Below are 131,018 nucleotides of genomic sequence, written 5' to 3'. Positions count from 1 at the left end.
ACGGTTTGTTCTAGAGTTCCTTTTCATTGAAATAAAAAATGACTATTAGCAAACACCAATTAGCTCTGTGAACAGCAAGGGTTTTAACCTCTCTGTAACCCTTTTCAGCTTCTATGTCACTAATCAAAAAACATTATGAGGAGGGCTTCAAGAGAGTCTTTAAAATTCTAAGGAAATTCTAAGGAAATCTAACAAGTACAAATCATCTAAGGATGATTTGTACTTATTAGATGGAATGAGGGCTTCTCTAGCCAGCAACAATAAAGTTTTTGAAAATCTGTGTCTCTTCTACATCTTTTAATTAATTCTCAAAGTCCAATGTGTAAAGGATATAACATAGAAGAACTTCTCTGTAATGCTATTTTCTAAAGAGTAAACTTTATCACGAAGACGGTGTGTTTCAGACTTTTCCAGAATTAACAGATTGTATCATATGTAATTTTTCCCATAAAATAACCTCATCACACGGATCTTAGAACATTTAGTGGTTTTGGTAGATATAATATTTTATTCTTGTCTGCTCATTTAATCATGGATTGTACTATTTAGAGGCTAATTTTTGCAGATAAGGGATTTTCTAAGTGAAGAAAAGGCATGCAATTTTTTCAAAAGAAGAGAAAGAACTTAAAAAGCATTGATTAGTAGTCAGTCAAGTAAGAGGTTTACAGTTTCTTTCCTAGAATCTACTAATTGCTATAATTTCTCAGATGTACTAGAAAAGGTTTTTTTTTTTTTTGTCTGAGCAGCATATAGGATCTTAGTTCCCCAGCCAGTGATCAAACCCTCGCCCCCAGCAGTAGAAGCCCGGAGTCCTAACCACTGGCCCACCAGGGAAGTCTGGAAACCATTCTTTTAATGGTTTTAATTCTTTCAATTCTCTGAAACCATTCTTTTAATTAATAAATTAATTTATTTATTTTGGCCGCACCGGGTCTTGGTTGCGGCATGCGTACTCTTAGTTGTGGTGTGCGAGATCTAGTTCCCCAACCAGGGATGCAACCTGGCTCCTTGCATTGGGAGCTCGGGGTCTTACCCACCGGATCACCAGGGAAGTCGTCCCTGAAACCATTCTTTTGACATGCATCTTAACTATCCAGGGCCAGTATCCTGTTTTCTCCCTCCTGAATCCCCTCAGGGCACACCTTGGGATGGGAGTTGGGATGCCATCCCTGAGGGCTTTATGACCACAACGTCTTTTATTTACTGATAGGACATTTTTTTGTCCACATGACCCAAGTTAATATTCCGCTTTGACAAAAGAAAAAATGCATTTGGATTAGCTTTAAAAAGTTTTCTCATAAATATTTGATTTAGTACATAAAATCTAATACCTATCTGAATTTTTGAAAATTAGTCTATATCTGTTTCTGTAGATTAGAGTCCTAAAGTTAGAATGAGAGATCATTGCTCATTTCAGCAGCACATGTACTAAAATTGGAACGGTACAGAGACGATTAGCATGGCTCCTGTGCAAGGATGACATGCAAATTTGTGAAGCGTTCCATATTTTTTTTAATTTTCGAAAAAAAGAATGAGATCATAGTATATGCAAATTTTACCTCTAACAGATATTTGTATTCATCTACCAGTTTGTACTCCAACTATTAGTACTTGAGATTAACTCTTTTTCTCATACTTCATCAGCACTGGTTTTTAACAGTTTTTATTGTTATTTAAGAAGCAAAAAATTGTAAGAAGTTAAAAATTGTAAGATTTTTGTTTCAGGATGCCTACTGCAGCGAAATTTGTGATTGTAAAAAAATTGAAAATACCCTAAGCAGTAATTAATATACAAATAATTACAAATTAGGGAATGTACTTATTGCAGAATATCTACTATTAGCCATGAAGAAGGAGGTGGAACTACAGGGTATTTCTCCCAGACTTAGGCAGTTCATATCCCGTGTGCCTCTCCTAAGTTCTTCACATATATCAAAGCTTCCAACTCTCATTACAACCCCATGTAGACAGTACTATCATCATACCTAACTTGTGTTTAAAACAAAATTCACCTAAGTTTGGAGAGCTAATTGGCTTTATTCAAAGATTCATGAAGCAGGCAGCATCCCTTCTAGCAGATGGAAGGGCCCTCCGCAGAGCTGTACAGAATGGAAGGTTTTTATAAGCTGGAGGGTGGGGCAAGTAAGTCATTAGCAAAAGAAAAGAAAGGGTTATTTGGGGCCAGGACATCACTTTTTGGGATAAAGGACTGGGCAAGGGTTTTGTCATGCAGACTGCCTCTGCTTCCTCTTGGTTGGGGGCGGGGGGAGGGGCGGGGGTGAGGATGGTATTATTTCATTGGTGCCAACCAGAAAATTCCAAACTGGTTGGTTAAGATTACATTTCTGGGGAAGGTTGAAACTGTAATTAGATTAGGTGTTAAATCTTGGCTTTAGCACAAGTGATGCCATTTTGGGCCTATGGTTTTTTCCTTTAACAATTACAAATAAGGGAACCAAGGCAGTACCACAGAGCAGTACTGTAGACTACTAAGCAGCAATTAAAAAGAATTAGGTGGGGGCTTCCCTGGTGGCGCCGTGGTTAAGAACTTGCCTGCCAGTGCAGGGGACACGGGTTCGAGCCCTGGTCCGGGAGGATCCCACATGCCGTGGAGCAACTAAGCCCATGAGCCACAACTACTGAGCCCGTGTGCCTAGAGCCCGTGCTCTGCAACAAGAGAAGCCACCACAATGAGAAGCCCGAGCACTGCAACGAAGAGTAGCCCCTGCTGCAACTAGAGAGAAAAGCACGTACAAAGACCCAATGTAGCCAAAAATAAATAGATAAATAAATAAATTTATATATATAAAAAAAGGATTAGGTGGACCTATTTGTACTGATCTGGAACATGTCTGTACCATATCATTAACTGAAAAAGCCAATGTGAGAGTGATAAATGATACGATTCCATTTTATATTTTAAGAGTATAAATGTTTATGTAAACATACCTGTGTAAGCATAGAATCAAATACAGAATATTATTCTATTAATAATTTGGACTTGAAAGATTTGTGAAGAGGGTTCCGACTGATATCTTAATGTCTAATTTACCTAATTTTAAAGGAAAGAAAGAAAAAAGAGGAGGAAGGAAAAGAAAGAAGGAAAAGAAAGAAGTGAAATAGGGTTCATCCTTGGGACCTCCCTGGCGGTCGAGTGGTTAAGACTCCATACTTCCAATGCAGGGGACGCGGGTTCGATTCCTGGTGGATCCCACATGCTTCGTGCTCAAAAAAAAAAAAAAAAAAGAAAGTGTTCATCCTTAATGGTAAGCCAAAATTGGGTGCCACCATGGTTAAGCAGCTTTTTTCTTCCACGTAGTGATGGAGAGAAGAAAATTATTAACCTACTCAGAATTTGGAAGCGATTCAAAGCAAACGTGTCCCCTTAGTTTATTTAAACAAAGTCATTATAACCGTCTGATTATTACACGATCTGATATTTACTACATTACACACTGGTCACTACCGCACCAGCTTCCTCCCCATTCCCCACTTGCAATACTAACTGGCCTCCAGATTTTTTTCTGAAAACAACAAAAGATTTTGTTTCTTAAGCCAATTAGTTCCAAATAACTCTTACATCTTCACTTAGCTTTCCCGATGTTTCTGTAAGAGAGGCCCACTGGACTATATTGCAAATGGCTTGGGGCCATTTACTTTGTTTCAATTCAGTTTCTCTAGGTAGAACCAGACATTTTGTCAGTGCATTTGGGGATTACAATGCATATTTCCCCAGAGACACGCTATAACCTATTCCCACTTTAAACTCTAGGACATGCCCTATATTAGGAACATTTTTATGAACTATATAATAGAAATAAATTAGTAAGTATATGTTCTGCATCTATAGTTACAACACGCATGGGAATACAAAGATAAATAACCTATCATTCCTGCCCCCCAAGAGAACAGGGAGAAGACCTGTAGACAACAAATATTTCCACCTACGTTACAGTATTTTCTTCGCTGTAGCAAAGTTCTGCGGAAGAGGAGGGGAAAAGGGTAAGGGAAATTCGACAGAGGAAGTAATGTTTCAGCTGGACCTTCAAACAACAGCCTTTAAACTTTTGCTCACATACTTTCTAGAAAGATTTTGATGAAATATAAACCCTTTTACACATATAACGTGACATCTAACATAATTTCTGTGTAGTGCAAATATGTCCATTAAAAATACAAATCTTAAATCACTTTTATTAATGTGTTCAATGGCATCTAAATACTGTATTGTCAGGCTTCCCTGGTGGTGCAGTGGTTAAGAATCCACCTGCCAATGCAGGGGACGCGGGTTCGAGCCCTGGTCCAGGAAGATCCCACATGCCGCGGAGCTGCTAAGCCCGTGAGCTACAACTACTGAAGCCCGTGCTCCCTAGAGTCCGTGAGCCACAACTACTGAGTGCGCATGCCACAACTACTGAGGCCTGCGTGTTCTAGAGCCCATGCTCCGCAACAAGAGAAGCCACCGCAATGAGAAGCCCACGCACCACAATGAAGAGGAGCCCCTGCTCGCCGCAACTAGAGCAAGCCCGCGCACAGCAACGGAGACCCAACGCAACCAAAATAAATAAATAAATAAAAATTTAAAAAGTACATGAACAAGAAATTCTTCAGTAGTAGGAAATTTTACATGATTCGTTCTTCTTGCTTGAACTTCATTTCCTTTCTACTTCCCCCATAGAATTTTATCCTAGTGTAATATATATTTGTTCTTAAAAGTCTGCTGGCAATCATCCTATGATATTGCTCTGCAACAAAAATATGTAAATAAGTTTTCATTGAAAAATTTCTAGGCCCATAAAGCTAAGTGTTAGACATTTTTTAATCAATGAAATATGAATTACATTGCTAACTTTGATTAAACTGACACAAGGTACTATGCACTTCAATTAATAATGTATAAAAAGTAGAATTTTATAGAAACTCTTACTTAAGGTATTTTTTAATTCCCTTTTTGATTTCCTCGTTGACCCACTGGGTTTTTTTAGTCGCATGTTGTTTAGTCTCCATGTAATGATTTTTTCCCCATTTCTTTTTCTGTGGTTGACTTCCAGCTTCATGTTGTTGTGGTCAGAGAAGATGCTTGGCCACAGGGAAGATGGCGCCAAGGACCACGCAGCGCACGACCCAGTGGCCAGGGGATGGGGCCCGCGGCTCTGTAGGTGCCTCGAGCTCTCACAGATGGGGTGCTGTTCGGGCCACTAAGACCAGGACGATGCAGAGCAAGAAAGCTGACCCCAGGAGCCTGCTTCTTTCCCTCACGTCCTCTGCTTCCCCGGCCAGCATTAAACTCACAGCATCCAGGGCAGAGGGGATCCACTGTGGCCACCAAGCAGGGAAGAAGGGACAGGTGTCAGCACGGGACAAAGGGTCCTGTGGTCCACCATGGGTGGCGTGGGAGGCCTGCGAGACACCCAGGAGGAGGATCATTCCTCCCAGTGATCCCTGTGAAAAGGGGCGGCGAGACGTATCACTCGGGCCTGCAGTCTGATCCTGAACGAAGTCTTTCGGTATGAGACGAAGTTTCTAGCGCTTCGTTACGTCCCTGGGCTGAACAGCAGAACTCTGCCCACACCTCCGCCCCGGCTCCAGAGGACAGCCAACCCCCGGACCGCCTGGACGGATCCTGGAGCCGCGGAAAGGCCTTCTACTCTCTACCCTCCTGCGGGAAGGCGGACCCAGAAGACCGTCCTGACGGCGCTCCCAGCGCAGCAGGCCCGGGGGCCGCAGCTCCGGGGGCAGGACTGGGTGGGCAATGACCTAGCGCCGGGCAGGGGGCGTGAGGGAGAGGATCGAGGGCTCAACAAGCAGGCCGAGGTCGGGGGATGGCACCGTCCATCGCCCTCACCTGATATCCAGCCGCTCACCGCGGGTCGGCCCCCGGCCCGGGCACCAGGAGGCTCTGCAGCCACCGCCCACCGGCCGGCCCCCCACCGGCCCCCGCGGAGCTCGTTCCCCCCAACCCCGCCCCCGGCCGGCCCCCGCCTCCCTCCCCGGCCGCGGCCCGGACCCCAGGCCTCCCCAGAGGGTCTCCCGTCCCGCGGCGCGCGCCGGCCGGGGGTCTCTAGAGCCCGAGGCCCCTCTCCCGAGCCCGGCCTCCCGCCCTCCACCGGCACGTTTCCGAAACGGGCCGAGGCTGCACAGTCACCTCGGGCCCCGCTGCTGCAGCCGGTCCGCGCCCGGGAATCAGGCTGCGGGACGCGAGCTCCCCGGGGCCGGCCTCGTCCGCGGCTTCGCGCTCCCGCACCTGCACGGCGGCTGCCGCTCTGCCCTCGGGCTGCGCAGCCTGCCTCGCGCTTCTCACATCGCGTCTGCTGGCTGCCCCTCGGCCCCCTCCTCAGCCGGCGGGGGGACGTCCGGCGGGGCCTGCGGCGGGGGCTGCGCCTTGCAGGCGGGGGCCCGTGTGTCCTAGGGTGGGACTGGGAGCCCTGCCCCACTGGCCACCCAAAGACCCGCGCCACGCCCGTCAGGTCCCGCCGGCCCAGGTCTTTTTCCGGGACACCGGCAGCTGGGCGACGATAGATAGACAGATACATGGATAGTTAGATAGATACCTGGGCAGCTGAGTGATCCTGTATATACACCTGGGCAGTTGGCGACGATAGAAAGATAGATAGATAGATAGATAGTTAGATAGATACCTGGGCAGCTCGGTTAACTGAAAAACACATAAAACAAAAACAAAATGAAAGAAAGAACGCTTCAAGGTTATTTCTAATATTATAAAGAACTATTATGGTATTATATGAAAATAATTAAATTGGAAAAACAGAACTTGGACAGCTTTGAAATTAGTTACAAATAACAGTCATTTATTTGTATTCAGAAGCATTAATGTATTCCTAACAGCTGTTTTTCCAAGTCTGTGGAAAAAGATAGTAAAAAGCACTCATAAGTAGATCGCTCAATAACGTTTTACTTACAAAAGTTTGGACTATATTTCTTTCCAAAATCCAGTCAATTCAAATTAGGATTACTTTCTTGTTCTCCTATCAGCTGCTCTTCTTGATAGATAGATTTTTGTGTGTGTGAATCTTCTCATCTTTTCTTGAGCAAAATTTTTTTTTTTGCGGTACGCGGGCCTCTCACTGTTGTGGCCTCTCCCATCGCGGAGCACAGGCTCCGGACGCGCAGGCTCAGCGGCCATGGCTCACGGGCCCAGCCGCTCCGCGGCATGTGGGATCCTCCCGGACCGCGGCACGAACCCGTGTCCCCTGCATCGGCAGGCGGACTCTCAACCACTGCGCCACCAGGGAAGCCCTCTTGAACAAAATTGATCAGATTTGCTAACACTTCAATATCAGAAAGTCTTTGCGTCTAAACTTTAAACTAGCTTCTAAGTTTTTTTTGTTTTGTTTTGTTTTTTAATTTTGTTGGCCACACAGCGCGGCTTGTAGGATCAACAGTGGCAGCCTGGAGTCCTAACCACTGGACCGCCAGGCAAGTCCCTCCTAAGTCTCAGAAGTGACTTTCAGTGTGCATTTGTACCCCGCACCCTTCTATCTCAGTGCAACCTACTGACTGCTCTACCTCCCTGCTGAGGCCAGCAGCATCAATTCTTGCCCAGACCACATATCAGCTTCCCAAATTCTGCTCTTGCTGCCCTCGAGCCATCCTCCACAAAGTGGCCAGGGTTATCCGCTTAACATTCACATCATACTGTATCACTTTTTCACTTAAAAATCCTCTTTATGGCTTCTCCAGGCACGAAAAGAAAATTCAGACTCTTCAGCACGGCCTACAAAACCCTCCTTGAACTGCTCTTGCTGGGCACTGCCTGCTCAGGAGGTGTCACTGCTTCCCTTGGTCCGCTACGCTCCACCCTGTTCATCTCCACTTCTTAGGATGGGTTTAATTCTTGCTTTGCCGGCAGTCTAGAACAATATTCCCCTTGTTATTCTAATGGCTGCTCCTAGGGCAGATCTCAATTTAAATGTTACTTGCTCAGAAAGGTCTCCCACGATCAGTAGCACAGGTCTCCACTGATATTCCCTATTAAGAAGCTCTGTTTAATTCCTTCCTAGCACTCAACGGTAATTATTTTATTCATATTCATTTTCATTCATTTTAGTGTTTGTCAGATGTTTCTAATCGAGTGTAGACTATACTCTCTATGAGGCTAGGGATTATATCTGTCTTATTCACTGTTCTATCCCTTGAACTCTTATCATAGTACCTGGCATAACTCAGTTAACATTTGTGGAATGAACGAACATCAAAGATCTGAGGGACTTCCCTCGTGGCTCAGTGGATAATAAGAGTCCACACTCCCAGTGCAGGGGGACCAGATTCAATCCCTGGTCAGGGAACTAGATCCCACACACATGCTGCAACTAAGAGTTCTCATGCCACAACTAAGGAGCCCGCGTGCCGCAACTAAGACCCGGTGCAACCAAATAATAAATTAATTAATTTTTAAAAATCTTAAAAGTTCCACACAATGCTAATAACATGACTAATTTTTGTTACTACCACTAAGCGTTAGGGTTGTTTTTTTTTTTTCATTTTATTGAATTACAGTTGATTTACAATGTTGTGTTAATTTCTGCTGTACAGCAAAGTGACTCAGTTACACATATATATATTCTTTTTCATATTCTTTTCCATTATGGTTTATCACAAGATATTGAATATAGTTCCTGTGCTATACAGTACCACTAAGCATTAGCTGATAAAACTTTTCTGTCTTATCATGCTTGATGACTCTAACCCTGATTACAATTCTTATTTATTACATTTAAAAAATAACAATTGAATTCAAAATTAGTTTCTTATCGACATAGATATGGTGTCTCAAAAGTATTTCCCACAAACCGTTTTATATCACATCACACATAAAAAATAAGCACGTCTTCTTTTTTAAAAAATTTTGCTACCTGTCATGAGTATGCAGTCATTCCGGGTCCCACTTTTCCATGGATAGATCCTTGGACATGATTTCTGTTTTAGGGGTAGAGGAAAGCCAAAGCGCAAGTCTTCTGTAGCTACATATTAGTCTCCACTGTATGCATCTCATCTTAAAATCTTTTTACTTATCTGACAACAACAAAACAGAGATGACGATTCTATTCTCAATGACGATTTTTTTTAAACAGGTTTTTTTTCTTCATTTATTTTTATTTTTGGCTGCCTTGGGTCTTCATTGCTGCTTGCGGGCTTTCTGTAGTTGTGGTGCAGGGGCTTCTCATTGCGGTGGCTTCTCTTGTTGCGGAGCATGGGCTCTAGGCATGCAGGCTTCAGTAGTTGTGGCACATGGGTTCAGTAGTTTTGGCTCATGGGCTCTAGAGAGCAGGCTCAATAGTTGTGGCGCGCTGGCTTAGTAGTTGTGGCTCGCGGGCTCTAGGGCGCAGGCTCAGTAGCTGTGGTGCACGGGCTTAGTTGCTCCGCAGCATGTGGGATCTTCCCGGACCAGGGCTCGGACCCGTGCCGCCTGCATTGGCAGGCGGATTCTTAACCACTGTGCCACTAGGGAAGTCCTCAATGATGATTTTATTCTTCTAGATATCACCAGTTTTTTACTGGATCTCTTCTTCACTTCTAATAAGATATATTTTTTATCGGTGATATAAGTATTTGAAAACATTCTGTGGGAAAATATTGATACATCAAAATGTTAACAATGTAAAATAGCAAGGAGAGACCACTACACACCTATTAAGTGGTGAGACTGCAAAACACTGACAGCACCAAATGCCGATGAAGATGTAGACACCAGGAACTCTCATCATTACCAGTGGAAATGCAAAAGTTCACTTTGATCCATGGTATTTATCCAAATGAGTTGTAAATATGTCCATACAAAAACCTGAACATGGATGTTTACAGGAGCTTTATTCATAACTGCCAAAAACTTGGAAGCAACCAAGATGCCCTTCTGTGGGTGAATGGATAAATAAACTGTGGTGCATCCAGACAATGGAATATTACTCAGCGCTAAAAAGAAGTGAGCTGTCAAGCCAAAAAAGCCATGGAGGAATGTTAAATGCTTACTGCTTAGTGGAGAAAGTCAATCTGAAAAGGCTGTTTACCCAGCCTTTGGAATCATAGTATGATTCCAAGTATAAGACATTTTGGAAAATATAAAACTATAGACATTTTCACTAAAGGTCAGGGATTGGCACAAGTTACGGGGATGGAGTTCCATAGGTGGAACACAGAGGATTTTTAGGGCAGGAAACCATTCTTATGATGGTATAATGTTGGGTACATGCTATCATGTGTTTGTTAAAACTCACAGAATGTACAACATTGAGAGTGAACCCTAGTGTAACCTATGGACTTGGAGTAAGTATGTTGTGTCAATGTGGGTTCATCCACATTGACACAACAAATGCACCACTTTGGGACTTCCCCGGTGGCACAGTGGATAAGACTCCACGCTCCCAATGCAGGGGGCACGGGTTCGATCCCTGGTCAGGGAACTAGATCCCACATGCATGCTGCAACTAAGGAGCCCACGTGTTGCAACTAAGGAGCCCACCTGCAGCAACTAAAACCCCATGAAACCAAATAAATAAATACTTAAAAAAAAAAACAAAAACAAATGCACCACTTTGGTGGACATTGTTGATAGTGGGGTGGGCTGTGCATGTGTAGGGGCAGTGGGTACATGGGAACTCTGTACTTCCTGCTCAATTTTGCTGTGAACCTAAAACTGCTAAAAAAAAAAAAAAAAGGTCTGTTGAAAAAAAATGTTACCAATAGCCATCCTTGGGTAAAGAATTACAGGTAATTTTCTTTTTCTTTTGCACTTTTTGCACAGGTTTTCCAAGTTTTGTTGTTGTTATTGTTTGTGTTTTGCTTTTGCCACTGACTGTGAATTTATTAACTATGGAAGTAGGAAAAATATTTTAAAAAGTCAGTATGCTAAATTCAAAACTGTTAGACTTGCTTAATTTTAGGTTTTAATCTCTTAGAGAATAATAGCTACCTAGTAGAGAAACTCAAAAAAAAAAAGTTGATAATATAAGGAACACTTAAATGGGCAAAAATTAAGCTTTAAATCATTATTTTCAGCTTATGATTTTATAAAAACCATAGAATTTAATTACTGGAGAGAACCTCCATAATCACTAGATATAATTTTCTTTGTAAAAATTTGCTTCTGGTTGCAGTCAGGACCTCTAAAGCTCAGAAGGCACTTGGGTGGGCAATGCTGCCTGCGAGATAAAATGAGAAACCTGGTGGGTCCTTGTACTCAAGTGTGAAACAGGTAAGGTGGAGCGAAGAATATAGTTAAGAACATAGTGGTATGGGACTTCCTTGGCAGTCCAGTGGTTAAGACTTCGTGCATCCGATGCAGAGGGTGTAGGTTCGATCTCTGGTTGGGAAACAAAGATCCTGCAAGCAGCATGGTGTGGCCAAAAAAAAAAAAAAAAAAAAATATATATATACATACATATATATATATACACACACACACATATATGTATATATATATATATACACACACATATATAGTGGTAAACATTGGATTATTTAATAATAAAAAAGCCACAGGAACTGAGAGGAAGGCAACCTTCATAATAAGTTAGGATAGTGAGGGGGGCTGGAGGAGACACTGGGATCCTGAGGGATGAGAAGGCTGTGAAGATAAAAGTGGACTTTACTTCAAGAGCATATTATGCACAATTCCCTTATTTTATTGAAGGAGAAACTGAGGCTCCAGAAGGTCCAGGGTCACAGAGCTGATGAATGGTGCAGTCACATCAATGTCCGTTCTGCATTCTCTTCCAGCTCATTACAACGCTTGTCCAGAGACTTGCTCATCAGCTGCACTTCAGCCTCATCAAATGTAATGCAGTTTTTTAGGAAGGAATAAGTATTTCATATATTAGGAAGAATGGCAACTTAAATCTCTATGTTTTAAAAAATGAGTTTTTCAACCTATAGTTCATTCCAGACTACTCTCAGTGTTCAGTATCATCTTGTGTTTTCACTTCTGTTTTAGAATCTGAATTTATCCATGATTTGCTTTCTCTAGAATAATGTTTTTCAAACCACAGTTTGTAAGCCATGTAGTCAACTTGGTGGGCTGGAACCACTGTTCATTAAAAAACAAACAAATAAACAAAAAACAAAACAAAAAACAGTATAGACTAGATCTAAATAGATTAGAATAGAAAATATTAAAATCCATCTAAGATAATAAATGAAACAATTCTATGAAACTTTTGATTCAGATATGTAATTATGTATGAAGGTGGGTTTGCACTATGTCTCCATGTATAATATATATCCTAGTGATTGTCATGATCAAAAAATTTCATAACCCCTAGCCACAGCAATCAGGCAAGAAAAAGAGATAAAAGGAATATAAATTGGAAAGGAAGAAGTAAAACTGTCACTGTTTGCAGATGACATGATACTGTACATAGAAAATCCTAAAGATGCCACCAGAAAACTGGGAGAGCTCATCAAATGAATTTGGTAAAGTTGCAGGATACAAAATTAATATATAGAAATCTGTTGCATTTCTATACACTAACAACGAACTATCAGGAAGAGAAGTTAAGAAAACAATCAAAACAATCTTGAGAAAGAAGAACAGAGCTGGAGGAATTATGTGTCCTTACTTCAGACTATACTACAAAGCTACAGTAATCAAAACAGTATAGTGCTGGCACAAAAACAGATGCATAGATCAATGGAACATAATAGAGAGCTCAGAAATAAACCCACACACTTATGAACAATTAATCTATGACAAAGAGACAGGAATAAACAATAGAGAAAAGACAGTCTGTTCAATAACTGTTGCTGGGAAAACTGGACAGTTACATGTAAAAGAATGAAATTGAGGGCTTCCCTGTTGGTGCAGTGGTTGAGAGTCCACCTGCTGATGCAGGGGACACGGGTTCGTGCCCCGGTCCGGGAAGATCCCACATGCCGCGGAATGGCTGGGCCCGTGAGCCATGGTTGCTGAGCCTGTGCGTCCGGAGCCTGTGCTCCGCAATGGGAGGGGCCACAACAGTGAGAGGCCCGCGTATCGCAAAAAAAAAAAAAAAAAAAAGAAATTGAAACATTTTCTCACACTATATAAAAAAATGAACTCAAAATGGATTAAAGACCTAACTGTAAGACTAGAAACCATAAAACTCCTGTAAAAAACATGGTCAGGAAAGTCTTTGACATAAATGGTAGCAATAGTCTTTTGAGTCTGTCTCCTAAGGCAAAGGAAACAAAAGCAAATACAATGGGACCTAATTAAACTCAAAAGCTTTTGCACAGCAAAGGAAACCATCAACAAAATGAAAAACCTACTGAATGGGAGAAAATATTTGCATATGATATGACTGATAAGGGGTTATTATCCAAAATATATAGACAGCTCATACAGCTCAATATTAAAAAAAAAAAACAACCTGATAAAAAAAAAGTGAGCAGAAAAGTGGGGGAGTGATAAGTTGGGAGATTGGGATTGACATATACACACTACTATATAGAAAATAGATAACTAATAGGGACCTACTGGGAACTCTACTCAACACTCTGTAATGACCTAAATGGGAAAAGAATCTAAAAAAGAATGCATATATGAATATGTATAACTGATTCACTTTGCTGTACAGCAGAAACTGATGCAACATTGTGAATGAACTGTACTCCAATAAAAATTAATTTAAAAAAAGTGGGCAGAAGATCTGAATAGACATTTTTCCAAAGAAGACTTACAGTGGGCCAACAGGCACACAAAAAGATGCTTAACATTGCTAATCACTAGAGAAATGCAAATCAACATCACAATGTGATATCACTTCACACCTGCCAGAATGGCTACCAATCACGTGGAGAAAAGGGAACACTTGTACACTGTTGGTGGGAATGTAAACTGGTGCAGTCACTGTGGAAAACAGCATAGAGGTTCTTCAAAAAATTAACATATGCCAGGGCTTCCCTGGTGGCACAGTGGTTAAGAATCCACCTGCCAATGCAGGGGACATGGGTTCGAGCCTTGGTCTGGGAGGATCCCACACGCCATGGAGCAACTAAGACCGTGCGCCACAACTACTGAGCCTGTGCTCTAGAGCCCACAAGCCACAACTACTGAGCCCGTTCACCTAGAGCCCATGCTCCACAATGAGAAGCCACAGCAATGAGAAGCCCGTGCGCCACAACGAAGAGTAGCCTCCACTCGCCGTAACTAGAGAAAGTCCGCGTGCAGCAACAAAGACCCAATGCAGCCAAATAAATAAATAAATTTATTTAAAAAAAATTAACATATGCCTAAAATCACCCAGCTCGTTGTGGGTAAAGCAAGTTCAAGCTAGGGCAGCCTGCCTCCTAAGCTGTTATATTGCATCTCAATTACTGGTGAGCTCCTGGTTTCCAAAAATACAATTGTACCTAACACTTATTTGTATTGAGGTATAATTGACATATAATATTATATTAATTTCAAGTGTAAAACATAATGACTTGATATATGTATACATTGTGATGATCACCAAAGTAACTCTAGCTAACATTATGACCACACAGTTACAATTTTTTTTCTTCTGATGAGGAATTTTTTAATTAAAAAAAAAAATTTATTTATTAATTTGGCTGCTCCGGGTCTTCACTGTGGCATGCGGGACCTTTCGTTATGGCATGCGAGTTCTTAGTTGTGGCACGTGGGACCTAGTTCCCTGACCAGGGATCGAACCTGGGCCCCCTGCCTTGGGATCATGGAGTCTTAGCCACTGGACCACCAGGGAAGTCCTGTGATGAGAACTTTTAAGATCTACTCTCTTAGCAACTTCTAATATTTGTATATTGCTTTCCTAGGAGTTATTTGGTCCTTACAACACTGCATTACTATATATTATAAATGGCTAAACTGAGCCTTAGAAGATAACTTGCTCAAGGGTTTGAGTGGCCAAACAAGTATTTGAAATGCAAGTCCTCTGCTCAAGACTTCATGTTGCCTTCCTGCAAAGCTTAGTATGCTTTTGTGATTAGTACAGAATAACTCCACACACACACATACACACACACAATTTTAGTAACAGACTTATCAAGTTATAATTCCGTACCATACAATTCATCCACTTAAAGTGAACAATTCCATAGTTTTTAATATATTCAGAGTTGTCCAATCATCATTACAATCAATTTGCTCCAAAAAGACACTCCATACACTTTAGCTATAACTCCTCACCTCCCTAGGCCTAGGGAACTAATATTCTACTTCCTATTTCTATAAATTTGCCTCACCTGGATAATTCACACAAATGGAATCATACAATGTATGGTGTTTTGTGTCTGGCTTACTTCCTTTAGCATCATGTCTTCAAGGTTCACCCATGTGGCAGCCTGTGTCAGAACTTCATGCCTTGTTATTGCTGAATAATATTCCATTGTATGGATCTACCAGATTTTGTTTATGCATTCATCAGTTAATGGACATTTGGGTTGTTTCTACCTTTTGGAAATTATGAATAGTTCTGTTGTGAACATTCAAATAATTATTTTTATAAGTACTTTTCTATATAATTAAGTGTAGTTTTTCTTTAAATTATGACACAAAACTTTTTTTTTCCCCAGCTTTCAACTCTCAGCTAAAATTCTCCCTGATATCATGTAGGTAACCCAGTGAACATTTTCATGCACAAATGGATTTGAATGAATACAAAATGTGACTAATATATACTACAGTAATTATTAGTCTTGTTAATTAATTATAAAACATCAATAATTTCATAATTAGTAGCAGTATAGAGCTTCCTTAAATTGAACAGCACGCAGCAATCCAATCTATCACTGAAGTCTATGACAGAGCTTATTTGGAAGTACCTCTACTTAAGCCTTCTAACTAACTATAAATTCAATGAAGAGAAGTTACTGCAACAGTACATGGTGACAGAAAAGGGATGGTACTGTAAGTTTTCACGGAGTGATTACAGTGTTGCCCTGCATTTGGTAACAGGGGACATTTCTGTTGTGAAGATACTGACATCGAGAATGTCAATGTAGAACAGTACTGTGTAATACACAGAGTCTTACAAGGATATCTTGTTTTATCAAAAATTGAAAAAATTTATAATTAAGAAATAAAATGCAGAAAAATAAACGATGCCATTTTGAGAAAGTGGTTTTAAATACATATTGGACATCCTCCAATTTAAATAAAGAGCAGTATATTTATTGCATTTAGCCATAGGTGTGAGGACTACTTGATTGTTTTATTCATAATGAATCTCACTTTCTACTAGACTATGCTAAGTGGCATCTCTATAAAGTCAGTCTTTACTGAGAACTTCATGGATAACTTCATTAAAAAGTTCATGTTGACTTACTTCACTCTGTATGACAGGCTCTAGGTCCATCCACCTTGCTACAAATAGCTCAATTTCGTTTCTTTTTATGGCTGAGTAATAGTCCATTGCATATATGTGCCACATCTTCTTTAACCATTCATCTGTCGACGGACACTTAGGTTGCTTCTATGTCCTGGCAATTGTAAAGAGTGCTGCGATGGAACATTGTGGTGGGAAGCTGCTGCATAGCACAGGGAGATCAGCTCGGTGCTTTGCGACCACCTAGAGGGGTGGGATAAGGAGGGTGGGAGACGCAAGAGGGAGGGGTTATGGGGATAAATGTATGCATATAGCTGATTCACTTTGTTATACAGCAGAAACCAACACACCAGTGTTAAGCATTATACAATAAAGATGTAAAAAAAAAAAGTTCATGCTGTTCACCATCGTGTTGAACTTTAAAGTGTAACAACACCCGTCTATTTACGAGTAGGCAATCCTGAAATCTGGGTCCACTTTATCCATCCATTTACTCCCCAACATCGTCGGCTGCAGTCCCACCGACGGCCGCCAGGGCGGCCTCCCCGCTCGCCTCCTACGTGGAACCTCGGGACCCGCACAGCCCGTGACGTGCGCCCGGGACATAGGTGTAGACGGCGAACAAAAGCCGAGTCCTGCCGCCCAGGTGGCTCCTTGGTCGCAACTCGCCCGGCCCGACCGGGCCCAGCCCGGCCGGCACCTGCGTTCCCTCCCGCCACGGGGACGGCCCGTCCGCCTCGAGGCCAACGAGGGCAGAGGCCCAGGGGCTGGGACGCGGCGGCCCCGCCGGGGGCGGCCCAGCCCTTCCGACAGGCGGGCGCCCGGCTCGGGGACCCGTAGCCGCCTCCATCTTGGCCAGCGGAGGCGGGAGCGGCGTCCGGCCCGGGCCCGTCGCGCCGGCCGGGGCCAGGTGCGGAGCCGGCAACGGGCGCCGTCCCGGCGGCCGGGCGGCGGGGCCCAGCCCGGGCTTCCCGGGACGAGTCGGAGTTGCCCCCAGTTCCCCCCGCGGCCCCGACAAGATGGAGGACGTAGTCTCCTCCCGCAGCCATGACGGGAGCGAGGGACGCCTCCCCACGGGGCTGAGGCGAGGGGAAGCGCTTCCAGCCTTCGGAGCGCGCGGGCCCCCCTGCCGCCGGCCTCCCGGCCCCCGGCTCCCGCCCGCGTCGCCGTAGCCCCTGCCCGCTCGGCCCTCACGGGGCTCCCAGACACTGGACAGGGAGGGCGTGGGGGACATCGAGGCCGTGGCGCTCCTCGGGCGGCGTCGCTCGCGGCCGCTGCAGGGTCAGGCGGCCCGGCTTAGGCCCTCGGGCCGCCCGGCCCCGATAGCTCTCTGCCCCCAGGGGCCGAGCCGAGGCGGGTGCGGCGGGCACAGCACTCAGCGGCCCGACCCTGACGGGCCGGGCCGAAGTGGGGGCGGGGAAGGGGGGGGAAATGGAGGTGCGGGGGTGTGGCCTACGCCTGAAGGACAGGACGTCGGACCACCCCCTCGAGGGGGGTCCTGAAGGAAGGCGGACGCAGCCAATGGGCGTGCTCGAGGCCCCTGGCCCGCCCTCCCCGGCCGCCAGTGAGGGCATCGGGGGCGGGGCTTGCCGGGCCGGGCCGCGCCGCCGCGGCCGCAGCCTCCGCCTACTCACCAGCGCTAAAGCCGGGACTGGACCGAGCGGAGTTGCGCGTGTTGCCGAAGGGGGGGGGGGGTCGGGGGCGGGGAGGTCCGTTCCGCGGAGCCGCAGCCAGAACCGGGTGAGGCTTGTCCCCGCCGAGTCTCCAGCCCAGGGCCGCCGACAGTGGGGGTGGCCGGGAGCGGCGCAGCCTCCGGAGGCGGAGGCGGAGGCGGAGGCGCCGGGAGGCGGAGATGGGTGAGGGCGGCCTCCGGAGCCTCCCACCGACCCGGGACAAGCGCCCCGCGGCGCGGCCGCCGTCGCCGCTAGCGCGTCGGGGCCTCGGGCTGCCGGCGGCTCCGCTGATGTCCCAGGCGCCTTGGCGGGCGGCCCGCGGGCTGCGGGAGTGCGGGCGCGGCCGCGAGGGCCGGGTGAGGCGGCCGCCGGCGGCGGGGGTCGCTCGGGGCCGCCCGGGGCGGGGGCCGGTGGCGGGGGTCGCGGGGGTGGGGTGGGGGTGGGGCGGGGTGGGGGAGGGGCGCCTCCGTGGGTGCTCGGGGCCGTCCTCGCACCCTCTCGGCGGCGGCGTGAGGTCCCCAAGTTTGCCGGCAAGGGCTCGGGCCCCCCGCGCCGGTCCCCTTCTCTGCCGCCCCGGGCCCGGCGCGCGCGCGGCTCGGATCCGCACGTATTGTTTGGCCGGGTCTCTAATGGCGGACGGGGAGGCAGCGCTGCCGGTCGCCGACTGCGGGGGGGCAAGTCTCAGGCCCGGGGCAAGAGCTCGGGGTAAATGCGGGGGGTTTCCGCCCCGCGCTGACGCGAGCCGCCCCCCGCCCCTGAGTGGATGCGGGCGCGATGGGGACGGCGCTGGGTGGGCCGATTCGGGGGATAGGATTCCCCGCTGGCGTCGAGGCTGCGCTCGCCCTTCCCCCTCCCCCTCCCGGAGCAGGCCTGCTGCCCTCCGCCTCCTCCCTCCAGGGTTTGCCTTTCACGTGGGTTTTGGTCCCAAATAAAAATTTTACGTCGTTTGTCTCTACTTTACGTAGGAGGGGGTTGTTGGTCACGGGCTGGGCAGCAATAATCGAAGGTCCGAACCTCCTTGACCTCTTATTCCCTTCTCTGTCTCCTCCTGGTGGAAAGGGCTTGGTTCTCCCACCTGGTTAGGTGTTCTTGACCCATTTTTCATTTTTCCTCTTACCCAGGACCAGGAGTTGCCTTCATCTCTACCTGGTGCATCCCTGGCAGAACGTGAGGAGGAAAACACCCCCATTGTGAGTCTTTTGCCCCTCGTTTGAGGCTCTTAGAGGACGTTGTCAGGTTGTCGGGCCGGAGCGTCTCCGTTGTTTTGAGGGGGAGGAGCTTTTCCCTGGGTGGCAGCTGCCCCCGGGGCGCAGCCTGGGTAATGGCTGGTGAGGCAGCTGGGAGTGGGCGCTGCTGTTTGCACCGCTGCAGACATCTCTCCTGCTGCAATACCAACCTCAGCAACCAGACGACGGGCTCCTGCAGCTGCTCACGTTACCCGGGAGGAGGGGTGGGGGAAGGAGGGCATATTGCTGGCGCCCTCTAGAGTTCCAGGGCGGGAAGTGAAGTTGTTGCGTTTCTGATGCTCGGTGTGCAACCATCTTTAACACTTTCTCTTCCTTTAAATGGAGAATTGATCGAAGGGGTTGGAGGAACAGAAAGACGGATTTAACTCTGTGTGTACGACGTAAAACACAAATTTTGACTCTTGGGGTTCATGAATTGGTAGATGTCTTTGATGTGTTTGCTTAGGAAAGGGCATGAGGTCCACTCCTCCAGTTCTCTTAGTTTACCAGCTAGTGTGCTGGTGAGACCAGTCCGCTGCTCTAGTTACTCTTAGTCCCCCATATTTTGTGATGCTTAGTCTTCACTCGAGTTGTTCTTGAACGTGTTATCTGAGGGTTATCGTTTATTGCTTGCAGTTTGTTGGTTTTAAGGTAGTCTTGGGATGTGCGAGACACTAAGGTAAACATAACGAGTCATTTTCCATCAATTGAAATTAGTTACAAAATATCAGTGAATTTTAGCATTCTAGAAAATTGTATCTCTGGAGCCTCCTGACAGTTGGTATTGTAACTTGCAGATCTCTGTCAGAGGTGGGTCATGAGTATAGTAGCTCATGCTTCAATATTAAGTCCCAAATGGGCCACAAACTAATTGACGATGAACATACTGATTGTGAAGTATGATGTGAGGATGACAACTCGTATGAAACAAACACTAATTGAGGCAGGTGCCGGGCACTTTCATGTATTATTTCCTTTACTCTTGGCAAATAGCCTGCAGGGTAATAAAAATAGCATGTATTGAGCCCTTATTGTATGCCAGCACAATAGTAAGCTAAGCTTTTTAAAAAAAGTTAACTATGAAAACTTTGAATTTATGAGTGATAATAGTATATTGAACCTCTTTGTACCTATCATTTACATTCTATAATTATCAACACATGTCCAGACTAATTTTTAACATGTATTAAGTAATTTAATCCTCGTGAAAACCTAGTGTTTTTATTCCTAATTCGTAGAGGAGGAAACAGAGGCATAGACAGATACCCAGGTAGTAGTAGTATTTGGTAGAGCAAGGATTTGAACTTAACCGGTTTGATTACAGGCCTAAGTTCAGCAACTGTGTTGTCCTGTTTTTTTACATTTTTTATTTATTTTATTTTATTTTGTTTTATTTTTTGGCCACGAGGGGGCGGGGGGTGGAATGTGGGATCTTAGTTCCCCCACCAGGTATTGAACCCATGCCCCCTGCATTGGCAGCTTGGAGTCCTAACCACTGGACTGCCAGGGAAGTCCCATGTGTTGTCCTGTTTTAAAGTATATAATATGCTTGCTTACAAATTTAGAAATTGAAACTGAAAAAAATTGAAGCTTACAATTTTCTCAGCGTATATTGTTTTCATGGAGAGCAGTGGGTAAACAAATACGAAATGTTTGACTCTTACTGAGTACCTTTTAAAAAAATAGTAGTACCACAGTTATCAATTAGATTATTTGACTGCCTTAAAACTAACAGGGTCTGTTTGAAACAGAAATAATATATTCTCTTTTTTTCAGTGTGTCTGTGCAATTTAGTATCTATAATTGTTTCCTAAATACTGTAACTTGAATGACTATAACTTCTGTAATGAGTTTAAAGCTCTTTTCAGGCATTAGATCATTCAGATATAGTGGATCAAGGATTAGATCTTTCAACTAGATGGGCAGTGCTTATTTTATCACCTCATATTTTCACAAAAGATTTACCTTTCTGAAATTTTTTTCTTTGTTCTTATTTGTGATGTTGATGGGGAAAGGTCGATTGGTTAAGTAAACATTTGGAGATGAGGACATAAAAAATGTATAATCAGGACTTTTCTGTAATGTCAACACATGTATACTAATGAAAACCATGGTTCTTTCTAATACAGTTGATCCTTGAACTACATGGGTTTGAATTGTTGGTCCACTTATACCCAGATTTTTTTCAATAGTACTACACCATCTGCAGGCAGTTGGATCTGCGGTCACGGAGGAACTCAGTAATAGGAAGGACCAACTATAAGTTATACATGGATTTTCTTCCAACCTCCCTCCCTCCCTCCCTCCCTCCTTCCTTCCTTCCTTCCTCTTTCCGTGCATGAGGGATCAAACCTGTGCCCCCTGCAGTGGAAGCTTGGAGTCCTAACTACTGGACCGCCAGAGAATTCCCTATACATGGATTTTCAACTGCTACCCCCTGACTCCCCCAGTTTTTGAAGGGATGTAGTTCTTGTTTTCCTTAATGATTTAGCTCAGAATTAAAAATTCTTTTATTTAAGAACACCAACTAATGGTGCTTTAATGTGCCAGACAATAAGATGAAGATAAGCTGACAGTTTTAAATTGACATTGATTAAATCAAAGTTCTTTATTATACATAAATTTATCGCACACTTAATGTGAGTTAGATGCTTTTAGATGTACTTAAAAGTATTTTGATATTTAAAAATACTTCACATATTTATGGTACCTTTCTTTAATGCATCCTTAAGAGTATGTATTCCTCCCACTGTCCTTTTAAACAGTTGAGGGAAAGAGAGAGTGGTCCCTGCTTTTCCATGTTCTGCTTATATAATCTCATGGGCTGGAGTTTTGTACCTCATGTGGTGGGACATCTCTGAATCACTCAGATGTCCCACAGATGCTGACAACGAACGTTTCAGACTTTTGTGTGGATATGGAGCTTGACATACCATCTTTGTACAACTGTTCATATCCTTAAAAGTTTTATTGTATGTTGCCCTTGTTTGAGGTACATAAGTGCCTAAACTTAATGCATTTGAGACAAAATGAATCTTCACCTTTAGTCAGATGCTGTGTTATTACTGTGATGGAAACAATGTGTATGAATGCTGGAACTCTATCTTTGTTGTCAATAGGTGTGGTATAATTAGAAATTTTATATCTTTTTCTAGGCATTCATGTCTATCTGCCCCATTAACTATTATTCACACATATTATTATATTGAATAACACTTACTCTAGGAGGACTTTGGCTTATTCAACTTGCAGGTGTTTTTTTTAGGCAATGCAAGATGAGCCTAAACCCAAGTGCTTTCTCCCGTCGGATTATCTAACAGTATTTTATGTAGGGCATTTTAAGTTAGGAAACAAGTACACAGAGAGATTGTGTTGATTCCATGCATTTTCCATTTTTTCATTTCAGTTGGTTAATTTTTTTCTGTTCCTGTCAGAGCATAGAATTGGGATTTTAGAATTGAACAGGACTTCTGAGCTAATGAAATCTCAGAGTTCTTATGGATGACTCCAGTATGTAAGAACCATGAAGTTGTCACTGAGAAAAGTTGCTTTTAGATAAATCAGTAATTTTGAACTATGGGGCTCTGGGTAACAACTGTAGTTTTTTATTTTTTATTTTGATTGTTTACCAGCAAGAAAATTGTTTTATGTAGTTGGAATTGCAAATTTTTATATCTGTAACCTGTTTTTTAAACAAGTCACTTTTGTAATCTTAGGTTTCTGTTATTAAAATAGTAATGAGAAGAGAATTATGAAGGCCAGCACTAAACACTTAACTTAGTAACAAGATAAGTTGGTCATCTTGAAGTGTGTTAAAAGTTGGATTACAACACATTTGAGCATATCTGTTGTTTTATTGCGTATTTTTAAATGTATTAATCTTTTGGATCAAGTTTTACACAACACTTGAAGCACTTTGTAACTGCAGAATAAATTTTTGTGAACTATTGAAAAGTCTAGAGTTAAAATGTGTAGAGAGGTTTGCTAAATTGCTTGCTCACATGACTAGTTTGGGATTTGTTCTTAGTTCTATTTTATTTTTAACTTCATAGCAGTCCGTTGAAAATTACAAGTAATAAAATTTAAGAAAAATTTGGGGTCTTTAATTTGAAAGAAGGGTATGACTGTTGGGGGTTTTATTTTTACTGATTTGATCAATGTCCCATAAGTGTTAATGTTTACTACTTCAAGAAATGATTTAAGGGTAAACTTTGGATATTAGGATAAATATTTGATAGTCCTGGCTTTAAAAAAAAAACAACAGACTTTCACATATTTGTGTTATTAATGTGATCTTGTTTTTATCTTTCTTAAAGAGTTACCAAATTATTGTTAGAGAATTTCAGCCATTCTCTTTAATATCAATACGGTGCCAGGGGTCAGATTTCTCTTCTCCAGAGGGTTCTAGATATTTTTCTCTCTATGTTCCTAGTGAATTTGAAGGTCAGATTTGTTTTTGTGAATTTAAAGTATTTTATCCTTAAATTATTAAATATTTTAGTGTGATTCTGATATTAAATTGTGATTTAAGATAAATTTACTAGGAATAGGATTAATTGTTGCAACCTCATTAAAATTTTTGGGAAGGATCTGTTATAGTTCTTGCAATAAACATTTTTTTTCTAACTATACATTTTGATTGGATAAGAAAAATACTTAGGACTTCCCTGGCGGTGCAGTGGTTAAGACTCTGTGCTTCAGCTGCAGGGGCTGTGGGTATGATTCCTGATGGGGGTAAGACCCCACATGCTGTGCAGCACGGCCAAAAAAAGAAAAATACTTTTTAAGTAAATATTTTAAGTAAAATTGTGATGCGCAGTTAGAGGTTTCAGACAGAAGAAAGTTTATAAAATGTGACAATACAATGAAACAACTTATTCAGTTGTTTTACTTTATAGCAGTGCCATGTATATGTTACTTTTTCTGTAGTAGCCTAGATTCCTTTATTAATTGTAAGAATTTAATCAAATTATGGTTTTGTAACTTAAAAACATTAAAGAAACTTTGTAATACTGGAACAGTTTCATAATCATTTGTTTCAAAGAGGTATATCTTTTGCCTAGGAAGAGTGGTGTTTCTTGGACTATTGAGCTGGACCAGACTGAGAATAGTTCAGGGTAATCAGGGTACTGTGGAAATCATTTATTCAACAAATTGTGTATCGTATACTATCTATTATATATCAGGTAGTCATAAAAGATGTGTTCTGTTAATGTTGGTTAGCAGTTTCTTTGGAGCTAATGCTCATTTGGGGTGGCCCCAATGATTATCAGATTAGTGAATTTTGTTTCCAGTTCTGTGGAAGTAAAGAAATATTAGAGTGGAAGTGAAAATTTAGGTTAAATGAAATTTTTATCTTGTCTTTTTGTTTTAGATTTCTATTGGTATTTTTTTCTTTGAAGCTTGTTCTATTTTAATTATTTTAGTTTATTTTGATTATTTCTGGCCCTCATGTGGTATCTGAATTCTTGTATGTTCATGTTTGTATGTTTGTTTTTTTCCCTAAATTCTTTTTTTAAAAAATAATTAATTTCTGGCTGCGCTGGGTCTTCGTTGCTGCACGCGGGTTTTCTCTAGTTGGGGCGAGTGGGGGCTACTCTTCATTGCAGAGTACGGGCTCTAGGCGTGTGGGCTTCAGTAGTTGTGTCGTGCGGGCTCAGTAGTTGTGGCTCACGGACTTAGTTGCTCCGCTGGACCAGGATTGAATCTGTGTCCCCTGCATTGGCAGGCGATTCTTAACCACTATGCCACCAGGGAAGTCCTGTTTGTTTGTTTTGAAGTAGTGAAAAATTTCCTCTTGTTTTAATTATATAAATTTGTCGCTTTAAAATTAAACTTGCTTTACAACTTTTATTACTATGAATATTGTCTCACTCTCTATGTTTATTTTTGTATGTCTGTTTTAATACTCTGAAGTCCTGTTTCCAGGAAGTCATTACATTCTATATCTGCGAACAGTTTTTGTTGCCCATCAAAGCTTGTGTTGAAGTCGGTCTTTTTCTTCCATGACACAGGCTCCTGACTGCCACTCTTCCTTGTTGTCTTCATTTCATCCTATCTTCCTCTTGGACTTAAGTGTTCATTTGCCTTTCCTAACTTCCTTTTGCATTAAAAAAAAGAAAAATTACCACACAGTATCTGAAAAAGCATCCTATGTTGTAAGTCTGATTTTGCTGTATTTATATGAGGCGTATCCAGATTTTATTAAACTTTTGAATTTGGTGAGATCATGGAAGAAATTTGCTGAAAATTATCAAATTTCACTTAAAATAAATTTTATTTTATATAAATTATGCCTCAGTAAAACCGTTAAAAACCATTTTTGCTCCACCATTTACCAATTTGTGGTCTCTGGTAAGTCATTTAACCTCTAAGCCTTAATTTACTCATGACAAATAAGCATAGTACTGCCTGCTTTCTTGAGATTGCTGTTAGGTGGGTTAAAAGTAATACAGAGAATGTGATTGGCCAATAGTAGGTGCTCAGTTAACAGCAGCTACAGTTCTTCCCTGTTTATATAGAGCAAACATCATGAATTTGTTGCCACCAGTGGGACAGTAAACTCAGTGGATGCTCATGCGATAGAAGGAATTATGTTCCTGTTCACAGCCTTCTCTCTGACGGCTCCTTCATTAGTCTTTTAAGTGTGCTAACATGCTCTCTCCTCCAGAATCTCTGTACCTTTCCCAAACTTCCTTTTCCTGTACTTTTCCAAAGAAACTCACTGATTTGCACTCTCAACACAATACCAAATCTGCTGTTTTGAGGCCACTAGTGACTTAATTTTCAAATCTTAGGTGCCTTTTTTTTGGTCTTAATTCTGTAAGATTTGAAATTTATTATATTCCTTGAAACTCTATTGACTTCTGGGACTTTGAACTTAACATTATCTTATACTTCTGATGATCTCCTTCACTTCCCCTCATTAGATTCAAATATGGAGACCTTTATGTATCCTTATTTCCTAAGGTACTTAGCCGTCTCTTGTTTTGTTTTGTACTTTGACCTTAGTCCATTTTGTTAGAAAGTGGGAGTTATATTTACAAGGCACTTTCATCCTATTTCTTTCTCCAGTCTACAGCCAGATTAATTTTCCCTAAAGCCCAGTCTGATCACATCACTCACTTTCCAAAATCTTCAGGGATTCTTGCTGGCATGTGAAACAAAATACAAACTTACAAACTAAGCCTGGGCTTTAAAACCCTTAAAAAGAAGAAATCAATTAGGAAATGCGTAATATGTGATTTTTTTTTTTAAGGTAGATTCTCAGTGTTCAGTTTGTGGAGACAGTCATGTAAATGAATAACTGTAAACAATGAAGCATAATCGGTGACCTACAGAAATGAGTAGTTGTATGCATATCAGAAAGGACAGTTCTTAATATTTTGGTTATAAAGATGAAATGTGCCCTTACAATCAAGTAATAAAGAAGCATGTGACATAGAAAGTGTAAGTTCCCCCATAATTCCATGATGATTTTTTCCTGCTCATCATACTAATAATTTTGCATATATATTGTTAGCAACAGTCAACATTTTCGATAATTGCTTCCCTATCCTTATGTTGCCAAAGTCTTCAGCTGATTAATGTTTGCAGTCTACTAATCAGTGTATCAGAGCAGGTCACAAGTCTCAGTTCTATATGATAGAGGGTAATGTGGTAGCATTAGTTCAGCAGAAGCTTAATGAGCAAGGTGGGAAGAGTGGTGCTGAAACTGAGCCTGTCCTGAAGGCAGGGTCAGATCAGGCAGGAGTCTTATAATGGAAGTAGACTGGAAAGCCACGGAAGAAGCAATTGATGTAGTCTGATTTAATTTTTAAAAAGATCTTTAGATAGTCTGGGGAATATAGTAGGTGACGTCAGTAATCCAACAGAAAAATGGTGATGAATTTCTAGGGCTAGAGGAGTGTCAGAAGAGATGGTTAAAAGTGGACAGTTTCAAGATTTATTTTGGAAGTAGGATAGGAATTGGGGATGGCATGGGTGTAGGTGAAGAATGGAGAAGAAATTAAGGCCTCTAGACTTCTGGTATGACTAGCTAGACACGTAACATCCCCAAATGGCAGAGACTGGAGGAGGGGCAGATAAAGAGTGAAAGAGCATGCTTGAATAACTAGATGTAGGGAGTAGGCAGTTTGGGGCTTTGAAACATCTTGATTGAGATAAATTAAGGACTCTGGGACATTGAGGTATTATTTAAAATCATGGGAGTGGATGAGATCCCCAAAGGAAGTTAAAATTACTTTAAAGTACATTGCAGTTAAAGTTGGTCCTATGGGAAAGAAGAGATTATTCCTTACCCCAGAAATTCTGTGCCCTAGAGCTAACCTGAATCAATTAATTAATTAATTTACTAGATCAAAAGGGATTTTTGTTTAGACGCTGTCATAGCCCTTGAATGGATTTTTAGTATGTTAATTAAATGATTCCTGTCAGCTTCTAAAGCCAGAGTAGCATTGTTGTGGATCTCTGATAAAGATATGTTATAAAATGATTTCGTAGCTGGATGGTAAGCAGCATGAGTCATATGCAGAGGTCATAATCTGTGTTCATCTATCACTGAACCCTGTCCCCTTTGCTCACTCCCCAGAGGTTAGTGGTAGCATCAGTTTAGTGTGTGTTACTATAAATCCTTTTTGTGCATATGCTAACATGTACCTATAAGAGTAATAAAGTAAATTTATATGGGCATTTTAAAAACATGGGTACGTATCTTTCTGCAACTTGCTTTTTTCACTTAGTGGTATGTCTTAGACATTTTTCTGAGTTAGTATGTAAAGGTCTCTTTAAACTGTTGTGTGATACTTCATGACATGGATTTAACAGTTTATTCTGTTGGTAGACATTTAGTCTATTTGGAATTTTTTGTTATATATAAAATTCTGCATGAAATATACATGTAGTAGTTTCTTTGGGTTCATGTGTGTTTTCTCTGGGGGAGATTCTGGAGAATAGGAATTACTGAGTCAGTATGTGCATATTACATGTTTTTATAGGTACTGCCTAATTGTCTTCCACTGGACCACAGTACTGACTACCCTTTCTACTAGTTTCTCCACATTCTTGACAATACTGGATGTTCTCAAATAGTTAAAGTTTTGTCAATTTAATTTATGTTCTTTCTAAAGAATGGATATCAGTTCTTGTTACATCGATTACAAGTATATATACACATTATATATTATATATAACATAATATATATCTTTTGTAAAATTTTATACCTTACTTATGGTGCTTCTTTGCTATGTAAACATTTTATAATGTAACAGGAAAAATCCATTTCACTATTGCAAGAAATAGGAGCAATTATAATGAATATGCAAGACTTTTATGAAGGAAATTGTAAAATAATACAGTAGGACATATGAGAAAACCAGAATGGACAGATTTACATATATCTGGATGGGAAGACTTCAATAATGTAAAAAAATTAATATTTTTGTCTTCAAATATCTCTAAATTCAGTGAAATCCTAACTAAACACCAGAATAGATACATATGGTACCAAATTTAAAAAGTAAAAAGGGTAGAAAGGTTAAAAAACAAAACAAAACAAAAAAGGAAGACTCCCCCCTCTCCATCCACACAGTTCTCTTCCTTAGAAGCAAACCACTGTTGTCGTTTTCTTGGCCGTTTATGTAGAGTTATTCTGTGCATGTGTGCGCGTGCTCATGGTGCGTGTGTTTATCCTTTGTTAGGTGCCTTGCTTGCATTTATTTTATGGGAGAGGTGGTTCCATGTTAGTGTGGAAGTATGTTGAGAGCTGCCTCAGTTGTTTCCAAGGCTGCCTAATGTTTCACTGTTTGTCTTTATTGTCATTCATTTTATCAGTTGTCTGTTGAGAGACATTTAGGGTGTTTCAGTCTTTTAAGTTTACAATGAATGTCTTTCTACATTTTGTTCTTAAAAACATGAGATGATATCTGTAGGAAGAATGTCTGGAAGTGGAATTGCTTGGTCAAAGAAATTTTTTGAGTTGCTGTCAGTAGAAGTTGTACCAGTTTACACTGATTTACACTATGAGAGTACACAGTTAAACCTTTTGATTTTTGTCAGTGTGTTAGGAGAAAATTGGTGGCCCTTTAGAGTTTTAACTTGGATTTCTCTTAAATATTTCATATATTTAAGAGACATCTGTATTTTCTTTTCTTGTGAACTCTGTTCACATCTTTTTGGTCCTTTATTCTCACTGGTTGTTGGTTTATCTCATTGTAGGACCTCTTTGTCTTCATTTTTTTAGGCTATGAGTTGCAAATATTTCCTTTGTAGTTAATCATTGTCGTATGTTTGGTATTTTTTTCCCCCATAGAGGTGTCTTCTATTTTGTTTTTTCAGAAAAAATTCTGGTAAAATGTATTAACATAAAATTTACCGTTTTTACCTTTTTTAAATGTATAGTTCAGTGGTATTAAGTATATTCATAAGTGTTTTTTTAAAATCACCACTGTTAATTTCCAGAGCCTTTTCATCATTCCCAAACATAAGCATCATACTCATTAAACATAATGCCCGGTGCCTCTTTACCACAGCTCCTAGTGACATCTCTTCTACCTTCTGTCTCTATGAAATTGCCTATTGTAGGTACCTTAAATAAGTAGAATCTTAAAATGTTTGCCATTTTGTGCCTGGCTTATTTCACCTAGCATGTTTGCAAGGTTCATCTATGTTGTGGCATATATCAGAATTTCTTTCCTTTTTAGGACTGAATAATATTCCATCGTATGCCTACATTTTGTTTATCCATTCATTTGTTGATGGACCCTTGGGCTCATTCTACCTTTCGGTCATTGCGAATAAGACTGCTGTGAACATTGGTATGCAAGTATCCATTTGAGTCCTGGCTTTCAGTTCTTTTGTATATATGTATATAAATAAATCTAGACGTGGAATTGACTGCTCATATGTTAATTCTACATATAACTAATTTTTGTACGTCTCTCCAGGACTTGTTATTTTCCTTTTTTAAAAAATAACATCCAGGGCTTCCCTGGTGGTGCAGTGGTTGAGAGTCCGCCTGCCGATGCAGGGGGCGCGGGTTCGTGCCCCGGTCTGGGAGGATCCCACATGCCGCGGAGCGGCTGGGCCCGTGAGCCATGGTTGCTGAGCCTGCGCGTCTGGAGCCTGTGCTCCACAACGGGAGAGGCCACAACAGTGAGAGGCCCACGTATCGCAAAAAAAATAAATAAATAAAAATAACATCCAGGGCCTCCCTGGTGGCGCAGTGGTTAAGAATCTGCCTGCCAGTGCAGGGGACGTGGGTTCGAGACTTGGTCCAGGAGATCCCACATGGCGTGGAGCAACTGAGCCTGTGCGCCACAACTACTGAGCCTGCCCTCTAGAGCCCACGTGACACAGCTACTGAGCCCACGTGCCACAACTACTGAAGCCAGTGCACCTAGAGCCCATACTCTGCAACAAGAGAAGCCACCACAAGGAGATGCCCACGCACCAAAACGAAGAGTAGCTCCCGCTCGCCGCAACTAGAGAAAGCCTGCGCACAGCAGCAAAGACGCAACGCAGCCAATAAATAAATAAATTTATTAAAACAAAACAAAACATTCAGGGACTTCCTGGTGGTCCAGTGGTTAAGACTTCATGCTTCCACAACAGGGGGCACGGGTTTGATCCCTTGTTGAGGAACTAAGATCCCACATGCCGAATGGCACAGCCAAAATCAAACAAACACACAAACAATCAAAAAATCCATCTTCATTGCTGTGAAATGGTATCTCATTTTTTTTTTTTAATTTTTACTTTTAACTGTGGTAAAAAAACACATAGCATAAAATTTATCATCTTGGCCATTTTTAAGTGTATAGATCAGTAGTGTTAAGTACATTCACCTTATTGTGCAGCAGACCTCCAGAACTTTTTCATCTTGAAAAGCTGAAACTAACGATTAAACAGTTCCACATCTGCTCCTCAGCACCATCCTACTTTCTATTTGTATGATTTTTGACTTCTTGAGATACATTATATCATTTATGTGTGATCATACAGTGTTTATCTTTTTTCACTTAGCACAGTGATCTCAAGGTACATCATTGCTGTAGCATATAACAGGATTTCCTTTCTTTTAAATGCTGAATAATATTCCGTTGTACGTATGTACCACATTTGGTTTATACATTCATCTGCTCGTGGAACTTTTGGTTGCATCTACCTTTTGGCTATTGTGAATAATGCTGCTGTGAACATAAACATGCAAGTATCTCTTCGAGATCTTGATTTTAGTTATTTTGGATATAGTATACCCAGAGTTGGATTGCTGAATCTTATGGTAATTCAATTTTTAATTGCTTGAGTAACCTCCATGCTGTTTTCTATAGCTGCTGCACCTTTTTACATTCCCATCAGCAGTGCACAAGGGATCAAGTTTCTTCAACCAACCAACCAACCAACCAACCAGTTTCTCTTCACTAATACGTGTTACTTTTTGTTTGTTTTGATAGTAGGCATCCTAATGGATGTGACATGTTTCCTGGTTTTGATTTGCATTTCCCTAATGACGGCTGATGTTGAGCATAGCATCACTGGGAAGAATTTGAGAAGGATCAGTGTTAATTCTTCTTTAAATGTTTGGTAGAATTCACCTGTGAACCCCTCTGGTCCTGGTTTCTTTGTTGGGAGATTTTTGATTACTGATTCAATCTCTTTGCATATTATAATTCTATTCAGAGTTTGTATTTCTTCTTGAGTCAGTTTTGGTAGTTTGTATTAGGAATTTGTCCATTTTATCTTGGTTATCCAGTTTGTTGGCATATAATTGCTCATAATGTTCTCTTATTCATTTCTGTAAAATCAGTAGTGATATCTTATTTTCATTTCTGATTTTTTTTTAAACTTTTTTATTTTTGGTCTGCTATTCACATATCAATTACTTTCTTTCTTTGTTTTTGGCCGCACCACATGGCTTGTGGGATCTTAGTTCCCTGACCAGTGAAAGCGCCAAGTCCTAACCACTGGACCCCCCAGGGAATTCCGTTCGTTTCTGGTTTTAATAATTTGAGATTTTGTTTCTTTGTCATACTGGCTAAAGATTTAATATTTTCAAGGAACCACTTATTTTTTTTCTGTATTTTTCTGCTTTCTGTTTTGTTTATCTGTGTACTCATCTTTATTACTGCATTCTTTCTGCTAGCTTTAGTTTGCTCTTTTTCTGGTTTCTTAAGGTGTAAAGTTTGTTTATTGATTTGAGATTTTTAACGTAGGCATTAATAGCAATAAGTTTTCTGCTGAGCACAGCTTTCATTGCATCCCTTAAGTTTTTTAAATTAATTAATTAATTTGGCTGTGTTGGGTCTTCATTTCTGTGCGAGGGCTTTCTCTAGTTGCGGCAAGCGGGGGCCACTCTTCATCGCGGTGCGCGGGCCTCTCACTGTCGCGGCCTCTCTTGTTGCGGAGCACAGGCTCCAGATGCGCAGGCTCAGTAGTTGTGGCTCACGGGCCCAGTTGCTCCGCGGCATGTGGGATCTTCCCAGACCAGGGCTCGAACCCATGTCCCCTGCATTGGCAGGCAGATTCTCAACCACTGCGCCACCAGGGAAGCCCCATTGCATCCCTTAAGTTTTGATATGTTGTGTTTTTGTTTTTTGTTTCAAAGTATTTCTTCACTTTCCCTAGTGATTTCTTCTTTGACCCATTGGTTGTTTAAGTGTGTTAATTTCTACCTATTTGTGATTTTTCATTTATGCTTCTGTTATTTCTAATACCATTCCATTGTGATTAGAAAAAATACTGTATCATTTTGATCCTTTTAAATTAAAAAAATAAGTTTATTTTATTTGTTTGGCTGTGTTGGGTCTTTGTTGCTGCATACTGGCTTTCTCTAGTTGTGTTGAGCGGGGGCTACTCTTCATTGCCGTGTGCGGGCTTCTCATTGCGGTGGCCTCTTGTTGTGGAGTACGGGCTCTAGGTGCGCAGGCTTCAGTAGTTGCAGAATGCGGGCTCAGTAGTTGAGGCATGTGGGCCCTAGAGTGAGTGGGCTTCAGTAGTTGTGGCGCATGGACTTAGTTGCTCTGTGGCACGTGGGGTCTTCTGGACCGGGGCTCGAACCCATGTCCCCTGCATTGGCAGATGGATTCTTAACCACTGCGCCACCAGAGAAGTCCCTCATTAACATATATTGATAATTATTGTTTTATGCATTTGCCTTTTAAATCATAGGGAAAAAAGTAGTTATAAACCGAAAGTACATTAATACTGGCTTTCTAGTGATTTTCTGTATTTACTTTATATATATATTTATATATTCATTTGTATTCTTTATTTCCTATGGCTTCAATTTACTCTATGGTGCGTTTTTATTTTTGCCTGAAGGATTCCCTTTAGCTTTTCACATTGGGTAGGTCTGCTGGTAATAAATTCCCTTTTGTTTATCTGGAAACGTCTTAATTTCTCCTTAATTTTGGAGGAGTGTTTTTGTTGGATATAGAATTCTTGGTTGACAGATTTTGTTGTTGTTGTTCATCTTTTTAAATGTCATGCCGTAGCTTTTGGCTTCCATGGTTTTGCATGAGAAATATACTGATGATCCAAATCTTTTTGAGAATCCATTGCATATGATGAGTCACTTCTCTCTTAGTTTCAAAATTCTCTTTTACTGTCGGGTCCACAATTTGATTATCACCTGTCTTGGTGTGGCTATCTTTGAGCTTAACTGGCTTGAAGTTGGTTGAGCTTCTTGGGTGTGTATATGCATCTTCATCATATTCGGGAAGTTTGCAGCCATTGTGTGTTCAAATATATTTTTTGTCCTTTTTTTCTCTTTTTATGTTACATGTGTTGGTGCACATTGTTTTGTTTCACAGATCCTTCAGGCTCTGTTCATTTTTCTTAATTCTTTTTTTCCTTCTCCTCAGACTGGATAATTTTAATCATGCTGCCTTTCAGTTTACTGATTCTTTCTTCTGCTTGCTCAGATCTGCTATTGATCCCCTCCAGTGAGTTCTTCATTTCTGCTATTATATTTTTCATCTCCAGAATTTCTGTTTGGCTACTTTTTTTTTTTTTAATTGAAGTATAGTTGATTTACAATGTTGTGTTAGTTTCAGGTATACAGCGAAGTGATTCAGTTATACATATATTTTTTTTTCATATTTTTCTCCATTATAGGTTATTACAAGATATTGAGTATAGTTCCCTGTGCTATACAGCGAGTCCTTGTTTATCTGTTTTATGTATAAGAGTAGTGTGTATTTATTATAAAAGTAGTGTTTGTCTATTTTATATATAAAAGTAGCATGTATCTGTTAATCCGAAACTCCTAATTTATCCCCCCCATTTCCCTTTTGGTAACCATAAGTTATTTTCTCGGTCTATGAGTCTGTTTCTGTTTTATAAATAAGTTCATTTGTATCATTTTTTTAGATTCCACAAGTAAGTGATACCAAGTGATATTTGTTTTTCTCTGTTTGACTTCCCTTACTTAGTATGATAATCTGTTGGTCCATCCATGTTGTTGCAAATGGCGTTATTTCATTCTTTCTTCTCGCTGAGTAATATTCCATTGCATATATGTACCACATCTTCTTTATTCATTCACCTGTTGATGGACACTTAGGTTGCTTCCATGTCTTGGCTATTGTAAACAGTGCTGCTATGAACACTGAGGTGCATGTATCTTTTTGACTGAGAGTTTTTATCTTTTCCGGATGTGTGCCCAGGAGTGGTATTGCTGGATCATATGGTAGTTCTATTTTTAGTTTTCTAAGGAACCTCCATACTGTTCTCCACAGTGGCTGCACCAATCTACAGTCCCACAAAGAGTGCAGGAGGGTTCCCTTTTGTCCACACCCTCTTCAGCTGTTTGGTTACTTTTTTTTGGCTATGCCACATGGCTTGCAGGATCTCAGTTCCCCAACCAGGGATTGAACCCATGCCCCCTGCATTGGAAGTGTGGAATCTTTTTTTTTTTTTAATATAAATTTATTTATTTATTTATGGCTGTGTTGGGTCTTTGTTGTGGTGTGCAGGCTTCTCATTGTAGTGGAGCATGGGCTCTAGGCGCATGGGCTCAGTAGTTGTGGCTCGCGGGCTCTAGAGCACAGGCTCAGTAGTTGTGGCGCACAGGCTTAGTTGCTCCGCGGCATGTGGGATCTTCCCGGACCAGGGCTCGAACCCGTGTCCCCTGCATTGGCAGGCGGATTCTTAACCACTGAACCACCAGGGAAGCCCTGGAAGCCTGGAATCTTAACCACTGGACCGCTAGGGAAGTCCCTGTTTGGTTACTTTTTATGATTTGTATCTGTTTATTTATGTTTTCATTTTGTCCATACCTTGTTTTCGGATTTCCTTTAATTCTTTGTCCATGCTCTCTGTTAGCTCCTTGAGCATATTTAAGGTAGTTGACCTAATGTTTTTTTTTTTAATATTTATTTTTTTATTTGGCTGTGTGAGGTCTTAATTGCAGCATGCGGGCTCTTTTAGTTGTGGCGTACAGGATCTAGTTCCCTGACCAGGGATTGAACTCGGGCCCCCCGCGTTGGGAGCGCAGAGTCTTAGCCACTGGGCCACCAGGGAAGTCCTGATTTAATGTTTTTGGCTAGTTACTCCAGTATTTGGGATTCCTCAGGGATGGTTTCTAATTCTTTTATTCCTGTGAATGGGGCATACTTTTCTGTTTCTTTGTGTGTTTATACCATTCTGAGAATATTATACCTCTGGATATCTGATTCTCCTTAGATTGCTGATTTTTCCTTGGGGATGGAGCTGTTTATTTTTGACTTTTTAAACATTTTTTTGCAGAGTGTGAATTTCTTGTTGCTTGTGTCCTTGAAGTTAATGTTCTATCACCCCTGTGGTGAGCTAGTGACCTGACAAAAAGTTTTTGTAAATGTCTGGTAGAAAAGAAGAAGAACGTTATACAGGGTTGTGTTTCATTAAATCTGAGAGATGCTACTAGGAATGCTTCTGCTGCCCAGAGGGCTGAGGCCAAGAGGAGCCCAAGCCACAATCCCAGATTTTGTTGGAAGTCCCTCACCGCCAGTCCTGTGTTCAGCCAGACCCCGGAGGACTGCAGGTGCTGTCCCCTTGGCCGACCTGGGGGGAGGAAGGCGGGGGATGCTCACCCACTTAAAGTGAGCAGCAGCCTCTTCTTCACACACTCCCCTGGCGCTTAGTGTCCAGTCAGGTGCAGAGACCCCAGAGATTGCTTCCAGTCCCTCTGTCCAGCTCATTAGTTACTCAGGTAAGGGGACCCATACCCAGAACTTCTAATGCTGCCATTTGGGGTGACATCTGTCTACATCTGTTTTTAAGGACCTGTGAGGACCTGTTGCCTTATTCTTCTAAAAATTATGTTGATCAAGATACTTCCTACTTTATGAGAAGTGAATGTTGACTATAAGTTTAACTTCATTTGTAATCCAGTCATTTCAAAACCTTATTTACTGTGGGTTTTTGAGGTGTGCTGAGTCGGTTACAATGAGTCATGCTCCTTTGCTTTCCCTCTTCCAAAGTTTTGGTGCTGTTGAATTATCCCTTGTTCTCCTTGTTCTTGTGGGTTTGTCTTTTTTTTTTTTAATCTCCTTATTTAGTTGGTCTTTTGATGGAAGCAACATTTTATCTCTGTCTCCAGTTGACCATCCAATTAATTTAATATTAATTTCTACATATTAAGTTTATACCCATCACTTGACTAAGTTACAGGCATACCTCGTTTCATTGCACTTGTCAGATATTGCACTTTATTACAAATTGAAAGTTTTTGTTAAAAATTGAAGGCGTATTGAGCAAGTCTATCAGTGTCATTTTTCTAACAGCATTTTAAAATTAAGGTATGTACTTGTGTTTGACATAATGCTGTTGCACACTTAATAGACAACAGTATAGTGTAAACATAACTTTTATATGCACTGGGAAACCAAAAAATGCATGTGACTCACTTTACTGCGATATTTGCTTTCTTGCGGTGGTCTGGAAGTGAACCCACAATATCTCCGAGGTATGTCTGTATCTCACTGTAGTAGTTTTTTGGGTAAATTATTTGAGTCTTTGAGGTAATGCTAATACAATTTGCATATAATGATAATTTTCCTTATTTCAAATTGTTATATCTTTTTCATATTATTACATTGGATGGTACTTCCAGAGCAGTGCTGTGTAGTAATGATAAAGAATATCCTTACCTTAACCTTGACTTTAATGATAGTATTTTAATATTTCCCATTAAGCTGGATGATATCTTTTGGTTTGATATATATATATTTATAAATCCATTTTTCCCATTTTATTAAGAAATTTTATTCTTTCTTTTTTTTTTTTTTTTTGCGGTACGCGGGCCTCTCACTGCGGTGATCTCTCCCGCCGCGGAGCACAGGCTCTGGACGCGCAGGCCCAGCGGCCATGGCTCACGGGCCCAGCCACTCCACGGCATGTGGGATCCTCCCGGACCGGGGCACGAACCCGCGTCCCCCGCATCGGCAGGCGGACTCCCAACCACCGCGCCACCAGGAAAGCCCCCTATTCTTTCTTTATTTTGTGGCCACGCTGTGTGGCTTGCGGGATCTTAGTTCCCTTACCAGGGATTGAACCTGGGCCACCGCAGTGAAAGTGCCAAGTCCTAACCACTGGACTGCCAGGGAACTCCCAAGAAATTTTATTCTTAAAAATTTTAATTTGGGGCTTCCCTGGTGGCGCAGTGGTTAAGAGTCCGCCTGCCGATGCGGGGGACACGGGTTCGTGCCCCGGTCCGGGAAGATCCCACATGCCGCGGAGCGGCTGGGCCCGTGAGCCATGGCCGCTGAGCCTACGCGTCCGGAGCCTGTGCTCCGCAACGGGAGAGGCCACAGCAGTGAGAGGCCCGCGTAACGGAAAAAAAAAGAAAAAAAATTTGTTATACTGCCTCAGAACTGTTAGAAGTGCCATTAACACATGTTGAATAATACCCTTTCCTCTAGAGTAGAGAATAATTCACCTTAGCTTTCTTTGTACCTCTTATGGCACCTAGAAAGCTCTGGGGCTTATTAATGAGAAAGTGATGAATGTTTTTCTTGAATCACTTTGAAATGCTTTCTTTGTGATTTTCTTTGAAAGTTCATAAGCTTTTCTCAGCAACTACTGATACTTTATTGTTATGAACGTCAACATTTTATTTTTTAACTACCTTTTCTTTGTTTTTTCATGAGAACATCGAGTATTATGTTGATTCTCACTGAATCAAAATATAAAGCTGAAAGCATTTATAATTTATGATGATTGTCTCAGTCCATTTGGGCTAGTATAACAGAAGTACCATAGACAACAGACATTCATTTCTCAGAGTTCTGGAGGCTGGGAAGTCCGTGATCAAGGCTCCTGCAGATCGGGTTGTGTGGTGAGAGCTTGTTCCTGGTTCATAGACAGGCTGCCATCTTGCTGTGTCCTCACATGGTTGGGGGGGAAAGGAGCTCTCTTGGTGTCTTTTACAAAATGGTCCCTAATCCCACTTGGGAGGACTCCACCTCCCTGACTTTAATCACTGCTCAGAGGCCCCGCCTCCTACTACCATCTCTTTGGAGGCCAGGATTTCATCATATGAATTTGAGGGGAGACACAAGCATTTGGTCCATAACAATGATGGAGTGGAAGCTTAAAAATGAACCTTAAAAATGAAATCTTGAGGTATAGGCAAAAACTGCCTGGTGGTTATTAGGAGTTAACTGTGTTAATTGATTTTCACATTCAGTTATTTATCTCTTTAAATTCTAAGAAAAACCCTGGGAACTATATTTATACCCTTTTATTCTAGGGAAAATTGAAGCCCAGAGAAGTGAAGTTATTTGCTTGACATTAAATAGCTAATTAGCATTGACTTAATGTAGAAAAGTGGCTAAAAGGAATAGATTTTATTTGGATAAGGTAGAAATGATCAACTTTAATCAGATTCTTTTCTTTATAGGACTAAATGAGTGTTTGGTAGTTGAAGCATATTCTCAGTGACATATAGAAGTTACCAAATTTATTTATAGTATAGGATTTGAAAATAACTGTTATGGTTGAGTAATTATTCTGCTTGGGAAGTGGATTACTGCCGAGAACTGTGTAGTAAGGAAAGTCTTATTCTCTGCTCCACGGTTATCTCGTGAGGAGAATGAATGGATACCTTGCAGCCACCAGAGGGCACTGTGGATTCAGTTGTGGCTTAAGCCCCAGAAATTGTTGTCTTCTGTTTTAGGTATGCTAAAACATAGACAAGATCGAGAAAACTCGTGCTTTAAAAGCCTTTGCATTCCATAACCTCAGTAGATTTACACCACATTCCTCTGAAAATTGTTATTGTTGATGAGGATACTTCCTACCTTCTGGCAAATGAATGTTAACTAGTTCAGCTCCATTTGTGTTTGAAAAGCTCAGCTCAGTGCTCTGTGTCGACCTAGATGGGTGGGATGGCGGTGGGGGTGGGAGGGGCATACATACAGCTGATTCACTTCGTTGTGCAGCAGAAACTAACGTAACATTGTAAAGCAATTATACTCCACTTTAGAAAAAAATCTCATTTTAGCTTGGCACTTTGGGCTTGATATTTTTCTTTTGATACTTGTATATTTTGAATATTGATTTGGTTACTGTTCTATTGAATGGCTGTGTCCTTTTTTAATTAATAAGAGCTGTGCTACATTATTTAATACTTAATCACATATTACAAAGTAGTTATGAATATTCAAATCCTGACCTCTCCCACTTCCTGGCTGTGGTTTTGGACAGCTTACTTTTTTTTTTATTTATAAATTTATTTATTTTTGGCTGCGTTGCGTCTTCGTTGCTGCACGTGGTCTTTCTCTAGTTGTGGCGAGCGGGGGCTGCTCTTCGTTGCGGTGCACAGGCTTCTCATTGCAGTGGCTTCTCTTGTTGCAGAGCACAGGCTCTAGGCGCTTGGGCTTCAGTAGTTGTGGCACAAGGGCTCAGTAGTTGTGGCTCTTGGGCTCTAAAGTCCAGGCTCAGTAGTTGTGGTGCACGGGCTTAGCTGCTCTGCGGCATGTGGGATCTTCCCAGACCAGGGCTCAAACCCATGTCCCCTGCATTGGCAGGTGGATTTTTAACCACTGCGCCACCAGGGAAGTCCCTTGGGCAGCTTACTTTTGAGGATTGGGTTTTTAAAAAACAAAATAAGGGAGATAATGATTTTACTTCATGGTGTTGCTTTAATGTTTAACCATCATGAATATTTGGCTCATACTAAGCATTAAATAAATGTTAACTATTACCGGATGAATGTACTTGTATTTTAAGAGAACCTAATTGAATTAGTTATAAAAATTTTGAATCAAATGTTATTCAGCTTATTTCAACCTTTAAAACTTTCTGTAATGGTAATGTTAAAAGATTTTTCATGTTTACTTAAAATTAAGTGAAGGCCTTATGTGAAGGTTTCCCAGCACATTGCTATTGTTTTACCATAAAGAAGTTTTTCTCACTGAGAAGCTGTTCTGGGGTGATGTAGTATATATCTTAGTATTTGAAAGTATATTTAAAGGGTCTTAGAGTATGGAGTGGTAACTTGTAGCTCGTTGGGTAAGGCAGATAGTCACCCCTTAAGTTTTTAAATGGAATTATCCATTTTCTTTAAAGCAGATATAAATGTGTCTTTTCCCATTTTCCAGCATTAGCATGTCTTCCATCCTGACACACACAGCTTTGGTTTAAGAGGAACAAAGAGGGTTTTAGACTCAAGCTTGATTCATAGTGCTTGAATCCTGATGTTCTCTTGGAACCTTGGGCACTTTTAATTAATGTATCTGAGCTACTGTTTTTTTCTTAATTGAGGTGTAGTTGATTTATGATATTATAAAAGTTTCAGGTGTACAACCTAGTGATTCAGTTTTTTTGTTGTTTTTTTTGGCCATGCTGTGTGGCTTGTGGGATTTTAGTTCCCTGACCAGGGATTGAATCCGGGCCTTAGCAGTGAAAGCCCAGAATCCTAACCACTAGACCACCAGGGAACTCCCAAATTCATGATTTCTGACGGCGGGGATGTTTTATCTGTTCTGTTTATTGATTTTTCTCAAGTGTCTAAGACAGTGTCTTGTGGATATTGGGTGCTCCATAAATCTTTGTTGAATGCAGTTAATTACTTGTTGCCTTTGGTAAGTTCTGTGCTTGTCTTTATATCTCATCTCATCCAGTTCTTCCCCACCTGCCTTGTTCCAGCCACATTGGCCTTTATTCTGTTGCTTGAACTTCCCAGCCTCACTCCCTTTAGGCTTTTGCAGGAGCTGCCCTTACCTCAGTTTTCCCCCAGTTAGATGTTGCTCATCACTCCAGATCTCAGCATAGATATCGCCTGCTCGAAGAGGCCTTCTCTGACGCCAGAGTAGAGTACTTCTCTCTTCGTTCTGTTACTATCCCTGTTTGTTTGTTTTTTTAAGTTTAGCTTTAAAAAATAAGTGAGAAATCATGCTCAAAAATTAAGAAAATGCAACAAAATATACAGTGAATAATTTCTCCATCCCTGTCAGCTGTCTGTCAAAGTGATACTTATTTATATTAGTGTTGCCCTCATCCTTCCAGAGGCTTTTATAACAATGAAAGCAAAGGGCAATATATATGAAACAGTAAGTGTTCTTTAAGCCCATTTGTTTTGAGACTGGGCTGAGTGGCCTTATAAGAGAGGATTACCGAAGAGCTAAGAGTTGGCCTTGGGGCCCTTAAGCCAGTCTTAATGCCTGTACAGCTGGTGTCTCCTCACCTTCTCTGAGGCTGCAGTGAATAAACCACTTCACACTCGTATCTGTCCGTCTGCAAATTGACCTGCGGTCTATACTCACCCTTCATTTTCCCTTCTAGTTGGTTTTTTCCTTGTTTAGTCTCTGCGATTAAGGTGATCCATGTTCCGGACTAGTTCTACTACCACCTGTGCCCATGACCTTGTCCTCTCTGTGTGCTCAATAACTTATTTTCTTTCTTTTCTGGCCTTTTTTTTTTTTTTTACCATTAACTGTCTGCTGTCTCTTTGGCTTTAGCACAGCTCTGCATATCTAATAGGTGCTCAGAAATACGAGTTAACTATGGCAGTCATGAAGAGTTCGGATTGTTGAGGTATAAAGACCTGGGAATGAATTCTAGCTGTGTGACTTGGGTTAGTTAGCATCTCTAAGCCACAAAATGGGACAAATATCGTAACCATATCAAGGGTTGCTTTGAAGATGTAACCAAGGAGTGGATGATATTTTCCTAGCGCTGTTGTGACAAGCCGCCGCAGACTTGGTGGCTTAAAACAGACCTTGTTTCCTTTAACAGTTCTGGAGGTCACAAGTCAGAAGTCAGTGGCCCTGGGCTCAAACCAGGGCGTCAGGAGGGCCATACTCGCTCAGGAGGCTCTGGGAGAGGGCTCACTCCCTGCTTCCTTTAAGTTCTGGTGCTGCCAACATTCCTTGGCTACATCACTTTCATCTCCTCCGGGCACCTCTGTGCTTACGTTGCCTGGAATCTCCTTCCACCTCTGTTGATGAGGCCACTTAAGATGCAGGTAGGGCCTGCCCAGGTAATCTCATTTTTAAGTCCTTAACCATAATCATCTCTGCAAAGACCCCCTTTCCATCCGAGGTAACATTTACAGCTTCCGGGGATTAGTATCTGATTTCTTTGGGGCCGTTATTCAGCCTGATACATGGATATAAAGGACATGGCAGATGGGGATTTAAGCTTTCTAGATGGGGTCAAGAAAGATTTCAGATTCTCAGAAGGATTTAATCATACAGCTATGGGAGCCAGGGAATATGAGAACAGTGGATTAAAAAAAAAAAACATAAGGGAAATTAGGGATTAAATCATGTCATTTTATTTAATACAGTAGATAAATGGGATAGATATAGAGAAGAGATTTTCATGATCAGATTTTAGTTATATTTTTGTTCACGTGTGTAGAAGGATTTATCTGTGTTTTCAGTGTTAAAATTATAGGGTAAGCAGTGGTGGAAAGGAGGTGGTAGAGATGGGAACATACTGCATATTCTTACTGAAAATTCGATAATTACCTTTCTTTTTATATTGCAAGAAGTTCACATGTAAACTTTATGAAATGATTAGTGAATGAGAGAAGATCACAGAATGCATATAAAATTTTTCCTGGATATTAGATAAGAATGACTTTGATTTAGAGTAAGAAAGAAAGTAAAAGTACCTTTAAGAAATTTTTTGAATTAGAATAACATCAAAAGCCATACAGTGACATTTGTAAAAAAATTTTTTTCCCATCTCCTTAACAGGTTCTTTGGCATGGACACAGGTTCATCAGGAGGATTAGAATTGACTGATCAGACTCCTGTTCTGCTGGGGAGGACGGCCATGGCAGCTAGCCTCACGGACGTAGGAAATTCATTTAGTGGGCCACCCAACCCTTTAGTGAACAGATCTAGTAAATTTCAGAACTCATCAGTGGAAGATGATGATGATGTTGTGTTTATCGAACCTGTACAACCTCCTCCGCCTTCTGCACCAGTGGTAGCCGATCAAAGAACCATAACATTTACGTCATCGAAAAATGAAGAGCTACAAGGAAATGATTCCAAAATTCTTCCTTCCTCAAAAGAATTGGCTTCTCAGAAGGGAAGTGTAAGTGAGACAATTGTCATCGATGATGAAGAGGACATGGAAACAAATCAAGGGCAAGAGAAAAATTCCTCCAATTTTATTGAACGGAGACCACCCGAGTCTAAAAACAGAACCAATGATGTGGATTTCTCCACTTCCAGTTTTTCAAGAAGTAAGGTAAATGCAGGAATGGGTAATAGTGGTATCACCACAGAACCAGACTCTGAAATTCAGATTGCTAATGTTACGACCTTAGAAACAGGTGTCAGCTCTGTGAGTGATGGCCAATTAGAAAATACTGACGGGCGAGATATGAACCTAATGATCACACACGTAACATCACTGCAGAATACCAGCTTGGGAGATGTCTCTAACGGACTGCAGTCGAGTAACTTTGGTGTTAATATGCAAACATACACCCCGTCTTTAACTTCACAGACCAAGACTGCAGTAGGACCTTTTAATCCTGGTAGAATGAATGTGGCAGGAGACGTATTTCAGAACGGAGAGTCTGCAGCTCATCACAATCCTGGTAAGCCTGGAGGGGGCTTCTGCCCCGTGGAAGGGATTTTGCACTGGTGGATTCTTTTTTTTATTATAGTAATTGGTGCTACTTTCGTTAGTTTATTCATGTAAGATATATTAATTCTATTGACTTTTAAGTTTGAAATTTTAACTAATAAGAGATGTAAAACCGTGTATATAGTATTTCTCTGTAGATAATTAGAAAATCAGATAAATTAATGTCTAAAGGAAGTAAAACAAAATACTCTTTATATTCACCACCACTAAAGTCTAATAATTTGGCATCTTATTTGTCACATACTGACTTTATGCTAGTGTATTTTTTTTAAATTCATTTATTTTTGGCTGCATTGTGTCTTCGCTGCTGCGCACGGGCCCTCTCCAGTTGCAGCGAGTGGGGGGCACTCTTTGGTGTGGTGTGCGGGCCTCTCATTGTGGTGGCTTCTCTTATTGTGGAGCATGGGCTCTAGGCACAAGGGCTTCAGTAGTTGTGGCGTGCAGGAGCAGTAGTTGTGGCGCACGGGCTTAGTTGCTCTGCAGCATGTGGGATCCTCCTGGACCAGGGCTCGAACCCGCGTCCCCTGCGTTGGCAGGCGGACTCTCAACCACTGTGCCACCAGGGAAGCCCTATGCTAGTGTATTTTTAATAGTATTGTTTTTATGTGTAAAAAGAGAACAAAAAGATAAATAGCACATGTAAAGAGCAATATGCTGTATAATTGCATTTAGATTTGTTTTTACTTTCCCTGTGTTTATAATTTTGACTGCCTATCTGATTATAATTTTTACTTATTAGCACTTTGTTATTTTTTCTTATATTTAAAGATTGGTAAATTTCTTGACTACTTGAAAACATTTTCTGCAGGCATCTTTGCTCTGTGGAAGCTGTGAGAAGAGCTCTGTGGCTTTTCCTGACTGTGTCTGTGTCTGCCCCAGGCCTCTGTATGGCCTGCCTGTCTCTCACGTACCTTCTCTCTGTCCTTCTCAGGCTTCATCGTTTTAGGCTCATTAGCAGCTTTATCACCCTAGGATTGTGGAGAATAATAAGGAATGACTGAAACCTAGGCCATGTAGAATGTTCTGTGAAATGCTAGTTTTTCCTTTCATACTTATTATTCTTTTGGTTATGAGAGTAATGTGTAATTATTGAAGAATGTTTGGAAAATCCATAATTAAAAAATGATTAAGAAAGGTTACCACTGTTGTTAATGCTTTGAGTGGTTGTCTTTCAGTGTTTTTCCTTTGTATTTCTTAACTTGGTTGAAGTGCAGTTCTTCATAATTTTGCTTCCTGTTTCCCCCCATTTAATATTACTCTGTATTTTCTCAAACAATTAAAATTATTTATACACAGAAGTTTTAATGACTGCACGATGGATTTGGTTATACCATTCCCATATTTGGTTTTTACATTGTTTCCCTTTTTTGCTCTTGTCGGTCTATGATGAACTTTTTTTTTTTTTTTTTTTCAAGTTTCTGATTATTTCTTAGAGTATATTCTAGAAGTGAAGTTACTGGGCCAAAGACTATCACTACTCCCATCCCTCCAAAGAGTTTTGGTTGTAAAAATTTTCTGCTTTGTAGTGATTTTGAAAGAAATATGTTTCTTATTACTCAGTTTTGAAAATTCCTAATGTCTTCCAAGATCCTTTCCCCCTGTATGTATTTATATATATCTGTTGGTAGGTCATTGTATGCATATATGTGTATGTGACGTCGTATGAACATTTTTAAGTTGTGGAAATATATTGTCATACGGCCTTCTGGAAAGTTTTTACCAATTTATACTGCTATCAGCTGTGTATTAGAGGGTCTTTCCTTCTAGCTCATATAAAAGTTTAAGACATGATAATAGTCAAATTAGTTTCAAAATAGCTATTTTGTCTTTCTTATAAGTATATTAAACACATAAGTGTATGAAAAAGAACATAATGTTCAGGCTTATTGTTGAGAATATGGTACATTTAATTCCAACCTGAGATTGCAATAGAGGTATAGCTTTGCAAACTTTCCCTTTCTCCTGCTCCTTTAAATACCTAACAATAATCTTGAACTTTTGACCATATCAAGAGTATATGTTTGATTTTGTTAATTCTCTATTTAGTTCACTTCCAGTTTTTACTATTTAAATAACTCTTAAGAATATTCTTATCCATGTATGTCGGGATACGTAGTACCTGAGGACTATTGCTGGGTCAAAGCACATTTATTATAAGAATTGTGTTCCTGTTCACACAAACTCTTAACACAGGGAATGTAAAGTATGCATCAGGAAACCAGACAGATACACCTCTTGCTCCTGAGTTTATGGATTAGCTCCTGTGTGTTTGTGCTGTCTTTGTTTGTCATAGAGAATTATAACATCTTGGCTGTTTATACTGGCTCTCAGACCAATGGTGACTTGGGCAAATTAACCTCTATCCCTTAGTGTCCATTGTATAAAATAGAGAATGATTAGGTCTCTTCCATTCCTAAAAGTATTTTGATATTGGAGGAGGTGAAAATTTGAAAGTAGGGGAATGTAAGAACTGAAGCATAGATAAAAGGAGCCATTGCATTATTTATACAGGGCCTAGCACGAAATTGAGAATAATTGCCATTTTTCAAAATCAAGTTAATAGATAGATGCCTTTAGGTTTAACTAGGTTCCTTTTTAAAAAAAAAAAAAAATTATTTATTTATTCTGGCTCTGCCGGGTGTTAGTTGTGGCACGTGGTATATTTAGTTGAGGCATGTGGACTCTTAGCTGTGGCATGCATGTGGGATCTAGTTCCCCGACCAGGGATCAAACCCAGGCTCCCTGCATTGGGATCAGGGAGTCTTACCCACTGGACCACCAGGGAAGTCCCTAACTAGGTTCCTTTAAGTATATATTCAAATGACAAGCCTGCAGGATTGAAAATCCTAAGGAGCCACTATTTATGTTGCAAAAGCTATTACTTCTAACATGTATTCAAATATAATTTTTTTAAAAAAAATTATTTATTTATTTATTTTTGGCTGCATTGGGTCTTCGTTGCTGTGCAGGGGCTTTTCTCTAGTTGCAGTGAGCAGGGGCTACTCTTCATTGCGGTGAGTGGACTTCTCATTGCGGTGGCTTCTCATTGCAGAGCACAGACTCTAGGCACATGGGCTTCAGTAGTTATGGCATGCGGGCTCAGTAGTTGTGGCTCGCAGGCTCTAGAGTGCAGGCTCAGTAGTTGTGGTGCACGGGCTTAGTTGCTCCGCAGTATGTGGGATCTTCCTGGACCAGGGATCGAACCCGTGTCCCCTGCATTGGCAGGTGGATTTTTAACCACTGCACCACCAGGGACGTCCTCAAATATAATTTTTGATTGAAGGCCCTTCATAATATGGAATTGCCAGTTTGTTTCAGTGATTTGCTTTCTTCGTGTTCCTTAGTTTTTTTACCTCTTTATTAAAACAGGTCAGTTACCCTGATGATAGCAGGATAACAGGATTCCAGAAGGCACTCTGTTTACTCTGGTATAGAACATATATTTATTTGGAGGGGTTGTGGAGTAAAGTAGATTTTGAATAGCAGTATATGTAGCCCCTTGAAATCATTAGGTTGATGGACTAGGTCAGAACCAGGAAATTGCCCTCTTCAAGGTTTTGGTAGTAAAGAAATTTCCTCATACTCTGGATATATTTATACATTGTTTCTCATATGAAAGGGCATCTTTTTTGTATGGAAATACAAATTTCAGAAGAAACTAGAAAGGAAAAGTATTACAAGAGACCAAAGTAGTAGAAATTATAATAGAAGTGGTAGCATGAAAAGTTTCAAAATGAAAAAACATTATGGTGTATTGGTATTGTAGTGTGAGTCTGTGTAACAGTAAGTAGTATGGTGAGCTGGAGACATCCTGCTAAGTCCCAAAGAAGCTTACTAAGAAGAGGAGGGAGAACTTAGCACCCTGGCGGTCGGTTCCCCAGGACTTAATGCTGTGCCGTTGAAGCTGTGCTGCTGGCAGCGGTAGAGCAACGGGATGTCTCATCGGTCACTAGACGTTGGCTTAACATCACCACTTCTGTGTAACACTCTAATTTCTTTGATATTATGTGGTATACTTAGAAGCCATGAAATGAAACATGTATGTGGAAGCTGTTCTTAGAAAGGTTTTTTTTAAAATTTTTTGGCTGCACCACGTGGCATGTGGGGATCTTAGTTTTCCGACCAGGGATCGAACCTGAACCTCTTGCATTGGAAGCGTGGAGTCTTAACCGCTGGACCACCAGGGACGTCCCTAGAAAGATGTTTTGAATATAGCCATTTGTAAACTTTATCCGAGCTATATTGTTTTTTTTTTTTTCTTTTTGCGGTACGCGGGCCCCTCACTGTTGTGGCCTCTCCCGTTGCGGAGCACAGGCTCCGGACGCGCAGGCTCAGCGGCCATGGCTCACGGGCCCAGCCGCTCTGCTGCATGTGGGATCTTCCCGGACCGGGGCACGAACCCGGGTCCCCTGCATCGGCAGGCGGACTCTCAACCACTGTGCCACCAGGGAAGCCCAATCCGAGCTATATTGTATTTGTCAAAGGTTCTGGTTGGTAAAGATTTTATTATATATTTATGTTGATGTATGTGTTCCTCGCTTAAAGTAATATTTTGTAAATTCTTCCTGTTTAGTAACTAATGGCTAATATTTTTTAGTGCTGCATATGTGCCAGTCATTGTGGTTTATAAACCATGTACTATCTCATTTAAAGTTACCATTTCCAGTTTAGAGAAGAGTTAGGCACAGGGTTAGTAACTTCCCAGTCTAGTAGGTAATGGAGCCTGAATGTCAGCCATCAATTCTGACTCCAAAGTTTGTGCCCTTGACCGCTCTGCTATACTGTGCCTTATCGATGTCTGAAACTTGGACAGAATGGGAAGTTAAAACTGTGTCTCTGATATAAATTTCAGTGTATGTGTTTTTGTTTTGGTTTGTTTTTTTAGATTCTTGGATCTCCCAGTCAGCATCATTTCCCCGAAATCAGAAACAGCCAGGGGTGGATTCTTTATCACCAGTGGCCTCTCTTCCTAAACAGATTTTCCAGCCTTCTGCCCAACAGCAACCCACTAAACCAGTTAAAGTCACTTGTGCAAACTGCAAAAAGCCTTTACAGAAGGGACAGACAGCTTATCAGCGAAAAGGATCAGCTCACCTCTTCTGTTCTACCACCTGCCTCTCCTCCTTCTCTCACAAGCCTGCTCCAAAGAAACTTTGTGTTATGTGTAAAAAGTAAGGTTTACCTTCCAGCATATTTCCTTATGGTTGAATATTGGTGGTATAAAATGTGATAAAAATTGTTTTAGAGGTGAATTACTATGTTTTAAAAATTTGTAAGCTTGTTTGAATGTTAAAGCCAAACTCAAATTTGTAATGGCTTTGGAGTGTCCTCTGTCAAGCCGGGGTGGCTTAGGATTAAAAGCCTTCCTGTTTGGATAGGCCTTGGGGTTGATTTAGATACTAGGCCCTTTAATTAATTTTATCTGTAATCTCCATTGGACTTGAATTCGTAAAAATACATACATACTTATTTACATTATTAATTATAAGAATTTAGTTCTAGCCAGACAAAATTGTTAAGCAATTTATGTATGACTAGTTTTGTATTAAAATAGGTCAAAATTTGGACTACCTTCATGTTAAGATTATTAAAAATTGGCAAATCTTTGGATATTATCTGCATTTATTTATGTTTGTCTTGAATGTTGTCATTTTAATACTCACCTCTTCAAGACTCAGGTACCTTTTTTTTGACAGCCTTGGAGTGACAGGATCCTCTTCTGCCATTTTTTAGGTCTGGTCTCACTAGTTAAAAATGAGCTGAATATGGTATGTTGTGTGCAAGGTTAAACAGGTAGATTTTCTGTACCATCTCTTGAAGCAGCCCAAGTTTATAAAGATATTTTTAGATATTAGAACTGGAAAAGGCTGAGTGCTCTGTATAGGTTTAGTAAATTCAAATATTGGAACAATTGTTATACAGTTTTTTGGTTGCTTTACAGTAGTAGACTTGCATACAGCAATATAAGACCTGGAACTTCAGAATTAAAGGAAAACTTCAAAGGTCATCAATATTGTCATTTCCTAACATTTCTAATTGTAGTTGAAAGCTGTATAGAATGGTAGGTGGGGTTCTTTTGGGTTATGGGATGTATTTAAGTTCACTTATCCTCTCCATATTCCTGTGACCTAGGTACCTCATGCTTTCTACTTACCCACGAGAGGGAAATTGAATAGGTATTGTAAATTTATACCTCAGTAAATTAGGCCTTGACATTAAACTCCATGTAAATAACAACAGTTTTTTTTTTTTTTTTAAGTGGTTCCAATATCTGAAAGCCTTGTTAAGGAGCTTGAAGATAAATTGAGTAGTGGCTAGGGTTTAATAGTATTGCTTCTCAATCTTCTGTGTTCATATTTTATTGCCAAGAGTTTTTAAATAGTAAAAGTGAGTTAATGAATCTAAAAATGGGTTTCAGTCTATGGAAATTAAAAATGTCAGTTATTACTCTTTGATTTATTTTAAAGTAGAGTTTGACTTTGCTGCTCCTCGTATTTTTCAGAGATATAACTACAATGAAAGGAACCATTGTTGCCCAAGTGGATTCGAGCGAATCCTTCCAGGAATTCTGTAGTACATCTTGTCTGTCTCTTTATGAAGACAAACAGAATCCTACTAAAGGAGCGCTGAATAAATCAAGATGTACAATTTGTGGTAAACTAACAGAGGTTTGTGTTTTTGTGCTTTATCATTTAGTTCTAACTAATGGGAATATTTTTGACTTTTAACTGTTTTGACATAATCTTTCATCAGTATGTATTTCCTTAAAAGTGAGGGTATATAAAACCTATCTTATAAATATCCCATTATGTAATCCCATTCTTCCATGGGGAGAATGATTTACAAAAAAATTGAAATATAACATCAATTGACTTATTTCCTGAGGTTGGAGCACTCACAGAAAACCCATAGTGTTTAAATAGGCTGACTGCACATGAGAGCCAGCAAACGATCTTGCTTAAGAAGCGGAACGAGCGGAGGGGATGTTTTTGAGGACTTCGTTAAAAATGTATTACGGTTTTTGAATTTGATGAAATAAAAAGAAATCTGTGCATACATGCTTCATTTGAATTATTTATAATGTTAGTCCTCTCCTCCCTGTTGTACAGCAGTGTACTTATATTTAAATAATTTCCTTTTAGATTTATCTAAAGATTTCCAATCTGTTTGGAAGTTTTATACTAACACTGCCCAAACTGGGTTGTTTCCTGTCACTTTTAGATACGTCTAGAGAAGTTTGTACGATGACCCTGGTGGTCCTCTCTGCCTTGCACCGTATATATGTGTGTATAAAAAAGTTTAAAGAAGAATGAAATGTACTTTGTCTTGCCTTTTCCCTAAACAAGCTTTACACAGAAAAACTGAGGCATTTTCTTTCTATTGGAGCACCTTGTTACTTAGCTACGTGTCATATATTAATTTGTTTTTTAAAATTTTGCTTGTTTTTCTTTTAGATTCGCCATGAAGTTAGCTTTAAAAATATGACTCATAAGCTGTGCAGTGACCACTGCTTTAATAGATACAGAATGGCCAATGGTCTAATAATGAATTGCTGTGAGCAGTGTGGGGAGTACTTGCCCAGCAAAGGTGCTGGGAACAATGTCTTGGTCATTGATGGTCAGCAGAAGAGATTTTGCTGCCAGAGTTGTGTCAGTGAATACAAGCAGGTAATTCATGATCTGATCAGAATCAACCGTTGTTTTGAATGTGCTTTCAAATTGCTATAATAGTTTCACTCTAACAGCATTAATTAACCAGATTTATCTTGAAGTCTCATTTAATTCCATTGTTGTCTTAACATCGTAGAGATAACCAATCTCAAGTGAATACTGAAATACATGTAGGTTATTGGAAATAAGTTTGTGATTTTACATAGGTGAATGCTTACCAAAGGGATTCCTTTTTTGGGTGCTGGAGAGGGGTCGTAAATATGGTTTTTCAAGTTGTTGATGTTTAGCGTAGGAGTGATTATTTTATTTACATTTGATTGCTAATTTAAAATTTAAGGTCTTTGACTTAGCTTAGTTTATTTTTTAATATATACCTGTGGTTTCAAAAGTCAGAGCAGTCTAGCTCCCATTTCTTTCTTCTCTTGGTTCCTACTTCTCCTTTATACATATCATTCCCTTAATTCTTACTATTTTGTTTTCCTTCTGAAGAATTAAGGGAATAATGTATTCGTAGTTTCTCTTTCATCTGTACAAAAGGCAGCATACTGTATGTACTGTACTGCACCCTGCATTTGTATCTTGGAATCATTCCCTGTCAGTATATTCCTTATTCCTCCTTATTCCTTTTATGGCTGAGTTAAATTTTCAGGAATTCTGTGAGCCAGTTGTTAAAACACCCATTATTAAAAAATTAAGTTATAGAAACTTACACGTAAATTATCTTTGTATTAGTCTGCTGGGGCTGCTGTAACAAAATACTGAAGGGCTCAGACAACCAAGAATTTATTTTCTCACAGTTCTGGAGGCTTAAAATCTTAAGATCAAGGTGCCTTTCTGGGGTGGTTTCTGGTGAGGCCACTCCTCCAGGCTTGTAGCTAACCTCCTTCTTGCTGTGTCTTCACGTGGTCTTTCCTTTGTGCTCAGAAGGAGAGAGTGTCCTGGTCTGTCTTCTTGGACCTAACCTGTAGGGCTTCATTCAACCCTAACCACCCCCCTTAAAGGCCCTATCCCAAATACAGTCTTGTTGCGGTTAGGGCTTCAAGATACTCATTTGAGGTGGGGGGAGACACAATATCGAAGACAAAGAAAATAAATACTTAAAATGTACCACTTCCTAATTATCTTATTACATTTCAGTATTACCTGTGCTCTTGAGGTTATTTACATTATTTGTGAGATGGAAATATTATACATAATGGTGTGCTTCTGTGTATCTCTTCCCAATTTCATGTTTAGTTTTATGTTGGTGGCCTGAAATTAGCCACGGTGGGGAGAGTCTCATGGTAGATGCTACAATAAATATGGTGCTTACTTTCACCTCCCGAGAGCTAGTGGTTAACCATATACAAGACAGTACGGGGCTGACTGTTGTTTATTTGGTCACTTTGCTGTTGGTGGTGTTTGGGTTATTTTGTGTTTTGCTGCTGCAGATGACAGGTGATGAGTAACCTGTGCAGGAACAACCCCGAGGTCTTGCGGGTTCAGTTCCAGACCAGTGCAGTGGAGCGAATGTCGTAGTAGAGCGAGTCATGGGAATTTTTTGGTTTCTCAGTGCACATAAGTTATGTTTACTATTAAGTGTGCAATAGCACTGTGTCTAAAAAATGTACACACCTTAATTAAAAAAATATTAACCGTCATCTGAGCCTCAGTGAATCATAGTAGTAGCATTCCAAGATCACTGATTATACCAAGAGATCACCGTAACAAATAGAGTAATAATGAAAAAGTTTGAAATGTCGCAAGAATTACCAAAATGTGATACAGAGGCGCGAGGTGAGCAGATGCTGTTGGGAAAATGGCGCTGATGAAGTTGCTTGCCACAGACCTCCAATCTGTAAAAAAGGCACTACGACAAGGTCTCCCCGTATATATCCTTGACTCTGTGGAGATGTTTCAGGGTAGATTCTTAGAAGCAGGATTGCTCAGCCAGAGGTACGTGCACATGTTAGTTTTGTTAGATACTGTTAAATTGCCTCTGTTAGAGGTGGACCAGTTTGCATGCCTTTCAACAGTGTATGTGGAAGTGCCCGTTTCTCCGTAGCCTCTCCGGCAGGGACTTTTAGCACTTTATTCTGTTCGGTGAAAACAGTGTGTTTAGTAAAATTTGTATTTCTCTTATTAGGAATGCTCATGAGTAGCTTTTCATATTTCAGAGCTCATTGTCTTTCCTTTTCTGTGAACTGTTTGTTTACCTCTTATACCCATTTTTCTGTTTGGGCTTTGGTTTGTCTTAGTCTTTCCCCCATTAAGTCAGACTTTTAATGAGCAAAATGCATCTGTAATTTGTTCATGAAACAATTATTTAGCACCTATTATGTTACAGGTACTGTGCTAATTGCTTGAAATAGTCTGATAGGAAGTACAGTAGACAGTTCCTGCTTTCGTGGGATTTGCATTGTGCTGGTATAGTTCAGATTTGTTAACATAAGGAAGGTTTTGCGGTGACTGAAAGGACCAGACTAATTATAATCTCCAGAACTCAATGTGGTGTTTGATGTTGGTGATGTCATTGCATTAGTTATCTTCTGATACCTAGGTTTGGTAAGAGCTAGCTGCCCTGGGTTAAAGTCGTGGCCCAGCACTCATCCTCTGTGTCCTGGGCATTTGCTTAAATCCACCCCCCCGCCCCACCCCTGCACCCTGCCTTTTTTCATCACGTGTCTTGCCTGATGGTATTTCCTACAGTTTTTAAAAAATTTTATTTATTTTTGGCTGTGTTTGGTCCTTGTTGCTGCTTGCGGGCTTTCTCTAGTTGTGGTGAGCCAGGGCTTCTCTTGTTGTGGAGCACAGGCTCTAGGCACGTGGGCTTCAGTAGTTGTGGCTCATAGGCTTAGTTGCTCCGCGGCATGTGGGATCTTCCCGGACCAGGGCTCAAACCCATGTACCCTGCATTGGCAGGCAGATTCTTAACCACTGCGCCCCCAGGGAAAACCCCTACAATTTTTTTTTTTTTTTTTTGGCGGTACGCGGGCCTCTCACTGTTGTGGCCTCTCCCGCTGCCGAGCACAGGCTCCGGACGCACAGGCTCAGCGGCCATGGCTCACGGGCCCAGCCGCTCTGTGGCATGTGGGATCTTCCCGGACCGGGGCACGAATCCGCGTCCCCCGCATCGGCAGGCAGACTCTCAACCACTGCGCCACCAGGGAAGCCCCCCACTACAATTTTTAATGTATGGAAATAGTAAGTACCTTTTTCTTTTCCCAGTGGTAGTGCCTTTGGTGTTTCCTCATTAAATTAGATGCCAACTTCAGAGTTGGTAAATATATTTTATCACATTGAAGAAGAATCCATGGATTTCTTTCATTAAATGTTTTATCAGAAATGAGAATTGAGTTTTGAAGGTCTTTTCAGTGTCTATGGCAGTGATTGTATGATCCCCCCCCCACCTTTATTTATTTATTTTTTTGGCTGCGTCAGGTCTTAGTTGTGGCATGTAGGATCTTCGTTGAGGCATGCGGGATATTTCGTTGCAGCGTGCGGGCTTCTTTCTAGTTGTGCCGTGCAGGTTCCAGAGCGCGTGGGCTCTGTAGTTTGCAGCACATGGGCTCTCGTTTGCAGCACATGGGCTCTCCTGTTGAGGAATGCGAGCTCAGTAGTTGTGGCACGGGGGCTTAGTTGCCCCGCGGCATGTGGGATCTTAGTTCCCCCACCTGGGGTAGAACTCGTGTCCCCTGCATTGGAAGGTGCAGATTCTTTACCACTAGACCACCAGGGATGTCCCTCCCCATCCCTTTAAATCTATTAATATGTGAATTATTTTAATGGATTTCCTAATTCATCTAAACATTCTTGCATTATTAGAATAAACCATACCAGATCATTATTGTATTTAAAATTTTATTTCTAATTGTTAATATTTAGTACTTTCCATTGGTATTCATAAGTGAGATTAGTCTTGAATTTCCTTTTTTTGGTGCAGTCTTTAAGATATCAGTGTTATATTTGCTTTATAAAAATGCTCAGAGGAAAATTCATACCCTTATATACTTAAATGAGTAAAAATGAACATAAATGAATTAACTATTAAACTCAAAGTTGTAAAAAGAAAATAAATTAAAGCAAAAGACAAGAAAAAAGATAAAAGTAGAAATTAGTGAATTAGGATATAAAAATAGTACTAAAATAATTCAAAATGCTGCTTCTATAGGAAATCAAGTCTTTGAAAAACTAGACAAACCGATTGTCAGTCAGGAACAGAGGTTGAAAAATGCACAGATTCACAAAGATAAGAAATGACAAGTTGGACTTACCCATCAAAACAGAGAAAATTGAAGAAAATCAACAAGGGACTACTTTGTACAACCCTATATAGAAATGTTGAAAACCTAGATCAAGTGAGTAATTTTCTATCAAAATATAATTTCCCTAAATTGACTCCAGAGCAGATAGAATAAGGCAGAGAAATTTCCATAGAAGAAATAGAGATAGTTATCAAAGAACTACCCCACAAAATGAAATAGGCTCAGATGGTTTTACAGGGAAATTCCATCAGATTTGAACTAGGTAACCTTAATGTTATTTAAACCATTCCAAAGCATTAAAAAGGGTGAAAACTACTCATGTTAAAAAAAAAATTGTGGTAAGTGTATATAATATAATATTCCTAATTTTAAACATTTTAAACTATACAATTGAGTGGCATTAATTACAGTCATAATTTGTGCAGTCATTACCTCTATTTCCAGAACTTTTTCGTGACCCAAACAGAAACTCTGTGACAATGAAGCCAATAACGCCTCATCTTCCCCTTCACCCCTGACCCTGGTAATCTCTCATCTACTTTCTGTCGATGAATTTGCTGATTCTAGGTATTTCATATAAGTGGAGTCATACAATATCTGTCCTTTTTGTCTGGTTTATTTGCTTAACATAATGTTTTGAGTTTCAGCCATGTTGTAGCATTGTTTTTTATGGCTGAATAGTATTCATTGTATGCATATACATTTTGCTTATTCATTTATTTGATGATGGACATTTGGGTTGTTTCCATCTTTTGACTATTGTGAATCATACTGCAATGAACATTAGCATATAAGTATCAGTTTGAGGTCTGTTTTAAAGTTCTTGTGGGTGTATACCTAGGAGTGGAATTGTTGGGTCATAGGGTAATTCTATGTTTAGCTTTTTGAAGAATGGTTAAACTGTTTTCCACAACAACTGTATCAGTTTAAATTCCTACCAGCAATACATGAGGGTTCCATTTGCTGTCCATCTTTGCCAACACTTGTTACTTTCCATTAAAATTTTTTTTTTTATCATAGACATCACAGTAGGAGTGGAGTGGTATATCTTTGTGGGTTTGACTTGCATTTCCCTAAAGACTAATGATGTTGAGTATGTTTTCATGTGCTTTTTGGCCATTTGTATGACTTCCTATAGAAGTCATATATAGTTTTTTTTAAATGTTTATTTGTTTATTTGGCTGTGTCAGGTCTTTAGTTGTGGCATGTGGGCTCTTAGTTGCGGCATGCGACATCTAGTTCCCTGACCAGGGATCAAATCCAGGCCCCCTGCATTGGGAGCACAGAGTCTTAACCGCTGGACCACCAGGGGAGTCCCTCATTTTACTTTCTTGATAATGTCATTTGCAGAAAACTTTTTAATTTTAATGGCCAGTTTACCTCCTTTTCTTTTGTTGATTGTGTTTTTGGCACCATATCTAAGAATTTGTTACCAAATCAAAGGTCAAGGTGGTTTATCCCTATGCTTTCTTCTAAGAGTTTTATGGTTTTAACACATATTTAGGTCTTTGGTCCATTTTGAATTAATTTTGTTGATGATGTGAGGCAGGCATCCAACTTCGTTCTCTTGTGTGTGGAAATCCAGTTGTCCCAGCACCATCTGTAATTGGACTTGTGTGGGTTTTTTTGTTGTTGTTTTTAATTTTTTTACTTTTTCATTTATTTATTTAGTTTTTTGGCTGCGTCATGTGGCATGTGGGATCTTAGTTCCCCGACCAGGAATCGAACCCGCGCCCTCTGCAGTAGAGGCTTGGAGTCTTAACCACTGGGCCACCAGGGAAGTCCCTGTTAATTGGTCTTGTGATATTTGTCAAATACTAATTGGCCATAGATGAGTAGGTTTATTTCTGATAACCATCTTTGTAGGAAGTTTTGAAATCAGGAAATGAGTCCTCCAACTTTGTTCTTCTGTTTGGATACTCTAACCCCATTCTAGTTTTGTATGACTTTTCCATTTCTGCAGAAAAGGCTTTTATAATTTTAATAGTGATTGCATTGATTCTGTAGATCGCTTTGGGTAGTACTGACATTTCTGCAATGTCAAAGCTTCCTATGTATGAACATGGGATGTTTTCTCATTTACTTAGGTCTTTATTAGCTCTAGTAGCTTTATTGTTGACCCCTTGGGGTTTTCTTTTTTTTCCTTTTTTTATAAATGTATTTATTTTTATTTTTGGCTGCGTTGGGTTTTCGTTGCTGCGTGCGGGCTTTCTCTAGTTGTGGCGAGCGGGGGCTACTCTTCGTTGTGGTGTGCAGGCTTCTCATTGCAGTGGCTTCTCTTGTTGCAGAGCTCAGGCTCTAGGTGCATAGGCTTCAGTAGTTATGGCATGTGGGCTCAGTAGTTGTGGCTCTCAGGCTCTAGACGCAGGCTCAGTAGTTGTGGCACACAGGCTTAGTTGCACCTTGGCATGTGGGATCTTCCCGGACCAGGGCTCTACCCCGTGTCTCACTGCATTGGCAGGCGGATTCTTAACCACTGTACCACCAGGGAAGTCCCTGGGTTTTCTTTATATAGAGTCAGTTCATCTCCAGTAGTGATAGTTTTACTTCTTCCTTTCCAATTTAGATGTCTTTTATTTCTTTTTCTAACTTGTTCTGACTAGAACTTTCACTATCATATTGAATAGAAGTGGCAAAAGTAGGCATCCTTTTCTTGTTCCTGACCTTAGAGGGAAAGATTTGTGTCTTTTCTCCTTTGAGTATGCTGTTAGCTATGGGTTGTTCATATATGGCATTTGTTACGTTGAGATGGTTTTCTATTCCTAGTTTGTTGATTGTCTTTTATCATAAAAGGGTGTTGAAGTTTGTTAAACTTTTTCTTCATCATTTGAGATTATCATGTGGTTTTTACCTTCATTCTATTCATGTGGTATATTACATTGATTATTTTACATTTGCATTACTGGGATAAACCCCACTCGGTTATGGTGTGTAATATTTTTAATATGCTGCTGAATTTGCCTTACTGATATTTTCCTTTAGATTTTTGTATGTATATTTGTAAGAGATATTTGTCTGTAATGTCTGTCTGTCTTTGGATTCAGAGCAATGGTGGCCTAATGGAATAGGAGTGGGAGGTGTCCACCGTGTTCTGACCTGGGGAGAGTTTGAGAAGAATCTGTGTTAGCTCCTCTTTGAATGTTTGGCAGAATGTCCCAGTGAAGTCATTTGATCCTGGCTTTACTTTGCTGCAACGCTTTTGATGACTGATTCAGTCTCTTTACTTCTTACAGGTCTGTTGATATTTTCTGTTTCTTCCTGAGTCAGTTTTGGTGTTTTGCTTTTTTTAAAATGCAAACCACTCCAGGTATTTATTTATTCATTTAATTTCTTTTTTTACCTTTGGCTGCGTTGGGTCCCCGTTGTGGCGTGCGGGCTTCTCACTGCAGTGGCCTCTCCCACTGCGGAGCATGGGCTCCAGGCGCATGGGCTTCAGTAGCTGTGGCGCAGGGGCCCAGCCGCTCTGTGGCATGTGGGATCCTCCCAGACCAGGGCTTGAACCCGAGCCACCTGCATTTGGCAGGCAGACCCCCAACCACTGCGCCACCAGGGAAGCCCCTGGTTTGCATTTTTTAAGGGATTTCTGTTTCATCTAGGTTATCCAGTTGTTGGTGTATAATTATTCATAGCATTTTCTCACAGCCCTTTCTTAGGGAATATTTGTAGTATTGTCCCTACTTTCGTTTCTCTGTTTTGTTCTTTGCGTCTTTTTTCTTAGTATAACTAAAGGTTTGTTGACTTTTTTGATCTCTTCATTGGCCAGCTTTTTGTTTCAGTGATTATATTTTCATACTCGTTATTTCTCTGCACTCTATTATTTCCTTTCTTCTGCTGGCTTGGGTTTAGCTTTCTCTCTTTTTCTGTTTCTTTAAGGTGTAAGTTATGTTATCGATTTAGATCTTCTTTTCAAAAATAGGTATTTGCAATTATAATTTTTCCTCTGAGCACTGTTTGCACTGCATCCTGTCACTTTTGGTATATTTTGGTTTTGCCTTGACTCATCTGTTAAGTATTGAAAAATTTCCCTTGTGATTTCCTCTTTGACCCATTGGTTAAGAGTGTGTAGTTTTTATATCCCTGTATTTGTAAATTTTCTAGTTTTGTTTTTGTTATTCATTTTTTATTTCATTCTGTTATGATTGGAAAAGATACTCTGCGATTTCAATCTTTATACATTTATTGGGACTTTTCCTGGAGAATGTTTCATGTGCACTTGGGGAGAACATAGTGGCTTGTAGTGTTATTCAGATCCTGTACATAAGTGCCAAAATCCCGTGTGGCTGGTCTGTCCATTATTGAAATGGGTGTATGTATTGAGTTCTACAGCTGTTACTGTAGAATTGCCTGTTTTTCCCTTCACTTCTGTCAATGTTTGCTTAATATATTTTGGGTCTCTGATATTTGGTGAAAAAGTTTATAGTTGTTATATCTTCTTGATGAATTTACCCTTTTTCCAGTATGGTTTTGTTTTGTTTCTTGTATTAGTTTTTTGACTTAAAGTTTATTTTGTTTGATGTTAAAATTTTTTAAGAAATTTGTGGTGTATTGTGGGGATTCTTGTGGTTTATCCATTCTAGGGTTCTTTCAGCTTCTTCTCCCTGAAATTAGTCTTTTGCCTAATTTGCAGTGTTTTCAGACTTTTGAGCACTCGTTCAGCCCTGCCCTCTTTTCCTCTCCCTCCGGGACTCTAATAATGTAGTTATTATATTACTGTAGTTACAGTCCTGCAGGTCCCTGAGGCTCTATTCTTTATTTTTACCTCCAAGGCTGTGTTATTTCTGATATTCAGACTGGATAGTTTCTCTTTTCCCCTTCCGTGGTCCTGTCCTCTGTCTTTTCCATTCTGCTCTTGGTCCCATCCATTGGGATTTTTGGTGGTTGTTATTTATTTATTTTACTAATACTTAATTTTGTTTAGAACAGTTCCAGTATTACAGAAACATTGATCAGATAATACAGAGTTCTCATGGGATAGCCCCTCCCCACACCGTTTCCCTCTGTATTGACACCTTAAATTGGTATGATAATTTGTTACAATTAGTGAGCTCATATTGAAATATTATTAGTATGTAAAGTCCATAGTTTACGAAAAAATTAAGAAAATGTGAATAATGTTCATTTCCTGTTCAGGATCCCATCCAGGATGCCACATCACATTCAGCAGTTGTGTCGCCTTAGGCTCCTCTTGGCTGTGACATTTTCTCAGACTTTGACGAGCTTGACAGTTTTTAGGAGTCAAGTGTATTGCAAGAGCCCCCTCTGCTTTCATCTCTAGACAGACCGGGCTCTGGGTTTAGGAGGGAGATGACAGAGGTGTTGGCCTTTTGCACTTTTGCAGTTTTCATCACATAACAAGGATACATGTCTCAACATGACTTATGACTGTTGATGTTGATGTAGATCACCTCGCTCAAGTGGTGTCAGGATTCTCCACCGGAAAGCCCCCGCCGCCCCCCGCCCCCCGTTCCTTGTTTAATGTTTGGAAGAAAGTCACTCTCCTTTAAGGAGGAGTATATAGTTACTTGGAATTTTTCTGCATAGGACTTTTGCCCCTGTTTTCAGTCCTGCAGTTTCCATTTGGACCTTCTATTTCTTTGATGAGAATTTCTATTTTTTAATTGTGTTTTTTTTCCCTTGTTGAAGCATTTTTATCATGGCTGCTTTAAAACCTTTGGCGCATAATCCTAGGGTATCTGTGCTTTCAGTGTGAGCATCTTTTGACTGTCTCCTTCCGTGGCTCTGGGTCCCTCCCCTCTGGGCTCCAGGAGGGCCTGCTACTGCGCTCCCTGCAGCCCCACTGGCACCAGGATGATTCTCCTCCAGAGGATACAGAAAGTATTCTTCATAATATCAGTAAATAAAGCTTATTTCAAAGTAGAGTTTCATCTTTTTTTTTAGTGGTCATAGTTTTTATATTTCTCATACTATATGTTCATAATTTTAAGTAAATAAGAGGGAATCTGTGTGTATGTTGTTACTGATAAAGGGACATAATCAGACATGTTTGGAGAGCACTGCAGTGATGCTCTAGTGAATGTCTTCTTTTTCTAAAGCCTGGGAACTAAAACTGTACAGTGATTTTTTTGGTCCCTGCTCTCGCATTCTTCCACCCCCAACCTTTTGTCTCTAACATCTAAGTTGGCCACTCTTGTTGTTTATCCCTGTCGCCCAGTTAGTGTCTGGAGTATACAGATACAGGTGATTAATCATCTAGATCCCGGCAGTGGGGACTGTCTAGTGCTTAACACTTGTCTTTCAGTATTTTCCATTTTCTTAAAAAAAAATTTTATTTAAAAATTTTTAAAATTTTTATTGAAATATAGTTGATTTACAGTGTTGTGTTAGTTTCACGTGTACAGCAAAGTAACTTGGTTATACGTACACATAAATCTATATATTCTTATATTCTCTTCCACTGTAGATTATTACAAGCTGTTGAGTGTAGTTCCCTGTGCTGTACAGTGGGTCTTTGTTGGTTATCTACTTTACATGTAGTGGTGTGTGCATATTTTATTTTTTTTATTTTTTTGCGGTACACGGGCCTCTCGCTGTTGTGGCCTCTCTTGCTGCGGAGCACAGGCTCCGGACGCGCAGGCTCAGCAGCCATGGCTCACGGGCCCAGCCGCTCCGCGGCATGTGGGATCTTCCCGGACCGGGGCACGAACTCATGTCTCCTGCATCAGCAGGCGGACTCTCAACCACTGCACCACCAGGGAAGCCCGGTGTGTGCATATTTTAATCTCAAGCTTCTAATTTATCCCTGCCCCTCTCCCCCCCGTTTTCCCCTTTGGTAACCATGAGTTTGTTCTATGTCTGTGAGTCTATTTGTTTTGTAAATAAGTTCATTTGTATCATTTTTTTTTTAGATTCCACATATAAGGGATATCATATGATATTTGTCTTTCTGTCTGACTTCACTTAGTATGATAATCTCTATCTAGGTCCATCCATGTTGCTGCAAATGGCATTATTCCATTCTTTTTATGGCTGAGTAATATTCCATTGGATATATACCACATCTTCTTTATCCATTCCTCTGTCAATGGACATTCAGGTTACTTCCATGTCTTGGCTATTGTAAATAGTGCATCAGTGAACATTGGGGTGCATGTATCTTTTCAAATTATGGTGTCCTCCAGATAGATGCCCAGGAGTGGGATTGCTGGGCTGTATGGTAGTTCTATTTTTAGTTTTCTAAGGAACCTCCACAGTGTTCTCCATAATGGCTGCACCAAATACATTCCCACCCACAGTGTAGAAAGGTTCCCTTTTCTCCACACCCTCTCTAGCCTTTACTGTTTGTAGGTTTCTTGGTGATGGCCATGCTGACTGGCCAGAGGTGACACCTCATTGTAGTTTAGATTTGCATTTCTCTAATGATTAGTGATGTTGAGCATCTTTTCATGTGCCTCTTAGCCATCTATATGTCTTCTTTCAACAAATATCTATTTAGATCTTCTGCCCATTTTTGACTTTTTTTTTTCATATTGATCTGCATGAGCTGTTTGTATATTTTGGAGATTAATCCTTTGTCGGTTGCATCATTTCCAAATATTTTCTCCCATTCTGTAGGTTGTCTTTTTGTGTTGTTTATGGTTTCCATTGCTGTGCAAAAGCTTTTAAGTTTAATTCAATCCCATTTGTTTATTTTATTTTATTATTATTTTTTGTGCGGTACACGGGCCTCTCACTGTTGTGGCCTCTCTCATTGTGGAGCACAGGCTCCGGACGCGCAGGCTCAGCGGCCATGGCTCACGAGCCCAGCCGCTCCGCGGCATGTGGGATCCTCCTGGACCGGGGCACAAACCTGTGTCCCCTGCATCGGCAGGTGGACTCTCAACCACTGCGCCTCCAGGGAAGCCCCTATTTTTGTTTTTATTTCCATTACTCTAGGAGACTATTTTCCATTTTCTTGCATAGTATTTTGACTTTTAAGGAAAACAGGATGCTTTCTGCAAAGAGTAAGGATATAAATGTCTATGTGCTGGAAGCTGTTATATGTGCTTTAAAAAGAGCTTCCAAAACAACCCATTTGCAGACGATGAAAACTGTAACTGTGTAATTTCCAAATCAGTTTTGTTTTTGTTTGTTTGTTTGCTTTGGCCGCACTGCAAGGCTTGTGGGATCTTAGTTCCCTGATCAGGGATTGAACCCAGGGCCGCGTCAGTGAAAGCTCTGTGTGCTAACCACTGGACTGCCAGGGAACTGCCGAGATACTGTTTTATGTATTATTAATAGATTTTACTGAATACATTTAGAATACGTTGTCATCTAAGAGAAATATGTGATTTTTTTTTGCAAGGTCTACTTAGAGGTGAGTCAAATCTAAGGGTCTGTTTTTAATTCTTTATTTATCTAGTTACTATTATTTTTCTATAGGATAATTATAAAGTTATGATATATAATATTCTGTAAGCTGGTCAGTGGCACTGTAGGACAGATAGGCATTTTTAAAAGTTGGAACGAGGTTGTAAGTCACAAAACAGGTAATTAAGACTCAACTTTTACAGATTGCTTGTTGACCTTTCGATCTAGCAGCCTTTCTTTATATCTTTTTATAAAGCCTTTTAAAATCTTTTTTTAGGTAGGTAGCCATCCAAGCTTTCTGAAGGAGGTTCGTGATCACATGCAGGACTCTTTCTTAATGCAGCCTGAGGTAAGCAGGAGTGTGGCTGGGGTTAAGGCCTCGACATGACATGCTCTGCTACTGCCTTTATTGTGTGTGAAACATCGTGTACATTTTGAAGTGTGTTAACATTTATGAACGTTAAATATGTCAGATGATGATTATTTTCTTACTTTATCTCAAGACCGACGAACTTTCTCAGTTCACTAAATTTTACATGTGTTTTCTTGTGTGCACTCATTTGCTTTTAAGTATTTATGTTATTAAAAATTATTTTAAGGGGCTTCCCAGGTGGCGCAGTGGTTGGGAGTCTGCCTGCTGATGCAAGGGGCACGGGTTCGCGCCCTGGTCCGGGAGGATCCCAGATGCCGCAGAGTGGCTGGGCCCGTGAGCCATGGCTGCTGAGCCTACCGCAAAAAAAAAAAAAAAAAATTTAAGATATAGATTTTTTTTTTTTTTTTGCGGTGCGCAGGCCTCTCCCGTTGCAGAGCACAGGCTCCAGACGCGCAGGCTCAGCGGCTATAGCTCACGGGCCCAGCTGCTCCGCAGCATGTGGGATCTTCCCGGACCGGGGCACAAACCCGTGTCCCCTGCATTGGCAGGCGGACTCCCAGCAACTGCGCCACCAGGGAAGCCCTAAGATATAGATTTTTAATGCACAGTCCTTGACCTCAGTGGGCATTTAAAAAAATAATAAATTTATTTGTTTATTTATTTACTTATAGCTGTGTTGGGTCTTTGTTGCTATGCACGGGCTTTCTCTGGTTTTGGCGAAGGGGGGCTACTCTTTGTTGGGGTGCACGGGCTTCTCATTGTGGTGGCTTCTGTTCGTTGCAGAGTGTGGGCTCTAGGGTGTGTGGGTTTCAGTAGTTGTGGCACGCGGGCTCAGTAGTTACGGCTCGTGGGCTCTAGAGCACGGGCTCAGTAGTTGTGGCGCACAGGCTTAGTTGCTCCGCAGCATGTGGAATCTTCCCGGACCAGGGCTCGAACCCGTGTCCCCTGCATTGGCAGGCGATTCTTAACCACTGTTCCACTAGGGAAGCCCCCAGTGGGCATTTAAATATAGGATATAAGAGTCCTTCTTTTGTGCCTATCTGAAAGAGGGGGGGAAAAATCCTTTCTTTCAAAAAATGTTTCCAAATCTATGTTCCCATTAAGCCACATGAATAAATTAGGACTTGAATAATAAATGTATACAATTAAGAATAATTATGATTATAGTACAGTGATCAAAATAAGGAATTTTATATTGATATAATACCACTGATTAACCTATAGACCTTATTCAAATTTTGTTCATTAATGTCTGTTATAGCAAATTGAGGAAAAAAAATTGTATAGCATCCAGTCCAGGATCATAAGCCATTATTTAAAAACAAGTTTTTTTCAGTTTCTCCCTCTGTTCTTCTGAGACCCTAATTCCAGGTGTATTAGAGTTCCTGCTCCTGTCCCATGGTCATGGTGGCTCTATTATTTATTGAGGTTTTTAAAGTCTTGTTTTCCTTCTGGCTTCATTTTAGAGACCTTGTAATGTGTCTTTAGTTTTACTAATCTTTTCTAATCAACTGTTAGTTCCATGTGGTGTATTTTTTGTCTTGGACTTTGTCATCTCTAGAGGTTCCATCTGGGTCTTTTTTATGTTCTCTATTCCTGGCCTCATTGTGTTCATATTTTTCCTCCATGAGTATATCAGCGTATTTATCATAGTAGCTCTTTTAACATCTTTGCCTACTATTTTCCTGTCTGTCCTTTCTATACAAAATTTCTATATAATGAGTTATACAGTTGACTGAGAGTCAACTTGAGTGAATAAAAGAAGTATAAGGTTTACTTGAATTTATCTCTTAATCTTCACTTAGTATAAAAATTAGTATAATAGCATGTCATTGTTGAAGTTTTATCACTATCCCCCTCTCCACAGGGTTCTTCACTATTTTTATGCTTTGGACTCCCTTGGTAACATGGTTAGATGGTTTCTCAGCATGCTGTTAAATGCATAAAATATCTATGATTACAACTAGAACCAATTATTCCAAATAGAGTTATCAAAATATTTAAAAATTTTTGAAATGTGATACATATATACTGTATTAATGCATTAAGTAATAAGGTATAGTGGTTATTAACTATAATGTTATTTATTTATTTATTTTGTTATATAATGTTTTTTGAAGTAATGTTGGACATCAATGATATATTGAGCCACCTGCCAGTATAAGATAAAAAGTTGGGGATTTTTGTTTTAGCGGGTTCTGCTAAAACTAATGTGGTTTATTATCTCTAATCAGAATGAAAAGAAAGCTACGTTTCCGTTAGATGTTAATGAATATAAAGATAATAATTTTTCCATGTGATGTCATGGACCTAAGTTAGTTTTCAGTTGTATCTGGATGTGGCCAGGAAGTCAGTTCTGTGCAGCCACACTTGTGCCCATTTCCTAGATTAGATTTGCAGTAACAAGTCCATCAAGGCTTTGTCTCTTGAGCACCTACCCTTGCTGTCCACTTGCTTGGTTAAAAATGTAGTAAATGAGATGTTTTACTTACATCTGAAAGGAAAAATTAGGGAGAAGTTTTAGAATCTTGTGATGGTTAATTTTGATATTCATGTGGAGCTGGTTAACATGAAAATGTAAGGCACCTTTTTTCAATGACTAGACTGAAAATGAGCCCATTTGCCGCAAACTCCCCATTATTTTTTCGTTTTACCTCACCAGTGTTGTTTCTATCACATCTACCTCATACTTTTTTTTTTACTGAATTTATAATTTATTTCTTCCCGTGCCTGAATGGGGAATATAATAATTGTGAATTTGTTCCACTTAATTTTGTTCCTTAAATCACTCAGTGCATATTTATGGGGTGCATGAAATTTAAATATGATTACGTTGTTTACATAGGAAGCAGAGAAAACGTGGCATGACAGCATATATCTTTTTTGCTAATACTCTCCCGTTAGATGGGCCTTTTTGTTGTTGAAGTAGTGGCAACTGTGAAAGTGGCTGTTAAAGTGTTTTCAGTGTTAATGATTCTGTTTTTCTTAGTTTCACACAAAACTATTTCTCAGTGGGGACCAGTTGCTTAGCTTCTTGCTTACTTGACCCAGATCAACTGGTCTACTTTTTATGGGTACGTCTTAAAACTTACTAATTACTTAACCATTCTGGCAGTAAAATCATTGTCAAGTTGAAGGATATTTCTAATAAGTTAAAAAATCTAGTGCAAGATTAGAATGGATGATTGGACCTCATTTATATCTGTAAAAGAATTCTTCATAGATGCTGCTCTGTGGAGGTCTCACATCCATCTGCTGGGAGCTGCTTTATTTTTCTCTCTGTAACTCTGTGATGCAATGGCAGGTGTCCTGATATTTTTAGTGTTCCTCATTTGTACTGTGGTGCCAGATTCTAAACATTCTTTTATTTTTCTTTGTTTTATTTATGTGTTTTCCTTGATACTTCTTCCTATATAAATAAAATTTAAATTATTATATTAGGCCCCAGGAAAACATGTTGTCCTTCCAAACAAAACAACAGCCTTCTCCTCTACTGTCCTGAACATTGGGAGAGTCATAATCAGACTTAATAGGTTTGCAGTTATTCTTATTTTTTCCGTGTTAGTATCCTTTTGCTATTGATAAGTTTTTCTTTTTGGTTTTTCTTCTCTTTTCTTTTTTTCTGAGCATATCAGAGCTTGAAGAATGAGTTGGTTTCCACTTTGAAAAGTAAAACTTACGGCTTCCTTTGGGTGATGTTTAAGTAAATAAGGAACCACTAGGGATAGAACACGCGTTCCTGGCATGGAAACAGCTGTGTTTTCTCATGACTTTTATATTAATTGTATGCTGAGAAGGTTTTTTCTTTTTTTGGTGTTGATGTTGTTTTTGGCTAATGTTTTTACCTTCAATTTCTTATTTTATTTTCTCAAATCCTGTGACATTTGTGAAATTTATCCATGCAGTTTACTCATTTTTTTGTTATTTTTGGCCTGATTGTCGTCTTCCCTGACATCTATTATTCATCCATCCATGGAACGTTGAGCACTTCTTATGTCATCATATTGTACTAGGTGGTGTTGGGTGCGAAGATGCGTGAAGTAATCTAAACATCATGTGGAAAGACGGATGCTCAAGTCCCTTCTATAAAATGACCTTGCGTCTACGAATGCGGAGGACTGACTGTACGATTACTTTGCATCGTGACATGTGATATTTGATTTAACTGATTACGACAGTTCTGTTACAGTTCAGGAAAAAAATCAAATACAAGTTGCACTTAAAGGCTTGCTTTTACTTTTGTTTGATTTCTAATTGTGACTATCAAGTTAATTTTTAAATGCAAACACACCAGTTCCTCTGAATTGTATTTTTGTAAGACTGTCTATATTTCAGTGATACTGCTCTTGTCTAGTAATTTCCAAGCTGCACCTCCTTTGGCCTTTCCTCCTTTGGTTTTACCTCATTCTCTGAATTACATCAGGGTTGGCAATATTCACCTTTGATACGATTGACTTTATTATTACCTATTGACTAATTATTAACTTTAATAACCAAAAATCATTTTGAATGAAATTTTTTTAAATTAAAAAAATGTTAAAGTTTTTATATTTTATTTTGGTTGAACGAGGTTTTAAATGTAGTAGAAAGGTGTTAAATCAGTTTTAAGAGAAGTGTCAGAGTGTTTGGGACATTAGCAGCTCAGCTCTGAAGGAGGGTAGTTGTTTGATTATTAGGACTTATATTTTGTAGGTTCATTTAATTTCTTCTGTTGCATGACAAGGAGGTGTGTCATCATTGTGAACAGAAAACACCGTGCCTTTCTTACATCTTCAGTTTCTACTTATATGTAAGGATTCTATTTAATTAATAGGGCAAACCACTGTTTTTGAAGGAGACTTAGCTTAGATCATGGTTTTGTTTGACCCTAATATAGCTGCATTGCAGTTAACACTTTGCATCAGATGAAGACTTCTGACCCACTAAGCCTGATGAGAGATGAACAGAATTGTTTTGCAGAGAGAAAAAGTATAATGAAAAGTACAATATTTTGTTCTAGTTAAATTTTTAATTTTCTTTTTATGTTTCAAATTTTAGAAATATGGAAAACTGACCACTTGTACTGGCTGCCGAACACAGTGCCGGTTTTTTGATATGACTCAGTGTATAGGTCCTAATGGGTATATGGAGCCTTACTGTTCAACTGCTTGCATGAACAGTCACAAGACAAAATATGCAAAATCACAAAGTAAGTCTCAGGTATTTGGAAAGTTAAAAAACTTCAGTAACATTAATAATTTGTTAACTACTCTTTCTCCTCTGACTTTCATTTTATGCTCACTTTTAACTGCATAATTGGTTTATTTTTATTACCACACTAAACTTTCTTAGTGCAAACCTTAATGGTTTTGATCATTTAATTTTTAAATTATTGGTGAAGTTCTGTCCATGTCTGTGTTCCTAACTAAAATTGTTTTTCCATCCAAACATTATCTAAAACTGAGATCGTTTCATGTATCTGTGTATGTTTTAGAGATAGTATCAGAGTCTTCTTTTATGACAGTATTTTTTTAAGGTGCAAATAATCTCAGAAATTAATAAAATAATATTTACATAAAGTTTCATTAAACTATTCTCAGGTCAGTTAAGATTTTTTTTTAAAAAAACTTTGATTATGTTATAAAAAATCAGATATGTACTTTTTCTCTCCTAGGTTTGGGAATTATTTGCCATTTTTGTAAGCGAAACTCTTTACCTCAGTATCAAGCCACAATGCCTGATGGAAAACTGTATAACTTTTGCAATTCCAATTGTGTGGCTAAATTCCAGGTTTGTTATTTACTTTGCCTAATGCTTCCAATAAAATACACAAAGAAAATTAGCGGTGTAATATACTTCATCTTTATTCAATGTGCTGATTTTTACATATTTTGTTGAGGGTCAAATTGGAGGGTAGAGATTCTGGAGTCAGAGCAGAGGTAGCTTCACCAGCCCTCTACTTAGCACAGATGCTCGAAATTGACTTCTTAATTGTTATTTATGATACAGACTTGGAAGGAAAGTAAATTTTAGCTATCAACCTTTAAAACAAAAGGGTAAGTAGTCTAGCCAGCAAAATCGAGTTGATTCAGAGTAGCCGAGGAGGCGGCACCACAGGCAAGTATGGAGACTGAAGGGCGAGATTTGAGCCCGGGGTAGCTGGAGGAGGGCCAGTGTCCCAAGTGGGGCTGCTCATCGCTGGGTTGCTGCTGGGTTGCTGGGCAAGCAGGCAGCTCTCCTCCTGCTGGTCTGAAGTTAGCCGCCCAGCTTCCTGGCCCCATTTTGAATGAGGTTTATCTTGATTCATTTTCACATAGTGTCATTGAGCTCAGTGCCTGCCGTGCAGTTGTTTCTTAGCAGATGGTTTGAGTAGCATCTGACTTTTACGGGTTCTGTTTTATGTTAAGTGGATGGAGGATGTAGGTACACTTATCCCGGAAGTGACAAGCGTGCACGTTTTCTTCATGTATTAGAAACTTGCTGTGGGACTGGAGATTGGACTTGTCCTGGTCGGCCTTCGTTTCATTCAAGATCAGCTTCGGGGAGACATTTTCCGTTTCGGTCAGTGTAAAGAAGAGCTCTCTGACATAGTTGTCAGAGCTGGAGTATGGATAGTCTCAGGACAGGACTGCTGGATGTGTTCAGATGTAAGCTGGTTGACCAGTGAGGTGGAGTAGTTGGGGATTCAGCATGAGTTAAGTGGTTTACCTGATGTGTATGAAATTTCAGGGTGGATTGAGTTCATTCATCCAACAGTTGTACTGTGTTGCAGGCACTGTGCTCTAGTTAATTGATTTAAATTGAAAATGCGGTCTCTTAACTACCTTAAATTGAGGTAGTTTGAATTCAGCCAGGGGAATGTTGTTTTTGTTAATAGTTATACCTTGCCTGAGCTTAGGTAATTAACCACATTCAAGATTAAACTTTTCTTTTGGAAGTTGGGATGTGGCCACTGATACGTCCTGAGAGTGGTAAACATTGCTTTCGACTTGTTGGTTCTTCTCAAAATAGAAATTAAGGACTAAGGATTAATTATGGGAGAGGAGGACAGTGTCTTTGCTGTTTGTCAGATTTTTAACTTTCTTCCATTTTGATGTTGGGTAAACTGAAATGTTAATTGAAAATGTTTTAACTACTTTTTTCATTTAATTGAAACTTGTATTGCCCATCATTTGATAAGAACATTTGTGTATGTACATTGTATATTTTAAAGAAACAGTTTAGACTCTTACTTCGGAGGAATGCATCCAAGATAAGCCTGTAGGGCAGCCTCGTCACTCTGTGACTGCGCGAAAGTACAAAGCTGACACATAGAAGAGCAGCATTTTTTCTTTATCTTAAAGCAAACCGTAGATCGTGAAGTTTTGTGTCTTCCTTAGATGTTTTTCCATTTCATAGTAAGATAATAGGATAACATTTCATTTGTTGTGAAAGGATAATTAACTTTAACGGACTTCAGTCTTTTGGAAACACTAAGGGTATTGTTGCTGGGTTTTATTTTTTTTTAATAATTCATTCACCTGGTAGTTACAGTCTTAAGTATGCGTGTTTTCATTCTTTTCACAAATTCTCATTGTGTTGTATGATGTTTATCGAAGTTTTAAAATGTTAAAGGTTTTTTTCTCCCTCCATTGCTGCCTTGAAAAATTTTGTACTATTTCATACATTCAACAGACTGTGTGTAATATGGATTAAAGAGTGATAATTCAATGTCAGCATACTCATCACTCAGGTTAGAACAAATTCCCCGCGAGCGCCCCCACCCCACCCCCACCCCCTGCCGGGCGCGCTGCCTGGCTCCCCCACCAGGGACTGAACCCAGGCCATCAGCAGTGGAAGCGCGAGTCCCGATCACTGGATCACCAGGGAAGTCCCAGAACAAAACTCTTAAAGCCCACGTATGCTTATATCTTTTTCTACTCTGTAAATCGTTTTAACTCTTAAAAATGTAATAAAACTAAAATAAATTTCTGGCATCAATACCAGTCTGTAAAGCTTACCCCCCCAACTTTGTTTAAAAACAAGTATAAAAAGTATAAAAAGGCTATTTTCCCGGTTGGACTTGGAATGAAAATGATGGCAATAATGCAACAAATCATTAGTAAATTAGCTACTAGAGGCAGAACTAGGAGCTAGGTTCTTTTGTGTTTATTTACTAGTTCAGAACTTGGTGAACTGACCTCACTATTTGCTTGTATTTTCTTAAAGAAGAAATCATAATTGAACTTTATGATTTTTTTCCTTTTCCGTATTATTTTAAATAATTAGTAGTAATCATGTGGTAGAAAGTGAACTTCAATTTCATAAAATGAACTTAGCATACTAGTATTTTTAAAGACAAAATTCAGAAATGTAATTTGATACGTTGAGGAAATAAGTATTTAAGAAAGATAGGTACTATTTTCCTGGACGTCGTTGATGTTTGATGGTCGTCACAAAAAAAAACTTCTAAAATCCACCTCAGACTCGGTGTGTTTTGTGCTTTGTTTTAGGCTCTCAGCATGCAGTCATCTCCCAACGGCCAGTTTGTAGCTCCAAGTGATATTCAGTTGAAGTGCAACTATTGCAAAAATTCCTTTTGTTCAAAGCCAGAAATCCTGGAATGGGAGGCAAGTCCTGTTTTGTTAATGTATGTTATCTAGTGCTAAAATGAAAGTCTGGTATAGTAACTATGACATTGCCATTTGAGAACCTATTTCTTAGTGGATAAGGATTAGTTTTTCCGATTTTGTGATGATTGGATTATTTGCTTTTTTTATGTGGGAGTAGCACCAAGAAAGGATCTGGGTTTTCTTAGGTCAAACAGAAAATTATTGAAGTCATATCCACAATATATTATGTTCATAGTAGTGCACAGAACGTCATTTTAGCCACATACCTGGGGTGTCTTTTGTTTGTGCAGTGTTGTTCCTATCTCCTTCCCCACCCCCCATCTTTATAAGTATTGTCTGTTAACTGTAGTATCTTACATTGCCTTATGTTTACCATGTTGTCATTTAAAGTTTTATAATTGTGTTTTAATAAAGGAATCCTAATATAAATTTTATTCTCCCTTTCTCATCACTCTTTCCTTCACCAGTTTATTAATTTACTTTGCCATGTCTTTTTGCCATAGCAGAAACTCTGAGCATTAATGTTTGGTTCAGTAAGGGGGCAGTAATGAATGGATGGATGGATGGGGGTGGGAGGAGGATAGGGCAGGGTGGCCCTGGCTGGATGCTGCTGCTTGAGCAGTGTTCACCTTCGGCTATTCTTTCTTTCCATGTTTTCAAGGGCATGGAGTATGTAATAAATGGTGTACAAGATGTAGTGCTAACAACAGCTGCTCTTGAGCCAAACTTAATAGTGGCTCTTGGCACATCCCTCAGTATCTGAGTCTTAGGCAGAAGGTGATCCCCGGAACTGGACTACATGATTTCTGAAGTACTTCGGAAATCTGAAATTTTATTATTTAGTCCCTAGAAAATTTTTTAGTTTTGTAATTGTGTTTGGTGCTGTCTCAAGAGCATTTAAACCAGTCATTCTTTGAGACTGTTGTCAGCACCCAGTTATGAGTTTTAGTGACTGTTACCGTCTTTAAATCACAGCAGGAAGGATGTTGAAGGCCCTGAAAAAACAGAAACAAAGTTAAATCATTTACCTACTTAATGTTACAATCCTTAGCGATACGTTTCCTATAGGCCACAGACATCCATTTTAACTAATTCACTGCTGCATTTAGACATAGCTCCACAAAATTCAATACCATTAACTACCCTAAAATTACTCAGTGAAAGAATAAAAGTATAAGTATCACTAAGACAAGATGGTAGTCTGGTGTTGCTAACAGAAGTGGAGAAATAGGAAAAGAAAAGCTGCCGCCCTTTCCTGGTCGGCTGGATATTTGAGAAGTAGCTCTGGCTCTTGTGGATTTGGGGCCGGGAGAAATAACTAAATAATTACTAACCTTGCTCTATTCAAGGGAACCAACTCAGTCTCACACTTGGCCGCACACCGTGTGATGACCCCCAGTGGAATACTTTACCCATAGTAGGTCTGTCACTATTAAGCTGTGGTAGGAATGCGGTCCAGTCTGCTTGACTGTACTCAACAAAGAATATTTCTTTTTTTTTTTTAAGAATATTTGTTTTTGAGTGAAAATGGTATGATTGTCATAGTTCTTATCTTTTTGTAGCTTATCCATGTTGTATCTTCCATTGCTTTCTTCCCATTTCTCCAGTTCTGTTAGCAACACCAGACTGCCATCTTGTCTTAGTGATACGTATACTTTTATTCTTTCGCTGAGTAATTTTAGGATAGTTAATGGTATTGAATTTTGTGGAGCTATGTCTAAATGCAGCAGTGAATTAGTTAAGCTGGGTGTCTGTGGCCTATAGGAAATGTATCACTAGGGATTATAACATTAAGTAGGTAAACGATTTGACTTTGTTTCTGTAAAAGTGGCTTGTGTATTTCTTACACTTGTTCTTGAGGTGGATGTCGTATACTTACAAGGTTCCTGTTGTGCGTGTAGAACAAAGTGCATCAGTTCTGCAGCAGGACTTGTTCAGATGACTATAAGAAGCTGCACTGCATAGTTACGTATTGTGAATACTGCCAAGAGGAGAAGACTCTTCACGAAACAGTGAATTTCTCTGGAGTTAAGAGACCTTTCTGTAGTGAAGGCAAGTGCATATACAGTGTTGTTCATAACTTTCTTTAATATTTAATATTAATTTTTTGCCAAAATATTTTCAAAATATGTAACTACATATGTTCAGAGTAGTGGTACTATTTTAGTATAGCTGAAAAAAAAATTGAGTTAGCTTTTCTACTGCTACTTTATATATATTTATAGACCTCTGGGCCCCAGGGTGTTTTACCTCTAAGAATTTGGTAACATGTTTTTCCATTACAAGGAAGCTTTGAGAATAAACTAAAAGCATTATCATACCACGTTATTTCTAAACAGACAGATTGTGATCTGAAAGTTGATTTTCCAAGTGGATTAGAATTATTTTCCATTGGCTTCATTCCCTGCCCGTTTACTGCCTAGTCTACAGAGGTATTCAGTATACCAGAAGGAACATCACACGAGGCATTACTACAGGCAGAAAAGACTTTTAGGTTTTCAATTTGGGATGCCAGGGAGACACTGGCTTTTGTTATAGTACATTCAGGAATTCTCTTTCCTCTCATTTATACTTTTTGCTGCTTTGGTGCCAGGTGGCAGATTAGAAAAATGAAGTTTGTTTCTCATTCTGATTCTCCAGAGATAGGAGCCAGGATTGTAGCTAAGGGTTTTGGGCTTTTTCTATTTTTACATTTCCCCAAATGTCCTATTCTGCTCTGTGGCTCTCACTGTCTGTTCTTTCTTTGGCCCCAGGCACTGGACTCCCAGCTTTCCTACCTGCTGTCCTCTTCAATTATTTTCCAGTTTTGTTTTTTTTTTCCCCTTCTTCCTGGATCCACTTTTTCTATCGATTTCTACCGCTAGTTAGAGGCAAGAAAAAGGTTGGAAAATCCTAAAAGCAGTAGGGAATGGCAGCAATATCAAAAGATTATTAGTCCATTCAACAAGTGCCTCCGTTTGTACATTAAGCATTTCACACTTGAGGTCTTGTCTGCAAGAGGGTACTGCTGTATCACAGCAGGCATTCCTATTCATGTAGGCTCAGTCCCCCAGATGAAAAGTAACCACGTTTACTGTTAAGATTGTAGCTATAATGAAAAGTGACATAATGTTGCATTAAAGACATTGATTCTGAATTTAATTTAGCTCTTTTACCTGAATTTTTGTGCAGTGATTCACAAAGCAGAGTGCCTTAGTGCTGAGGGCTAGCGCACATAGCATTTGGATTATGTGGATCTTACTAAAGTGAAAGACAAGTTGCAACAAAAAGATAATTGACATTAAAGAACATCATTTTCAATTGGAAGGACTTTCTGGGCAATAAAAGGTTAAAAAGGACGTCTATTTTTTTCCTGTTTAATAATATATTTTGTGCTTTCTCTAACTGCACCTAATTCTCTGCTGGAACCTGTCAGAAATAACAAAACATGTAATACCTGGTACTACCATCAAAACCTAGTTAGAAAGATAAAGCTAATAAAGGTAAAATATTAAACATGTTTTAAGATATAGTTCAAAGTAAGAGAAAAGAAGCCATAAGGACAGTTCATAAGTAATTGCCAAGTAAATTACATAGGAAACAGTTGCAGTCCCTATTAAAGGATGGGTAGTATTTTGGTAGATACAAAAGTGGAAGCAACACTAGAGTGGAAGGTCATTCTTAAGTACACAGCATGAGTAGACATATGAAGATTATTTAATCCTTTATAGAGATGTCATAGGGAATAAATAAGATTTAAATGTAAGGACCGTTAAAATAATGCATTTATATAGTTGGTAAAGGAGGTGTTTTGCTTAAAGAATAGAATAACAACATGCTGTTTTTGGACAAGTCATTAAACCAGTTTTACTTCCCTGAAGGTCCTTTAGGGTGACAGAGATGGGTAAGGCTAGAGAATTGAGCTAAAATGCCTGCTTAGCTGAATGTATCTTTAAGTTTGCTCATTGCCTCTCAACAGTCTCCACTTTTCATTTCTCTAAAATGCCCATTTGTGGTGTGTTTGTGATACTTAAGCAGGATTATATTGGAGTATATTTACACAGAGCAGGTACAACAGTTTTGAAGTGTTACTAGACTTGAAAGTCTTAGAACATGAATTATTTGAACCCACACCATATCTAATGTAATATTCCATGTTCTGTTTTAGTTTTCACAGGCTGGTGTTGATCACAGTAGATTTCACAGTTTTGATCAGGAGAGAAAGAGGACTGTATATGTGAATTTATAAACACTTTCTAAAGCCAGTGGTACTCTGTTTGACCTGTAAACTCTTTCTTACCTCAAAAATGAGTTTTTGTTTTAATAATGAAACCTTATATTTCTCAGGCTGCAAACTGTTGTACAAACAGGATTTTGCAAGGCGTTTAGGGTTGAGGTGTGTGACTTGCAACTACTGCTCTCAGCTGTGTAAGAAGGGTGCGACGAAGGAGCTGGACGGCGTGGTGAGGGACTTCTGCAGCGAGGACTGCTGCCGGCGGTTCCAGGACTGGTACTACAAGGCAAGTACCGCCGGCCCCGTGGGCCCCCAAACTGGGATGTATCTGTATTTTCAGCAGTGTAGTTTAACAAAATGGATTATTTATCTAAAATTTATCTCACTAAATAGAAATGTTTTTGATGAGTACTTTATCAATTATGAACATTGGCAGGTAATTGTTTTAGATACTTAGGATGTGTTTTTGTTTATTTTTTTCCCCTAAGTCCATAGTTTATAACAGGGTTCAATCTTTTTTTTTCTTTTACACATTTATTATTTATTTATTTATCTATTTGGCTGCGTTGGGTCATTGTTGCTGTACGCGGGCTTTCTCTATTTGCAGCGAGCGGGGGCTACTCTTCGTCACAGTGCACAGGCTTCTCATTGCGGTGGCTTCTCTTGTTGCGGAGCATGGGCTCTAGGCGTGTGGGCTTCAGTAGCTGTGGCACGTGGGCTCAGTAGCTGTGGTGCACGGGCTTAGTTGCTCCATGGCATGTGGGATCTTCCCGGACCAGGGCTCAAACCCATGTCTCCTGCATTGGCAGGCAGATTCCCAACTACTGCACCACCAGGGAAGTCCCCAAACGTCTTTTTAAATAAAGAGAGGAGCAAGATACTTTCCAAGTTGTTATAGGCTAAGATTTTGCTGCACTTTTAAAGTTACTTCACTATTTTACTGTTATTTCTGACTACTTTAAGCCCTTGAATTAAGGTTCACATTTTAGAAACACACAGCACAAATACTAACACACTGGAGGCTGCGTCCCTTTCCGTCTGAAGCAGCACCTTGTTACAGACAGATGAGAAGTCACTCAGGAAGTGTTACTTTGATGGCTCTAAGCGCTCAGTTTCAGTTTAGCACACAAATATACCTTTTCCTCCACTGTTGAGGAGGTTTTATTCTTCGAAACTGGTTTTGGATGCAGGTATTTAGTGGACACAGATGTGGAAACTCCACTTTGTTCTTACTGTCTGTCACCCTTTTCACCATTTGCTTTGCTGTTTGAGACAGAGGTTGTTACCGTGTGATACTGAGGAACCCGTGTCATTAGTTTATCATACAGATTTCTGTCCAGTCGTATAATTGTGAACTCAAAACTTCAGTTCTTTCAAATAGTCTTTCTTGGAGGATATTGTTTTTTGTTCACAGCACGTGGGCTGTATTTCTCTGTTTGGCTTCTTTCTTTGATTCTTCCTGTTCTCTTTTATATTACTTATAATTAAAAGAGAGAAATCTTTTGGTTTCCTCTTTTTTCTTTTTTGGGAAGCAAAGAAGTGTTCTTTGGCAAAAGACCAAATTATTCTAATGTTGCCATTTGTTCCAGTTTCCTATTTAAAGGGTAATTGTAGCTAATGTTTTTATAAGTTCAATGATGAAATTTCAATGAGGCAGTGCATTTCAGAAAGTTCGTTAAATAACTAGTGACAATTATCTGTTTATGTTTAATGTCAGTATTCTATACATTAAACATTTTTATTATTCCTTGTCTTATTTTAAACCCCACAGATCTTTGTGTAATATATACAATAGCATTATTACAACTTGTACTAACCTGAGGAGTAAAGACACATGATAGGAATTTGTAAAGCAAGCAACAGTGATGATTTTTAATGTAATCAATAGGATTACAACCTTCAAAATGAGGAAACAGTTGCCCCTCCTAATTAATTGGGCCCTGTGTGGAGGCAGCCAGTGCTGAGTCAGAGAATCCCTGCGTTCTGTGCTTTCTGCTTGAGCAGCGTCTTTTCTGACATTTCTCATGAGTCCCCTTATCCACTGCTACCATTACATGGTCATCTTGAAAATGTGTTAAATTGAGTCCCAACCAAATTATGATTTTTTTCCTGACCACCTTTCCCCTTCCACTTTTTAAATTTAAGAACTCAGAATTTTAGATTTTAGTTCATTAGAAAATGTGACCCATAATCTATAAAAAGTGCCTCATCAAGGAATGTTTACAACGAGAGCAGCCAGCCCAGCTGATGCCGCCACAGAGGAGCACACGCCGTGTTTACCTAGAGCCTCAAGAGCTTTACATTTTTGTTTGTTTAAGTATTTGATATTATATTTTTAAAATTAAAAATATTTACACCTATGTTTGTTTAACTTGACAAGACATTTTGAATAATCTGTGTTTTCAGGCCTGTAAAATGGTTTGCTTTTGGATTTAAAATAGAGGTTAGTTAAATACTGTCTCTTCAAAATTAGAATACAAAAGCCATTGAAATCATGCAACCAAAAAACGCTGAGAATAAAACTAATGTTTTTTTCTTCTCCCAGATAACTCTTTCGAAGGAAGTAGGTTTTACTTTTCCTCAAAGTTAATGTTTCCAGGCATAATGTGAAACCAGGTGGGAGGATAGTTCTTTTCATTTCTATAAGTTTAAATTTTTTGGAGAAAAAGGATTTAGTATTGTAATACAATAAAAGCTAGGTGTTTGACATACGGTGAAGGTAATTCAGAAGTCCCACTGTTTCCCAAGAATACTTTCATAGTACTTCTTAATAGAACTAATAAGCTTTTCTTAAACTTTCTTCAAATTACAGTTTTTTAATACAGGCTTTTTAAAAAAAAATTATTTATTTTTGGCTGCGTTGGGTCTTCATTGCTGCGCGCAGGCTTTCTCTAGGTGCGGCAAGCAGGGGCTACTCTTCGTTGCAGTGTGTGCGGGCTTCTCATTGCAGTGGCTTCTCTTGTTGCGGACCATGGACTCTAGGCGTGCGGGCTTCAGTAGTTGTGGCACGTGGGCTCAGTAGTTGTGGCTCACGGGCTCTAGAGCGCAGGCTCAGCAGTTGGGGTACATGGGCTTAGCTGCTCCGTGGCATGTGGGATCTTCCCGGACCAGGGCTCGAACCCGTGTCCCCTGCATTGGCAGGCAGACTCTTAACCACTGCACCACCAGAGAAGCCCTAATATAGGCTTCGATTTGCCTTAAAAACCAGTAGTGAAGGGTGACAGTGTTAAATTCTTCAGTGCAAATGCCCCAACAGTCAAACAGCATGACTGGGCTGTAATCAAATTAATACTTACATTTTAATAAGCCTTATTCATAAAAGGATACCTGAATGGAAAATATTTTGGGGCTTCTATGTTTTTCTTTTTTGTCTATAAACTGCCAGAAATATTGATTTTAGAAAATCATTCATTGTTTTTGACATTAAGTTTCTAAAGGAAATACCTAATATTCTCGCTTTATATGTACCTTTGGGTAACAGAAGAATTCTTATCACTTGAATGCTTTGCATAGTATCCAGTGCCCAATCTTTTATTACTGCATTCTTTTTTTAAATAAATGACTATAAAATCCCCTGTTTCATTTTGTTCGTGGTTCCCCCTTGCAAAATTAGGTCTGATTGGGGAAGTGGGCAACAAGAGGGTGGAAGGTTACAAGGATGTGTATACATCAACCCAGACTGTCCAAGACAGGTAAGGGGCTGTGTCAGTGTAGGTCCAATGACCTTTCCTCAGTTACTGCAGAGGAGGCTCCTGGATTAGCTGAGCAGTTGGATTAAGGTTGTTGAATTGAGTTTTGTTAGTACCTGCCTATTATTTAGATTGTTTGAATCAGTAACTTTTTTTTTTTCCTCCTCAAAATAATACACAACCCTTGATTTTTCACAGTGACAGGAAAACCACGAAGTGTTTGTTAAACTAGAAACATGTGTTCTTACGCTGTAGGAATGTTAAGCTTTCCTAAGAGTCCCGTCTCGTGAGTAGGAGGTAGTGGTGTTGGTGTCGGTAACAAATGATGGGCATTAATGAGATTTTCAATTTAGCATGGTTCCAGACATTTTACCAGGAGTTTGTATGAGTGGCTGCAAAAGGAAAAAACAAGCCAAAAAATAAGAGGTTCACAACCTCTAAAATTTTGATTATGGTATTAAGCTTGAATTAGTATTGAGTTCTATTATTATCCTTTTTCCTGAAAAAATACATACATATTTTGTTGCCATTTGCAAATTAGCACTAATCTTGCTCCTTTTTTTTTTTAATTGAAATCATCTAAATTTGTTTTGAACTTCCTGGAAGAAAGGAGCTTAAAGTGTTGTTAGGACAGAATTCCAAATGTCTATAATTATAAAATAATGAAGCGATTTTATTGTTCAGATTCTTTGGGTGGAATGTGCTTGGTTGTAGGCTCTAGGCCTATTAAATTATTGTGTAAGTGGAAATATTACCATATACAGAGAGTCAGCACAGTACTTTTTATACAAATACAAATTGTATACAAATTGATTTGGGTTTTAGATGTTACACTGAGAACTTTCTTGCAGCATTTTACATGTCAGGATTTTTATTTCTAGTTATTCATATTAACTCATTTGTTTTTCCATTGTCCTTGTAACTTGGTGCACTAAATAAAGCCTTGGTTTTGACTTGGACTGTCTGCTTTGAATCCTACCTCTGCACTTTGGTATTTGGCCCTAAGAAGTCACTTACTGTATTGGGACTTGAGTTTCCCCGCCCTGTTGTGAGGCTTGTGGAATGGAGAGGGCAGCCCGGCCTTTGTTTTCAGGTTCTCATCTTCACTTTTGCTGTGTTCTTGACTGTTTAGACTCAGTTTCTCCCGTGGTGCTTTGGCTTTTCTTTGAGTATAAAGTATAAAAAGGAAAAAATCCCGGAAACCTGGAGCACTTCAATGATTGTTTTAAAGAACAGTCTTTGCTGGTGAGAGTTTTATACAGGGACTTCTTTTTACTATTGAGTAAACTAGGACCTGGTTGATAGTGAGTGCTAATGTTACTGAGATTACCATGTTATATTACCAGCAGTATAACATTTAAGCTCACAAGTTTTTGGACAAGAGATGCGATATTGGCATCACTTAATAGTCATAATTTATACTGCAAATCTTCTTCATTGGTTTAACATTTATTTGGCAGGAGAAATCCCTGACCTGGAGAAATAAAGAGCCTGTGTTCTAACCCTGGGTGGGTATGTCTGTTACATAAGACCTGTTTACCCACACAGCCCTTTGTTCATGTGCCAGCCAGGAATTTGTTGTAGTGTTGATTCATGGGACTCCTGTGGAGACATAAAGTGAGTGGTTTCGGGCTTCCCTGGTGGCGCAGTGGTTGAGAGTCTGCCTGCCGATGCAGGGGACACGGGTTCGTGCCCCGGTCCAGGAGGATCCCACATGCCGCGGAGCGGCTGGGCCCATGAGCCATGGCCGCTGAGCCTGCGCGTCTGGAGCCTGTGCTCCACAACGGGAGAGGCCACAGCAGTGAGGGGCCCGCGTACCGCAAAAAAAAAATAATAATAATTAAAAGAAAATAAAGTGAGTGGTTTCCAAACCCGCAGTATAAAAGTCTAGGTGATTAGAGCAGTGAGGGAAAGCTACAGCTGTGACTGTTACCAGCTATCAAGTACTTAATATTTACTGCTTTGTCAAAACTTCTAAGTTGGTGACTAAACTAAAGGGCAATTTAAAAAATTGCAGTAGTTTATTTCTACTGTAAGTAGATTAAAAACTTAATTATGGGGCTTCCCTGGTGGCGCAGTGGTTGAGAGTCCGCCTGCCGATGCAGGGGACACGGGTTCGTGCCCTGGTCTGGGAAGATCCCACATGCCGCGGAGCGGCTGGGCCCGTGAGCCATGGCCGCTGAGCCTGCGCGTACGGAGCCTGTGCTCCGCAACAGGAGAGGCCACAACAGTGAGAGGCACGCGTACCTCAAAAAAAAAAAAAAACAAAACTTAATTATGAAAGGTACTATATTTGAAATTGATTGTTATACCTTTTGGCCTACTCGTTGATCAAGATGTTAAGAATTAGTGAAAATGGGCAAAATCTAGGTAAAATGGAATCCCTCAAAAATCTGTCCCTAGATTAATTGATTCACCATCATAAAGTATAACTTTTTATGTATGAATTTTAGTTGGTTTTATTTTGCATATTAAGTTGTAGACTAGTTAGGGCTGATTGTTTTCCTAGATGTAGTTCACATTTGTGATCTTAAAATATAATTGTTTTTAAATTAATTAAATACCGAGTGTTCTAAGACATGAACTTGAAGTTCTTGTTATTAAAACAGTATTGGGGCTTCCCTGGTGGCACGGTGGTTAAGAATCCGCCTGCCGGGGCGCAGGGGACACGGGTTCGAGCCCTGGTCCGGGAAGATCCCACATGCCGCGGAGCAACTAAGCCCATGTGCCGCAACTGCTGGAGCCTGCGCCCTAGAGCCTGTGAGCCACAGCTGCTGAAGCCCACGCACCTAGAGCCCGTGCTCCGCAACAAGAGAAGCCACCGCAACTAGAGAAAGCCCCTGTGCAACAACAAAGACCCAGTGCAGCGAAAAATAAATTAAAAAAAAAAAACAGTATTAAAGCCCTTCAAATTTATTATATTAAACTACTGAAACAAAACATTTCAAATTAACATCCATGATTTTCTCAGCATAAGAGCTGGTTTCAAAATTATTCTGGTCTGTACAGTTGTATAAATGGGTCCATTATGAGCTCAGTTGAACCTGGGAAATCTGTTCATTAATCAGAGATTTTCAGTGTAGTATGATTGTGGGAGACTTCGACCAGTATATCATTATGGCTCTCAAAAGTATTTTGTAATATTAAAATGCATTGTACCGTGACTTCTCTGGTGGTCCAGTGGTTAAGACTTCGCCTTCCAATCCAGGGGGTGCGGGTTCGATCCCTGGTCAGGGAACTGAGATCCCACATACCTTGGGCCAAAAAACCAAAACATAAAACAGAAGCAGTATTGTAACAAATTTAATAAATACTTTAAAAATGGTCCATATCAAAAAAAAATCTTAAAAAAACATTGTACCAATTTGGTCTACTACCACTGTTCAGTTTTTTTGGTTATAGCCTATCTTTGTAATGCTGGTCTTTGACTTCTGGTAAGTATAGAAAGGGATTTTGACAATTAGGTAAATTGCTACTTTTTAAACTTTTGTGGATTTTACTGTATGTTTATGATACAATTTTATTTTTTCTTTATCTGACATTGTTTTATCACATTTGACAACAGTCATTGAAATGTCTAGAAATCTTGTAAAATACATGTCTGACTTTTTAAACCTTGTCGTGGGAGATGTCTGACACCTTCCTTTTGTCGTCAAGGCTGCAAGGTGTGACTGCTGTAAATCTCAAGGCACCCTGAGAGAGAGGGTGCAGTGGCGAGGGGAGATGAAACATTTCTGCGACCAGCACTGCTTGTTGCGTTTCTACTGTCAGCAGAACGAGCCCAACATGACAACCCAGAAAGGACCTGAAAACTTACATTATGGTATGTGATCGTTTAGGTTAGTAATTTGAAAAACCTGTAAAGCAGTTTTTAGTTTCAGAGATCTGGATTCAAGGTAATGATAATAAGCAGTTGATTTCAGAGATAGTTTAATAGCAACTTCCGTAGTTTCCCTGGGTGGAAGTGCCTTCAGTGGTGTTTCTGTAGATGTACTGCTTTTTATTTTATTCTTTTAAAAATGTAATGCTAGTTGAAAAAAATAGAGTCTACTTGGGGGTAGAGAGCAGCTAAACAGAATTATTAAAAAAACTGTAAAAAAGTTGATCTGCCTATCATGTGTCACTTGCAATTTTAAATGAAAACTATTTTTAGCAAATTGTATGTGCTGGGGGTAGGTAGGAGAAACAAAGAAAACCCTTTAGACTTAATTAATAATTGAGTTAAATCTAAGAACATAGTATTGCTCCCAAAGCAGTATATACTTTCTGAGGGGACAAAATGGGGGAGAGAGTTAATTCCACTACTTATCTCTGTATTTCAGCTCTCAGATCTCATATTCTTTATTTGAAAGAACTTAAAATATATTTTCTTCAGTAACTATTTTAAAAATCAGTAAAAATTAATGAGAGATATGGATTTAGAAAATCCTGAAGAAAGTGATATTTGTCTTATTTTAAATTTGTTTGTTTTTAGATCAGGGTTGTCAGACGTCCCGAACCAAAATGACAGTAAGTATTGCTTAATAAGTAAAGTGCTAAATACTGACTTTCATCATGTGGGGAGAAAAAGTAATTAGTCCATTTTAATCTGATTGTAATAATAAAAGATTTTTTTACTTTCCTCTGTTGAGACAGTTGAAGCATTCATATTGTGCTAAGTTACCCGATATAAAAACAGGTCCTTTTCTACCTGCTAAGGAATATAAAGGTGAATTAATTGTGGCCTTTACCCACATTGGGCGAGATAGACATATAAATACTTGCGTTGAAGCGCTCATCCCAGCTGCATCTTTAGGGCAGTAGCAATGGTGCGTTTGAAATGGTTGAGTGTATGCGGTCCTGGCAGCTGTGACAAAACTTCTGAACAGCTGAGTAGAAGGTTGCCAGTAGACGATGAAAAGTCGGAGGAATAATAATGTCCAGAGGCGTGCATGTTTGGCCAAACTGTTCACTGGGGCCGAACTTGGAGGGACCTGAGGGGGATCCTGGGAAGCGGGAGGCAGGCCGGGCTAGGCGGATGCCCCTCAGACAGGTCTGGAGATCTGTCCTAGGGGCAAGGCCCTGGGAGTTTGTAAACTTGAGGAGTTCTTCCATATGCTTTCTCCTGGGTTTTTTTCTGTTTTCTTTTTTTTTTTCTGTAGTGTTTTTCTTTCTCTTAGTGTACTACATCAGATTCTGCTTTTCCATTAGCATTTCAAGGCTCTTGTGGGCTGAAAGTGGCCGTTTCTGTATAAAAGGAGCCTTGCACTGAACAGTGGGCCAGCCCTCTTGTGCCCGCCTGCAGGAGCCACCCTGATCCAGGGGCTTCTGTGGGAGCCATTTACCAGCATCATGGTGAGCCTCTGCTCGTGTGTTCCTGGGCAGAAGGAGTTAACCAGCTCTGGCTACAGATTGGAATTACCTGGGGAGTTTTCAAAACCTTTCGAATACCTGGGCTCCAACTCAGAACTTCTGTAGTTTTGAAAAGTTCTTTAGGTGATTTTAACATGTAACCACAGTTTAGGATCTCTGATGTAGATGAAAGGTTGGTGTTTTTATATTATTCCATTCAGTGTTTGTTTTTGGCGGGGTCTTAGTTCGCCCACGCAGGGATCAAGTGGAATGGAAGTGCAGAGTCCTAACCACTGTACTACCAGGGAATTCCCAGTTTTTGGTTTTGATGTTAATAGTTAGAATCCTAGACAAGTTAAGAGTGCTTTTTTCTTTGCTTTCCTCCCCTATCTGATCTGCCCTTGTGGTAATATATTTTTAAGTCAGATAATTCAGGAGTATTCAGCTGAATTGTCAGATTCTAACCAGGCACTTGATCCATGCTGAGGAGTGTAAAGATGATCACCCCGTTTGGCGTCTGCATGCAGCCGTAAGGCATCTCCCAACCTTGTTTCAAAGCTTTGACCAAGGCTTCAAGACACCCTTCTGCCCGCACAGAAGCAGGTACTCTTCTCCTGCAGCAACACTGAGGCCACCTCATGGGACGGATGGGCCTTTGCAGACATCACCTCCTGTCACGTAGAGCCCCTCCCACCTTGTCCTTGGATGAGAGCTCAGCTGTAGAGTTTGGGGCAAGTCACTTTACGGTTCTTTGTGTGACTTTCCCCTTATCTGTAATGTGGGCATGAAGACAGAACCTCGTCGGGGTCGTCACCAAGAGCGCTAACCCATGGGGCGGGGTGTGTGGTGTTGGAGACATAGGGCCTGCATCGGGGGAGCCACTTGAACCCTGACTTTAGAACTCTTCTCTGTCACCTCCACTGGGCTGTACAGCTTCTGAGCCTCAGTTTCCTCATCTGTAAAACGGGAGTGAGAAAACACCTACTACCCCTTGTGCTGAGAGGGTTAAAGAATTCATTTCATCAGGTGTGTGACTTTGGTGCTTTGCACAGTGTCCTAGTCCGTTTGAGCTACTATATATTGTATAACAGGATGCCATAAGCGAGGCAGCTTACAAACAACAGAAGGTATTTCTCGGAGTTCTGGAGGCTGGAAGTCTGAGATCATGGCTCCAGCAGACCTGGTGTCTATCGAGGGCCTGCTTCCTGGTTCCCAGACGGCCGTCTTGTCGCATGTCCTCACGTGGGGGAGGGGTTTTTTGGGGTCTCTTCTATGAGGGGCACTGATCTCATTCACAAGGGCTCTGCTCTCATGACCGAATCACCACCTAAGGGTCACACCTTCACATGACATCCCCTTGGGGATTAGATCTGAGTGTGAATTTTAGGGGGACATAGACATTGTCTATAGCTTATAGTCCCTAGCCATATAGCAAATACTCAAGAGGTGTGGTGGCTTTCATCATTATAATTTTCATTATTTGTGGTCCTTCTTCAGAATTTATCATCAGTAGGTATAGATCCTGCCTGTTGACCAACAGAAAAGTAAGAAGCGTTATCAAGTGTCGGTTTTTACCAGGTGGCATAGCTTAGTCGACATGGTGCCCTGTTGGCAGAAGGACGAGTAACCTAGGATGTCTGTGACTTTGACCCCTGGTTCATAAGGGGGTTCTAGAGTATTTCCCAGTCCAGACCCAACTTGCCCAGGTTTGGTGTGTAGTAGACACTCAGTAGCTGGTGTTAACTGTTCCTCCCGCTTTACAGTTGAGGACCTTGAGGCTCAGGAGACCCAGTGACTTGCCTGATGTTGCACGGCGGTGCCGTCAGACCAGCCTCCGTGGCACGGGGTTGGAAATCCTGGTGAGCGTAGAATGAGCTCACACGGGACCAGCCCCCTTGGCCATGAGCATGACTTGAAACTTATGAGAGATCCACCGTGCACCGTTTTTTATTAGTACCCTTTCACGTTTGTGAATTGGCCTGCTCTCTAAGATGTGTCTGTCACCCCTGAATCAGTGCCCACTAGCTGTCGAGGTCACATGCAGACCGTGAGTGTCCAGGGGTGTGGGCCCCTGGGGCTGCTTGACCATCTCCTCTCAGCTTATGCTTAAAGCAAGTGTCCTCTTCACAGTCTGACGAGTGCCAGTTTTTCCTATTTTTGTGCTTTGTGTTGGTGATTTTGCTGCTGGGTTAAGCACCAGAAAGTGCTGTGTGTTGGGGGACCCATGTGAGTTCAGTTTCGTGGATGAACGATATGGTTCATCTATAAAGAGGGATAAGAAATCCAGCGTCTGTAGGGCTCAGGTAACTCTAGTGCGCAGGGAAGCTGTGGGAAAGATGGTATGTTGACTAAATTTGTGGATTCGTGAGCTTACGACTGATTACAACACAGCACAGTGACCAGCAGTGTGGTGAGACTGTCAGCTCACAGCCTGTCACCAGGATCAGGGAGAGGGTGGCCTCTTTGTGCTGGTGCTGGCCCACTCACATGTGAAAAATGCGGGTCTTGCAGGCCCCGGTGGGTTCTGCAGGTCTGGGCTCTGCAGAGGGGGCTGCTGGGGGTTACGCAGGAAGATGCAGGTTGGCTAGTTTGCAAGGTCATTGGTAAAACGAACCTACCGAATGCAAGTGGTCTCGAAGCCCTGACTTGAATCCTTCTGAGACTCTGTGTCCTTGCTCTTGGGCCAAGGCCAAGGGTGACCAAGTGCAACCCTCTGGTGCGTAGAGCCCCAGACCACGAGCACTTAGAGGGGAACCTAGCCCGTGTGCCCGTATGTGGGGTGGGACAGAAAAAGCAGGGGTGGTGTCCGAAATATTCTGGGGTTGGTTTCGCAGCTGCATCATCCTAGAAGTTGAACTCGGCCTCCAGAATGAAAACCTTGAGCCTTCGGGTTTTGGTTATCCATTGCGGTGGAGGACTCAGAAACCACCCCCAGACGCTGAGTACCCCTCCCCCTCCCCCTTCCCCACCCCCAGCAGGGCGCACTGGGCTTTCAGGGCCCAGTTGCAGCGAGGATGCTGGGGACGGGCCCCGCCCGGCGCAGCATCAGGAGGCCGCTTGGGAAATGAGTGGCGTTGGAAGATGTTTGACGAGACTGCGTGGAAAATGTCCGTCTTTGAAGGTGTTACAGCAAATAAAAAGAGGAGCGTTGAAAACATGGTGCGCATCGCACACAGATGAGTGGAGGTGGTTGTGGCAGAAAAGGTGGCCAAGCCCAGCGGGGAGACTGGACAAGGTGGCAGAGCAAAGCCGCAGAATGGCTGCTGGAAGACGGCCCGAGACCCCCAGAGTTGTGCGCTGACCCCGGCTGAGATACTGTCCTGGGGTCCTGCCGCGGGGCCGGGATGGGCCCTGGCGAAGCGCCGGGAGACCATGCGGGCTTCGTTTCTGACGAGTCCCAGGTTACCCCGCGCTGCGCAGCGCCGGGACGGCGGCGAGGCGCTTCCGCTTTCCCGGACACGGGCTCCGCCTACTGCGCATGCGTGTGCGGGGAGGGGAGGGGCGCCGTACGCCGCGTGCGGAGTGAGTTCGTTTTCGGAGTGAGGTCCGTGTCCACAGGAACTGTGCGCTTGGCACCCGAAGACCAGGAACTCTGAATTGTGTCCCTTTCCCCGTAGCGATCGGTGGTGTGCACAGCACCTTCATGTCGCCTCTTTAGGCACAGAGCTGCAGCTTGCTTTACAGCGTGTGTGTGTGTTTCTGTGGTGTAAACGGTACTGTGGTGAACAGGCTGAAACATCTGTATCGAGAGGAGACGTTCCTAAAATTGCAGTGGTTGGGACAGAGGAAACAACTTAAAGTTTGATAACATTTTTGGTAATAATTTTCATCATTTTTCTTTTCAAATTTAGCACCACGTATAAGCAGTTTATGCAGTAGAGAGAGAGTATCAGAAAGCCATACTAAGAGTCTAATTATTTTCAAAATTCAGGTTAACAACCTTGCTTTTTTACTTAAGAGTGAGACTTGTCTTTTATGTTATTTTAAAAAGTACGCTGTGGTATCCTTCGAAAAACAAACCTGTAGAATGAACGATTACTACTGCTTTTCCTATAGTTGGGATAGTTTCATGTTGATCCTTCCAGATTAAGACTTTGGTAGACATAGTAGAAACAGCATAAACTGATTATATTCTTCCACTTTTGTGTGTTCCCCCCGCTGGACCTAGAAACCAGATATTATTAACAGCATAAAGTAATAAAAATTAGAGGCAGAAATAAAAATGTTTCTCTTTGCTTCTCTGTAGGGCTCAGCACCACCCCCTTCTCCAACCCCCAACAAGGAGATGAAGAACAAGGCAGTTCTGTGCAAACCTTTGACCATGACGAAGGCAACTTACTGCAAACCCCACATGCAGAGCAAGTCCTGTCAGACAGGTGACTCGCATCCGGACCCTCGCTGAGTGAAATCCATGCTTTTCTCAAATAATGGGCTGCAGAACAGATTTGTTGGGTCACTTTGTCACTTTCTGTTAATTTTGCTTATCTGGTTTTAGACATGCCTTCAGAATACAGCATGTCATTTAAGATCATTAATAAAGAGCAGTCTCTAACAAAGGCCTGCAAGTTATGTCACCAGTGATAAAATGCTGTATCAAAAATTGCCTTGGGGGCCAAGACCCACTAAAGTTACAGTGCTCTTCTCAGAAAACCATCTCTTTGAGTGTGGTCTATAACCATAACTATTCTGTTTCCTTGTCAGAATGAGTTGAAATCATTCAGATACGTATTTTCATCAAATTTAAACGTTAGCTGTATTCTGATTGTTTGATTAAGTAAACCTTTTTGTGGGGGTGTGAGAGTGTCTGGGACCATATAATACTTTAAAAGATTTTTTTTTTCTATTTTAAGAAAAGTCTAGGGACTTCCCTGACGGTCCAGTGGTTAAGACTCTGCTCTTCCACTGCAGGGAGTGCAGGTTCCATCCCTGGTCGGATCCCCACGTGCCACGTGGCCAAAAAAAAGTCTAAATTCTGTTTGTGCTCTCTATAACTTAGGACAGCTACTGCATTCAGTTTTGTTGTTTTTGGTTTTTTTGTTTGTTTGTTTGTTTTCGGCCATGCCACGCGGCATGTGGGATCTTAGTTCCCTGACCAGGGATGGAACCTGTGCCCCCTGCACTGGAAGCGTGGAGTCTTAACCATCGGACTGCCAGGGAAGTCCCTGTTGTTTTTAAATTACCTAATTTTGTGAAAACTGGGAACTTCTTTTAAATGGGTACTGAGGCACTTAAATTTTTCTTTGTTACCAAATTACTTTGACTGAGCAGCTGTGTTTAAGTGGTGGTCATGGTTGACGTTGCTCCTTGAACACGTTCTGTGCCCCCAGATGGCGAGTGGAGGACAGAGTATGTCCCGGTGCCCATCCCGGTGCCCGTGTACGTGCCGGTGCCCATGCACATGTACAGCCAGAGCATCCCCGTGCCCACGACTGTTCCTGTGCCCGTAAGTCAGACTTTCAGCTCCCCTTCCTCCTGAGATCTCTCAGGTGCAGGCGGGGCAGCAGTGGGTTGGCGGTGACTGCTTCAGTGACACTGGTGGGACAGAGGGTGGAGGCTTGGCTTTTCTTCAGCAGTTCACTTGGGTCTGGTTGAGGCTTTGCCAGGGGTTGCTGTGTGTATAATCAGGTAAGTGCTCGTCCTTGAGGGTGAAGTTCAGCCGATGTCTGCACCTGCTTTACACATACTGTGTAAACATATTTGTGTTCATTTTGGAAAGAAAGATTTGTGAACCATAAGGTTTACAACTGATACATGGAATGGAGGCTCATATAAATGTCATCCCCTGCAGTGCTGGGGACACTGTGTCAGGGCTGGCCTACTGTATTGTAGTCCCCTGGCGACAGAAATGCCTCAAAAATTACTTGTTACTTCAAAAAGTAGCTGCTTGTATTCGGGGCTTTCTTTGTGATACTTAACATATGTGTTCTTCCCCAAAACTTCTGACCAGTGCAGCATTATGAAGTAGATCATGTGTCAGAGTGATTTTTAATTTGGAAAAATACCTTGTAATGTTAAGTGAGCCTGAGAGTAAGTCCTTTGGTTACTTAGGTGCCAGTCCCCGTGTTTCTGCCCGTCCCCTCGGACAGCAGTGAGAAGATCCCTGCGGCAGCCGAGGAGCTCAAAAGCACAGTTTCTTCAGATCCCCTGGGCACAGAGCTGCTGACAGTGACCGACATGGCTGAGGACGAGGGGAAGGCAGAGGGCGCCGACATCCACAGTGAGTCCCCCGCTGCTGGGGCGGGGGGGGGGACGACATCGGGGTTGGGGGGCTGATGTTAGAGCGATGCTGGGCTGTCGTTGTGCTTCAGCCTGAGCGGGTGTGGGCACGCTGCAGCACAAGTGGATTTCGGGTTATGAGGCCCGCACTGTATCTAGCAGGTGCTCCCTGACGTCGAGCCCAGGAACTTGTACGGTCCCTGTTTTAATTGCTAACAGGATTTAACTTGTAAAATCGACTCTAAGTTATTCTTGTTTCAGTGGACGAGCTCAGACACAAAAAACTAAGTTGCAGTAGGCTTTTATAACTCAAACTCTTATTTTATGATGGTTATCCCCAATTTTGTTTTATTGATTTATCCTAAGAAAGTAAGTTGCATTATCTAAGCCAGCGTTGTCTTAACTTCTGCTAGGGCAGTGCTTGCCAAGCGGTGTAGCAGGACGTGTGTCTGGGAATGCTTCTCCTGCCTCAGCCCTCCGGGGCCGCCCTGAGCTTCCTGCTCCCCTCACCCAGAGCACAGGGCGTCGCGCAGGGACAGTGCTGGGCAAGCACTCAGTTAGGGAGTGGGAAATGAATTTAGTGGGTGGCAACCAGTGTTTTCTGGGTTTTTTGTTTTTTGTTTTTTTTTTTTAAAGAAAGAAAGAAACGGAAAAAATATGTCAGCATGAATCCCTCCTAGAAAGGGTATTGTTTTGTGAAACTTTTGTTTCCATTGTGTATGCATGTGTCTCTGTTTCCCACCACTACCCTGAACTCAATAAAATGTCTTTTTTCACTGGGTTGCAGTACAAATGTGTTTAAAGCAACCAATCAAAACGTTAGAAGCCGGTTGTGAATAAGCCTATATTGAATGATGTGAAAACCTAGGTCACAATTCAAAAAGAATGTTGAAAATTAGTTATCCGTGCTCGTAAGTTTATTTTTGACAAGAGATTGCTCTTAGAAACACTCTACAGAGTTTTTTTTACTATTAAAGCATGCTTTTTAACTTTGTAGAGGGGCAGTCAAAACTTACAAGATTGAAACTTTTTGTGTATTCATGATTATCTAATACAGAGTTTATAGTAGCTTACATTTCAAGGTAGCTGCATGCTTTTTCGTTTTGTACATGTTAATATAAGTATTCATATCTTGCATTTACAATTAAATGGCTTTTGCCAGATTATGTGTAGGTATTGTTGCAGTTTTCTATTTTGATTTCTGATGATATTATGGCTTGATTACAGGTGTAATTATTGAAACGGACATAATTGGTTCAGATCTCTTGAAGAACTCTGACCCAGAGACACAGTCCAACATGCCTGATGTACCATATGAACCAGATTTGGACATTGAAATAGATTTCCCCAGAGGTAATAGAAATTCTGTTTTATTCTTTCAGTGGAAGTGTGGTTCTGCACTTTAGTTATGGTGTCATAATCGTGGTTATGATCATTAACAATCTAATGTTCATGTCATTGCCTGTACTGTTATTATTGGTCTTTTCTTTTTTACCCAGATAAAGCTCAGCAGTTAACTTCAAAACTGAAGCATATGTTGAATTGTAGGAACTTAAAAGGAATTTCCCAGAGCCTTAAAAGGAAACTTTCTTAAAACTAATTTATTATAGAAACTTTTACAGATATATATTATAGAAACTTTTACAGAACTTAAAAGGAATTTCCCAGAGCCTTAAAAAGAAACTTTCTTAAAACTAATTTATTATAGAAACTTGTACACATATAGAAGTGTTGGTGTCTTTTTATTTAAATAAAATATTGATAGTATTTTTCTTAAAATCGTTTTGAAAATTAAGTTAACCTTCAAAGGGAAACAAATATTTTCAGGTCTTTTGTTGTAAAAGAAATGTGTTCTGTTTTTCATTGTTTATTTTCTTTATCGATGGCCAATAAGCATATTGAAGAGAATGTAAAGCCTTTTACATTGGAAAAGATTTAATAGATTGAAACTAGATTGAAACAGATTTGTACTGAGACCATTTAGATCTTATAATTAAATTTCAGGTTTTAGTAATTTTTCTATCACACACTTCCACAAAATTCCATGTTGATACGCATTGTACATGTGTTTTTTAAGAGTATGAACAGGCGTTATCAGAACTTATAGACCAGGTTAGGTAGAGAAAATGGTTTGTTCTCCACCCAGCGCAGGCTGCCCTGTGCATGGTGCTTGTGCGCATTCAGCGGGTGGTCCTTCGTTGGCTGAGTTTATATAGCATAAGTCTGTGCTATTACGTTTGAAATGAAAGTTCTTCTGATTCAATTGTCAGCTGCTGAGGAGCTTGATATGGAAAATGAGTTTTTATTACCACCTGTTTTTGGAGAAGAATATGAGGAACAGCCTAGACCTCGATCTAAAAAAAAGGTATGAAATGTAACAGTATTCTTGCATTCACATCCTGTCTTTGTGTAATAGAGGGCAAGGGTACTTGAGCTTCAGTTGGGCCTGAGAATGTGGGAAGGTACTTTGTTTTCTGGAATTAAAAAAGACTTAAGAGGTAAAGCTTTTATTACTTCATTTCTAGGTAATAAAAATATATCCTATTTAGTTGTAGTTTCATAGAAGAAGAGTGAATATTGCAACTTTTTATTTTTAATTTTTATCTTGATAAAATGTTGTCATTGATAAAAGGTTTACATATTTGCTAAAAAAGTAAATTCAATTATTGGACAACAACTGAGACTGTTTTCTAGGGAGCTGTTTTTTCCATTGTTATTTTTGATGAGGTTGAGGTACACAGTTGTTATATCTGGTCTCGCTGAAGCATCCCAGCACATAGGAAGACGTGCTGGACAGTTCATTCAGGGATCCCAAATCTAAATGTACAAACGGATATCATTGTTCTGAACATTTTATTAACAACTTTCTGTATTTCTGATTTCCAACATAAAGCAAGGTTTTTTTAAAAAAAAAGATGACTTTCACAAACTTCTCCAAAAAAGAAAGAGAAGGGGAAAATTGAAAAAAGGAGTGAGTACTTGTGGTAGAATGAAATTGGACTCTTACTTGACACCACACACAAAAATGAACTCAAAATGAGCCAAAAACCTAAATGTAAGAACTGAAATTATAAAACTCTTAGAAGAAAACATAGGCCTAAATCTTCATTAACTTGGGTTAGACACTGTTTCTTAGATGTGACACCAAAAGCACAGGAACAAAAGGAAAAAATAGATGAATTGGGTTATATCCAAATTTAAAATTTTTGTACAGCAAACAGCACCATCAAGAAAGTGGGAAGGGGCTTCCCTGGTGGCACAGTGGTTGAGAGTCCGCCTGCTGATGCAGGGGACACGGGTTCGTGCCCTGGTCCGGGAAGATCCCACATGCCGTGGAGCAGCTAAGCCCGTGAGCCATGGCCGCTGAGCCTGCACGTCCGGAGCCTCTGCTCCGCAACGGGAGAGGCCACAACAGTGAGAGGCCCGCGTACCGGAAAAAAAAAAAAAAGAAAGAAAGAAAGAAAGAAAGTGGGAAGGAGTTGAGGAGTCACCTCCTATGAGGTGGTGTCTTTGAGAAGTTCTTCAGTTTCTCTCTTACATTAATATTTGGAATCCTTCTATTTCAGATTTTAATTATTATGTATGTATTTTCTCATCAGTGACTCTCAACTCACAGCAGTAGTTAATACGATTCTGTTGTGCAAAGTAGTTTATGCAGAAATACAGCATTCCTGGAGAGAGATTTCAAGTAATGTCATAGGTAACTGTTCTCAGATCAGAAATTCCCGTCAGTTCTAATCATGTAAATATATTTCTTTGTAATGTGCATTTGTTGAGAGATGGCTTACATAAAGTCATGAAATAATATAGGCTTAAGAAAAAGAAGATTTGACAGTGGTGTTTTACTACCAGGGAGCCAAGAGGAAGGCAGTGTCAGGGTACCAGTGTCATGATGACAGTTCTGACAACTCGGAGTGCAGCTTCCCTTTCAAGTACACGTACGGGGTAAACGCCTGGAAACACTGGGTCAGAACGAGGCAGCTTGATGAAGATCTTCTGGTGTTAGATGAGCTAAAATCTCGTAAGTGTTCTGATTTTGTTTCCCCTATGTCCTATTTAAAATCAGGGTTTTTATTCATATTTTGGTAACTATTCTTCTGTGCATCCGTTTATGTGCATGAGTGAGCTTGCGCGCGCGCACACACACACACACACGGGCATGCACCGTGTTGCACAAATGAAGCCCTTACGGTAGTGTCGGTTCATGGAGCTCCTGTTGCTTGCTGGTCAGTACAACTCAAACCTTGTTTCCCTATTGAAGTTGATGATTATGATGATTGTGGGTAAAGAAGAAAGTTTGCTCTAAGCAGACAGAGCCCTTTGCAGCAGGCCGGACTCTTTACTGTGCATGGACCAGTCCGTGGCACCACAAAGAGGGTAGGAAGTATGGCCTTATTGAGGTGCTAGAGTCAGACTGCCAGGGTTCCCTCATGTACTAGCATCTCAGTTCCCCAGCTCTGAAGGGGGGTAACAGTACCCACCTTGTAGGGTTGTCATGAGAATTACATTAGAAAATACATGTAAATTTAGAACATTCCTTCATCCACAGTAAAGGCTTAATGTTGACTGATATTAGAATACCCATAGTATGTGAAAATCCAGAAGGTACTCAAGTGAGTCATTAATTACCATGAAGCTGCATGTACTGTACATGAAAAATATGTTTTTCCTTGAAAAAACAATCAAGGTTTTTGTTATTAACTGCCTTTAAAAAGCAAGAATGTAGCCTAAAGTACTTTACATTTAAATGTAGCTCTTATTTTACCTGTAAATTCTTACACAGAATAAAGTGATTTCAGAAAGTTTCTTAATCTTAAGACAGTAAAAATTATTATTTTAAATTTTATTTCTTTTTAGCTAAGTCAGTAAAGTTAAAAGAGGATCTACTCTGTCACACCACGGCTGAGCTTGACTATGGCTTGGCCCATTTTGTCAATGAGATCCGAAGGCCAAATGGGGAGAATTATGCACCTGACAGCATCTATTATCTTTGCCTCGGGATTCAAGAGGTGAGTGATTTTATGGTTACTTTCGAATATAATGTTGTTAAGAAAGATTGTTGTGGTAGGTTCTTGGAGAAAAAAAATGTTTTGCTTCAGGAATATTACGGAACATCAGGGTTTATTGGCTTACCAAGAAAGGCGAAAGTAATTTATTCGAAAATACTGGGATATTATAAAGGGTTTTCGTAGCTACTTTGTATACAGATGTTTCTGCTATAATGTGCTGTGTCCCTAAAAGTGAACTTCAGGTTCTCCAAAACTGTGTACCAAAACCAAAAAGAACTTAGGTGAAAAACATAGTTAGTAACGGACCACTCGAAGCTCATGCATCTTTTGTAACAGGACTAATGATGTGTGTGTTTGTTACCATGTATATATATGATAATCAGGTTGATTTCATCCCCACCTTACAATTGCAAATAAATGAATTAACATTCTGAGGCATGGTGTATATATGTATATATAGATCTGTGCTGATATATATGTAAACAGATAAATGACTTCCCTCTGCAAATAGGTCTGTTTCATCTCTGCTGTGTTTCTAACTTGTTAAATAGTGTAAGTACTCATTAGTTCTTTGGAATCATCTTATAAAAGATTTCATTCTTTAGAGGTTTTAGGTAAACTTCAGCCACATGTCTGTGAATCTTGAATGAATACGTTTCCCATAATAAACATGAAGATCCGCTTTCGATAATGACTTTTAGTTTTGAACAGATAGTACAGGTTTGAGCCCAGAGGTCAGAAAAGGTCCTAGCTTTACATCCTATGTATTTGTAAATATGGTAAATGATAGGGGGAAATATTCTTATGTAGAGTTTTGTTTATAGGCCTAAAATTAAATATTTCGCTGCTAACAGGTAGTAGGTGCTGAAATAAATTACTGGAGAAAACTAGAATTGTCTTGATTTGTATTTCACTTTCCCTCTTCAGGATAGAAATTTGCCTAAGATTATCTAAGCAGTGGTGGGGAATAACACATAGCTCTAAATTACTGTGTATTCAGAGACCATCACATATTTTGCAGTAGCAAAATATTTATATATTAGAACTTCAAATACCATTAGAGGTTTGAAAGCTAAATGGATTGTAAATATTAATGATTATAAATTATGTCTTCAAGTAGGTTCGTTTTTTTCCAATTTTTTAATTGCGGTAAAAATACATATAACACAAAATTTACCATCTTAACTGTTTTTAAGTGTACAGTTCTGTGGTATAAAGTACATTGATAATCTTGTGGAAACATGACCACCATCCATCTTCATAACCCTCTTCATCTTGCAAACCTGAGACTTTGTCCCCATTAAATACTAACTCCTCATCCCTCAGTCCCGCTGCCCCTGGCACACCCACCCTTCTTTCTGTTTCTGTGAGTTTGACTCTCCCAGGTACCTCATGTACGTGAAATCAGCATAATGTCCTGAAGTTCATCCATGTTGTAGCACACGTCAGAATTTCCATTCTTTTTAAAATAGGGTCTTTATAAACTGAAAAATGTTTCCTCAAAATAAATTTTTACTACCAGAACAGTACTCTTAAAGATGGTCAAGATGGGGACCTCCCTGGGGGTCCAGTGGTTGGGACTCCGCGCTTCCAATGCAGGGGGCTCGGAATCAGTCCCTGGTCGGGGAACTAGGATCCCACATGCGGTGCGGCGCAGCCAAAAAATTTATAAAAAGGTCAAGATGGTAAATTTTATGTTCTGTGTATTTTTACCACAATTGGAAAACCAGTTGTTTTACTCTTCTCATCACTGGACAGATTTTCACAGGCTTGATTTAATTTTTTGTAAAAGACTGTATGGTATTTATAACCAGCTTTAAAAATAATCTTCAAACTCACTGTGGTGATAAGATGTCTAAAAGATAGTTTCCAGAAATCATTGCTGTTTGTTCGTACTTCAAGGACGCGTACAGAGGTAGAAGCTATTTTGGAAGAATGTGCGTCTTTCTCTGTGTGATGCGTTTTCTGATTCCGTCCCCGGCTGACAACAAAAGCAGCACGGCTTCCTCTCCAAGCCCTTTGGACGTGTGGGGCAGGTGGTGTGTTGAGAAGTGAGGGTGGGCCAGCCTCTTTTCCTCCCTCACAGATGCGGTAGCTAATCCTGTTCTTCCGATGGTGTAAGGGGTGGTGGCTGTCGCCAGAAGTTCACATAATATGGAAATGTCTAAGGAAGAAAGAAGGGGCTACGTGAGCCCCACAGTCCCGGTCAGTCTTTCACACACTGTTTTACATCTGTGTGCGAGTCCTTCACACCACGTTTACCCAGAGTGGGTGGTGGGCGCCTGTTCCCCTGGGTCCTCCCACCCCATCGCGCTTGGCTAGATGTGCGTGCAACTCCTTTTTTATGAATGTGGCAAAAGACATGGAACCTTTGTCCCCAAGGACAGGGAACCGTGTTACACACTTTGGTGTCTTTCCTTCCCTCTGCTTCCCAGTTGTTGTGTCAGCCCCTGAAGACGTCTGGGTCAGAGCTCAGTGAATTCAGTCAGTGGCGAGCATTCCCTTTGTTTTGTAAACAGTGTGCACCCCCCTCTCCCCCGCCGCCAGATCTTATGTAATTGTCCTGAAGAGCTGGTGCTTTTATTTCTAATCTTCCTTCTGACTAGCGGGAGTAACGTTAGGTCAACTCAGATGATGGTGCACTGGCCTAGTTGCTGGTTAGCGCACACATGGTTTATGTTCTTCATCCTTCTACTTTCCACTTGCTGTGTCTCCAGGTTTAAAGTAGGTGCCTTTTAGGCAGCATATTGTTGGGCCTTGTTTTTTATTTATCTTTTTTTCTTTTTTTTTTTTTTTTTGGCTGCATTGGGTCTTCATTGCAGTGCACGGGCTTCTCATTGTAGTGGCTCCTCTTGCTACAGAGCACGGCACGTGGGCTCAGTAGTTGTGGCTCGCGGGCTCTAGAGCGCAGGCTCAGTAGTTGTGGCACACGGGCGTAGTTGCTCCGCGGCATGTGGGATCTTCCCGGACCAGGGCTCGAACCCGTGTCCCCTGCACTGGCAGGTGGATTCTTAACCACTGTGTCACCAGGGAAGTCCCGGCCTTGTTTTTCAAATTAAAAAAATTTTTAATCCAGTCTGATAATATTTGTCTTGGTGTGTTCAGACCAACAAAATTTTTTATCTAAAGAACCGGCTGGTAAACATTTTAGGCTCTGTAGGCCATACTTAATCTGTGGAAAGCAGCCTGGGCGCTTGCACTCTGTTTTAAGAAAACTTGGTTGTATTTGTAAACAGGCAGCGGGCCAGCCTTCAGGACTGTAGTGCAGACCCCGGTTTAGACCTTTTACATTTAATGTAATTAATCGCTGGATTGAAAATCCTGCTTGTTTGTGCTTGTTATACAGTTGACCCCCCTTATCTACAGGGGATACTTCAGGATCCCCACTGGAGGGCTGAAGTCTGTGTATACTACAGTGGCCTCTACACACCTACCTGTGATACAGTTTTGATTTGTAAATTAGGCACAGTAAGAGATTAACAACAATCATTACTAACAGAATGGACTAATTATCATAATATGCTGTGATAAAAGTTCTGTGAATGTGGTATCTCTGTCTCTCTCTCTCAAAAATCTTATTGTACAAATTTAACACCTTTTCTATCTTAACTAAGCACTGACCACCCTCTGTGGCTGTAGCTTTTATAGTTTGAGGTGTGACAGCAAAACTAGCCTGAATTTTTTTCCTGCTTTACGACATCGCAGATAGAAGATTTGTTCTTACCGTGGATCTCAGCAACCTCAGCATCCGATTTTTTTCTTTCCTGATTAAGTCCAGAACTGTCACCTTTTCACTCAAAGGAAGCACTGTGCGTCCTCTCTCTGGCGTGTCCGAATTGCCAGCTTCACTCCTCTTGCTTTGGGGCCATAATTATGTAAAGTAAGGGTCACTTGAGCACAAGCCCTGCAACCCTGCAGTGGATCTGACAACCCAGATGGCCACCAGGTGGCTGATGTGCGGGATGCGCCGGACCAAGGGTGATTCACGTCCCTCCGGGCGGGACGACATGACATCGCGAGATTTCATCATGGCTTCTCAGAATGGCCTGCAATTAAAATTTATGAATTGTTTATTTCTGTCATCTTTCATTTAATAGTTTTGGACCTTGGTTGACTGTGGGTAACTGAAACCACAGAAAGTGAAACTGGATGAGGGGTCACTGTATCTGTTCTTTGTGGGGTTTTTTCGTTTTTGTCTTTTTCTGCTTTCTTTTGAATTATTTTTCTGTGATTACATTTATCTCCATCATTGGTTTATTATTTATGCCTGTTAAATTATTTGTAGTGGGTTTGCAGTGTGCGTCTTCAGTTAATCATTATATACCTTCAGACCTTCTTGCCCTGTCTCACATGTGGTAACCTCAAGCCCTGTGATCCCAGTTTCCACCTCCCGTTCTTTGTGCTGTTGTCACACATTTTACTTGAGCGTTCTTTTTACGCACTGGAGATGGAGTTTGCAAACTTTGGTGTTTAAGTCATTCTTTAGCAACCCTCACTGTTAAGGTTTGTCATAGTAAGTTGTAAGATTCATAAATTTGCACTAACTCAAGGAGAGTGGGGCATAGAGAGGAAACAAGGGGAAAAGCATCAAGCTCACAGGCTGCTCGGAGAGGCTTCACGCACAGAAACCCTCCCGCCCTGCCCTCACCCTTCGCGTCCGTGGACTGTGTGCTGAGCATTGGAGCCACGTGCTCTGTTTGTATCTGACAGACTGAAGATTCTCATCCAGTTCTTACGTTCTGAGAAGCCTTTGTATTTCAGCTTTGAGTTTTTTAAGCAACAGATTAGTTGGTAACTTACGTTTCTTTGATTTCCAGATATATAGAGAAGGCAATCATCTCTTATTAGTATGCTAATAAAGACAAAGACGTAAGACGTTTATTTTTTCCTTAGGAAATAGAGTATAAGTGGTCTGTAATTAGCTCATATAAATCTTAAATCCTTCAAGTTTTTTTTTTTTTTTTTTTTGTAGTACTTGTATGGTAGTAATCGAAAAGACAACATATTTATTGATCCAGGATTCCAGACATTTGAGCAAGAATTGAATAAAATACTCCGAAGTTGGCAACCAAGCATACTTCCAGATGGTAATGCTCCTTTAAATAAAATGTCGCCCACTTGCTGCTGGGATTTTCTGTGTTTATAGAAAGTGTACTACAGATAATTAGGAAATAATTTAAATGAGAGAGCACTTATTCACGGACGCGTCGGTCCGTCTTTCGTTGAATTAGAAATGAATGTGGTTGATAGCTAGTGTTTATGAAGAACTTTGTAATTAAACGTGACCCACTTTCTTTGGAGTAAGAAACTGGATGCTCATTTCTTAAGTCCTCCAGTTGAGATTCTGATGTAAATTTCTGTAAGAAACCTCTGTTTTAGATGTATAAAGAAAACTTGTTTGAATGGAAATCACCTATTTTTTTTCAGGATTTCTGCAGATGTAAAATTCCCTTCTGACCATGGTCTGCTTGTCCTCTGGAAGACCAGGAGCAGACTCCAGGCCTGACCCCGGGGGTGCTAGCTGTGTAGTCTGTTGTGTTTCCCGGCTCTGTGTTGTTTCAGAGCCGCATAGGTGATTCTGAAATTCATTCCAGTTGATCTGGAGTGAATGGAGGATTGGACTAGGTTTGTTCTTGAATTAACTTCTATCTGTTTCTAGCTGGTTACATGAAAACTGTTTATTGTAATTCTTTAAAAATCTTTCTCTCTATTTAAGGGTCAATATTTTCTCGAGTTGAAGAAGATTATCTCTGGAGGATAAAACAGCTAGGATCACACTCTCCAGTAGCTCTTCTGAATACCCTGTTCTACTTTAACACTAAGTATTTTGGCCTGAAAACAGTGGAACAGCACTTAAGGCTTTCCTTTGGCACTGTGTTTAGGCATTGGAAAAAAAACCCTTTAACAATGGAAAATAAAGCATGTCTTCGATACCAAGTGTCTTCCTTATGTGGAACAGATAATGAAGGTAGTGTAACAGGTTTTCGTTTTGGGATTGTCTGTGGCAGGGACTGCCACTCCTTGCCTTACTAAAGACCACCTGGTCACTTGTTAAGAACCTAAGGACTGTCATTTTCATAAGATAAGACAGCCTATGTTGTCTTAAAATTAGGAATTACCAGAAGCCACAGTTGAGAGCTCTGAAGCACACCTGGTCCCGTTCTTTGGTGTAAGAGATACTGGGAGTGATCAGAGTGAACAGTGTCACCTTTCTTCAAGGTTGGTCTTAGAAAGTTTATGTGATTTTTATTTCTTAAGATAAAATTACTACTGGAAAAAGAAAACATGAAGATGATGAGCCAGTATTTGAACAAATTGAAAATACAGCCAATCCTTCTAGATGTCCTGTGAAAATGTTTGAATGCTACTTGTCTAAAAGGTAAGTGTTAATGACATTTGATTTTTTTAAATGGTAGTAACAGTTAGTTGCTGTGAATTTATGTCACCAAGAGGTGACATTTTTTTCCTTGGTCCTTTTTTTTAGATTTCTCTCTTTTCTCACTTATGAAGTCCTTTCACTTATAACGTTTTTAGTCCTGTTATTATAAAATACCCAGCTTATACTTCATGTTTTAAGCACATGTTAAGAAATCGCTCTCTACTAATGAAATGACTGCTGTACTTGTAGAGGGTCAGACAGTACATGTCTTAGGCTTTTTGGGCTGTGGTGTCTCTGTTGCAGCCAGCTCTGCTGTGGCAAGCAGAGAGCAGTCCTGCCTGGGCCTGGGTCCCAGTGACGCCCTGGTGAGAAGGTGGAGAGAGGCGAGTCCTCGGTTCTGGAGGGAGATCCCTGAGGTGTCGGCAGGGCGCAGCGTCTTCTCAGGGCCCTGTGCGTTCCAACTGCACCACTGCTTTCTCCCGCGGGTACCAACAGGCGTTTAAAATATTTTAAACCAGTGAAATTTTTGGAGACCACAAATTATTTTATGCTTGTTCATTATTTTAAGTATGCACTCTAATTTTTAAAAGGCAAGCATGAACTCAGAATGTATTTTCTTACGTAAACAGTTTCGTAAATTGTTTTTATAAATTTTCTCCAGGTTAACTCTCAAGAACCATAAAAGCAGTAATGTCACCTATAGGATGATTATTTTTAATAATTAATATTTCTGACGATAGTTTTGGGTGGCCCTGCACCAGTATCTGGATCTTCCAATGGTAGTAACTATTTATTAGTTGGAAATTCCTATCTCAGTATTATCTTATTTTAAAAATTATTTCTTTTGTGTAACGCTGTTAAGTATTTTTATTTTATGTTTTACTGTATTTCATTAATTCTAAGACACATTTCTCACATTTTATACTGTCTCTGAAACTGGGATGCATATTATAATTGATGCATCTTGAAATTATAATTGGCAGTGCTTTACTTGTTAAATGGCAATATTAAAATAATGATTAAAAATAATGTTTCTATCGATGGTGTCTTGGATTCAGTGAAATACAGAAATTATAGTGGGAAAATAATCTTTTATTGTAGAAATTAACTTTTAGAATATCTCAGTGATAGAATATTTAATGTAGGTAATTATGCATGTGGTCTGCCCATGTAATGTGGTTAATGGTAGCAGAATTATTCTTGAAAGAAAAGAAGGAAGTTGTGAGGAATTTCGTGTACATACTGTGACATGGACTTTCTCCTTTCTCCTGAAGTCCACAGAATCTTAATCAGAGAATGGATGTTTTCTATTTGCAACCAGAGCGCTCTAGCTCTGCAGACAGCCCTGTCTGGTACACGTCTGCTTCGCTGGACCGAAACACCTTGGAAAATATGCTCGTACGGGTTCTTTTAGTAAAAGATATTTATGATAAAGACAATTATGAACTGGACGAAGACACAGAGTAAAAGGAACATTTTAGAAGCAATCGGGAGAAAACAGCATTAGATAGTCATGCTGCTAGATCTTTACTATGGAAAACATTTCAAGTTTACTCCTTCTGTTTTGAGTTTTGTAGCAGTGTACCCACACTGGGTATTACCTTGTAAATAATCTGTGAGTGAAAGTTGCCATTATTCTATGTAGTGGTTTTAGGATACTTACAAATACATTCAAATTCTTTTTTTATTATTATTTATTTGATTAGGTATGTTTGTAACTTTTTACATTACAAGATATGAATGAGAATGTGCCATGTATAATTTTTTCTTGTAGTAAGAAACACCCATATTGCCCACCTCTGCTGTTGCAAAGCTTCCTGGAAAGGGGGCTCTTCTGCTGGGTTCTTGACAAGATGGTTGTGTGTGGGGAGCACCTACTAAAAGTTTAGAACTTGCAGTGTCTTTCAGAATTTTTAAAATAAACTGTAAACTAATAGGCTGGGTTTTTTGTTTTGTTTTTTTTGCGGGGGTTTTGTTTGTTTGTTTTATGCTTTAGTTACTGAAGCCTTACCAGGTTATGTAGAGAGATACCATCTTCTGTACCAAAAATAGACAAGAAAATGCTGTCGATACTGGTGTACTGTAATGTGAATCTATACTGGTGAACAGAACTTTTTGTTCCCCTTATTAAAACCTTAGTGTCCTTTTCTCATTTGTGGCTTTCTGCATCACCCCAAACAATAATAATTATGTATATATACTTATATATATGTGTGTGTACATGTACATATGTGTATACACACACATATATAAAGAATGATGTTGATAACATGATCATGGAGACATTTTCTTTGCAAAAATGATGAAAATATAAAATTCTGTTTTCTGTGTCAACCCTAAGTATCCCAAATCCCTTCATTCATAAGCGTTTGGTTTTTCTCTCCCCTTGAAGATACAGGTCATGTTTCCATCCCCAGGTGGCACTCCACAGCTTCACCAACTTCATGAGAATTCTTGTGCCTGCCCTCACATATGACTGATGCACACGCCGGGTGTTTAAAAATGCCACTCCGGAGACTGTTGTCACGGAAAGTCGAGCTAGTTTGAGTAAGATAGCACCCGTTTCACTATGAGGGTTAGCAGGGCAGTGACTGACGGTTCAGGCTGATGGATAAAGTGTATCTTGAAGGAAATTACTTACGTTCGATGTTAGATTGTTTGGCTTTTACATTTTAATTACTTCTTACAGAAGATTGCATTAAAAAACTTTGTACTTCTGCATAGCGATTTATCCATTCAGACCTTTTCTTTTAGAACAAGAAGTTTACATAAAATCCTACCTTCTAAAAGACCGAGGAAGTGCCGGCTGCAGTTATCATGAAGAAATCCTTTGGCTGACTTCACAGAGCTTGAGTGTGGTCATGTAGTCTTGTTTCCAGTTCCTCAGTCACCACAGTGATGTTCGTTATTAAAACTGTTTGGGGGAAATTGGGCTATTTTCCACAGTGGTTAAGCAATGTCTACACATCCCTTAATATTTCTCTCTCCCTTAATATTTCTCTCTTCCTTGGGATAAACATTAACATTCAGAAGAAATCTTCTCATTTATGATTTGGAAAATTTCACGAGTGCAATCAGCTGTATATTTAAGCAATAATTAACAGATATTTTTGGCATAAAAATTACTTTTTAATGTTCTAACTTGTTTTATAAGTTTGAATAACGTTTCTGTCCCTTAATTGATTTTGTATTTCTGGATTTGATAATCAGACTGACAGTAGCAAATCTCATACACTTAAATAGGTATAGATTGCTTGTTGTCTGTTTAATGAAGTAGTTAACATATTTAAGATATATAATACAAAACATTTCTCATCCTCGCCTTTTTCCAGAACTACTGCTTTAAGCACTTTTCATATAAATGCATATTGTTGACTAAAGGTGATTAATCCTAACCATCTTTTATTCTTTGAACTGGTGCTATATTCCATCAAGAGCAATAAAGTTTTCCCCAAATGTCACTTAATGTATATTTTACCAAATACCCTACATTTCTGCTATGATCCCACTATTAATAGCACCTTGTCTTGCTATTTTCATTTCCTTTATTGTACATTTTGGCTTTTCTAAACAGAAGTGTCTACATAGTTTTGATATTGATATGATTAAGGATTTAGAGCTCTTGTCTTTGTCTTGATTGCAATCCAAGGATTGGGTAACTTGACTCTCGGGGTGGGGGGAGAAAAAATAATACTATTTTATGAGAATTGTTTGTCCTGTGAAACTTGCTTCATCTAGAATATGTTTCGTTCGTTCCTGAATCTCCTTAGTTTGTGTGGTCCTAGATGACTGCTGAGAAAAGGGTAGTGAAATGATAGTTTCTTTCTGCTGCTTAGAGATTTCTGATGACGGCATCCTGTAAATATAATATTGTTGCCTTTAGATGTCTGTTGGAGATGCTATATTTTTCTGTTCTGAAGATTTTGCCGTTTAAAATGAATCAATACAAAAGTTTTTATCCATATTGAGAAAATGAATTTCCCATGCTGAATTGAATCTTCATTAACACTTTGCTTTTTTTTTTTTTTTTTTAAGACTTTTAACTGTATTGGGTAATGTAAGATATTAAAGGACTTTTCTAGGCAAGAAGCTCAACTCTTCTTTTGGCCATAAAAATACTTTCTGTTTGAATAGTAGTTCATGTTTCTTTCTCTCCTCCTGCGTGGAGTTGTTACCAGTGGATCGCACACACTGAGCTAGGGAGAGGGTGCGTGTTGTGCTGTGCGTTCAGACTTCCATCACTGTTTTCTGATGGGGTTTCCCTCGGTCCTGGGCGACTGCTTTGTGGTTGCGGTGGTTAGGAGTGCACCGTGTTAGGGTCACAGTGACGCAGAAGTGGTACCATCGCACAGTTTTGGTCTGTACTACTCTAATATTAATCGGTCCATTTAATCTGAGATCTTAAATGTCTTGCAGTCTTAAACCACTATGAAAATTTACACTCTTATTTTGCCAGTTATTTCCAAAATGTATTGTTATACGCGTATCACTTATGTTCTGAGTGGACCCTGCCTGTAGGATCATCTCCTTACCCCCTCAAACAACGCGGTCGTGAAAGTGTGCATGAAAATATTTTTAAAGAATAAATTTCTTTAACGAAATTACAAAACCGTTGAATTTTCCCCCTTAATAAGCCCCTTACTCATTTTTAGAGAAGTTCTTTGGATTTTAATTTTTCCATTCTACTGTGTTCTTAGGAATAGACCATTGTTAATGTTGTTTTCCTGTATTAAGTACTTTTTTTGTCGTTTCTGGGTATATCATGCTTGAAAATGATACCACGTAACAAGATCTTATAAATTTAGAAGTTGATGACCAGAACAGGTTAATTGTGTCAGTCTGGATCTGAGAGCAGAAACACTTAAAATGCTGTCTCAATTTGTGCTTTTTTTTTTTTCCCTCTTTACTTAGAAGCTAGGTACCCCAAAATACCTAGAGGGTATTTACCTTAGAGGGGTACCCCAAATAAGTTGCTGTAATCCCCTGCCTTATAATGAACTGGACAAGAGAAAGTTGTTCTTAATATCTGGAATATAATGTGCTAATTGATTACTGAGTTAAACAATGCATGAGTTTAGACCTTTTGAGAAAAAAGAACCAAAGAGAAACTAAGATTTAATCTGTAAATAAAGTACATATTAGGAATAGAACCGGAGGGGGGTCCACAGATCCTGTGGGTATACCAACGGAGGTCATTGTATCATTGGATAGCTCCTCAGAGGTAAACTCAGCACATGAAAACTCACTATCCCAAAATCTAAACAACAAATCTTTGTTTCATATTTCCCTTGTGCTAAAGAGCTACTACCAACCATGGTAGTTAGGGAGGGAGAGAAAATAAAAGATTAAGACCGCAGTGTTCCAAAGGTTACAATTATGAGGGTAAACAAGATATACTTGTATGGTTATTTAACTGCTAGGGAACACGTAGGGAATGTATCCATAATAGTTTAAAACAGACAAGATTGTGGACACTCAGAAATACCCTAAAAGGCTATTATGGTCTAGAGTAGTTTTCATAGAATTAGCACCACCTGTGGTTTATTTAGATTCTTGTAACCTTGAGATTGCTTATGGCTCTGTAAGAAATGGTCAGTGGAGCAATTTCTGGTTATTTTAATGGTTCCATTTTGGTGGCATCAGTCCTCACCTCTGGCCTTCAGACTAACTTGTAATAGCACCCAAAGGGGTCGCTAGAGCATGAGTTAGAGATAATACTGAAAAGTATGAAACCACATTGAATTAAGATAATTCCGCTTCTAGGTTATGTGATGTGGATGGAACATACGAGGTCCAATACATTATAGAAATTTAAAAGAACTTCAGCCACTGAGGATTTATTTCATAGCAATTGCTTTTGAAAAAAATAGAATCTCAAATTTATTTTAAATCACCGGTGTCGCTGCTCGTAACCCTATGAGCAGATGAAACGTTTCCATTTTGATTACGTATTTGTACTTCTAAACTGCCGTCAGCAGATGGCAGTAGTGTACAGCACCAGGCTTCAGTTGCTTTTTTGTCTCTGTACGACTGTAAGTATACTGTAGTCCCTTAGCAGAAATTCTTGGGGGTTTAGAATTCAGAATTTTCTTTTTCAAAAATAACGTGTGCTTGTAGGTTACATAGGACCCTCAGTGGGCTCGGGGCAACACCCTGTAATCAGTATCTTCTCAGCGATAAATCAGGTATCGGTAGTGACGGGGTGAGTGGTGTGCGGCCACAGAAAGCTTTGCATGGCTTAGCTCGGCTTTTGTCACAAGCACAAAAGGCTAGATTTTCAAACTTCTTGCATCTCAGACTTGCTGATGAGGAATTGCAAGCCTGTAATAAAACTAGTGGCAGATCTAGTATTTTCCTTCAATAAAACATCTAGTATTTTTTCTCTCTTGTATCACTTAGTTTGGGTAGAGGTAACTGAAGGCTTACCGTAAAATTTGCGTATTCAATTTAAAGGAAAATGCAAGGAATGCTTAGAACAGGCATAAATAAAATGGCAGTTGTAGAGCCATTATTGAATGCTGAGACTTAAGAACAACTGCTTTCTTTTACTTTCCTTTTTGCCTCAGTATTTGTAGCATGACTGTTCTACATAAATGTGATAGGGCTTTCTGAGTGGCTGCTGTCGTTTCCTGGAGCCATTGTTTATTCATTCAACAAACACTCGGGTGATGGTTCTCTCAGGTACCCTAAGCCAGGTACTGGGAGCACAGTGCCTCTCCTCAAAGACTTAGTCTAGTTGGAGAGAAGTGAAAGTGTGATGGAATGTCAGAGTAAGATGGGGCCATGGGCCTTATTGAGCACAATCACTTGTACGATGAAATAAATTTAATACACAGGTCTAGTAACTTACCAAGCCCCTGCTCTTAGTGAGCCCAGCTCTCCAGTCCTGAGTGCAGGCCAGGTCTCTGTACTGTGCCCCCTGCCTCCCGTCCTGCAGAGGGAGAGTGGGCGCCGACTGCCCGGATGGGGCAGGGCCGCACCACCGGCCACGGTCACGGGCGCCATGCTACAGGAGCAGGTGTTTCACCAGAAGGTAAGGTCACGGGCTGGGGCAAGTGTGCTTCCCTGCTCTGTCCCGAGCACCTGGAGAAGCTCCCAGCATACACTAGGTGGTCATAAATGTTTGTTGAGTGAATTTTTATTTTTTTTTATTTTGGACAATTCTCATTCTTTTTGGTAAATATTCTGCTTTAGATTTAAAAAAATATTTTGGGTAAGATTATTTTGTAAAAGCAGTAAAGAATATTAAATTGTTAATAATAAAGGGGAAACATTTTAATACAACAAATATATCTGAAACCTCACCCTCTTGGCATATCAATATTTCCTCCATCTGGTCCTTATGCATATGTTCATGTGATTTGTATATAAATTACATTTATATTCTACCTTTGCATTGATAGATCATAAGTATTTTTAATGTAGTTCCCCTGAGCATTTTTGTGTGTGTGTGTGTGGTACGCGGGCCTCTCTCTCACTGTTGTGGCCTCTCCCATTGCGGAGCACAGGCTCCGGACGCGCAGGCTCAGCGGCCATGGCTCACGGGCCCAGCCACTCCGCGGCACGTGGGATCCTCCCGGACCGGGGCACGAACCCGCGTCCTCTGCATCGGCAGGTGGACTCTCAACCACTGCGCCACCAGGGACGCCCTGAGTGAATTATTGATTGTAAGTACCTTAACATTCAAGCACCTTGAAAGTGAACCATGGGGAGCATGACCTACGATCCATGAAATAACGCCTGCTTTTTGGTTCGCCTTTGACGCTAGTCTCCTGGTTGCTTTGTGTGTGTCAGTCCGATTTGCCCTGCGTTCGCTGGTGCTGCTTGAGCTCCTGTAACCTTCCATTTATGACGGCCGAGGGGTTGGGATGTAGGTCTTGATGATTTGTAGTCGTGATCAAAATAGAAACACTTAAAAATCACTTGTGAAGTTTGTTAAAAATGCAAATTTCTGGGACTTCCCTGGTGGTCCAGTAATTAAGAAGCCGCCTTCCAATGCAGAGGACACGGGTTCGAGCCCTGGTCTGGGAAGATCCCACGTGCTGTGGAACAACTAAGCCCATGCGCCACAACTACTGAGCCTGCGCTCTAGAGCCTTCGAGCCACAGCTACTGAAGCCCGTCCGCCTAGAGCCCGTGCTCCGCAAGAGAAGCCACTGCAATGAGAAGCCCGCGCACCGCAATGAAGAGCAGCCCCCGCTCGCCGCAACTAGAGAAAGCCCACGTGCAGCAATGAAGACCCAACGCAGTGAAACATAAATAAATTTATTTTAAAATATCTGCCACAAACATTTTTTTAAAAAAATGAAATAGAATTGAACAGAATAGAACTTAATACGGGCATTTTTCTCATGAAAGTTGTTCTGTACTTGTGTACTGAAATATGCTTTTCGGTCAGAGTTTGAAAGACCCCCTGTAGGAAACTCACTGAGAGAAGCCATATATCCGTGGAAGGACTCGCTGTTAACGGGAGCCTTCTGTGTTTTCAGTCCCGCTTTCTTAGTTTCACCTACATCGAGCTACAGCGAATTGTGAACACGCAAGCTTTTCATTTCGCCGTAACTAAGTGGCCGCCCGGCTCATTGGAGATGGACATTTTGTCTGCCTGTTCCCATAAGTTAGAGGCTTTTTTTTCTTCCAGGGTGGCTGTGGGAATGAGATGAATAGTTGCTGGAGTGCTTTCTGTGGGAAAGCCCATGAGGCATTGTTGATATGGTCTCCAAGTAAAGCTCGGTGAGTGGTGCAGCTGTGAGCCCAGTTAAGATGTTCCCCGGGTCTGAGTGCCCCTTCACCCCTCTGCTGTCCACTTCCTGTTCTGCTCGACGCCGGCCATCCAGGAACTGCTTCCACTGATAGAAGGAATGTCGCGTAAGCATCTACCAAGACCAGAGTAAAGGCTGAGCAGCAGCAGAATTCTGGAAGGTAGGCAGATGGACTTGGGGGCCACGGACAGCCGGCCCTGGAGCAGGTGCCCTGCCTGCCCCTCACCCGCTGCTCTGGCCACCCACTGTTTCTCCTCAATTATCTTCAGATCTTTTCCTCTCTCCTCAAATCTAACACTTTCCCCCATACTGAAGCTCAGGGGTCAGCGAACTCACGTAAAGGACCAGAGAGTCAATATTTGAGACAACATGAAGCACGGTATGTGGGCACTTGCAAGAGAAAACAAATTTCCACAGATTTTTTACTGACCAAATTCGAAATATAATAATTGAGTACAACATTTCTTAATACACAGCTACAGTGAGGAGGATGGAAGTTTTCACTATCAGAATTGATTGCAAATGTTCATCTCTTAGCTTTTATGTATTTCTCTTTGGAAAATGTGTTTTCAAACATAAGTACGGCCACATGTTGCTCTCAGTCCGTGAGCACAGGGATTTAATTAAGCATGTTTCTCACTTGGGAGGCGTTTGTACAACTTCCCAGATTTTGATATCACTTTGATGTTTGCCTCTTAGCAAGTCATTATGTTGCAGATTCATCACTTCCAAATGAAGATTAGAGGGAATCTCCTCAGTTGCAAAAGCTAAGTAAAATTTGAAATACGGAATTTTCCTTTACAATTGCATTGGTCTTTGGAAAACACTGCTGGAGCTGTCGTTTGAGCTTGGAAGATGTGCCTGCTCTGCGTGTGTGGGAAACGTGTGTGGGAACCGAGGTGCTGCTGCTTTCGCTTGGGAGCCTGAGAAGTGACGTTACTTGGGATTCAGGCAGCATTTGTTGCTGGAAGTAACGGCAGTGTGTTTTGTGTACAAGCACTGCCTCGGAGAACACTGTTTTGATGTGGTGGGTTTGCACTGGTAAGAAATAAATACGTGCCATGGGGGCGCAGGGCGGTACACCCCGCGCTCGTCATTTTAGGTTGACTTTATTCGGGAACTTCATCAAGCCTGCAACAACAGCTGATTTCCCGTGACAGTGGTTGGGTGCCGTTCCGCCTGTTCGGCCCGGGGGCCGCCTGGCAGTGGATTGCGTGTGGCCTGTGACCCAACACCCAGAACTGATGGCGGGAGAGTCCCCGCGAGGGGCTTGCCCTGACACCTCTGGCTCAGTGTTCACCTCAGGGCCCGCTGGTGAGCGGATAACCCCCTGAACACTTCCATTTCAACGAAGGCGGCTTCTACTCCACATGCGTTTTTGCACCGTTAGTCACATCTTCCCAGATGCCGCTTTCAGGTTTTCCCGAGTGAGTGTTGCGTCAGCTTGTTTGAAGACATTCTTGTCTGTAGTTGTCCCTACAGGCAAATCATGGAGGCCAGTCTTCAGTCCCTTCAGACTCGGCATTGACTTCTTGGAGAGACAGCTAAGCAATTTGGGTAAAAAATCTTTTCAAGAGCTGAGGAAAAGCACTTGAAAACATTTGCCTCCTTTTTCAATTTTTGACTCTTCAACTCTGAGCTACTCTTTTGCCAAAAGGCTGAGCTTGTTTTCTCTGGATACATTTCTGTGGCTGCTGCAATCAGATGATTTGATTTGCTCCATAAATGCGCACCTGACCGACGGATGAGCCGCATGGAAACTGACTTTGGTTGCCGCCTCATTCGGATGTTTATGTTCTGTGAGGAAGTCCTGCTGGAATGAGGTATTCCATCTCGCGTTTTCTAGCTTTCTGACCGTCGCTCTCTCGTAAGTTGGAAACCCCGGGATGGAGCCCCAGTCTGGTCGTGTTGTGCATATCGCATTCCTTCAGCACAGCTGGGGGTCTTTGCAAAAGCAGCACCACAAACGCCCTGTAATTCAATAACGGTGATGCGGCGTGACATCTGGAGAACGTTTTGTTTCAACGTGGTGGGTTTGCACTGGTAAAAAAAATAAATACGTGACACGGGGGCACGAGCAATACACCCAGCGCATGAAGCCCTGCCTGCCCGCCGCTGGGAGAGGCCGGACCGCCCTGTGCGGCTAAGCTGCCCTGGAGGGCACGCAGCTGCAAGGCATGGCTGTGTTCCAAAAAGACTTTAGTTGTGGACACTGAAATTTAAACTTCTTATGTCACGAAATATTTTAAATTAATTTCTGAACCATTAAAAAATGTAAAAAAGTCATCGTTGGCTAATGTGCTGCACAGAAACAGGCAGCGGGCGAGGTGTGCTGAGTTGCTTGCCCTGCCTCTTACTTCAGTGGAAAACATGAGAGGTGTCCAAGCCGGCAGAAGGCTCCGTGGGTCCCCGTCACATTCACCTACAGCAAGTGGGCCTCTCCTGCCAGCCTGTGGTCCCTTGTAGGGCTTGTCTTTCAAAATCCTCTGAAATTGCCCTCACACTGTGGCAGAATTCCTCAGAGTTGTCTGTCCTCATGGTCCTTAACTCCTGTTTTCTCTTAAATGTTGAGAAGTTTTCTGTCCATCATCCCACTAGGCGAGCTCACTGTGTCACCAGGACCCGTGGAGACTCTGAGGCCTCGTGTTACTAGCCAGCCAGCAGCTGCAGGTCACTGCCTCTTTCTGAAATGCTTTTTAAAACTTAGTTTCCCGTATTCTACGTTCTCCTGATTCTTCTACTTTGTATAACGCCTCTTCTTGGTATTTTGATGATATCCCCCTTGTTCTCTGACCTCTAAAAGCTGGGGTGTCTGTTCTATTAACTGAGCCCTTTGGGCTCTCGTGTGGGCTCAGTGGCTCTAAGTGCTGTCGATACGCTATGGACTTCATCACACGTGTGAAAGTAAACGTCTCCAAACTGAGGAATAAAGGGAAGGATGGCTTTATTTTGCTCTAGTACTTGAGCTGCATTAACTCAGTTGATGCAATCGCCCTGAAAGCCAGGCTTTTACGATCTGTAAAAGGCCAGATAGGAACCATTTTAGGCTTTGTGGGCCTCTTAACAGTTTTGTCTCATGTTCTTCTTTGAGTTTTTTTCAACCTTTTAAAAATGTAAAGATCATTCTCAGCTCTCAGGCCACGCAGACACAGGTTGTGGGCCAGATCTGGGCTGTGGGTTGTGTGCTGGCCTCACTAGGAGCCATTGTAGGGTAGTTGTATTATCCCCATTTTGCAGATGGAGAAACTGAGGTACAAAGAGGCTGAGTAACTTGCCCAAGCTCACCAGCTAGGAGGTGATGGAACTAGGGTTCCCATGGGTGGCTCCAGACACCACGTGTTCAGTCACTACACTAGTGTCTAGAAGGCTAAATACATCCAACAAAGAGCTAGTGATTTATGCCCCAGCATCCCAGGAATTGGATTAAGCAGATACCCTGAAGATAGGGTGTAGTAGATGGTTTAAAAGTCTGTAAAATAACCTGTTTAGCCCTTTCCAAAATCCTCTGCCCCAGCAATGCAGCGTTCCCCACGCCCATGGGGTCTGGAGGCTCAGGGGAGGGTGAGGCTGAGGGCCACAGACGCCAGGCGGGACTGACAGGAGGGCTGGTGGGAGACCCAGCCTAGCGCCCAGGAAGCTGGAGATCTGGGGCACACCCCCACCGCGGGAAACAGACGAGCCCAGGACAAGAGGCAGAGACCCCAGTCTGCTCCCCACGGTGAGCCTCCCCTGAGTCTGGCAGGAGCCCCTGCTCATGTCCACAGCCTCCTGTCTGGTGTCTTCTCGTTCTGGAGAAAGGACGGAAACTTCCAACTGGAAAGATGGACATCCAAATAAAAGGAAGGTGCAAGAAAAAACTACCGTGGAGGAAGCAGAAGAAAACTTTTAAAAAATTTAAAAGTTATATCTGAGGGAAGATAAACATACAGGAAGCAATCAGAAGCTATGGAAAAGAAATGTTAAGACAGATTAAAAATGCGATGGAGGGACTTCCCTGGTGGCACAGTGGTTAAGAATCCGCCTGCCGATGCAGTGGACATGGGTTCAATCCCTGGTCCGGGAAGATCCCACATGCCGCGGAGCAACTAAGCCCGTGCGCCACAACTACTAAGCCTGCGCTCTAGAGCCGGCGAGCCACAACTACTGAGCATGTGTGCCACAACTACTGAAGCCCGCGTGCCTAGAGCCCGTGCTCCACAACAAGAGAAGCCGCCGCAATGAGAAGCCCCCACACGGCAATGTAGAGTAGCACCCGCTTGCCACAACTAGAGAAAGCCCACGCACAGCAACGAAGACCCAACGCAGCCAAAAATAAATTTTAAAAATATATACGATGGAAGTAGAAAGACTGGATAACAAGGTTGAGAAGATTTGCATAAAGTCGAGCAAGAAGATGAAAAAGGGCAAAGTATGAGACAAAAGAAAACCTGAGCTTCAGCCTAGGAGGTCCGACACGAAACAACCAGAACTTCCAGAAAGAACAGGAAATGCAGGGGAGGAAGACGGAAGAGGGCCCAGGGCGCACGGAGTGACTATAGACTGTGACCCAAGATACACTGTTGGGAAATGTAAACGGTCTGCATGTGAAGAAAAGATTCTAAAGGGATCCACAGAGGAAGGATTAAAAAAACAGATCACATACAAAAGATGAGGAGTGAGATGTCATCAGGCTTTTCGGCAGCAGTGCTGGGAGATAGAAAATGATGGCACAGTGCCTTTAAAATTGTGACAGAAGTGGTTTCCAGTTTGGAGTTCTGTAGCGTGCCAGACTTCCAGGGTGTGTTCAGGTATGCAAGTTCTCAGGAAGTTTACCTTTTGGACACATTTGTCAAAAAGCAGTGTAATTCCCCCCCAAAATGAGGTGACCAAGGAGGAAAGGGAAAAATGGGGGTCCAGGAACAAGATGGGCGGGAGGTGACGGGTCGGGACCAGGGTGCGTCCCTCCCGGCCCTGCCTTGTGGTGCTGGAGCTGGACCCGCCCACGTCTCCTCTGTGATGTCACAGTGTCAGGTCTCGCTGGAGGGCACTGGAGGGCCTGGAGAGAGTAAGGGGCTGGCTTCTCTTGGGTTTCAGGTGTTGGTTTTCTCTTTTCCAGGCAAGACGGCCAGGTTTCACTGAAACCTCAACATTGGCACATCACTCACCTTTTCTGCCAACAGGAGGTCACAAGCACAGGTCTCTGCCCGGGGTGGGGGGGAGGGCAGAGACAGCAGCTGCTCCCTAGCCCCGATGTTTCCACACTTAGAGTTGTCAATTCCCTAATTACTAGTTAATAATTGTGTTAAATTTTCTCTGTTCATATTACTGGTGTGCTGTCTCCTGGCTGGACCCTGACTGCACACACGGCAGTATAAACACTGAAACGTATTTTGCCAAAATGTGGGATGTGGTTGTGTTGGGACAGTGGTGTAGGGAGACGTTTCTGGGTGGGTACGCGAAGGGTGGGTGTAGAAGCAGGGCCAGTCTTCTGTGGTGGGGAGTCAGGAGATGACACACATTTTAAAACTCAAGAAAATGCACTGCAAGTATGTTTAGAAATACGGTTGTAATGACCAGAGGAAAGAGCTAAGTGATATGGAAGTTCTTGCCTTTGGGCAACAGGACAGGAATCAGGAGTGTGACAGGAGGCGGCTAGGTCTTGCTATTTGCCCTTGGTACCGCTTTGTTTTTAAATCATGTAAATGTACTACTGAAAAAAAATAATTCACAATAACCAAAAGGTGGAAACAACCCAAATATTTATCGATAGATTATGGATAAACAATGTGTGTAGATACAATGAGATATTATTTAACCTTGAAAGGGAAGGAAATTCTGATACATGCTACAACATGGATGAACCTTAAAAACATTGTGCTAGGTGAAATAAGCCAGACACAGAAGGAAAAGACTTATGATTCCATTTATATGAAGTACCTAGAATAGGGGAACTCATTGAGACAAAGGAGAATGGTGGGTGCCAGGGGCTGAGGGGAGGGAGAATGGGGGATTAGTATTTAATGGATACAGAGTTTCAGCTTGGGAAGATGGAAAAGTTCCGGAGCTGGATGGAGATGACGGCACATCAGTGTGGATGTACTTAATGCCGCTGAACCACACACTGAAAAATGGTTACAGTGGAGAGTTCCATGTATATTTTATAAGAATGAGAAAATTTAAGTCTGATAAAAATTGGTGCATTAAAAATATGAGTCTCAGAGGAAGAGCATTAATTCATGTTCGCGACTTGAAATAGGAACGCCTGTGAGGAGCTGGAGCCTTAGCCTGAGCGTGAATTTTAATTTGGTCGTCTCTGTGCCAGCGTCAATGTCCCCCTTCCTCACCTGGGCCGCCGTCTCGCCTCCTTATCCGGGTCGTGATTTCGCCCCAGCGACGAACCAGGTGTGTTGGGAGCTGCACTTGGGTCCCAGCACCGCCCCCCTACCAGGGCGTACATGGACGCCCTGGAGGTGGGACAGCGGCCCTCGCGGGGTCCCCGCGGTCACACAGGACAGACGGCGGATGGACAGACGGACGGGGAGGGGAGACGCGGGGGCGTGGGGCGAGCCTGCGGTCGGGTACCTGTATCCTGTGGGTGGCGGGGAGGTGGGGCGCTCGTTTCTCTCGCGGGTCCGCCGACCCCCGACCAAGCGCCGTGCTCGGAGCCCCGGGGCCGAGGCTCCAACAAGCGCGACCCGGACGTTCCGGGAGAGTCACCGTCGGGCACTCACCGAGAGGCCTTGCGGGGTTAGGGGGTGCGCCGAGGGTGGGGCTGCTTCTGCACCGACAGACTGGCGCGGGGCCCCCGGGATGCGCGGAGTCCGTGGGATGTGCGGGGTCCCTGAGGCGCCTGGCCCGGGTGCAGCCGGGAGCGGCCCCATCGCAGACAGGCTCCGCAGGGGGCGCCGCGGGCGGGCGGGCTGAGCGCGCTGCTGGAGCCGTTTCCGAATAATCCTTTTAAACATTTGCTCGCTCGTTACTTTAACAGAGATGCTGATCCGGGAGTGGTGGCAGGTGGAGAGGCTTGGAGGATGGACCAGCCTCTCTGAAGGCCGCCGGGGAGGCGTCGGGTTTGCACCCAGTCGGCGGACAGAGGGTCCCCTGGGGCCTTCCTTGGAGGTGGTGGGGCATCCACGGCGGGGCAGCCTTCCCGGGGGCCTGGCCTCCTCCCCAGACGGCCCAGGACAACGTGTCTTCTCCCCACACCTGCTGCTCCTTCTGCAAAGTCCGTCTTTCTCCGCCTGGTTCCGTTCTGGTCAAGTTTTGTGCCCGTAGACGGGCCCCAGGACCACCAGACACCCCAACTGCAGGCCACGTGCCCGGGTCCAGAGGTGGGGCTGGCCTTGCAGTAGGGCTCGGCGCACAGTGGGCACTGAAGGGTAACTCTTGTTATTATTATTACAGGAAGTTGATAGCTTACAACATTCTTCAGTTGAGAAGCTGCAGGAGAAAAACTATGCCCTTTCCCCAGAACTTGAAAGGAAAAAAAAATCTTTACTGAAGTACTAGCTGTTGTTCCGGAGCCTGTCTGGATACACTTGAGCTTGTTCCTTTGTGTGAAAAACAGTCTGTTTTGACTTAAGCTGGTGGGTAGTTAAGCAGCTTCATGCCTCCACGTCTTGAAAGCCTTGTATGTGTTGGTTGGGCGCATTCATGATTTTGTTCCCCACCGTGTGTGCAAGAAGGAACGAGGTTTTCTCTTTGGCAACGTGGGATGGATTCCTGTGCGTGACATTTCCAGTGACTCGGAGGAGCGTCAACCAAGAAAGAAACGGGTTGATTTTGTAACTGAAATCTCAACTCTGCGGTAGATTCCAGAAGCCCTCAAATCTAGGTGAGTTTTGCTCAAAGACTGTGAAAAAGCAAACCTTCTGAAATAAGAGGTAATGGTTTAAATCCCCATTTGTCTTTCTTCTCCCCCTAGTCTGGTGATGTGGACCAGAAGCTTCTCCATCCTATTGAATTGAATCTCTGAGATAATCATGTGGTCAAGCTTTCAGTCAACACACAACAAAGAGCCACAGCTACACAGTGACACTGTGATGACGGGCTGATGGACCACATTTTGGTGACCTGCAGGGAACCAGGAGCAGGAAGCAAAAAAGATTCTGAAGAGCTTTTTTAATCAGACATAGTAGAAAGTAATTAATTACACTTTGGAGTTAAGATTTTTAAATAATAGCTTTCTGGACAATTCTCATTCTTTTTGGTAAATATTCTGCTTTAGATTTAAAAAAATATTTTGGGTAAGATTATTTTGTAAAAGCAGTAAAGAATATTAAATTGTTATAATAAAGGGGAAACATTTTAATACAACAAATATATCTGAAACCTCACCCTCTTGGCATATCAATATTTCCTCCATCTGGTCCTTATGCATATGTTCATGTGATTTGTATATAAATACAATTACATTTATATTCTACCTTTGCATTGATAGATCATAAGTATTTTTAATGTAGTTCCCCTGAGCAATTTTGTGTGTGTGTGTGTGGTACGCGGGCCTCTCACTGTTGTGGCCTCTCCCATTGCGGAGCACAGGCTCCGGACGCGCAGGCTCAGCGGCCATGGCTCACGGGCCCAGCCACTCCACAACATGTGGGATCCTCCCGGACTGGGGCACGAACCCGCGTCCCCTGCATCGGCAGGCGGACTCTCAACCACTGCGCCACCAGGGAAGCCCTCGAAGCTTTATTTAAATAGGGCCCACAGATGGTTTTTAAATAGGTGAGTGACTTCAAAATGGAGCTTTAAAATATTAATATGAGTGGTTTTGTTCAGGATGGGCTGAACTGGGCCCAGTCTGCAGGCAGAGAACGCAGTCCGGTGGCCAGGGAGCAGGTGGTAGGAATAAACGTGAGAGTTGCCAGGCAGGGGAACTGGGGCAGAAGCGTGGGCGGGATGTGGGATTGAAGGGGACAGGAGCTGGCGGTCTTTCTCAGGTTCTGAAGGAGGGCCATGGCGAGCAGCACACAGCCCGGGCAGACCTTTCATCAGCTTTGCTGTGCGCTGTCGGGATCCAGGTGCGACCCTGAAGAGCAAGGGCACCTCCGTGATGACAGACTAGGCATGGACGGGATCTCAGGAGAACCCTAAAGGGAAGAGAGCAAAGGACAGGGACTCTGGGAATGGCCACATTTAAGGAGAAGAGAGAGAAGAACAAATAGGGCACGTCCAGGAGCTAGGCGGGCAGGGCTGAAGAGGGTCCCGGGCATCAGATGCACTGGGGCCAACAGGGATGCTGAGTTAAGAACACAGACCAGGAGCTTGGGAAGAGGAGGCCGCCCCCATCTGAGGACTTCGCTGGTGAAGGGAGTGGAGATCAGAGCCCAGCCTCCCTCTGGAGGCCGCCCTGGAAGCAGACACTGCAACTGTCAGAGGGCAATGTGTTCCCACTCGCTGGCCTCTGAAAGGCTCTGTGAGGGCAGACTCAGCCCACTGGCCCTTTCCCATCCACACCGTCTCGTCGTGAGCTTATGCCTGGCCTCTGATGCAGTGAAGGTTCCTCTCCTTACGTGAGGAGGCTTCCGTCCACAGGAGGTGAAGTGTCCTCGTCACAAGACCGTCTGGGAACAGGTTTAACAGATAGGTAGACTGGAAGATTTACCCCGACTGAAGAGAATTTAACAGGATCTGAGTTAAAAAGAAAACAAGACTCAAACGTCAACATCTAAGCCAAGAGACAAAGGCAGGGAGCGGGGCGTTTAGTCTCCACGGCTGGCGGGTGTTACTGCCAGGGTCTGTCTGCCTCTGCAGATTGGAGCAATTTCCTCTCCCTCCACCCTCATCCCCACACCAGCCGGCATCGGGCAACCTAATTCAAATGCCACATGCCAAGCCTACTGACAGATTCAAAGGACTTCAAGGGTGGAGGGGCCCCTCGAGGTGACTGTCAGCTGAGAACCAGGGCCTGGCAAAGCTGCTGCCTGCAGGCCAGGTCCTGCCCCGGCCTCTGGGGGGTTTCCTGGTGTGCGGGGACACCAGGGGCTCACACAGTCTGGCTGCTCTTGAGCAGCAACAGCAGAACTGAACAGTTGCACCAGAGACCGTCTGGCTTGAAAATCTAAACTATTTACTACCCAGCCCTTTACAGAAAATTTGAGGAACCTGGCTGATATGGCTGGCTACCTAGCTAGCTGTGCTCCTATCGTGAGCAGGCGGACCTTTCTCTTTCAACCTGGGCGAATTGTGATGCTTGAAAAAAGAACCAGGAATAATTTTTAGAAGTCAGAGTTTTCCATTAAGTGGCTTGGCCGGATTCCAGAGAGTTTCTATTCATTGACGGTGGAGCAGGACCGGGCACATGTCGTGCATACAATCCTCAGACCTCACTTTTGTTTCTGCTCAATCCCTTGTCCTTTGAACCAGCACAATAAAAGTGCTTCAATAAGCAGGGTCAAGTAGGATGGACCAGAGAGAAATGTGAAAACGAGATTACGGCTGTGATTAGAGGCCGAATGCCCTCAGCCACACAGCATGAACTGAGAGCACCTTTATTATAGACAGCTGCCTGGCTGGTATAGAATAGATGGCAACTGCATTTTAAACTGTCTTGTCCGAGTGAATGAAGCACGGCCATTTTGGAGAACAGGGAAGCAAAGTTTTAAAAGAGCTGAAAAGCTTTTCAAATGCCCATATTTTCTATGTTCCTGAGGGACTTTGGTCACTTCAGTTCCTACGTGGGATGTGAAGTGGTCCCACATCAGGGGGGCTCTGATCTCCCCTCCCTTCACCAGCAAAGTCCTCAGCCGGGGGCGGCCTCCCCTTCCCAAGCTCCTGGTCTGTGTTCTTCCACAAGTATAGAAGCATCAGCTCTTTTGGTTTGGGACTGATGTGTAAATGAGAATCAGTTAACTTGGGAAGTGCGTCCACCAAGCCGTCCAGAGTTAGCTGGACATCCTCTCCTTAGGTGAGGAGACTTCTGTCCACGGGAACTGCTGGTCTCTTTGGGAAGCAGGGGGGCAGATACGTCAAAAGTCTCAATGGAATTTATGTGTTTTGACCCAGCAATTCCACTTCGAAGAATGTGTCCTAAAGAAGCAGTGATGTGGAAAAGATTTATGTACCACACTCACTATTTAAAATAGCCAAAAATCAGAAATAATTTAAATGTCTGACAATTGGATTCTGCTTAAACAAATTGTCATACATTTATATGGTGGAACGTCATGAAGCCTTTAAAGTTATGATTTAGAAGAAAATGTATTAACCTGGAAAATGTTCATAGTATATTAGGAAAAAAATATCAGAATAAATATGATCACTTGGAAAATATCTCAAAGAAAATAAATCAAAACATTAGCCAAGTTTATCTCTGGGGGTGGGGTTTTAAGTGTCCTGTACGTTTTTCTTCATGCTTTGGTGTTTGTACTTTCAGTATCATGTGTCTTGGTGTAGATATTTTTTCCTTGGACTTGAGATCTATTGGGCTTTTGAGTCTATGGATAGGATCTTCGATTAATCCTGGCAAATTCTCAGGTGTGATCTTTTCAAATATTGTCTCTGCTCCTTCTCTGTTTCCTGTCCTCTGGTTACTGATTAGACCTACCCTGGACCCTCTCTCTCTGTCCTCACGTCCTTGAACCTCTTTTTCATTCTTCCCATTTCTGTGGCTCTCCCTGCAACATTCTAATCATTCCTTCAACTGTATCTTTAGTGTTTCTTCATCTGTGTGTTCAATCTATCCATTGAGTCTTAAATTTCAAATATCATTATTATTTTTTAAAATTTCTAGAACTTCTATTTTGTCATTAGTTATGATTTCTTGTTCTCTGCACATATTTTTAATCTTGCCTTTAATTCTTTAGACATAGTAACATAGCTCAATTACATTCTGTCTGATAATTCTAAAACCTAAAGTCCTTGCAGGTCTGTTTCTGCTGTCTGCTGTTTCTGTTTATTCTCAATCATGGAGCCTCATTTCTGTTTCTTTTTTTTTTTTTTTAATATTTTGGCCGAGTGGCTTGTGGGATCTTAGTTTCCAGACCAGGGATCAAACTCGCACCCTCAGCTGTGAAAGCGCCAAGTCCTAACCGCTGGACCGCCAGGGAAGCCCCTGGAGGCTCATTTCTTTTGTGCCTGTATGAGTTTTATCTGTGAGCTCTGTAAGAGTAAATTAAAAAATGAAACTTTCTCGTTGCTGAAAGGGAAAGAGAGTATTACCTCTCCAGTTGCTACTCAATGGAAAATCATTTGTGGGTTTCTTAGAGATGAAAGATAAAGAAAAATTCCTCCAGAGAGGAAGTGCAGGTTTTTTTTTTCCCCGTTTGGAGATGCCTTAAATCCAGCTCTCAGTGTGAAGGGACTTTATTGAACTAGGAACGTGTGTTTAGGCTGCAAATCTGCAGTGAGAACTAGCGACGGTTGTAAGTACCTGGGGCAGGATACCCCGTCCCCTGGGCACCAAGGTTTAAAGCAGCAACGTTTCTTGCAGTCTTTGGAGCAGGGGAGGGACTTCTAATTCTTTTCTTCTAATTTTTTTTTTTAGAACATAAAACCTGCTTTTTTAAAACAAATTTATTTATTTTTGGCTGCGTTGGGTCTTCATTGCTGCACGCGGGCTTTCTCTAGCTGCGGCGAGCGGGGGCTACTCTTCATTGTGATGCGCAGGCTTCTCATTGCGGTGGCTTCTCTTGTTGCAGAGCACGGGCTCTAGGCGCGTGGGCTTCAGTAGTTGTGGCACACATGCTCAGTAGTTGTGGCTCGTGGGAGCAGTAGTTGTGGCTCGCAGGCTCTAGAGAGCAGGCTCAGTAGTTGTGGCGCGCGGGCTTAGTTGTTCCACGGCATGTGGGATCTTCCCGGACCAGGGCTTGAACCCGTGTCCCCTGCATTGGCAGGCGGATTCTTAACCACTGCGCCACCAGGGAAGCCCCCTCTTCTTCTAATTGTTAAGCTGAGTGTGCGGTCCTCTGGGTGCCAGGCTTTGGGTGTCTGTGAGACTCCTCGGATGGACGTTACCCTTAACCCTAGTTCCTCCTATGAGGTCGTGGATACTGAGGCTCAGATTAACCCTTGACCCCTTTCTCGTTTTTTTGTTTTTGTTTTTGTTTTTTGTGGTACGCGGGCCTCTCACTGTTGTGGCCTCTCCCGTTGCGGAGAACAGGCTCCGGACGCGCAGGCCCAGTGGCCACGGCTCACGGGCCCAGCCGCTCCGCGGCATGTGGGATCTTCCCGGACCGGGGCACGAACCCGTGTCCCCTGCACTGGCAGGCGGACTCTCAACCACTGCGCCACCAGGGAAGCCCCCTTGATCCCTTTCTTCCTCTCTGTTTTGCACCATGAATCCGACAGGACATCACAGTGGCTTGTCTTTAGTTCTGTCTGGAGTCTGACCTCTTCTCACGACCCCCTTCCGCTGTCCCCTCTGGCCTCCCCTCTAGCCTCATCACTGGCACTGCCTCTGAGCATTTCCTCGGCCATTTCTCTCCCCTGATCCTGCGTTCGGCTGTGGACTCGCCGCAGCCGTGGGGGGTTGGCAGGTGTGGCACCAGCAGAGGCTGAGACACGTGTTGGCCTGTGTCCGCCACTCCCGCGGCCTTGAGCGTGGGCCCTGGTCCTCCTGTCGGCAGACGCCCTGCGTCAGCCAATGGCCAGCCACTGTCAACCTTCCTGCCACCCTGCAGGTGACCACGGTCCCGACCAACACTGACAGCCCGGCCCGGCCCAGCCGAAGCCCGCAGCATAGAAAAGAAACTGTGTTTCCTGCAGATGCCACGGCCTGTTAGGCAACGCAAAATGGAGACACGCAGGTTCCTGAAAGGTAACTTGGGATTTTCCTTTTCCACTGAATTAACTGCCAAAGATATAATCAAGTAACTAACCCCTAAAAACAGCATGTAAAGAAATCTGAGATCTCTGTGTATATTTCATGATTCCTCTATTTTCAATAAAAATATTTATCTTCCATGTTTATTTATTTGCCAAGAACTAGGCAGCTTTACCTGAAGCTCTCCTACTCCGTTGGTGGATTTCCCACTCTATTGTTTTCCTCTATGGCCATTTCCTTAGGAAGTTGAATGTGCACTCACCCCACGACCCAGTGGTCAGACTCTCAGAACTGAAATGTGTCTCCACGAAGGCTTGTGCACAAATGTTCACATCAGCCCCAAACAGCAAACCGTTTGTGATGGGTAACTGTACGTGTCAACTTGACAGGCCACGCACGGGGTGCCCAGGTATCTGGCCAAACGTGATCGCGGGTGTGTCTGGGAAGGTGTTTGAGGATGAGATGAGCAATGGAGCTGCACGCCTCGCCTCCTGAGGGTGGGCCCCATCCGAGCAGCTGAAGGCCTGATCAGAATGAAAAGACTGACCCCCCATGGGGAAGAGCAAATTCTCCTGCCTTTAGTCTCGGACTGAATCATTGGCTTCTCTTGGGTCTCAAACCTACTGGCCTTTGGACTGGAGTTTACGCGACGGGCTCCCGAGGCCCCCAGCCTGTCGACCGCAGACCTCGGGGGTCATCAGCCTCTACAGCCATGGGGGGCAGTTCCTCAGCGTACACCCCACGCTGCCCAGAGGGTTCGCTAGCGGGTGAATGGACGAATCCTGGAATTCTCAGCAGTAAAAAGGCATAAGCTACCGAGACGGCAACAACAGACAGGAATCTTGAGAGCCCTGTGTGGAGTGAAAAGGACACAGATGAGTCCATACTGTGTTTCCATTTGTGTGAAATTCCAGAGAAGACGGGTCTGTGACGCTGGAGGGCAGCCTGGCGGTGCTGGTGAAGGGGAGGTGACCTGAGGGGCACGGGGAGCCCGTGGGGTGACGGGCACGGCCCCAGTGGCGGTGGCACTTTGGCGCACGCGGGGCAAACGCGCGTTCTGTCTCAGTAGAGCTGGTTTTGCAGAAAGAATCAGCCAGCCTGGCGGGGGTGACCTTCTCTGAAACCGTGTCCTTTGCTGCCCCAACCTGCAACAGAGGACGTTTAGATGGTCGGACAGAAACCAAGTTGGGCCCAGCCCATCTGAAGCACAGGGGCCGGGGCGGGTGTGTCCCTCCTGCTATACTGTCCCTTCCAGGTAGGCGGTGATGCTGGCCCTGCCCATCCCCCTGCCCCTCCCTCACCCCGTGGGGGACCTGAGGAGGCAGAGGCTGGGCTGGAACAGAACGTGGGGTGTCCCTGGCCCTCGGGCCTCCAGCCGGCCTCACCCTCAGTCTCACGATGCCTGGAGGTCTGGGCCGAGCCGACTCCCACCTTCAACATGATCCGGAGGCCACAGATCACTTCTCACCAGGGAAAGCTTCCCAAGACAGAGTGTAGAGGGCACGAAGAGCAAACGGAAGTCTCACGAGGCCTGGAACACAGGTGAACAGGGAGGAACTGTTTCCACTTTAGCCGGACTTGCCAAACGGGTCAGTTCCAAATGGGTGCGAGGATTCTCGGCAGCTGTTCCGCGTCTCGTCCGAACCAGCCCCGTCTGACTAGTAGAGGCGGTCCTAGGAGATCTGGTCGTGCAGCCCACGCTGGGTGGCGACTTTGCTGCTGTAGTTAAAGAATTAGTTTCTTAACCACGCCTTCAGCCATGTTAACACCACTCCCCAGATTTGAGAACTCATTAAAAGAGAAACGCTGGATCATAGAAGCAATAACCTGAATTTTGTCCAATGTACTGAGAATTCATTTTAAATGGAAACGTGTTTTCTTGCTGAGGACTTTGGGGGGGTGCCTCGGGATGCGAAGGAGCCAGTGCCTAGCTGATGTGCACGATGTTCCCTGCAGGCTCAGAGCGCCCCTCTCGGTGCTGGAGAGAAGGTGCTCTGTGACCTGGGGCAGGTGCCTGGGCATCTCTGTGCCTCAGCTTTTGCCTGTGAGAAGGAGGTGGCGATGGGAGCCTCCCCCCCACACACACAGGCCGCTGCCAAGGATGAGGGCAGAGAACACACCGGCTGTGAGGGGCATGATTCATACTTTGCTTTTGGTCTAATTTGCAGCTTTTGCCTTTGACGACATTATATGCCTCGCGTGGTTGTTATGAGGATTAAATGAGATGATTTAGGTAAACTGTCTGATAAGTTCAATAAGTCAAAGTTATTTATTTCGGAAATAACTAAAAATTGTTAATGTTGGATGATGCCTTTAAGCCTAAAGTTAGGTGTCATTTGCCTGTTTTCATTTGGAGGCGGCCTTTTCACGTGTTCTCTGGGTGTCGATCTCACCACAACCCCATGAAGTGAAAACCCTGACCCGAGGCAGCCTCTAATCTGCCTTCTGTCAGTGTCAGTGTCACATCTTGTATATCGGATATTTACTATGTCCGTAATCTTTAGGAGAATCTGGCATATTAGGGAGTCTGACAAAATAGGTTTGTAATTTCTATGTAAAGAGTATAATTAAGTGTAGACTTGTAATTTTTTTTAACATCTTTATTGGAGTATAATTGCTTTACAGTGTTGGGTTAGTTTCTGGTGTATAACAAAGTGAATCAGCCATATGTATACATACATCCCCATATCTCCTCCCTCTTGCGTCTCCCTCGCACCCTCCCTATCCCACCCCTCTAGGTGGTCACAAAGCACCGAGCTGATCTCCCTGTGCTATGCGGCTGCTTCCCACTAGCTATCTGTTTTACATTTGGTAGTGTGTATATGTCCAAGCCACTCTCTCACTTCATCCCAGCTTACCCTTCCCCCTCCCCGTGTCCTCAAGTCCATTCTCTGCATCTGTGTCTTTATTCCTGTCCTGCCCCTAGGTTCTTCAGAACCTTTTTTTTTTAGATTCCATATATATGCGTTAGCATACGGTATTTGTTTTTCTCTTTCTGACTTACTTCACTCTGTATGACGGACTCTAGGTCCATCCACCTCACTACGAATAACTCAGTTTCGTTTCTTTTTATGGCTGATAGACTTGTAATTTTTAAATTAAAAAGTTTAAGAGCATTTGACAAAGTTTGTAAATGCTATTGGAACGTATACAAGAAGTTGAAAGTTCCTGTACTTACAACTTTGATTTATTGGATTTTTAACGAGTTGTTTAAGGTTGTCGTAAGTTTTTTTGAGTTGGGGATATAGATTGCATGCGCCCTTCAGACATTTGAAATATTTAAGAAGAAAAATGAATATATTAAATTTATAAGTGCAGTTCAAAATGTGGAGAAGAATTTAATTAAATGGATTGATTTTTAGGAGTTTAGTTGGTTCAACTAATTGAAGGTGATTCTTACGTTATCTGAAGTTTTACACATACTAGAACATGACATAAGATTTGTACAGTGAACATAAAAGCTAGAGGAAAAAAAGGTTTTTTTGAATTTGAACTTTAATAAGGCATCATTCATTTGAAGTTTAAGTAGCTGTAAAGTTCTTTCTGTGCATTAAAGTCCCTGTTGCTCATTAAAAAAAACAAAACAAAAAACCCAAAGACCCAAACCACACATAGACACAGTCTCACAACTTTCATTTATACAGAGCTGGACACAGTCCACACATAACTGAATGGGCCTTGGCGTTTCGTGCACAGTCCTGGCTCCCAGCTTTCGGAGTCGGGGAGGGGAGGGAGGGGGAGGGGTTGCCTGGCGATGACCTCATCGTGGTGATGTCGGCCCTGAGCTCTACCCGGAGTGAGCAGTTGGGAGAGGAACCTGCAGACTGATGCTTGGATCTGTGATATTAGTGTTGGCCTTTTCTTAAGAAAGGAAAAAACCCTTCCTCTCCAGAACACACTGGGCTTCCTCTGATCGCTCTGCTCTTGATATGTGGCGCGATGCCCCGGTACCAACCCCCGACACCCGAGAGGTGCCCTAGGACTGGTGTCCTAGCACCTCTGAGCGAGGGAAGCAGGACCCCAAGCGCACCCTCAGCCGCAGCCTCCATCGCAGCGAACGGCAGGAAATCGTACTCGGTTCTGCGTCTGCCTCGCGTTTCGTCTGGTTTGGGCCCTAAACAGTTGAAGAACAAACCTGAAAGGACGACGGGGAGGACCGGGGTCCGCACACACTCACACGCTCGGGATAAACGCTAGAAGGCAGGGGCGCGCTTTCTGAAGG

General features: G+C 41.7%; 2 protein-coding genes and 1 non-coding gene across 16 annotated transcripts; 2 read left to right on the top strand and 1 right to left on the bottom strand.

Annotated features, from left to right (window-relative positions):
• The first annotated feature begins 1,404 nt into the window (after window positions 1–1,404).
• Window positions 1,405–1,511, top strand: LOC115803193 (U6 spliceosomal RNA). Its single transcript, XR_004023860.1, has one exon. It is a non-coding gene; the product is annotated as a U6 spliceosomal RNA (small nuclear RNA).
• An 8,081-nt stretch (window positions 1,512–9,592) lies between these two features.
• Window positions 9,593–20,134, bottom strand: LOC149746885 (uncharacterized). Of its 3 annotated transcripts, none has more exons than XR_016388755.1 (2): window positions 19,068–20,134; window positions 9,593–16,520 (listed from the first exon to the last, which is right to left on the bottom strand). XR_016388755.1 is itself a non-coding variant. In XM_089899787.1 (2 exons), the coding sequence occupies exon 1, from the start codon at window positions 17,324–17,326 to the stop codon at window positions 16,718–16,720; it is 609 nt and encodes a 202-aa protein (XP_089755913.1). In that variant the 5' UTR covers window positions 17,327–17,611; the 3' UTR covers window positions 9,593–16,520; window positions 16,683–16,717. The 3 variants fall into 3 exon arrangements, 1 of the variants encoding a protein (XP_089755913.1); XR_016388754.1 differs by lacking the exon at window positions 19,068–20,134 and adding an exon at window positions 17,912–18,341; XM_089899787.1 differs by lacking the exon at window positions 19,068–20,134 and adding an exon at window positions 16,683–17,611.
• Window positions 16,931–106,438, top strand: ZMYM2 (zinc finger MYM-type containing 2). Of its 12 annotated transcripts, XM_089899781.1 has the most exons (27): window positions 18,147–18,306; window positions 19,072–19,140; window positions 43,363–43,864; window positions 44,126–44,219; window positions 49,155–49,440; window positions 50,772–50,937; window positions 51,724–51,936; window positions 64,768–64,839; window positions 69,901–70,051; window positions 70,517–70,632; window positions 71,316–71,489; window positions 73,335–73,451; window positions 75,356–75,506; window positions 77,781–77,953; window positions 85,014–85,179; window positions 85,831–85,865; window positions 90,934–91,063; window positions 92,015–92,130; window positions 92,736–92,904; window positions 94,131–94,256; window positions 95,174–95,268; window positions 96,756–96,924; window positions 97,761–97,912; window positions 102,885–102,999; window positions 103,629–103,880; window positions 104,171–104,291; window positions 105,566–106,438. In XM_089899781.1, the coding sequence occupies exons 3-27, from the start codon at window positions 43,373–43,375 to the stop codon at window positions 105,756–105,758; spliced, it is 4,044 nt and encodes a 1,347-aa protein (XP_089755907.1). In that variant the 5' UTR covers window positions 18,147–18,306; window positions 19,072–19,140; window positions 43,363–43,372; the 3' UTR covers window positions 105,759–106,438. The 12 variants fall into 12 exon arrangements, with proteins under 12 accessions (XP_089755906.1, XP_089755908.1, XP_089755911.1 ...); XM_089899780.1 differs by lacking the exon at window positions 18,147–18,306 and adding an exon at window positions 16,931–17,187 and having other exon boundaries at window positions 43,363–44,219; XM_089899785.1 differs by lacking the exons at window positions 18,147–18,306; window positions 71,316–71,489 and adding an exon at window positions 16,933–17,187.
• The last annotated feature ends 24,580 nt before the right edge of the window (window positions 106,439–131,018 follow it).

This window comes from Delphinapterus leucas, chromosome 18 (assembly GCF_059928025.1).
Source record: "Delphinapterus leucas isolate spDelLeu-1000000601 "Yukka" chromosome 18, BTC_Dleu_Yukka2, whole genome shotgun sequence".
In the NCBI taxonomy this organism is placed as follows: domain Eukaryota; kingdom Metazoa; phylum Chordata; class Mammalia; order Artiodactyla; family Monodontidae; genus Delphinapterus; species Delphinapterus leucas.
This window is presented reverse-complemented; position numbering and strand designations above follow the sequence as displayed.

What these genes read in the sequence shown, in the direction of transcription:
- LOC149746885 (XM_089899787.1), bottom strand. Translation starts at nt 17,326, where the DNA reads ATGGCTGCGGGAGGAGACTACGTCCTCCATCTTGTCGGGGCCGCGGGG.
- ZMYM2 (XM_089899780.1), top strand. Translation starts at nt 43,373, where the DNA reads ATGGACACAGGTTCATCAGGAGGATTAGAATTGACTGATCAGACTCCT. An exon ending in TTTGTGGTAAACTAACAGAG is followed by an intron (nt 50,938 to 51,723) that starts GTTTGTGTTTTT and finishes TTTTTCTTTTAG; the next exon opens with ATTCGCCATGAAGTTAGCTT. An exon ending in ATTGTGTGGCTAAATTCCAG is followed by an intron (nt 70,633 to 71,315) that starts GTTTGTTATTTA and finishes TTCATGTATTAG; the next exon opens with AAACTTGCTGTGGGACTGGA.